At 39.5% G+C, this 119,034-nt stretch overlaps 14 protein-coding genes and 1 non-coding gene across 17 annotated transcripts; 13 read left to right on the top strand and 2 right to left on the bottom strand.

Annotated features, from left to right (window-relative positions):
• Positions 1–2,224: 2,224 nt before the first annotated feature.
• TRNAS-AGA (transfer RNA serine (anticodon AGA)) lies at positions 2,225–2,306 on the top strand. Its single transcript has one exon. It is a non-coding gene; the product is annotated as a tRNA-Ser (tRNA).
• Positions 2,307–11,837: 9,531 nt separating this feature from the next.
• LOC116258070 (uncharacterized) lies at positions 11,838–15,288 on the top strand. The gene is made up of 4 exons (XM_031635157.2): positions 11,838–12,216; positions 14,022–14,244; positions 14,402–14,462; positions 14,552–15,288. The coding sequence occupies exons 2-4, from the start codon at positions 14,033–14,035 to the stop codon at positions 14,831–14,833; spliced, it is 555 nt and encodes a 184-aa protein (XP_031491017.1). The 5' UTR covers positions 11,838–12,216; positions 14,022–14,032; the 3' UTR covers positions 14,834–15,288.
• A 2,260-nt stretch (positions 15,289–17,548) lies between these two features.
• On the top strand, positions 17,549–18,781 carry LOC116257887 (uncharacterized). Of its 2 annotated transcripts, none has more exons than XM_031634900.2 (4): positions 17,549–17,694; positions 17,857–17,993; positions 18,082–18,366; positions 18,450–18,781. In XM_031634900.2, coding segments are annotated over exons 1-4 (441 nt in total). In that variant the 5' UTR covers positions 17,549–17,676; the 3' UTR covers positions 18,451–18,781. The 2 variants fall into 2 exon arrangements, with proteins under 2 accessions (XP_031490760.1, XP_031490759.1); XM_031634899.2 differs by having other exon boundaries at positions 18,446–18,781.
• A 900-nt stretch (positions 18,782–19,681) lies between these two features.
• On the top strand, positions 19,682–21,637 carry LOC116257175 (pentatricopeptide repeat-containing protein At1g08070, chloroplastic-like). The gene has a single exon (XM_031633788.1). The coding sequence runs from the start codon at positions 19,682–19,684 to the stop codon at positions 21,635–21,637; it is 1,956 nt and encodes a 651-aa protein (XP_031489648.1).
• Positions 21,638–23,187: 1,550 nt separating this feature from the next.
• LOC116257539 (ATP-dependent DNA helicase At3g02060, chloroplastic) lies at positions 23,188–34,384 on the top strand. The gene is made up of 15 exons (XM_031634388.2): positions 23,188–23,986; positions 25,004–25,229; positions 25,597–25,842; positions 26,561–26,695; positions 27,151–27,275; positions 27,633–27,772; positions 27,983–28,053; positions 28,785–28,946; positions 30,589–30,675; positions 31,463–31,636; positions 32,524–32,568; positions 32,659–32,829; positions 32,902–33,087; positions 33,461–33,940; positions 34,052–34,384. Exons 1-14 carry the CDS (start codon positions 23,364–23,366, stop codon positions 33,560–33,562), a joined length of 2,493 nt encoding a protein of 830 aa, XP_031490248.1. The 5' UTR covers positions 23,188–23,363; the 3' UTR covers positions 33,563–33,940; positions 34,052–34,384.
• A 1,269-nt stretch (positions 34,385–35,653) lies between these two features.
• On the top strand, positions 35,654–36,951 carry LOC116257074 (uncharacterized). Its single transcript, XM_031633689.2, has one exon. The coding sequence runs from the start codon at positions 35,808–35,810 to the stop codon at positions 36,708–36,710; it is 903 nt and encodes a 300-aa protein (XP_031489549.1). The 5' UTR covers positions 35,654–35,807; the 3' UTR covers positions 36,711–36,951.
• Positions 36,952–41,977: 5,026 nt separating this feature from the next.
• On the top strand, positions 41,978–46,273 carry LOC116257256 (DNA cross-link repair protein SNM1). 2 transcript variants are annotated; one of them, XM_031633863.2, is made up of 9 exons: positions 41,978–42,526; positions 43,465–43,591; positions 43,676–43,915; positions 44,002–44,146; positions 44,594–44,728; positions 44,801–44,864; positions 45,009–45,086; positions 45,838–45,890; positions 45,981–46,273. In XM_031633863.2, the coding sequence occupies exons 1-9, from the start codon at positions 42,082–42,084 to the stop codon at positions 46,077–46,079; spliced, it is 1,386 nt and encodes a 461-aa protein (XP_031489723.1). In that variant the 5' UTR covers positions 41,978–42,081; the 3' UTR covers positions 46,080–46,273. The 2 variants fall into 2 exon arrangements, with proteins under 2 accessions (XP_031489723.1, XP_031489722.1); XM_031633862.2 differs by having other exon boundaries at positions 41,981–42,526; positions 43,411–43,591.
• Positions 46,274–47,512: 1,239 nt separating this feature from the next.
• LOC116257174 (uncharacterized) lies at positions 47,513–48,187 on the top strand. Its single transcript, XM_031633787.1, has one exon. The coding sequence runs from the start codon at positions 47,513–47,515 to the stop codon at positions 48,185–48,187; it is 675 nt and encodes a 224-aa protein (XP_031489647.1).
• Positions 48,188–50,375: 2,188 nt separating this feature from the next.
• On the top strand, positions 50,376–51,149 carry LOC116257173 (E3 ubiquitin-protein ligase CIP8-like). The gene has a single exon (XM_031633786.1). The coding sequence runs from the start codon at positions 50,376–50,378 to the stop codon at positions 51,147–51,149; it is 774 nt and encodes a 257-aa protein (XP_031489646.1).
• A 3,551-nt stretch (positions 51,150–54,700) lies between these two features.
• LOC116258165 (protein SRC2-like) lies at positions 54,701–57,006 on the top strand. The gene has a single exon (XM_031635316.2). The coding sequence runs from the start codon at positions 55,462–55,464 to the stop codon at positions 56,011–56,013; it is 552 nt and encodes a 183-aa protein (XP_031491176.1). The 5' UTR covers positions 54,701–55,461; the 3' UTR covers positions 56,014–57,006.
• A 2,104-nt stretch (positions 57,007–59,110) lies between these two features.
• Positions 59,111–59,983, bottom strand: LOC116257832 (uncharacterized). The gene has a single exon (XM_031634828.2). It carries the CDS (start codon positions 59,872–59,874, stop codon positions 59,227–59,229), a length of 648 nt encoding a protein of 215 aa, XP_031490688.1. The 5' UTR covers positions 59,875–59,983; the 3' UTR covers positions 59,111–59,226.
• A 12,479-nt stretch (positions 59,984–72,462) lies between these two features.
• Positions 72,463–73,696, top strand: LOC116257102 (uncharacterized). The gene has a single exon (XM_031633717.2). The coding sequence runs from the start codon at positions 72,618–72,620 to the stop codon at positions 73,302–73,304; it is 687 nt and encodes a 228-aa protein (XP_031489577.1). The 5' UTR covers positions 72,463–72,617; the 3' UTR covers positions 73,305–73,696.
• Positions 73,697–87,541: 13,845 nt separating this feature from the next.
• LOC116258168 (uncharacterized protein At5g41620) lies at positions 87,542–90,968 on the top strand. The gene is made up of 3 exons (XM_031635319.2): positions 87,542–88,945; positions 89,073–89,180; positions 89,409–90,968. Exons 1-3 carry the CDS (start codon positions 88,520–88,522, stop codon positions 90,654–90,656), a joined length of 1,782 nt encoding a protein of 593 aa, XP_031491179.1. The 5' UTR covers positions 87,542–88,519; the 3' UTR covers positions 90,657–90,968.
• Positions 90,969–99,286: 8,318 nt separating this feature from the next.
• Positions 99,287–104,158, top strand: LOC116257002 (uncharacterized). The gene is made up of 6 exons (XM_031633577.2): positions 99,287–99,616; positions 101,673–101,800; positions 103,199–103,338; positions 103,493–103,640; positions 103,721–103,877; positions 103,967–104,158. Exons 1-6 carry the CDS (start codon positions 99,604–99,606, stop codon positions 104,050–104,052), a joined length of 672 nt encoding a protein of 223 aa, XP_031489437.1. The 5' UTR covers positions 99,287–99,603; the 3' UTR covers positions 104,053–104,158.
• Positions 104,159–111,751: 7,593 nt separating this feature from the next.
• LOC116257783 (uncharacterized) lies at positions 111,752–112,897 on the bottom strand. Its single transcript, XM_031634767.2, has one exon. The coding sequence runs from the start codon at positions 112,691–112,693 to the stop codon at positions 111,947–111,949; it is 747 nt and encodes a 248-aa protein (XP_031490627.1). The 5' UTR covers positions 112,694–112,897; the 3' UTR covers positions 111,752–111,946.
• Between the last annotated feature and the right edge of the window lie 6,137 nt (positions 112,898–119,034).

Here is a 119,034-nt window from a genome sequence, read left to right as displayed (position 1 = left end):
TCCTGTGATCTAGAGCGAAAAAAAACTTCAACATCTTACATAAAACACTTATTAGCTTAACAAATTAACAATGTCTTCTTAACAATAAGGCAACCCCATCAAACATATGCCTGGGTGCGTCCTCGCATTCACTCACAGAAATTAACTAAGTCTTAATACAAACACAAGGAAAACTCAAGAAAGGATGCTGATCAGGGGAACACTGTCTAAAAGAAGCACCATAATGCAAGTCTACAAACAGTCACACAAAGACAGGAAACAAGCTCCAACTTCAGAAGATCTTCCCAACCTCCCAGGATACCTAAAAACAAACCAGGAAGAATACAAATTTATGAAATGCCCACAAAAGAAAACTTGAAGAAAGGCATTGCCTTCCCTTTGCCATAACGACTTGCCCTTTGAAATTCCATGATCACCTCCTAAAGATCAACATTTAGGAGGTGGAAAGTCCTTCTTCTCATCCCCCTTCTTCTTCTTCTTCTTCTTCTTCTTCTTCTTCTTCTCCAACATGTAGGTGGTTCAAGATAGTTAGGTCTAGAAGCATAGTGAACAATGAACACATGGAAGTTCTGTTCCACTTCTCAATACTTATACACTTTCTTCTCGAGTCTAATTGTCTAAAGAAGGTCATTGTCGGAGATCTCTTGCTTATTCAAACTTATCTTCAACCTGATATATTTGTTCCTTTTTTTTTAATATCGTTTGCTTTAACAGATATACCAACAAAAAGTTTTTGAGGCAAGCATCCTTGAATATATGAGCAAAAGCAGTTGTTAAAGCAATGGGAGAGAAATAGCAGCTACGTGTCACCACTTAGATAAAGGCAAAAGAAAGGAAAGTAAGAAGAATGTTAATTAATCTAAGTGGGCTTCTTTACAACTAAAAAAAAAAGCAAGCATCAAAGACGTGAAGAATTAGAACTATGCATAGAAGGAAAAAGAGAGAGAGGAAGAGGTGTCGAGAAACGGGTATTCTGTAAAGAAACATCTGTTCGGACTATGATGGCAGTTGGCCACTTATTTCTACGTGTGCCAAAAAGAAAATGAAAGGGAAAGCATCCGAGCAACAGCCTCTGTCTTCTCATTATATTTATAAATAAATGCTGAAGATATTCTAATTTTATACAAATTGAGCAAGATGAGACTTTCCTGTTAGATGTCGATCTCACTAACAGCATCTAGAATTTGCCGCAAACAAACCAATCTGTTCCCATTGGTTATCGGTCATCAAGTTGGCAGCTTAGTTGGGGGACTATTTGGCTTGTTCATGGAATTGGCGGTGCTCTATTTGATGCCAAATGCATTTTAATGTGTCTGAGAATATAGAAAGACGCAGTCGTGATCTTGAAAGGAAGGGACTGTTGGGGAGCGCTTGATACCACTGACACTGAGAGGTTGTTCACAGTTATGTCATTGCCGTAGGAGACGGGCGTACGTATGAAGGGAAACAAACATGAACAAAGCCAATTTGTAAGACTTAGTGAGGATGTATTTCGACAAGTACATGTCCCAAACGTCAGATTTAATAATCCAAGTATACACCAAAGGGTGGATGTAGATCTATTTCATGTACTTTGATCTGTTTTTCTCTAACCAAGGGAAATATTTAGATGGCAGATTTCTGGTCATGGATGATCAACTCATGTTGTGTATAACTATGTAATTATAACCTTAACTACATGTAACTCTTGATTGTTAGTGAGTAGAAAGAGTATTTCATCCTGCTACCTGCCTAAAAATTGTGGGCGAGTAGAAAAAGTATTTCATCCTGCTTAAAAATTGTGGGTGAGTAGAAAGAGTATTTCATCATGCTACCTACCTTCCTAAGAAAAGAGACAAACCCACATTGATCTCTTGTCTCTTTTAAGGTATAGAACTTGTTTTTGGTGCTTTAGGATACCGCTCCTGCCATGCAACTTATGTGATTTTCCTTCAACTTAAGTTTTGAAGGGTTTGGTGTAGCAGATGCAGGACAGAGGCCCTGGGTTGTTCATCTTTCTAGAAAAGCCAAGGCAAGCTCTTACGTTACATGCGAAGAGAGAGGCCAATACTTAGTGAAGAGGAAGGGTCGCTCCTTTATCAAATGAAAACTCGTACAAGAGAAATCATCATGGGAATCAAACGATTATTGCTTCGTATGATCGTCACAATCCACCACTTTGTCTGTGTTCAAACCTCATTATGAACAAAAGAAATTAATAGTTCGGATAAGTCGGCCGTCTCCAGTGGACGTGCCGGAGTGGTTATCGGGCATGACTAGAAATCATGTGGGCTCTGCCCGCGCAGGTTCGAATCCTGCCGTCCACGACGATCCCTTTCTATTTTTTTAACCCCATCAACTCGGCGTCGGGACCGGATACACACGCGAACAAGCGGCAACCCTTTTTTTTTAAAAAAATATATATATATTCCTCATGTTGCTCAAGTGGTGGACTGATTCGAAGACTTAAGGTGGATGTATGGGTCAAGCATATCACCTAAAATTGAATTTTACAAAAAAAAAATCCAAAAATACCAAAAGATGGATCTAATCTAGTTTGAATTTTATGCAGATCCGGGGAAATTAAGATTTAGATGTAAACTTTCTATACAGCAGCAATAAGATGTCTTAACTCTTAAATGTGTAGCTTCAGCTTGAACAAAAACTGATGGCAATGAGAATTTCTGGTGTAGGAGTAAGGATTGTGGACCAGAACTTTAAGATATTGCTCAAGTCTCTCCGTTGTTCGCTTTGGGGGTCTACGTACTTTGATTGCTAACGACCTAAGCTCTGTGATTTTTGTGCCCTTGTTCCCTTACCGCCTTAATCGTCTCCAAAAAATCCAGTGTCGTCTTATTTATGGTTATCGGCCTCTTTTTCAGTTTTATGTGTAAATTGAATAACGGGGAAAGGACAATGCATCATCCTGTGTCCTGTGGTTTCGGTCCATGTGAGATAAGTTGGTGGAAAGGAGACACGGAAACGCGAAGGTTTTTGTTTGGTGCAACTGTTGTATAGGGATTTTAAGTTTTGGGGAAGAGGGGGAAGGAGTCTGGGTTCCATAGCTGCTGCTTTGAGGACCGTCGCCTCCATCTCTCCCTCTCTCACGGTAGGTTTCTGAGTCAGAAGGATCATTCCTTCATCTTTGTTATTCATCCTCAAGGTTTTCTCCCTCCCACCTCTCCAGAGGAAGGATTCGCTTTCAGTACCTTGCTGTATGGTATTCATTAGCTTCAAGTTTTTCTCTTAGAAGACGCATTACGAGACCAAAATGATTGTTTCTAAACGGTTGAAGCCGTTTAGCCATGTGTCTGTTATATAAAAGAGAATGGCGACAAAGTTTATAAGGTGAAGGTACTGATTTCATTCTTGGTAGCACGGATTCGTTGAGGGGACCTAGGATTTTTTTTCTCTTTATTGTCATGTTGGTATTTGCTTTTCTCAAGTTTATTATGATCACTAGTTCTTAGTTCCCTTTTTCAACTTCCTTCTATATCTTACAGATTTTAAACCGTTTAGTATTACTTGTGTTTTTCCGAAAAAATCCAGTGAAAGTTATTCTTCTAAGAAGCAAAATCAATAATGCAGTAAACAAGAGCTTAGCACCTCAGGTTCCCGATCATGGCCATTGGCCCGTGTACTCGGCATTCTAGCCCATGTATTTGTTGCATATCATTCATACAGTTCTATATAAATTTGTTAAAAATAGTTCGAAGACCTGGGAACCTAATAAAGCACTCCTTATTGAAAAGTTATGCAGTTGCCAAGTTCAGCTAATATATGGCTTCATAATGTCATGCCTGCAATGACAATACAAACTAGTGGATAAATTGTTTGAGGAGGCAACCATGAATCTTCAAGTTCATTATTTGACCTTTGTGGGTCACACTTCGCGGGTTATTGGTGAGAAACAAAAGCTAAACTATTTGAACATTTATCATGATTTGGACCTCGATTGCTATCTGCACTTGGCAGAGAACGGCAAGAAGTATTTGCTTACTTGAAAAGATATTCGTCTCCTTTGCTTTGTTAAGGCGTGTTCACAATGCAGACGGTGGTTTTTCTTTTTTCCTCTGTCCCACAGAAAGAATCACCATTTGGAAGGGCGATTGAGTCTGCTCCTCGAGGTAAAACAACACTTTCATCTGTTCAGATTGCCATTTTACAAAGAAACTCTGTGTCTGTGCGTTCAAGGCTTCAAGCGCATGCAAGCCGACATTATGATACTGAACAACGTCATTGCTTTGTTTTGCTCTCCTTTTTTCCGTAGCTATATCATGACGATCTATTGTTGCTGTTTTTGATTTGTATACCCTGAGATTTTATCCTTATACATATTGGTGACAAAACATGAACGAAATTGGAAAGCCTTAGCCAGCATGCTTTGGCAGTCATAGTCTATATCATCTTAGTTTTTCTGCTGATAAAGTGACTAGCGAGATACAGATTACAGTTACCTAAAAACCCGCTTCCCTTTCTAAAATTCACTTCTCTGTTTCTGATCAACTCTCTGCGTCACGCTGCTTCCTCAATTCCATCACGTATGCTGATATAATATTTGATAAAAAACAATTCGCTTACCTGCTCTTCGCTTGACATGTCCTTCCCGCATCCTGCGTATTTATTGTTAACCATGGTCAAGCACACTTTTATCCTGTGACTTGAAGCCAATAGTCAGGCCAATCCCATCACTATTTTTTGCTTAGAATATGGACCAAGGCCTTTCTAATTTTTGTGGATTTCCTTCTTAATAAAGTTCCAAATTCTAACATCGTCCTTCCCCTTTCTTGCAGCTCGTTTCTCCCCAGATGATAAATATTTGAGGCAGAGAATCCTATTGAAGAAGCGTTTTCACTTGCTTCCTGCCCAACGGCCACCGCCAAACTGATCGACCAAGAGCATCAGACTTTCTGTGGTACGTGGAGTCTGCTGTTAATTTATTATGTTATATTACACTTTTTCCTTTTCAGTTCGTAAGTAGAATGCGGTTCTCTATCATGTGCCAGTAGTGCGAGCTATGTAATAATGTTTGGTCTAGAACCAATAGTAGATTCACGGTAGTCGATCGTCCTACCACTTGGTCGATGAAGAGATTGCAGAATCCTTTATGAGTGGATTCGAATTTGAGCCAACCTCGAGCTAGAGCTTCTAACACTCGATTCGAGCTTGAGCTGGCCTAGCTCTGCTCATGTCCACCCCACAACATACACCTTGGGTGTTTCTTATCTCAGCAACGTACAGAATTTTTATGTAACTTCTCAAGTCAGGAATAAGGAAAGGAACGTTTTCAGTGGGTTTTAGGAAGGCCTTGTCCAAAGAAATTTCCTGGTTATATAATGACCATTCACAGGTTGGAGAAACAACAAAAGTGATGCTAATAACAAAGCAAATATCTCACTGCTTTTAGGATGCCAGTGTATTGCAGCAAAGAATTCTTTTACTTGTCCAGTATAAAACAGAGTACAGTGCCAATGAGAAGAGTAGATCTCCACATACGGTATGGAAGGAACAGGACAATGAAAGGGAGCATCAAAAGACTTTTCTTTTTACATTTTATTTTGATATTCACTCACTATCTACCAATATAAGATTTTTCTGCACAGGAAACTTTGGGCTACACCATCTAGTCTCTCGCATCTTTTAATTTGCTACTGCTGAGATTGTAACTGACAACTTTTAAAAAAAGTGTTATTTAACATGCGTGCAGTTATGATCGATAACAATTGACTCTATGAAACGTCAAACGTCCTAATCTCAAATCAAAAAGTTCACCCCATGCACTTAAACAAATCGGTTCATATCACAGTCACACAAAAAATGCACAGGTTAACGAGGTTCGGCAAAGAAAATGCTTACCTACCTCCCATGTGTGTGATTTCGATCTTATTAATTTTCTCTTAGTTTACGCTCTGGTGGTATTGGCCAATTTATCATAGCATAGCACCTTGGCCGACACATGGAGGATTTTCACAAGCAGAAAGATTCTGTTGCTTTCTAATGTTATTGTGCCTAACAAATATTTGCAGCCAAACTTTGTTAAAATTATCAACAACCAGATTCGAACCAGTCATCCACAAATATCTGATTAGGAAGATTTTTCACATAATTTGTGAAGACCATCGGTTGGCAGCGGCTGTATTGATAATGACCACACATTCACTATTACAGAAGAATTGTTTTGGCAGCAAGGAGGAGACGACAGGATGATGGTGACATCATGGGATGCCATGCCAACACCATAAAAGTTGCTTTTAAGTGGAGAATGGTAAGGTCTCATGTGAGCTGGTTGGGTTGATGATGACATCGTTGATGTTGTTGATGCGCCCCATGATGGCCTAATGGCCATGAATCGATGATGCTGCCCGTCTCTGCATCACACGTTTCTCTGCTCTGCACCATACAATGGCATCAACGCTTGTAGGCGAGGAGGTGGAGAGTGATGCGTGAACCGTTGGCATCATCATCATCGTCATCATGGAAAGGTTCAAGTTGCACCTCACTTCACATGAATTGTTATTGAATTTTCACATTGGATACCTGTGAAAAATATTCCGAGGGAGCAAAGCCAGGTTCTGTTTTTCCGTCTATTTAGCTGGGAAGATCCTTTAAGAGTGCAGATTTTTTGAACACCCACCCCGTGAGGATTTAATTATATTATTATATCAATCAGATTTAAATCCCTTTATATGTATTTAAGGAGTTGTTTTGGTAGTTGGAGCAGTCTTTCATAAACCTACTCCAAAGATCATGACACAGTAGAACTAAAGTGTTCATGAATCTACATCAATCTTTAAAGCTGATTCATGAGACACTTAGAGACACTTATAAAGTGTTGCATTTGCTAAACGACTCCTAAGATTCATCTGCAATCAGTGTGAATCTGGTCTCTAACAAGAAAAGAAGACATACCTTTGGTGCTAAACTTACAAGAATGATGATTATTGATTTTTTCCCCATCAAGTAGCAATGGTTAAGAGACCAGAGGTATGTTAGATTGCTAAAAATTAAAAAAAAAAATTATAACTAAAAGTAGGATAATATTTTGCTAAAAACACTATAAATTGTTGCCTGCATAAAAAAAACTTTTATCAATAAACATAAAAAAAAACTTTTATCAAAATTATTTTTATTTTTAGTTCATGTGATGAGTGACATGTGGTCGATTTAAATTGTCGTACGTGGGTGTTGTGGAAATTTCAGGCCGTCCCTTTCAATCCGTTGGACCCGGTTTTCCATCCAACATGCTCTACTTTTCAGCCATCCCTTTCAAACTGTTGGTCCCAGTTTTCCATTCAACCTAATCCAGTTATCCACTTAAGAGGTGCCTCGTCCCACACGTTGCCAGACAAAAAGATATACGATTCGAATAGACCGAACCGGGTCCAGTCTCTCGATCCAAGTGGCAGTACTGATATGGTAAGTGTAATCCAAATCCAATCGGATGGATCCAATCCAACTCGTTTTGTGCCCATTGAAGCTTGTTCTTGTGTTTTGCATCGTACGGTTGCAAATTCCTAGCTCGGCGTCAATGCTGTACGCTGTTTAGGTGAGCGAGAGGTATTAATCTCACCACTCGAAAAGTACTCGAAAGCCCCCCATTCTCCTTGTCTCTGGCGTTTTGAACTGTGTTGGTGTCAGCGATAGCAATGGTGTATCCTTCAACTTGGATGCACCACCCTATCACTTTAAGACACAAGAGCACAACGCTCACGAGAATCAAACTAAAAACCTGCCTTTATACATCGGCTACGCATGCCCCTTGAGACAACTCTTTACGCCTTCGACCTTATCCTCCTTGACTTATTCTTTTCAAAAAAAAAAAAAGAAAGAAAAATGTTTTAAAAAACTTGTTTTATATATGTATATATAGTTTTCCTTACAATAATGCGATACTATATGATCAATCCACGCGGCCATATGACAAGCATCGCACTAATATAGTGATTATCTTAGGTGGGAGTATTTATTTATCTCATAATCTGACACTTGTAGCACGAGGCATCCCACATGATTCACTATAGATATACAGCTAATAATAATTATAAAAATGTATTTAATGCGTATAATTATGAATACGCCAGACATGAAAGGAAAAGGCTTTGACCAACTTTAAAACTTAAGAAAATTTAAGATGATTTTCGCTTTATTCGATTCTTCTCGGCTCTTGCGCTCTGCCTTTTATTTTATTATTTTAAATTAGAAAAATAATAATTTTGAGGCTGCATGTCACGTTCTAGGCCGACCGTGCAAAAGCGGAGAGACCGTAGCCGTAGGTGAATGAATGTACTCCACCATCGTATATATTTTTATATTTAAAGCTCAAAAGAAAAAATTTCATTTGAGCGCTACCTTTTTGGCCTTAATCCCATACTCGTACCTCATAGTTCTGTATGTGCAGATGAAGGCCACTCGCCTTTAGCATTGGGATGCAGCGAATTGCTGTTGTGGAACGAACACTACTCCTTTCATAAAAGAAGGGTTTGATTAGGCTATCTGTTTTGAATCAATTAAATTATGATTCCCTCTAATATGAGTCTTAAGTTGGTTAAGTTTGAGACCATACACACACTATTCATGTTCTCATTTTCCATTGTGTAACATCATTTTGAAAAGTTCAGTCTCGTATTGAAGATTTTGAAAGATCTTTAAAAACTTGTAAAAAAAGTTGTTAAGTGATTGGTTGTATTGATTCCTACCGCTTTGTTGGTTGGGATCTATAAGACCAAAGATGCGAGCCCATGGGAAAAGTGAGCTGGATCGTCACTTAATTCAAAATTCAATGAGAAATGTGAAGCCAAAACTTCCATCTTCCCCTTGCATCCGTTTGCAGAAGGGGACAAATTGTACTGGAGCATTAATGCAAATTTCTTAAGTGTTCAGTCCTTGCATACCAGAATTTTGTCAAATGTTTAAAAAAGTGCAGAGATGACTTGTGATATAATAAATGAGGGGGTGGAACCTTGGGGTGAGGGTGGGCAGATTCCACCCCATCATTTATTGTGCCATAATATGGAAGTTGACATCAAAAAAGTGTGGGCGCATTACGAGAATTTAAACTATGAAGTGGGTTTCTGAAATTAAAAGGCAAAAACTTAAGACTTGAATGAAAAGATTCTTTGTTCAGGTTTCATAAAAGTGCCTCCGGGCCCGGGGGGACCAATCTATTGACACTATCGCATTTTACTTTTCGTTTATTTCCTTTTTGGGGCCCCACACGAGAATTCATTAACCTCTTGGGAAGACGTGGCTTTATAAAGTGAAGTCGGACTTTATAAATGTGGGCACCAACTTTTTTGGCTCAATTCAAAGAATGGCCCTATTCTTTTTAGAATTTTGAAAGGAGACAAAAGTTTTGCCTCATGTGGACTTACAAAAAGGAGGGAGACATGATTTTGAAATTCAAATTGAAAGGTTTATTGTTGGTTGGTACATGAGGTCCAGCCCCCAAATAGATGACATCGACCTTGTTGAGCAATCACTTTATAAACATAATCAAAATGGGCTTACCATAGTGTTATCATAATCAGCCTAAGCCACCCTTAATTGGTGAATTTAGCTTATTAAAATATTTTAATTTTCAAAAATTTCCTTTTTTAAAATTTTGGGCATTTTGAAATTGATTCAGCTGAATCGGTGAAGTGAATCAACTGACTGAATCGGTAGCCCTGGCGATTAAGCCTGGGTAACAGTTCTGAGTACTCGGTACCTAACCAGATCGGGTTCAGGCCCAAAAAAACCGACTCGGGCTGGCCCGATAATATAATTAAGCTTGTATTTCTCTTTATAGTTCAAAAATGTGGAAGGAACACCACACTAGGGGAAGAAAATGTCGTGCATGTGCATGTGACCTGACTCAAGTTGATTCTAATTGAGTTAATTCTATTATAGAACTTGGGACTGAGCTAGGTTGAGTTTAATAATGGGAGCTGGCATTATGTTGATTCTTCTAGCTACTAAGTGCATCATTAATGGAGTTATGCCCCTAAGTTACTGACAACAAACTTTTTACCTTGTGGTTAATAATTTGTTCCTGTATAAAAAGTTCAATTAATTTATCAAAAGATGCCCCACCTACGTTATTAACATTTTAGAGTATTAAGACCCAAAACTTTGACCTGTGATCTTGGAGAAATCTTAACTGGCTAATTAAGACAAACAAATAATAAAAGGAGGCAGTTGCACAAATAAAAATAAATTCTAGTGTGCTTTTCTAAATAATGCAAAAACTAGGCCTGCGTGAGTAAATTACTCCTTATTTATTGATCTTACTGCACATGACGGATCTGAGCAGTAAATTGTACATCTTGTAATTATTGAGCGTTATCATTAGCTTTCGATTGACTTTCTTGATGTGAAACGAATTTTTCTATCTTCGGGTAAACATGAGAGTGACCTCTCTCTCTCTCTGCAAGGGACTCTTTTATTGCCCACATGCTCTTTAGCATCTAACATTTAAGTATTTTGATGCATGATTATAAATTTATATATCATGTTCACAACCTTTGATTTCAACTAACAATCTCAAGTTAGGCAGACAGATCATTCATGTTGTTAGTGAAGACACTTAAGATATTACATTTTTGAGATTATGTCTCATAATATGGCAGACAAAGCTGATGTTGGCAGGTCCACAAATTTTTTTGCTGATGCACATGGAGATAGCCTGGGCCCAGCTCCAATGGGCATATGAAATTGGTTCCAATCAGGCATGCTTGATGTAGAACTTTGTTAGCAAACTATCAGTGATTTGAAGATATCAATGCCTTGGAGGCGTATGCCGAGCCGCCCACTGCTTTAGAAGCGGAGTTTTTCATTCCGCAGATATCATATCCTATTCGTGTGGGTACATGGGTAGTCGCCCACTCCAACAACAAAATTTTTATTTATTTTTACATAGATTTGGAAACAATGATGTATTATGTGGCCCTTTGGTAGCAGGAACACTACATTCTTTAAAGCGCAGTGTTACATAATGAGCTATTTGGTAAAAATAACATATTGTTACTATATCATAAATTTAGAATGTTTCATGAATCTACCCAATTCGAGTAGATTCATGAAACAGTGTGTTACTGTTACCAAACGCTCCTAAACCTCTTCTTAAGAACTCAGCTTTCAAACTATCAAATGTCTTATGTTATTTGAAAAGCATGCCCCTAAAATACATCATCAGAAAATTCAATGCTCTTGTTTAAAAAAATATCATGTCTTTAACAAATTGAACGATTGAACACCAGACATAATCACAGCATAGTCTCATTGGGTTAGTGGGATGGTGCTTGCAGGGTACTGACTTAGGTTTGGTGTGGGCATCACCGGTGGTCCAGCTTGGTTGCAATAAAAATGTTCGCCCACACGTGGCTTTTTTATTGTTTACACCAGCCCACGTGTAGCTCCGCTACTAGGAGCTCGGTCAAAGAAATTAGAAAACTGGGTTTGGGCTGGCAGGGAACATCGCGGAGGAAGCCCGCCCGTCACGCCTCCAGTCATGGCCGGCTGGAACGCGGCCACCGGATGCAAATCCCTCACTCTTGGTCAACCGTGTGATGGAGCCGATGGATCCAACAAGTCGGATCCCGTAAGCTAATCCATAAAAGCCGAAACCTTTTTGCGTCTTCAATAACCATTGTGGCCCTTTTGTTGCTCATGGAAGAGATTCAGATCCAAACTCTACAATTCAAATCCAACCCGATAGCCGTAGGGGTATTTCGAACATTTCAGTGGGTTTAAAAGGAGACCGGTCAAGTAGGCGGAGTTATATTTATACAGATAAAGAAAAGCGACAGGAGAAGAGCGATAAGGGTGTGGGGAGAGAGAGGGCCGGGGGTTTGCTTGGACTTGCGTTAAAAGGCCGCGTTTCTCTCTCTCTGTCTTCTCTTCTCTCTCGCTCCGGGGGTTGATTAAAGGGGAGAGACTGACGGAGAGCAGGGGAAGTGTGGGAAGAGGGAAATTAAAAGGGAGGGGGAAAGAGGGAGGGCGCAGAGCAACGGAAGAAAGAGACACCCTTTTCCTGCCTCTCCTTCCCTCGGGCGTCGGATCTGTTCGTCACCCTGCCGCTGCTGCAATACCTCTTCTCCCTTCATTTTCCTTTTTCTCTCCTTTTCCTCTGTTTCCCCGTTCCTCTTCCTCGCTCGCTCTCTCTCTCTCTAGCTCCCCCGCTCCTTCTCAGCTCGCTTTTGCTCGCTTACGTGCTGAGTCAGGAGATTGACTTGTTCCTCCTTCTTGCCGAACCGCAAGGTAAAGCTCTCTCTCTCTCTCTCTCTCTCTCTCTCTCTCGCTATCTATCTATCTATCTTCTGATGACTTCTGTATCTGAGTGGGGAAATCGGTGTTTTTTGTTTTTGTTTTCTTCTTTTCCGAGCTGAGATCTAAAGTTTAAGGTCGTGATGTGTTATATCTTACCTTTGAGTTGTTATTTGGCCCGATCTGTTCGGTTTTTTGGTCTGATTAAGCAAATCACTTGTCTTTCTCCCCACCGGTCTTTATTCTGAAGTAAAACAAGGAAAGTTCTCTTCTTTTCTTTTCTATTGCCGGTTTTTCTTTTCAGATGTTCAAGGTTATGCGTTTCTGAGGAACGAGAATTTTTTTCCACGGGTGCTCTGCTCAAACTCAAAGTTTTCTCTGTCGTTACTAGGATTTGGATGCAGATCCGTCGTTTCAGATCGGCTTGCTTCCATTTTTTTAATCTACTATTTAGATTTCTCTAGGTAGAAATTACTTGACATAAGGAGTTAACTCGGGTAGGGTTCTTCAAGGAAGAGAATTTTTGTGTTGCAGTGTGCGTATGTTAGTCTTCGTCTTCAGATTATAGGTGATGTCGTTGTCTCCTTTTTTTTGTGTTCCTTTTCGTGTTCAGAGATAGGTGATGTCCTTCTCCTTTTGATCTCTTGTTGGTTGATCATGTAATGGAAATTGCAGCAGATTTCTTGGACGCAGTGAATTTTTCTGCTTTCCGTCCAGCAATGGAGAAATTTTCTATGTTTTTGCTTGCTTTGCTCTTTCTCTCTCTCTCTCTCTCTCGTGTGAATCGACGCCTAGTAACTTATTGCTTCCGGATTTGAATGATCTGCCACTTGCCAGCAGCTTGGATTGACTTTTTTAGTTGGATTATGAAGTGCTGGCGATGTTCTGCTGCATGGCGTATAAAGACTAAGTATTGTTTCCTGCAGATATTTAAAGAACAAGAAAGAAAAAAGAATTATCTGAACTGGGCGGTATGATCAGGGGGTTAGGGAAAAAAGAAGCATCAACATCTTAACCATAGTGTGTTAGGTTTTAAGGAGACATAGCTATTTGTGAGACTGGTCTTTGAACTTTGGAGAATTGCATGCGAGAGGCTAGTCAGCAACGTACATCTTCAATGGTCAAGATTATTTACTTGGATTGCTTGTGCATGCACCATAATGGATTACTTGTCTATTCGTACCAGATTGGGACAACTAGACCTTTCTGTTCTCATGTCATGGATTATGGGATGGTGCTTACCATTAATAATCCTTTTTGAGTGAAAACAAGAAGAATGAATCAGGAATAGCATAAAAGGAGGTGGTTTGAAGATTTGTGAAGTGAACGGGATTTGCATATCTGCATACTGCTATTAACTGTGAGGTGTGATACATCAAGCATAATACGGAGTATTGGCGAAATTTCTCCTTTAGAATTTGAAGCAGTGAATCTAGATATGAGGATTAACTTTAAAATTATCCTCTTGTCGACTGCAATTCTTTAGTTTATTATACTATTAGTTTGGAAGGCTATTAGATGGTTATTTTATTCTAGGCTGTCGTGATGATGTACTTTTTTACCTATCAGCTTCTTTATCTTGGCCAACATGTTTCCTTGCGTGTATAAGAACATCTGTTGGTGTGGTTTATTTGTTTATCTTGATGACCTCTAAGTTTCTTCTCTTTTGTCCGGTAGATGTCGTTGTTTTGGGAACTTGAGAATCATTTGATTGTCATGCATGATTTCATAGTTGTAACGACTGTTTTACTGTCGTCGATGATTTTCTTATTTTTCCCCCCTTTTTTCATGTTCTGCAGAAACAAATAAAATGGAATGCTTCCAGATGAAATACGTTGCACTGCATCAGATTGCTACAGTAAATGCACTAGAATGTATGTCCGACTTGAGTGCAAGAGGGAAACAAGGCGGTGCTATTCTCGATCCAACCGCAGAGAATATCATTCGTCCAGAACCTCGCCGAGCTGCTCCTGCGTCCTTTATTTCAAGTTGTTATGATGGATACCGCTGCAACACGCAAAGGTGTGATGATCCATTTCATTTCGGGCACACTGATGTGAACTTCTTCTTCTTCTTCTTCTTTTTATCCCCACTGGGTTTGAGCTCAGAGAGAGAGAGAGAGAGAGAGAGAGATGTTTCTGCATTGATGGTCTCTAAGTCATGTTTATCGGCATTGCAGAAAACCGACTGAGCAGAGAGAAGACGCCAGTTTTGAGATACTCGATATAATCTTGACTAAGGTATGTGGCTTTACCTGTGCATAGGCCAGGAATGTGCATATACTGCAGAAGAAAGCATCTGTCCTTACGCTTGCGATACCCTTTTGCAGAATGGTCCAGACAATGATGAAGGGAGCAATCTGACGAACTACTTCTGTGGATCACCTCCTGCTCGAACCAACAACCCCATGGTTCACGATGTTGAATTCGTCAACCAGTCGCGAGCATACAATTCTCCTTTTGAAAGTTCTCTTGGAGGAAAACCATCAGCGAGAGTGGAGAACCGCTCTTCATCATGTGGCGCCTCATTTGGAGGGAAGCCCATGGTGAGGATCGAGGGCTTTGCTTGCAGTAACTCCAAGTCTCACCGCTTTGTTCCGGCACTCGCCTAGGCCCAATAACATGCCCGGCCTTGCCCAACCCATGCCAGAACCATGCTAGCCATGCCCCTAGCCCCTTACCAGAGTCGTTTCCAGCCAAGAGAAAGAAATGGAGTATTATTCCTGTAAATGTACGGATTAGTAGGTCACCCATGAGTTGCATTAAACCTTCTTGCAGTTTACTCGTGTCTAACAATCACTCGAGTCATGTTGTAGATAAGCGATTTGAGAGCAGTTAGTGCATTTTAGGATTTCATGTCAGTCTCTGGAATTATGAAAATTGAATCGAGTTCAGCATTTCATATGTACAGTATGATGATCAATCATCAAACGTTGTATAAAATTTTAAAGGTAGCAACCAGAATGGTTCTCTACTGCGTATATGAGTTGTGGTGGTAATCTATGGCCTATATGCTAGGTCTGTGGTTTGCAACCTTTGAACTAATGAAGTATGTTTTGTCTTTTTATCCCCTTTTCAAGTCCAGAAAGACTACCATGCTGCTTTCTTGTTTCTCTTCTTTTTTATTTTTTTTTGTCGGTCACGTCGGATTGAATTCCAGCCCGCGAGACCGTCTCAAATCCTTGTGATCCTGGAGGAGCATTTCTTTGATCAGCGTTTTTCTTGTTGGATGTGGCAAACAAGAGGTGTTCTGATACCGTGAGCACTACTGAGATTGGAACCAGTGCTTAGTTACCCAATTAGTTGAGCCACATTCTTCCGGTCTCTTATCTCATCCATTTTTGAGTTACAAGCTTCGCATGTTCAGCCCCGTTCGGGCGTGAATTGCTAAGTTGTCAGGCGGTGCACTAGAAAGCTCGTCTTTTCAGTGGCCATTACAACAAAAGACAAGATCTGCAAACATGAAACTCTTTGCTTATAAATAACGACTGAAGAGCTTTGTGATTGGCCTTAGAGTCACAGTACAAGAAGTGACTAAAATATCAATATCTTGACTCAACCACCGCTATGACTTGGTCTCATCACGAGTTGCGTTTGGAATTTCGCTTGTATTATCGCGGGGCGGCCGCCAGTGAGGAAAGCACGATCCATGATTGACAAACGGGTTAAATTATGGTGTCTGATTGGATCACTATTCAAGAGTGGGAATGAGCCAGAATGTGGTGTAGGCCGCGTACCGGTCCAAATCCAAGTCGAGCTGGCATTAGGTAATGGTTAGCGGGTCTCCACCGTGAAAACAGCTGTCGCTATTATGGAGGTAATGGTCAAACTGTTCGAAAGTTTTTGGCCTTTATATTGAAAAAAATGTACTCAAGTGCTTAGGATGTCAATATATTCAATTTAGACAAGCTACACGATTGAACTATTTTGAAAAAAAAAAATAGATATAAAAAAAATTAATATCCAAATAAAAAATCAAATCGGATTCAGATCTAAAAAAACATCCACTCAGATACAAATTTAGATTCAGATATCCATAAATATCTTATTGGATTGGGATTCATATCATCTTTAGTGTAAACAAATATCTTATATCTAATGCCCTTACATTTTAAAAGTCAACCGAAATATAACAGGTTGGGATGTGAATTTAATTTGGTTTCACACCATATTGGGATTGGCTGTCTACCAGCCTTATGATTGTTATTAGACGATGTTACTTTTTTTTCTTTTTTCTTTGAGGTTGCATGTGATTCCTCATGGATCTTAGATTCGAGAGTCCACGGTTTTATGAAACTAACTACAATTTTATCAAACTGTGGTGTGGATTTCAGCATGTGAATATCAATCCATGATGTAATGTAAAAATAATGGATTTAAAATCCTCTCGATTTGAAATCCACAGTTTTATCAAACTAACTACAATTTTATCAAACTGTGGTGTGGATTTCAGCATGTGAATATCCATTTCAAAACCATGGATCTCAAATTCGCGGTAATCAAACACACTCAAGAAAAAGAAAGAAAAAGTCAGTACTTGTCACTCCTGGCTGGATTTGTTTAATATATTATGCAAGACCGTGAAGCCATGAACCTTTCCAACAGTGTAAAACGGAAGTTAGTCATTTTTTTTGGGTAAGTGAGATCTTTTCGATTAGACTTGGTACAGTATTATGGAGCTGGAAGCAACTGATGAGCGAAGTAAATATTATAATTGTGCAACTGCAGCGCAATTCCGCTTCAAAAGTCAAATATTGGAGTTTCTTTACGACTACAATTATAACCTGAATGTCAATTTCATGAAGTCACTTTTTTATCCGAACATTGTAGCAACGTAAAGTGAAATAGTACTTTGTACTTTAAGTTGGTGCTTCTAGATGTCCAAATAATTTTTTAAACCTGTAAATATTTGATGACCTTAGAGACTATTATTTAAGCATTTGATGAATCCTTCCAAAAAGGGTTTCTAAGTTTAGCACTACATCAATACACTTAAATATTTGATTAACTGTGTGTTTAGGTGTGTATATATATATAGTTGTCAGCCATATCTGGAGATCAAAGATGGAAGGCATTGAAATGTTATGAGGATCGGCTTGAATCCAAATCCATGGATCCAATGACATCTGGTTCGATCGCCCTCACCCGAACCGAACCGAACCGAAACGCTCAGGTCTGGCCTAATGGCGGTTCAGGTTTCGGTCTAGATCACCGGCAATAGCGGGTAGCTCAACTGATAAGATGTATGAGGTGGCGGTCTACACTCGCGAGATTTTGGTTGCAAATTGCAAACAGTTCTCCGTCGTGCGACACGCACGTTTCACTGGACCGCCACTTGTCAGTCAGTCAAGCTCCTCGGTTCTCTAGAACCTCCTCCTCCTCCTCCTCTCAAAGAGTACTGAACCATAGGATAAACGCATCGTTTCTTCTTCCTGCTAATTCGAACTTCCAACAAATGGTTCCTGCAACAACAGTAAATCTCTCTCTCTCTCTTTCTCTCCCTCTCATGAACAATGCAAATACATCAACCTTCTTTCCTTCCTTTTGAGTTGTACTGTTAACAAATCTCTCTGTCTGTGTGTCTCTCACACATATAATGACAGTTCGATGATTATGGGTTGTAATTGGTTTGCAGAGTTACTGGAGAGCAATTATAAGCAGGATTCAGGGGAAGCTTAGTTGGGGTCGAGGGACTACTGCACCACAGATGAGCACATATGCTTCCCCTGCTCACCGTGTGAGTCTCCTCCACAAGCTGGAGACCGGCCTGAAGTAAGCTCACCCTTCCACTTTCATATTTGTTTCTGTTTCACTTCTGTTTTCTAGATATGTATATGTTTAAGGAGGTCATGAATGGCAGGCATATGAACGGGGAGTTCACGCCGGTGGCAGCGGCGTTTGGGATGATACTGCTGGCTGCGTCGTTGGGACTCTACACTGCGAGACACCAGCTGCTGTATGCACCAAACGTGTCGGTGGACAAGAGGAGGAGGGAGACGATACCGGAGGTGAAGGAACCGGATGATGTGGCGCAGACATCCTACGCCTTCTTCTCCAACTCTTTCTTCAGGAGGCTGGCTCATCTCCAGGGCCCCCGCAGAGGACAAGTTCTTCCCCACCCCATCCGTGGAGACCCCTTCTCTTAGTAACTCATCATCTGATCTTCCTTGCCATATCTCTTTCTCAATGCTAAAATCAAGCTCACTCTTGTCGTTTTTTGGTAGCCAGAGGCCAGTGGAGTGCTTGAAGACGGTTGGGGTGGAGCCTTTTGGTCTGTGATCAGGTGAAGGTGGAAGAACCATATGGGCGCGGCAGCATCGGCAAGGGACGTGAAATGAATGTTCATATTGATGTTGAAACATGTTAGATGATCAACTTTTATAAGATATTTTTTCTTCTTCTTGTTGTAGAGATTTCCCTTCTCTTTTTGTGTCAAGAGGACTTGGTTGTTTGTTGTAGTCATGAGGCCTATGTATCTATACTTACATGTGAACTGATCTTAATATATACACATGTGAAAGGAAACCTTTTATTCGAGGAAGCTGGGTCACTGGCTGGAGGCAGAGCCAACATGGTCGCATTATAGTTTTTCAGAATGTAGTTTTGAATTATATTTTTAAAATTTTAAAAGGGTCGAAATCTAATTTTCAAAATTTTTATATAAAATAAACATATTAAGACTTGGCCCTCCCTGGCTCCGCCTCAGGGGCTATGCCTTCTCTGGCTTCTCTCTTCGCCTCTGCTCTGGTTGTATTCATCTAAAAGTATGTTTTTCAATGTTCATTTTCTCGTCAGTTGACGTCCATTCGCATATTCATCAAATGATGACCTTTAAGATGACAAGAAAAGGATGTTATATAAAACAGATCAGCACCATTTCAAGACATGCAATTATTTGTAGCTAAAGTATCGGTGCCAGTTAAAAGTAACAAAAAAATATATTTACCCTAAGATTAGAAGTCTTTCAGAATGTTGGATTTCTCAATAACAAGTAAAGCATCTCCGACTTCATGTCCTCAAAAATTAAGGGTGAAACTAAATCTGTCACTAGAGAATAGTTGCTATTGGGAAATTGGTGACCGTTTATTATTTTTAGTAATGAGTTATTGTGCTTTGAGTGACAAAATCAGATAATTCTCATATATAATTCCCAAGATTATAGGTTGGTCTGTCAATATAATTTATGCCTATGGTAGGTTATTTTTTGAAATAGTAAATGGCAACTTCAGAAAACAAATTTGCATACGATATGTTATAAATTATTAATGAAGTCGATGAAACCATTTCATATAGGCTTAACTTGGATTTCTTGTCTCAATACTCTTTTGCACTCTCTTTCTCTCTCTCTCGACCTTTTAGAGAGTGCAGTCGTTGGGGACGCAAACCGAACCTTAAATCGGTAAGGCTCGTTTCTGAAATCTGCCTCCAAAGGTGAAAGGCCTGTCGTCTCCTTCACCAGAATGGCTGCTCCAGCATCTTCCTGCACCAACATCGACCTGGTCACCAATTTGGCGGCGTATAACAGGTCGATAAGGCGAAACCCGAGCATTTGCCTCCTCGAGATGTGCACCAACATGGCCGAGCTTCGCCAGGTCCACGCCCGAATGGTGAAAACCGGCCTCTCACGGGACACTCTGGCTGCCAGCCGGCTCATCGTCTTTTCCGCAACAAGAGACTTCGGTAGTCTGGACTACGCTAGATCCGTTTTTTCCGACGTTGAGGAACCCAATTCCTTCATGTGGAATGCCATGCTCGGAGGGTTTGTGAAGCATGGTCTCCCTGAGGAGGCCCTCGATTTCTTTCTTAGAATGGTGGGCACTGGTGAAATGGGAGACAACTACACGTACCCTTTCGTGCTGAAGAGTTGTAGCGAGCTCGACGTGGTGGAAGAAGGGAGGCAGGTGCACTGTAGAGTGGTTAAGATGGGGCTCGATAAGGACGTGTTTGTGCAGAACAGTCTGACGCATTTGTATGCATCGGTTGGGAATATGGATGCTGCAAGGCAAATGTTCGATCGGATTTCTGAGAAAATGGTGAGCTCTTGGAACACTCTGATTGCTGGGTATGGTAGAGCAGGGAAGATTGAGGTTGCCTGTGAATTGTTTGATCAGATGCTTCAGAAAGATGTGGTTTCTTGGAATGTCGTAATCGATTTGTATGTAAAAGCAGGGGAAGCTGGAATTGCGCGCAAGCTGTTCGACCAAATGCCGCAGAAGAATGTCATCTCCTGGACTTCCATGATATCGGGCTACGTGCAGTGCGGTGATTACAAGCAGGCACTGCGATTGTTTCAAGCAATGCAGAAAGCCAATGTGAATCCTAACAAGGTTGCGTTGGTTAGTGTTCTACCTGCTGTTGCACATTTAGGAGCCCTTGATCAAGGGAGATGGATCCACGGATATATTGGGAAGCACAAAATAGAATTTGATTCTGTCTTAGCCTCAGCTCTTGCTGATATGTATTCCCGGTGTGGAGATATAGAGAAAGCTCTTCAAATATATGAGACCATTCAAGAACCTACAACCATAACATGGAACGCCAGGATCGCAGGTCTTGCTATGCATGGGCGTGGAAAGGAAGCAATAAAAGCATTCCTGGCCATGCAAAGATCGGGCTTGAAGCCCGACTCAAACACCTTTGTTGGTGTTTTAAGTGCCTGCAGCCATTCAGGTCTGGTGGACGAAGGTCTTCTGTATTTCAAATTGATGAATGAAGAATTTTGTGTGGCACCAAATGTTAAACACTATGGCTGCATGATTGATCTACTAGGCCGCGCAGGACTTTTTGACACGGCAATAGAAATTATAGATAGTATGCCCATGAAAGTTGATGTAGCCATTTGGGGTTCCTTGCTTGGTTCTTGTAGGAATCATGGGAATCTCGAACTGGGAAAATATGCAGCTACAAGATTGATTGAATTGGAGCCTTGTAATAGTGCATCTTATGTGGCCTTATCAAACATTTACACTGATTTTGGCCTTCGGAAGGATGCCATTAAAGTGAGGAAGGAGATGACTAAGAGGAATTTGAGGAAAGATCCTGGTTGTAGTTCGGTGGAATTGCATGGCAAGGTTCATGAGTTTACTGCAAGGAGTAGCTCGACTCTTCAAAACAAAGAGATCTCATCAATGTTGGAAGAAATGAGTGGAAAACTGAAGATGGTCGGCCACAAAAGTGACGGATATGGTCAAAAGGAGACATCTTATCATAGTGAGAGACTAGCACTCGCTTTTAGCTTACTAAATTCCGGTCCACATACAACTGTGAGGATAGTTAAGAATCTCCGCATATGTAGTGACTGTCATGCTGTGATAAGCTTAATTTCTAAAATTTATGAGAGAGAGATTGTTGTGAGAGATCAGAGCCGTTTTCACCATTTTAATAATGGATCTTGTACATGCAAAGATTTCTGGTAATGTGGTGTATGCACATGCATCAGTTCCATTTACACGTTCAACAAAATGCTGCTGCGAGCATTTAATTATTTGTGCATATGTGGAATCCCAGATGTTCTAGTAAGTTTGTTATTATTTGCCCACAAAATCTGTGGTGCACCTCTTGATTATAAGAATTGCGCAGCAAAATGCGACTTAAAAAAAAAAAAAAATCGGGAGGGAAAGAGTGGGTTTAGTTGGTGCTTAGATTTCCATTAATGAGCTAGGCAACGCTTGGTTACTTGTTAGTTCAGTCGTCATCTTTTCTCGGTTTGTTGTATCATTTCTTCTCCAAGTCGCACGCTCCTTTTGCCAGTGTTCCACAATCGACACAAACGAACTTTCTGTGTTAAATAACATAGATGAACTGCAGATGATTATTTGACATTTGACCATGCAAATGAAAATTTTGCTCCTTTTTTCAGACAGACAACATCGAAATTTGGAGGACAAACACATGATTGATTTTACTCTTTGCATCATGGAACAGCCTTATTCGTCTGCACTCTTGTTCTTAAGTTTTCTTACCATAATTCCAGCCATTGACTCTGTTTCTAGTGTTCTTTTCTTAATAATGGTGAGCTTTGAGGCTGCTACGTGATACGAACTATGAAACCATACTTGTCGACGGGGTAGCTATCGTCAGCCACTCTAATTGTTAGAGCGGAGCCGCAGTGGTGGCTGGTGTTTAAGAAACGCTTCTGCTGCTACATAGATTCATCAGCTTAAAATACTTCAAAAGGAGCTTGCTTCAGGAATGCCTTCAAAGAAGTGATCAACATCCTGAAATGATAGAATTCAGGTCACTATCTGTTGGAGTTGGCAAAAACATGGGCACGGATCGACTTTCGGAGGATTATAGTGTTCTAATAAGATGCACTAGCAAAGACGTACAAGGACAACTCGAATCAAAGGCTTTCATGGCCTGAAAACCAAAATGAAAGGGGTGGCGCCCTCATCTTCACTTCGATTAAAAGTGCCCAACATTCCATTAATAATGAACAGTGAGCAGTTTAAAGGACGGTGCCATTCCTTTGCTCAAGGTGATGCTGGTGTAGAAATTGGAAAGTAGCTGGAGAACGTCCAGCGCTGCTATCAAGAGGGTTCAAGACTGATTCTTCCAGAAATATCATAATAAAGAGAAAAAATGGTCTCCAGACCTTTTTGGCCAGCAAATGCTTTATATCTAAGAAGTTGAACCCAGTGATAATTGCAATTTGAACTATGCCAAATATCCAGGAGGTCTCAATTTAATTTAAAAGAAGAACATGGTTTTCCATTTTACTTTTTCTGAAAAAAAGGAAGAACTAGAGGAAGTGTGAAAGGCATTAAGTTGAAGGTCCTCAATAATTTTTCAGTTTGCTCGATAAAAATAATTTAAATAGATTTTTCTCATAATGTCCTAACGGCAAACAACCCACCCTGTGTGTGGTTTATAGCGCTAAAACGGACCAAACCGTCAAGAGATAATTTATTGACGAGGGCGTTAAAGTAATTTGGTTGACTTCAAAAAACTCCTGCCAAGCTCTGCTAGTGGATAGTGTTCGCCGGAGCCTTCAAATATCTTCTTCCCTCTTCAGGAAGAGAAGGGGAGGAAGGAAGAATCCCGACGACGGCGCGCCTCATATTCATCCGACCCAACCATTCATGGCGGCAACCCTCCAATTCTCGTTGATACCTGTCCGTTTCGCTTCTCTGTGAATCCCAGATGGCTTCCCTCGGGACCACCCTCCTCCCTCTCTCGCTCTCGCGCTCGCGCTCCGACCCCTCGCCGTCGTTCTGCTTCGGATTCAGTTTTTCCCTTGCTCTCCGTAAGGCTGTCGAGCGAGAATGCTGCGCGCGGTGCCGGAGGAGGCCCCTCTCATCAAGGGTTAGGGCCGTAGTTACACAAGGAATTCCGGTTGCTCGCACGGTGAAAGCCAATGGGCGGGAGAGGATAAGCGACGAGCATGATGACATTTCAATTCTACACGAGAAGATCCGCCGGGAAAGCTCGGGCAAACGTGAGGGCCCCCAGACGACGATGGCCTCTGCGGAGGCCGATAAGTACATTCAGATGGTGAAGATGCAGCAGCAGCGGGGGTTGCGCAAGTTGAAAGGGGAGAAGGAGGGGGCTGGTGAAGGTTTCAGCTACAAGGTCGATCCTTACACTCTCAGGCCGGGCGACTATGTTGTTCACAAGAAGGTTGGAATCGGGCGGTTCGTTGGAACACGGTTCGACGTTAGGAAAGGCTCCACGGAGCCGGTCGAGTGCGTCTTCATCGAGTATGCGGACGGAATGGCGAAACTTCCTGTCAAACAAGCTGCTCGGATGCTCTACCGATATAGCCTGTGAGTTGTTTCTCTGGACGACTGAACTAAATGCATGAGGTGAATGGTCAAATTCTCGATTTGAGAGTTCAATGCTTCCTTCGATGCCTTGAAATTCATGTGTGCCGCCTTCATTAGTGGCTCGAGACGCCCTCGTCTAACCCAGTTTTGTTCGAATGTTACAATATACGTTCCTGGTATGTATAAGATAAGCAGGTATTTGGAGTTTCTCACAATACCTCCATATTTTGAATTCAAAGCGTGGTGATTATAGCTTGTTGCAGTGAAACACGCTTCCCATATACTGAATGGTCCAGTGCAAGTGAAAAGAGAAGTAACTTGGCCATGTGAGTTCGGAACCGCGGATCGGGACTTCAGCTATACCGGGAAGATAATGATTTAGGGTCTCATGAATTCTCTCGGCAGGTTTCTACATCCATTAATATAATGCTTCATGTTTAGTTATCTTCTACGATTTCTTTTACTCCTCTCTGACAAAGATCTCTGGTATAAACGACTTGCAAACCAATTGCTAAGTCACTAAAATTAATTGAATGGACGCATAGACTCATACATACGTATTTAGAGCGACACGTTTTAGGTGCACCATAAAAAGTTTCTAAGTTATATATATATTTATTTATTTATTCTCTTCTGTCTATTCTGTATTTTTTTATATTTTGTGCTCTCTATATATTATATTTACATCTATGCACGCTCATATATATCTGTGTGTGTATATATAATCAAAAACCATATTTTGATATTTTTAAAGGACATCTTTTTCAGAAGAGCCATGTTACCGACTACTCCTCAACTAATCGACCAAATTGGTGGACCAGCCGAATTGGAGGTAGAGTCTAGTCTGCTGACTGGTGCCTGGCCTGACTTAGGCGACTGGTGGAAACAACTAATCACTAGTTTTAACCACCAAACCTTTAGACGATTGGACATTGAAGACCTCTATCAACAGTTTTATATTCTTCTTGTACTGCAGTCGTTGATTAACAAATTTCATTTTGTTGTATCCTTGAACAGCCCCAATGAGACAAAAAAACCACGGGCGTTGAGCAAATTAAGTGACCCTAGTGCCTGGGAAAAGAGAAGGATAAAGGGAAAGTTCGCTGTCCAGAAAATGATTGTTGATTTGATGGAGCTGTATCTGCACAGGCTCAAGCAAAAAAGACCACCATATCCTAAAACTCCTGCACTGGATGAATTTGCTGCTCAGTTTCCATATAAACCTACTCCAGATCAAGAACAGGTATAATTCATCAAAATTTCTTTACACCCTTATTTAATAACCAAAAGTTCACATTCTGACCAAAGAAAGATACTCTGTCACGCACTGGCCTGCTGAAGGCAGCTCTATTGAGTTTCCAAAAAAAATAATTTTAATGCACGTATTATGCTAAAAGTGCTACTTCAGAGTCATATTGTAAAGCTTGTGTTTGATATTCATAAGTGCCTACTTCACAGTACGGTATAATGTTCTTCCAATTTTTCTACTTGGACAAGTCTGAAGGTTTTGAACCAATGTAGTGATATAGATTGATGTGTTCCACTATATCCATGACAGGTTCACTTCCTGGATTTCTTTCTAAGTCTACATATTCTGGTTTTGGTTACAGGCCTTTCTTGATGTTTACAAAGACTTGACAGAGAGAGAGACTCCAATGGACAGATTGATTTGTGGGGATGTTGGATTTGGTAAAACTGAAGTTGCTCTTAGGGCTATATTCTGCATCATTGCAGCAGGAAAGCAGGCCATGGTTCTAGCACCAACAATTGTACTCGCTAAGCAACACTATGAAGTTATTTCTGAACGCTTTGCTCGGTATCCTGATATTAAGGTCGGACTTCTAAGCAGGTTCCAGGTGTGTAAATTCTTGGAAATTCATTAGCACATCTTCTGGTAACTGCTGCTGTTATTCTAAAATCCACTTCCTTAAAATACACATTGAAAGTATGGTTTTACCCCTTTGGTTAGGGAGGTACATTTAGCAGTTTTGAGGTAAAACTTTGTTACCAATGCTCTTTCTCTTACTCTCTTTCTCTGTGACGCACAGACCCCTACGTGTGCACATTACAAGCTAAGAATAGCTTTCTTGTCCTTCTTGTGTTTGAACTTGCAACCGATAGATGAGCTTAATGACTGGCAGGATGGAACCATGTTGAACATTTTTTAATGTTTTGTCCTTCATCAATTTCTGTTATGCCTTGATTCTGGATCTTTTGATGCTGGGAAAAGATATGAAGTCATGTAAAAATGTCAAATTGGATGTCTGTAGATGTTGCAAGGGAGTGGTTCCAGCATGTGGTTGCATTGCAAGCTGATCCAAGTGTAGAAATTCCATATGATTCTTTAACTCACTTGGGGAGTAGGCCATTTTGAGAAACCAGATTTGGCAAAGAAGTGCTAGAAATTGGCAGAGATAGTGTTCCCATCACCGTAGTGTCATTTAAAGTTTAAACCATTTATGAATGTACAAAACTGTGCAAGGAGAAGGCCAAAGTAATTACTGGATCTGTAGTGTGATCTACATGTGGAATTGTATACATCTGCACTAACCTATATTGTCATGCCATTTTCAGACAAAAGCCGAAAAAGAGGAGTATCTTGCAATGATTAGACAAGGCCTGCTGGACATCGTTGTTGGAACACATGCCCTTCTTGGAACTCGTGTGGTTTATAACAATCTTGGCCTTCTTGTTGTTGATGAGGAACAGGTGTGTTAGCTTTACAGATAACAAATTTGTGATGATTTTCATATGCAACTTATCGGAATGCCACTGATAATGGTTCAAATTCTATGTGAAAAATCTATGAATAAAAATGTATGCCAGCAATTTAGGCACTAGAATTTGCATTTCAAAAAACATTAAAAGAGCGCGAGTCTACTGTAGTTTATGTGAACTTTATATCTCAGTAGTTGTTTTGGACTGACTCAAGGCTTACGACATCTTTATTATTTTTGTATGCTTCATGATCCTGTGCACCTTTGAAAACTATGATTGTTGAAGCATAGTTTCTTTTATATTGATTTGCTTTGTGCAAGTTTTCTTGCACCATTTTTTATTTCCCTTTTCTTTAAAGTGCATATTTCATGTGAAACAATGACTGGTATGCATATCTCATTCCTCTCTTTTTTTAACCTTCATATCTTCTGGTTCTGGCCTTATAGAGATTTGGTGTGAAGCAAAAGGAGAGAATAGCTTCATTCAAGACATCAGTAGATGTTCTTACTCTTTCTGCAACACCTATACCACGGACACTTTACTTGGCATTGACAGGGTTTCGTGATGCAAGGTACTCTTCACTGGTTGTAGATTATGCTCAGGCTTTAGCTTAAGACATTTCCAACTATGTGAATTCTGTCTCCTCATTTGATAAGCCAGGATACCTAGGTTGATGATGGCTTGACACTATCACTATGAAAACATAAAAAAACTGAATAGGATAGACATGGCAGACGTTTGATTGAGAAAAGTGAGGAGAAACTGAAAAGAGAGGCTTGTGGACATCCATTTATTATTTGTTCTTCAAATTTAATCTCTCTCTTGCTATTGATGTGTTTGTTGTTTCTAGTTATACATGTTGCTTTGCAATACAACTGTATACCAACTTGGTTTTCTTTCCTTGAGCAATTGGTTATTCGCCTTTCAGTTTAATTGCGACTCCTCCTCCGGAAAGAGTTCCAATAAAAACTCATCTTTCACCATTTAGTGAGGAAAAGGTTCTTTCAGCAATCAACTTTGAGCTTGCTCGTGGTGGTCAAGTTTTCTATGTTTTGCCACGAATTAAGGGTAATCAGCACTCATTTATTAAAGCAAGATTTCCTTCTTTAAATTTGCAAATTTTTGCAAGTGTTGATTATTATCCTATTGACAGATTATTGGAAAACATCCAAGTGTATCAGTTTTACGTATTACGATCTTTGTTTCAACATTTTGGGTTCTATGCTACCTTTATGAATTTTCTAGTAATTGTTAATGGATGCTGTTCCAATTGTACAGGACTTGAGGATGTGGTAGATTTTCTTGAGCAATCATTTCCAGATGTTCCAATAGCAATTGCCCATGGCAAAGTAATTCATCTTTTTACATTCTAAAATATGTTTAGTTTTCTGTTTGGTTGTGGTTGTTGTACTTGTAAAATTTTCATGTGTTTTCATCACATGCCTGTTTGGTTATGACTGTAGGCTGCAGTTTGCCCTTGAAGATCCCTCACAATCTTCGATATGGGACTAAACATCTGGGGTGTTACACTTTATGTGTTAAACATTGGCTAGATGTCTCAATTTCTTATGCTTTGATGTTTGGACTTTAGTTAATCTCTCACAGATATTGGTAGTCCTCTACCTATTGTAGATTATCAGTTTCCATTTTAACTATCTGGTGTGATGCTTGTGATAACTTCCATGCTTTGCTATTGTTAGATAGTACTTTGTGGACTTTCTGATCCATTTAACAATATAAAGATAGGCATGCTATTATATCCAACAGGCAAATATATTTATCTTATTGTCAGGATTTCCTATTTTACCATCCTTAAATATAAGTTATTATGCTTTTTCTTTGTTGGCATTAACAATATTACCTAATTTTTATCAGTTGGATTTGTAATGTTTTTTTTTTTAAAAAAAAACTTTTGTCAGTATTGTCCAACTGCCGGCGATATTCTTCTTGATAATATAGCTTCCTTCTTCTTACGCTATTCCATCTCTTTTTCTAGAGAAATACTCTAAGCTACTCAAGATACAATGGGAAAAATTGTGCTTCCTTCCCTCCTTAAGCTAATCCATCTCTTTTTCTACAGCAATACTCTAAGCTACTAGAAGATACAATGGAAAAGTTTGCACTCGGGGAGACAAAAATTCTTGTTTGCACAAATATAGTTGAAAGCGGTCTTGACATCCAAAATGCCAATACAATTATTGTTCAAGACGTTCACAAGTTTGGACTTGCACAACTATATCAGGTTTGGTTTATCTTTTCATATATCTTGTTCTGTGCAACATACATTATTACATCATGGATCTGTTTGTATGGTAAAAGAATATGTGCTATATGCATACTTGCTGTTGGTCTTGTTTTCCTTTTCCATTTCCACTGATCATAATGTAACCTGCTATTTTAGTAGGCCAGTCCAAGATTTCATTTTCATGTTTGCATAATTAAGACCCTGTCTATTTTGGGAATCCGACTATAGTCATTTTTAGTGATGGTAAAAGTTTTTCTTTTGGAAACGATTGTTCTGTTCTTGCATAGTAGATGAAGCTTTGAGTTCCTGTGCTCAATTATGTACAACTGAATATTTGATCTGGTAAGAAATCTTAAAGATGAAAAATTGTACAAATCACTGGATGACAGACTTTATGTCTACTGTGTTATGATCTTATAGGTGAATGTGTGTATTCATCCCTATACTTGCACGTTTGGTATTCATTCCCATATGACAAAGTTCTCATGCATCTGTCTATTTGTGTCTGTAATTTCAGTTTTATCATTTTGATTCATAGTTTTGGAAGCTATAGGAGTAGTTCCTTGCTGATTAATCTGAACAAGTGCCGATCAATACAAGGAGGAGTGAATGGAAGAATATAAGCTGTCTTACCATGTGGAAAAATGTATTCTTTACTTCATTTAGCAAACAAATTACCAAGTGGAGGACTCTTGGAAGAGTGAGCTACAGACATAAATTGCTAAATTACCTGCGGAAGATATCTGGAGTCTGGACAACTGGTATTAGGAGATGACCAATGTCTAACCTGCATCTGCTTTTTGTTATTACCTTCCCAATAAAAGATGTATGCAGTTGAGATTGAATTAGACATGATATTCTTCATCTCAAAAATGACCCGGCTGGACAACTGGAAATATTTTTAGGACTTCATGATTTTTAATGCAGTGATTAGATGTCATCGCTCTACTCCTGTGAGAAGATGAACTGACAGAGCATCAAAGGCAAATTGAATAACATGAAATAAGGGGAAAGTGGAAATTAACAATGAAAGTAGGGCAAAATAATTCTTAATCACTTCAAAATTAATCATCCTGCAAAGGAACATGCCCTTTATTGGATTGGGGATCCAAAAGAAGCCCACGATAATAAACGATATAAGGGTCTAAAACTGAGAATGTGGAACAAAAGCAATAAGTAGGATCTAGACACAAAATAGGGTCCAAAAAACAATGGATCAGCTTAATTTGGGAGAGTATTGATATGCCTATAAAGATCTAGCTAGTTCAGCCTTGGGTGAAGGTCATTCTTGACCGAAAAAAATAAATTGTTAAAATAACAAAAAGAAAAAGGAAAAATAGATTACATAAAGTCCTGTATACAAATACTGAAATACATATATGCGTGTGTAATGTAAGTATGTAGGCATGCATGCATGTATACTGATAGATATAGTTCTACATGCATAATATCTAACAGTTAAATGTAGAAAAGTATATACATTGTACAGTGACCAAATTGGATCCAATTGAAAATTGAGTGCATTTTTGCAGAACTTCCTTGATTTGATTGTCATGGTTCTGAATGGTCTATCATTTGATATTTGAAGCCAAAGAATTAGACCCTTTCAAATGCTTACCATCATTTTGTCTCATTGTAGCTTCGTGGAAGAGTTGGAAGAGCAGACAAAGAAGCACATGCATATTTATTTTATCCTGATAAAGCAACACTATCGGATCAAGCATTGGTATGTTGTCAACCGTTTCCAGCACTATTTAAAACACATTCTGTAATGCAGTGCTTATCACATATTTAGAAGACATTCTACAATGAAGTTCTCTATGATAAAACTTATTCCTCTAGCATTATTGTATCAACTGTTTTGCAAATTAGTCCCTCTTTGAAGTTTTGTGCATCGATCCCTATGCTTCTGATGCAATTGCATATCTGTCCTTCCTTTAGAAATCCTTTAGACTAACCATGATCAGCACAATGATTGTGGTTCTTCATAAACAGAACACTTAAGTATCCCAAGCTGTCCATTTTTCTCTCAAACGATCCATCTTTAAAGGCATAACCCTCTCCTTCACTGTTTTTTATAGTGTACTCTTATTTAAGGTTGACTGTTGTTAATTACAGGGAGTCCTTTTCTTTTTTCTTTTTTGGGTAATTAATAGACCAATGGTATTTAATGTTCAATCGGGTAAGGCTGGTATGGCCTGCGAGGATCCTTCTTATTTCTATAAAACTAGCTGGACTTATTTTAGCTGATGGAAGGTCTGGTCCACCATTCATCTAGATGTATTTATGTGTTGAAGAGGAGGAAAATTATAGGTTCAAAACGAGTGTGAGTCTATATGTGTTAGTGTGCATGATACACATGTTTACACACAGAGCGTGAGTCCAAATTTGTTCACACACACACACACACACACACACACACACATATATATATATATATAAGAGGGAGAGAGGGTTGGGGTGGTATTTTTTCTATTCTGTGGCCATCTTTAATTTTCTCTTTTGAACAACAGGAGAGACTTGCAGCTCTTGAAGAATGCCGTGATCTTGGTCAAGGTTTTAATCTTGCAGAGAGAGACATGGCAATCAGAGGGTTTGGAAATATTTTTGGTGAACAACAGACTGGCGATGTTGGAAATGTTGGCATAGATCTCTTCTTTGAGATGCTGTTTGAGAGCTTGTCCAAGGTACTTGTCAGATTAAAATGTTCACCAAGACTGAGCATTCTCTTGCTTGACAACACCTGATGCTTGTTATGCCAAAAAAGAAAAAGGTTAAATGAAAAGGCACAAAGAAGGAATAGGTTTTTCCTTGTCGTCCTTGCATTTGTTTGAAATTGAAAGAAAAGAATTGGTACCTAGGATTTACTTTCTGAAACTCTTCCTATTTCAGGCCTTCTATTCCCTTTTTGCTATCACCAGTCAATTCAGTGATTATATCTTCTCCAAAATTGTCAGCCAATATGCTTTACTCTTAGGTCCTGGGAGCTGCACAAGTACATCTAGTTTTGTGTTTCTTGGAAGTACTTGTGGCTTGTGTCTACACTCTAAAAATACCTGCTGACTTTTTCTGTTCTCCAATGCCCTGGGGTTTATTTTGGCAAAAGTATACAGCTGCAGCAGGGTAATTTGACTTCATTTTATACTGAACTCAGAAGAGCTGGGTAATTTGACTTCATTTTATACTGAACTCAGAAGGGACATTCGTTTGATTTCCTTCTTTTTTTTTTTCTTTTCTTTTGTAGGAGGTAATTTGTTTTGTTCTGTCCCTTCTGGGTCATCATTTGCACTAGCAAATCTATATGGGCCATGTAGTCTTCTACCAATTTCCACTTATAAGACGTGCATAAGTTAGCAATTTGTTAGAAACCTACTATATCTGTATGTTATAGTGGCGAACCACATCTGCTAGTGCTAGATTTTTAAGCATGTTGTAATTTAACATGCTGGTGTGAAGGTATGCCATTTGAAAAGTGAATATTTTCAATGTAACTAATCAAAGATGCATGTATAGGTAATTTCTATTCCATAAAATATACTTGTTCAATTTTAATGTTCTTATTTTGGCTGTCCAGGTTGATGAACATCGATTAGTTCCAGTTAATTACAAAAACGTCCAGGTATGGGTGCTTCTTACACCTTTGTCTTAGCTTTCTTAACGGGCAACACTTTGATATTGATACTAAAGGTCGTTCTTCATTTTTCGACAGCTTGATATAGACATAAGGCCCCAGCTTTCATCAGAATATATTAATCGTCTAGAGAATCCTGTCGAGTTAATAAATGAAGCTGAGAAAGCTGCTGGAAAAGATATTTGGAGTCTGATGCAATTTACTGAACAGTTGCGCCGTCAATATGGGAAAGAACCTCGTTCAATGGAGGTGTACTTTTTTCCGCTTTTTTGCTGCTGCAAGTTTTGTATGTGGTTTCTGAAAATGTGTTTCTTTGCACAGATACTTTTGAAGAAGCTTTATGTAAGAAGGATGGCTGCAGACCTTGGTATCAGTAAGATATATACCTTTGGAAAGGTGGTTGGTATGAGAACAAGCATGAGTAAAAGGGTTTTCAGGCTTATAGTAGAGTCTATGCCTACAGATATTTTCCGGAATTCTCTGGTATTTGAAGATAACCAAATAAAGGTAATATATTTTACCTGTTTTTTTGGTTTTGGCTTCTGCATTAAGTTCTTTGGCATATTAATTTTCCAACCATTATGCATCACAGATTCACAATTATCTGGTTAATATTTGAAGCACAGAATATTTGAAGCACATAATGGATTTAAGTTATGGATTGGTTATAGTTGCTCTTTCTTAGCTACATGAGCCCCCGTCTTGGTTACCTGTATAAGTGACAAAAAGCGTAATATATTGGTCTTCAGTCTCCACTATTCATAAACACATTTCTAACTGATATCTATCCTTGTCTGATCAAACTTATTATTTTTTGAATTACTTGTCGTTTGATCTTTTATATTATCCAACCGCTTTTTGATATTTCGTCTTTTTGCAGGCAGAATTGCTTCTTGAGCTACCAAGTGAACAACTTCTGAATTGGATCTTTCAATGCTTGGCTGAGTTCTATGATGCCATGCCGGCTCTCATTAAATGTTAATTGCTTTTGGTGGGACAGTGTCCACAACTTCTTTTGCTCTGCTGATTAGTCTATCTGTCCAAGATAAATATCTTCTTTTAAAACAAAAGGTCCAAGTTGGAAGGCTAGCAAGCTTTCATTTTGGAGTTCGGGCATACCATGGGGAGCTACTTCTATTTGCTCTATAGTCTGATGATGGAAGTCGCATCTCAAGGATCCAGTAACATTCTGCTTCAGGGTTGCAAAATCTGTGTAAATCATCTCTGGAAGCAGTTTCAATATCTATTCATATACACTGTATTGATTCTGTACAAAAATACTGATGCAAAGTTCTCGGCTGCTAGATCTTCAGAACCACCTTTCGGAAAAGTGGAAGGTCAGGCTTGATAATCTGACAAGGTAAGGATAGTTTAAAATCCATAGAGCTTTGGCCTATTTTCTTATTTCTTCAAGATTTTATAGTGGTGCTTCGCTTATTTACATCATTTATACCCTTGAATGGTACTGCAGGTTTAAAATCAGCATGGTGGCTGCTACCCATATGTCATACTCAAAACTGCGATCCATGAATAAGCACTTCAAGCTCTTACTTCGGTTCTTTGGATGGCATTCAATTACTTGATTATATGAATATGACAATAGTCAAAGGTTTGCAGGTCCGGCACTAAGTTTTGGAAGATAGCATAGGTGATGCTTGTGAACCAACCAATTTGATGAAAGATTGTGGGCCCAAAGAATAGTCTGCTAATTGCAGATTCACTTATTGTAACAAAAAAATTTTGGTATGTCCATGTACATTTTTGACGCTGCTCCATTAGTTCTAGATAGTAAAGTTCCAAAGTAGTTGATCTGGTTTATAAGCAAAATTTCGTTTCAATTTGTGCAATTCTCATGCAGAGGTGAGGTACTTTTCTACGATCTTGCTTCGTGGTCTTGCTAATTGCAGGTGACATCTGCGGTCTTGCCAATTGCAGATATCACCTGGCTGGGTCTACACTGGACAAGGTTGGTACAGATCCCACCTAACAAGGACGCCATACTGGATGGCGTTCTTACTTCAGAAAAGCTTACGAAAGAAAACTAATCCGTTCTCAAGTTCTGTAGATGATATAAAGTGGACCAACCGGCACATTTCACCAGTTGGTTTACCCACCAGAACAGCCCAATAAATCTCTTGGTGTTTTAGGTTGAATGTCTCATTGCAACAATGAAAAGAATCCGTATTTTATCATTAAAGACGACGTGCTTGACTCTTGATTTTCATTGACGTCCCAGTTTCGGCGCTTCCAGTCCACATTGTCTAATCTTTCTTACAACCATAGCGCGTAGGTGAAGAACAGGTGGGATGATCAATGATCGTATGATGTGTTACAAAGTTGGAATCCAATAAAATTGGAACGATACAAGTTGAACCTTATTCCTGTTACTTGGACCCCGAGCTCTCTCTTGGTGCTCTCTATCCTTAATAAATCATTCTTGTTAGGGCTTACATAGAGTTGACTACGCCACAGGCCCACCAAAGCTCGCTAGAGATCATCTATGTCGTGGTTTTCATCCGGGGCATTTATGCTGACACCACCTACATGGTTTTCGTTCAGAAAAATGTCCTCCAATGAATTCCAGAAGGCAATGTTCTGGCAGTTTTCATACAAAATTCACCAAAACCCTGCTCTCAAAAATGGATACTGGAGGACTACAAGTCGCCGAAAAAGGTTTGTGGGTCTTCCTGTTCAGAAACTCATGCCTTTGGATATTTCCTTTAACCATCTAGATATATTTACAAACATATAGTTAACAAAAGTCGTCCGTATGTTTAATCATTTTATATGACTATCCAACATGTATTGGACTTGTTCTCGGCATTTTCTTATAATGTTGAAATCTGCAGAAATGAACTACATGATTGATGCAGAGAACATCAGCTTTTGAACAACGAGAACGTAACATGCATTGGATTGAGATTTGAGAATGGATTATTGAAAATGCACCAATTTCTAATGGTCTGATGAAAGTTTCATTCTTCTTTGTCTTGGATTTGTCGTGAGGGTGCGAGCGCAGGCCTCTGGCGCGGTTGACTGGAACCCAAACTATTATAAAGAAAGAAGGCGACATTTTAGACTTTTCGTTTTCCCTCTCTCCAATTGGAGTTGGAGGAAGAAAGCGAAGGGAGAGGAAGAAAACCGCAAGTAGAAGAGTAGCAGCAGCAAAGGAAGAAGGAGGGAAGAAGAGGAAGAGAAGGAAGAGCACGAAGGAAGGAAGGTGGGAGATGGCGGTCCTTGTCATCAACATCCTCTCCTCTGCATCCCTCTTCTCTCTGGGTCTCTGGCACCTCGTCTGCTCCGCCAAGAATCACCTCCGCTCCCCTCGCGAGTTCGCTGCCCGCCCCTGGCACCCGATCACCTTCCACCCCCGTCTTCGCCACCTCCAGCTCCACCTTGTTCTTGCCTTCCTCTCCGTCGCCATTTTGTACACCCTGTTCGTCTCCGCTGACTCTGACCCCCTCGTCAAGGGCAGCACCCCTGTCTACCGCTTTTCCTCCCTTCAATCTGCGGCCGTTCTCCTCTTCTTCCTTGTCCTCTCCCTCTCGATCCTCCTTTCCGAAACCACCACCCTCTTCCCCTTCCCATCCGAGTTTTTCTTTTTCGTCGCTTCTGCAGGCTTCGCCCTCCACTCCTCCACCCTCCGCAGCTCCTCCACCGTCACCTCCGGCATTCAGGGCAAGTGCGAGTTCCTCGCCTCCAACGTCTCAGCCGCGACAGCCGCCTTAGCGCTCGTCCTCGCCTGTAACCCTAGAATCTTCGTCGCTGACCTCGCCCTCGGGGCCTCCGTCTGCCTCCAGGGCCTCTGGGTTCTCCAGACGGGCCTCTCCCTCTATGTGGAGGCGTTCATTCCCGAGGGTTGCCACCGGCTCCTGGACGTGGCGTCTGGCATCGAAGGCTCCACGACGTGCGATCTGGAGGACTCGAGGCTCCGCGCCCTTGCCCTTCTCGATCTCGTCTTTGTGTTCCACGTGATCTTCGTTCTGGTGGTCGTGGTGGCGGCGTATGCGCTGGCGGTGAAGTTTGTGGGAATCAGGAGGTTCGGATCTTATGAGGCGTTGCCGACTTCTTCTCTTTCTGAAGGAAACCACGTTCAGATGAAATCGTTGGTCAAGGAGATGCAACCATAACCGATGCTCGATTCGAAAAGGAAATGTATGAGATCTGTTTTAGTTGTTTTCTTAGTCATTTAGCACAGAGCAGCATCCAGAATGTAGTTTCTGTCTCTCATTTTTTTTCTTGGATTTCATGAGGGTTTTGTTGTACAGAATCGGTCGACTGTTGTTGAATTGAGTTTCCTTTTTCTAGAATTTTAGAAATTTTGTATCAATCTGATCTGTGTGACATGGAAGATGGGATCTGGATTGTCTATTCTCCCTTGACGAGATGTGGATGCAGGGCCTGATGATTGATGCGTCAGTTTAATTGCTGAAGCTTGTATTAGAAACATCGATTTAACTAGGAGTTCAAGTGTTGCCGTAACTCTTTTTTCCCATGATATCCTAATTTCCTCGTGAGTAGGATTCTTTCCTGCAAATGGTATTGTTCTAAGCTTTTAGTGCTTAGAAATACAGACCTTTGTCTTACGGCCTGTCACTCCATCACGGTTTAACAAGCTCTATAAAGAAAGATAGAAAATGTAAGGTAACGAAGAAATTTGGGATTTTCCTATCTGATCTATCAAATTAATTCATGGTGGACGACAAACCAACCAATGAGCGAGCAAGCGAACGGAAGTTAGTAGTCTTGCATTTATTTACGGATCGATGCTCTCTGTTCCTTCTTCTAACATGAGGAACAAAAATGATGATACCATTACTCCGTTAAAATGTTGCAACATGTCCTCTCCCGGGGATATTCTTCGATTATCATTAAATGGATTAAATTGTACTTGGAATACAAAATGGTGAGTGTCCTCCTGTTCACCGAAGTGCAAGGTATCGTTTAGAAGGAGATACCTCTTAACTTCCTCCTCAACCAAGTAGATTGCACAAAGCATGACATAGTTTTTACTTTTGAAGCAGGAATAAATCTAGAATTTTGTTGTCAGGTATCCTCTGATTCTTGACTATTAAGACCTTGGGTGTAAGTTCAGGTAACAGAAGTCCTTAGTGTAGTCTTTGCAGAGAAACTTTATAAAATGTAAATAAATATTCAAGAAACTGTTAATTTTTTGCAGGATTTTCATTCAGTTCCCTGAAATCTATAAAAGTATTGTAATGCTTTATGAGAAAGTGCTTACTGTAGTAGCATCATGTCTCTTGGATATGTTTCTGGGCCAAGCTAACATTGGAATATGATAGAATGGTGAGCATATCTGAACATTAAGTTATATAAAAAAATCATCTGCTGAATAACAATCTGCCCAGGAGATATCTGAGAGTCTCTACAGTCTGCTTGCCAACTGCTGTGCTTAGTGAATCAGGTGGAGTTCATATAATTTTAGTGATCCTGTGACCTGTTCGGTGTTGCACGGAACAACTTACTATCTCCTTTTATATGAAGTAAATTCCACGTCATTGTATCACTGCTCTGTTGAATAGGTTGGTAAAGTTTGGTGAGATTATCTTGATAATACCCAAAAGCATGACTTTTCTCTATATATAGATGACTTATATTTTGGTTGTTTCTGCTCTTTTGCACCAGCACTCATATAGAAATTTGTGCTGCACTTGGAAAGAAAAAAATCCTATATTATGTAGAAACAGAACTATGAAATTCGTGATGTGAATGTGTGGTGCTGTTAGTTTATATAGTTTTTTTCTGACTTTTGTCTGGCCATTCGACCCTCTTTCTCATGTTTTTGTTGGTTGCCACAATCATTAATGTCCTACCCTGTTCCAGAATGGCAGGAAAAGACCAAAAGCCTTTGTAGTCACAACTCACAAGGGTACCCCGATCAAATAGTCGGTTGCATAATGGTTCTGGAAACCATTTATCCTTTCTCAATAGAATTGATATCTTGTTGATACTCTGTAACTTGCATTTGCAACAAATGTAAGTTTTTCAGAAATCTGCTACATGTTTGGTTAATTGACCATTATTTGATGCTTTATCTTTCAAAAATGAAAATTTCACTGATTATTTTTCTTACATAGTTTGATGATGATGAGGTAAATGGAGGTGCTTATGGCTCAGTAATAGAAGAGGTGTAATGTCTACCATCCCATTGCTAATTCAAAAGTTATTCTATTTAAAAATTGCTAGAAGAAAAGATCGGTTCTTGTTGCTAGCAGGTCTTCATGATCATTGAATATAAAGAGGGGATGTAATCTTCTTGGTTCTCTGTTCCTGTTGCAAGTGGTCAAGCTTCTGTTTCCTGTGCATTTGAGAGTCCTTTATGTGTAAAGTTCTCAAGATGAACGCTTGAAGTGCTGTATACAATTATTTTTCTCGAAGCAATTGTACTTGATAGTTACTGGGATTACACTGCTTTTCTTTCCCTTTGTGTATGTATATGTGCCTTTTTTACTTACATTGAAAGTTCACTCTTATACACCAGCACTAGCCACATTGTTATCATCTTCCAATGAATTGGCTGACAGTTATCAACTCCTGTTTGAGTAGGTCGTTTATTTGTTGGACTTGAAAACATAGCTTCATGGATCAATGTTAACTGAGTTACCTGTCCATGCAAAGCACGTGTTCAATATATTACTTATTTTTTGCAATTCATAGATGTTGTTACGAGCCTGGTAGTGTCAGAACTGCAGATGGCATTTGCTAGGCAATTATTTGTATCATGGTGGTTATGGTATTCGTGTCTGTTTGGCACATTTGTGGAGTATGGTAACAATTGTTGGCGTTTTAGTTCTTCCCATGAATGTCTGCAACCTTTACATAATTTCTAGGTACTTTCCGTGTTCATTAATCTTGAACAAGCCTGTATTAGAAAAAAAGTTGATTCATCGGTATGGTTTCTTTGTACACGTGTTTCCAACCTATGCGGTTTGTGTTTTAGTCGAAGTTTTGTATTCAGCTTGTTATGTAAGCTCTGCAATTTCTGCATCCGGTCCTCCCAAGTGCTGCTTTTCAGTTTGTTAGGTATTTAGCTTATAAGAACAGTAGGGAATCTTTCTGGATGAAATATCTGGCGGAAATATTATTTTTAGACAATTTGAAAAGGGAGAAAAAAGAAACATAAATGATCAGGTAACTAAATACACTTGGCGTTGTGACATGACCTCCGTAGTTCTAATTTGTTCTTGAGGTGGAACCCTTTTTGTTACTGCTCAATCCTGGTGTATAGCTTGATTAGTTTTGGGTATCAAAGGGAGCCTACCCTTCCTCCTGTCCCTGGGGTCTAGCCATCAACTACAGTGTGACACATTCAATATTTGCATCCAGAGAAGTAGCACCCACGAGAATCTGACATCCGAACTTTCAACCAGTTATTTAGGGGTCAGATGTGTAGCTTGTTGCACTTTTCAGCAGCCCTGATGGCTGCGCTGCAGTGCTTTAGATGAATAGTCGGTGTTAACAATGTGTGATCCTTCATGCTTTGTTGTGTTTCCTTCCACATTGCTTCCTGCTTTTCCATGCATCATTGCCTGATATGAAAGAATTTTTACCTACGTCCATCAGACGGTTCCTGCACTTAGCTTCCATCGATCATAAGATCGAGAGCCTCCTCGTTTGCCTTGTATTGCCTGATGTAATCCCTTCACTTTAGTTCTGTTCTTCCAATTTCACAATCTTCGCAAACCGTCTTTTGTCCTGATGATGGAGGCAGACGCCCATCTTTCTGCCGAAGATTTTTATCGAGTGGTTCAAGCTCAAAAGATGGTGATGTATAGACGTTGTTCTCAATGCACATATGTTTGTACACGCTTGAATTCATGGATACCGACATGTATGCATTTCAGAAAGGCAATAGCAGGCAGACAGCATGCTTTCTCACCCCGTATTGACTTAACATGCTTTCACCTCTTACATACGCATGTTTAGTCACGCCTACAAACACCCGAATACTGATACATAGCAGATTAAATGCTCTCGCCCACACATGCATGTTCATGCACAGTTGCATCACATGGATACTGATACTGTGATACATAACATTTCCAGCACCCTTTTGGTTAGATTGGTGAGAAAGGTATGAAACTACAAGGTGCACCAGAACAGAAGCAATGGAGCACAGCTGAGAAAAGGAGACCCTGAAGCTCGCTGTTCCACAATTTAATGTGTTTAGCGTTCTAGTAACGAAGAAAGGTTGCTGATTAAGGGTGGGCAACATGCTCGGTACCCGATGGGTAGCCTGTGATGGGCCGGGCTTGGGTTAGTTTTTTGACTCTTGGGCTGGGTTGGGCTGGCCTGAGTTATGTATTTGGCACCCCGACTCATATGTGTATGTATACTTAAAACTCATCTCTCTATAATTTTTTAATCGGCCTGATATATACATACTTAAAAACTCATCCATCCCCCCTTTTTTTGTTATATATATATTATATATATTCGGCATATGGTACTAGCAATCGACTTAAATAAAAACTTTTGGTGCATCTACGATGACTCTCATAGATACTCTTTGCATTGCCTATGATACTCTTATAAACTCTTCATATGTTGTGATGACACTCTTAAAAAGCTTTCAACACGTTGCTAAGGATTTTTTAGATATTAAAATATGAAATATTAAAGATTTCAAATATGGATGGACATCGAACCAGGTATTTGAGAGATATAAAGTTAACGGTCAGGTTTGGCCAACAACGGCTTCGGGCCAGCCCCAGCCCGATGCCCAGCCTTATAATGATGATGTTCATAGTTGCCCTTCAACAAATATTAAGCACCGGTTGCAAGATTAAGATTAATCACAATTGCATTTCTTATTCCTTAACATCTGGCTGGCTTGACTATACGCATCTTCTAACTGAAGGAGGAGTGATGTTCTATGGCTATTCCTATTCCTGCAAAAGAGAGAGAGAGAGAGGTAAATGGTAATTGATGTTAGGGATTTGGCTGTGAGGTGAATTTGTGATCAATTTGGTTCATTTAATAGAATTGCTAAGGTTGGACCTCGTTTGTACTTTTTGAGTGAGTGAGAGAAGTATTCCATTTCAAAGTCAAGTGCCCCGTTCAAAGTCAAGGGTTTTCCAATATACTATCTTGTTTATAAAAAAGAAGTTGTGTATCTTAAACCGCATTTCTTCTTTCTTACATTTCTTACATCTGAATTGCACATAAAGTTGAGTTTCATTAGCAGTTATTAAAATCTGAACCAAGATCATTCGCTAGATCTTATGTTTCTGGAGCTAAATCTGGATCTATCCCACCCGCCTACAGCTTGAGTTTCTGCTTTTGAGTCTCGAGTCACGATCAAACAATATCCAACTGTTCATCGAAAATTCGAAATGCTTCCAAATTCGGATCCATAATAAGCGACATAAAGGAGGAAAATCGCCCCAGATCCGATGAACACCGCCCGTTTTTGCGATTTCCGCGAAACCAATTCGTTCGAAGGTTCCCTCCATAACCTCTCTCTCTCCTCTCTCTCGCATGGACGATTCTTCGTTCATTTCCAACGAATTGGATGAGAACGGGTTTCCTTCGTGCTTGGCTGAAGATGACGGAGAAGGGGGAGATTCATGTGAAGAGGTGGACGGAGTTGGAATCGTCGACGGCAGCGACGGCAAAGGTGAGAGCTTCGCGGGTTCTTTCTACCGGAGCGGCACGGACTGCTCGTCCTTGCTGCAGAAGGATCCCTCGTTGACAGACACCAGAAAGTCATCGGGGACGAGACTCGTTCAGGCCGATCTCTTTAAAATGTGGGGCCTTAAGCGAGCCGCTGACTCGAAAGCTGGGGCATCGTTGATAAATGGAACCCGGGGTTCGGATGATAGGGCCTTGCAGAAGAATCCGAAGCTCCGTCGTGTAGGAGAGGACATCGCCACCTCGGGCAATGTTGCGAAGCGGAACTGCCCATTTTACAAGAGAATCGCAGGTATGACTACTTTCAGATGGGTTTCTTGATTTCTATCGATATTTCCGGCTTGCGTCGCGTTTGTAGTCCTTACGGTATTGATGGTGGAAATTGCTTTTTAGGCAGATGGTTTCTTTGTATTTCTGCATTTAGACTGAGTTTTTGTGCTCTGCGTTTAGTTAGACGGCGCGTCATCTGGAATATCGAACCCTCTCCCGAGACCAGCTTATCTTGCTGTCCAGTGACAAAAAGGCGCTTAACATGCTGTCCCGAAACTTTGAGGATATGAGACCTATGCAAGACGAGGATGAAGCTTATCCCTGGCCCAAGGCCAGGGCATAAGGGAATAAGCCTTCTTGGTTCTTCGACAGAGGAGTTTGTATTGCAAGTTTTTCTGTGCTGAATCCTCTTTAGAAAATATTCAAAATTCTGCAGCCTAAGCTGCACTTTTTATGCAAGGAGAGCCATGTGACAAACTAGCCAATATTCAATCTAATAATGGTGAAATTAAGCATCGTTCCCTTTGTACTCTTCTGTAATGGTTATAAATGCGATTGGCAGAGCTTACCGGTACATTATCTGCCATAGTGGCAGCTTATGGTGCTTTTTGAAAGCTGAATTGCACTTCATACGAGTGTTGAAGTTTCTTTTCATTGTACAGGTTTGTGCGTAGGACGTTGTCTTGGTGCTTTACTTTCTTTGTTCTACTTCTTGCTAATATTCAGGATCTGATATGCATGGCAATCTCAATATGTATGGAGAAGCTATTTAACTTTCTCAAAAATCAAATACAGAAGATTCAACTTGTTCTGTTTGCACCCCCACCCAAAAAAAAAAAAAAAAATCCCAACCTGTCTAAAATTATGAACCACTTTTTGACAGCAAATATTTTTGACGCTTTATAGGAACACCTTTCACAGTTGATGCATTTCGATATGGTAAAATTGAAGGATGTACAGGATATTTTCTTAGTCACTTCCATCATGACCATTATGGTGGTTTGAGGAAGGAATGGTCGCACGGCCCCATCTATTGTACACCCATCACTGCCCGTCTTGTAAAATCGTGTCTCGCAGTAGATTCTATGTAAGTCACTTTCTTTGCCAACAATTTTTTTTTTTGCTTCTGTCATCTTAAGTCCAGTTTTCTGTTCTCATTGTACCGATGAAGCTTCATATGTTCACTGGAGCTGGACACGGAGTACACCATTGAAGGAATCAAAGTGACAATGTTGGAGGCCAATCATTGTCCTGGTGCAGCGATGATCTACTTTCGCCTTTTGGATGGACGATGCTATCTTCATACTGGTGATTTTAGAGCTTGCAGAAGAATGCAGAGTCATCCTCTCCTTTCAAGCCAACATCCTAGTGTACTTTATCTAGATACGACTTATTGCGATCCTAAATATAGGTTGTACTTTTGAACTGGGTCCGTATGATGTCTTCATGTACATTTCTTATAAAATATTGTTCACCTGACAATTGCTATTGCTTCAGATTTCCATCCAGAGAAGATGTTTTGCATTACACAGTGGAGATTGCTAAAAGTGGACTCAAGAAACAGCCAAAGACTCTTATCGTTGTTGGAGCATACAGCATTGGGAAGGAGAATGTTTATCTTGCCATCTCTGAAGCGTTGAGTGTATTTTGCTATTTCCATAACCTCTTGTTGTTATCTGGCATGTAACATATGGATGCATACAAGCATAGAATAGTTGGTACATGAATGAATGAAGATAAGTCAATACATATTTAGATAAACAGATAAATCCATGTATATTTTCCTTAAATCTTCCACGTGCAAATGCAAATCTATATGTCAAAAAATGGTCTTGCAGTGCTGTTTTCAGAAAATACTCAAACGGTGTCTTCTTTTTGGCGTCTGAGCAATGTAAAGCCCTGAAATCTATGGTCATTTTTGCTTCACAACATTCAACTTTCTTTAACTTCTCAAAGAATTCCCTGTTGTGAGTAGACATGAATGAGCAACCTGTTTCATTTGGAGTTGTGTATATGCAATTCAGTGTGCATTGATTTTCTAAAACAATTTCAAGGAATCACCTTGACTAAGTAGTTATTGTTGATGTAGATCCAAATATATGTTAACGCCTCCAGAAGGAGAATTCTTCAATCATATGGTTGGGATGAACTGTCTAAGAGGCTTAGTTCCGATGGCCATGAGACACCACTGCATGTGCTTCCTATCTCAATGTTGAGCTTTGAGGTGCACATTCTTGGACTGCTAATTGGCATTGTTTGGCGTAGTCTATTTTACAGACCTCTTTTTGTATTGCAGAGACTCAAGCAATATTTGGATGGCTATAGGCAATTCGCATCAGTTCTGGCATTTCGTCCTACAGGTATTCTTCAACCGTGATATCTCCTGCTATCTCACCCAAATACCTTTTTAATGTAAAACTTGTTTTTTTCAATTTTTTTTTTTTAATGTATTGATGACTCTCCCGGTGATGGATCATGAACGTTTTTGGGGACTTTCTTCTTAGGCTGGACTTACTCCGAAAAGATCGGTGAGCAGTTGGATTTAATTAAGCCAAAGAGCAAAGGCCGGATCACAATTTACGGTTAGTTGTTTCTTTTCTAGTTACAGTTGAAATTGTTTGAAACGTTTCTCTTGGAAAAAGTTCAAATGAGCTCTTATTTCTATTGTTATTTTCTTCTGTACTTATGTTTTGTAGTGCTTTATGTTAAGAATATTGAGAAAGTACATACTGCTATGTGATAAGTGATCGTTTCTACTTTCTAACTTTTGAAATGTATGCACAATGTCTATGGGCAAAGGTCAACTGAAAATTGCATTCGACATGATGCAGTGTAGTCCTATATATATCTCAATAGGTAATGTCTCTATCTGAAAGTTCTGAGATCATTCCCTCAATTTTACCTAGAGCCCCTCCTTTCATATTATTATATTTAGCTTGTGCATGACTAGAAGGAATTATCGGAACCATGGTGGTTTTTGCTTCAGAAGTTGACACTTCTTAAACTTCCTAAAATAACTAAACTTTATCTTTTATGACAATCTTATGTCATCGTGATTTAATCAGCAAGCTCCTAATCCACTTAGTTTCTGATCTGGTGATACAGAATTGGCCACCTTTTGTTGGGGATGTTTGGTTGCTTCTCCTGTATGATCACCATAATTTTTAGAGTGTCACTCTTTCTGCTAGGGAATTTTGTTCGCCTGATCTGTACCCTTGCTGTGGATGGGAATTCTTCGCACCACATCTTGATCGTGAATATGTTTTGTCCATTATCTTTTCCTCTCAAAGTGTATCCTCTTGAGATTTGTGACCCTTTTACTCTAATATGCAGGTGTTCCATACAGCGAACATTCAAGTTATTTGGAGCTCAAGGAATTTGTTCAGGTACGATTTGAATACGAACTAATTGTTTTCTCTTTGGTGCTGTTTCGTTTGGCTGATACAGTATCATTTTCACTGGTTTGCGCTTTCCAGTTCTTGCAGCCAGAAAAGATCATTCCCACTGTCAATGTTGGGAATGCTGCCACTCGTGATAAGATGCAGAAATGTTTCCAGGATTGGATGAAGTCGTGATGATTGACAGGTTAAAACGGCTTTGTCATCTTCCCTCTGCAACATCAAGTCGCAGTTGCTTATTGTCTTGGCATTGACTTTTCGATAAAACGGCTTATTCATGAGTCATCTCTGCCCCTAAGCTATCCTAAATGATCAGGGGCTTGTATATCTATATGACTTATCAATTTACATCCGGTGCTGAGATTGGTCTTTGTATCATCTTATAAAATGATTCACTTCTGGTGCTGAGATCGGCAACATTCGTTTTCATCAAGACCAGTCCACAGCTGTGATACACAGGATCTGTTAATGATGACCGGTTTTGGACGAAGGGAACTTGAGATTTTCTAATGCCCGAAAATCTTGCGTCTTTCATTGATCCTTTTATTTGGCTGGGTTCGGAGTGAACATGACCCTTCGAAGTCTAAGCTACAATTTTGGGCTCCATTTTGTACAGATAATTATGTTTCACCTTTTGTAAGCCTGTCTTGGAAAACGCCAAACCGGGGTTTAGTTGGATAGACTTTGACTGTTAGACGGGCACTCAGGATATGGTTTTCGTTCCTTCCGCAAGCCAAAGTTGGATTTACTTCCTAGATTTGGGGCAATAAGTAGGGAATTTTTTTTTTTTTCCTTTTTCCTGCTATTCTAGTGAGAGTCTAAGATCAAAAACCTTCTATGCCTTTCAAGAGAAAAAAAAAAAAGAGTCAGAATATATGGCAATTTAGATGGCGTTTGATAGCGTGAAATATCCCTTTGTTGCCTAATGGGGCCTCTTATCTCATTAGAAGGAAGCAAGCAGTTTGGATCTGCAAGCATTTAGTGATGCTGACTTGATTCACTCTAACTGGATTGGATATTGGCTAATTAAGATTCTGGAGTTAGTTCAAGATTGATGGTGCTAGATAGTCGGACACATGTGATCATGTTTGAGAGATTTTGGTTTGATTTGGATCTGGATGCATAACTAGATCGTACTAAAGACATCCGGGTTCAGTTAGACATCGGACCTACCTTAACCTGAGATTGGTCCCAATCATATCAACGAATACGTAGTTAACCGTATACATACTTGCTATGTTTATACAATGCCACGTCAGCTGTTGTACGTTTTCTTAGAATACCAACCGAAAATTAGCACGGAGCAAACAGTGTGAAGTAGAACATTAAAAAAATGGATCCAATCGGATCTGCTATCTCTATCGTCTTTTTGGATTTGATACGATCCGGATAACCTCCACGAGGCTTTGGAAAGTTGCGATTTCTATGACGGATTGCGCATCGTTCGGTGATCTGTATCTTATTCGGAAGTAGAGCTCCTCTTTAACCCTGATTGATCTCGCAACTAATTTACATAGTCTTTTATTTATTTATAAGGAGCTCTGCTTCCATTGTTACAAAATCAGAGAGCCAGAAGAAGAAGAATGGAGATGTTGACCACCATTCGAACAATGTCTCACCGTTTCACGATGTTTGGACAAACATCTGAAGAAGATGGGGCTTCAAGAAGTGTGCACTTAGAGCTACGATTGAGGTTTTATGTCGAAAGCACTTCAGAGGAGGTGCCAGAGGCCACATACCTTTGGGAGGAGACGAGTTCTTTTTCTGTGAACCTCAGAAGTCTGGAGGCGGTAGAGGAGACATCGCGTCAGATTCTGCAACACCTGAGCGCTGTCGCTTTCGTGCCGCTTCATCTTGTGATCGACGACATCAGGCTGACGGTGTCCGAGATGGTCCATCAAGTAGCTCGTCAGGTAGATTTGCGAGCCGACGAGTCTCTGGTGATCGCCTCGACCATACATGTTACGTATCACATAGACGACGCCGAGGGGGATGATGCTTCCATCGATATGGAGGAGTTGGATCTCGACGATTCTCAGTTGGTTTATGAGCCGGCGTCGCACCCTGCATCGAGGGCATCGGTGGATGCCTTGGAGAGGAGAAGGGCGTTGGAGCACGAAGAGAGTGCAGAGAATCTGTGCGTGGTTTGCCAGGATGAGGTTGGAACGGGAGACCGCATAGCTAAGATGCCGTGCTCCCACGAGTTTCATGAAGTCTGCATCCTGGCATGGCTTGAGCGGGCTCCTTCTTGCCCTACGTGTCGATTTGAGTTGCCCACGGATTGATGCTTGATTTTTCTAATGTATGTAATTGAACATTGTATTCGTCAAGCATAAATTCAAATGATAATCTTGGTCTACATGTGATGTTGAAACAAACGCTCTTTTGTCTCACGGGAAGCATTCTTCATATTTCCCCAAGTGATCGTGGTTGAGTCTAGATAATCCTTCTCTTCCGTCTTTGTTCTGGTTTCTGCAATAAGTCAATTCACCAAAACTGCAATCTTATAGCAGGCCCCAAGCTACTCTACGTAATACTTAGAATGTATATACAACAGACAAGTACAAGTATATATATATATATATATATAGAAAAAGAGAGAGAGAGAGCCGATAAAATGGAAATATATTCCTAAAATTTGGGGACAAGAAGTCTCTTAAATAAAAAAACAAACAGTAAAAACAAAAACAAGAAAACAAAATATATTTGCCCAGTCACCCAGCCGCAGACCGACAGCGGTGCCTTAACCGAATGGCAAACTGGACATCCCCTTGCACAAGACAAGTCACAAAATCTGACGAAGAGAAGGTGCCCTTGAAGATCCTGCGCTCATTCCAAATGCATCACCAAGCTGAAATGAGCCACGACCTCCAAACACGACTCCATGAAGCAAACAAGTGGGAGGAAGGACAAAAGAGGAAAAAAAGATGAATGAATGGTGGGTTTGAAAGTGTACTAAATAGGGAAGGCCAGCTAGAAGCAAGGACACTAGAGAACAAAAGGCAAGAAGTAAAAAGGTGAACCCGAAACTCAGCCGTGACAAGACAGATGAGACACTGATTAGCCAAGCTGATGCCAAAGCGCTGTAAATGGTAAAAAATATTGATATGACCAGTAAAAAGAAGTCAGGAAAAAGCAATGACACGAAAAAAGAGATCAAGGAACCAAATAAAACGGGATGAAAGTGACACAACAGAAGGACAAAAAAAAACCAGGTAGCAAGAAGAAAACAAGTACTTTTAAAAACAAACAAAACACGAAGTCTTTTTTCTTCAACACAAGTACTATTAAAAACAAGCAAGAAACAATGTGCTTTACTTTGTTAATGTAAAACCGTACTGAACCTTTCCATATACAACATTTTTGAACATTTTTTTTTCTTTCTTTTCAATGCCAATGGGAATGAATGGAACCCATCTTCAACTTGGCAGTGTGCTTTGGCCAAACGGGATTGGAATTGACGATGTTCCGTTATCATGCAACCTTTCCCAGCTATGCCATTCCTTTCAGAGCTTCACGAATTCTATTTGTTCAAGTAGTTTTTAAAAGAAGGGCTTAGGTACTGACTGTGGACCATTTGCGCAGTTTGATGCAAGAATGTATAAGATTCGACGACGATTAAAAAAAATCAATGAGTTTAATTAAATTTTTTCCGAACTGATATCCAACCAAATGTATTGTTCACACTCCAAAAACGTGAACGTTACTCTTTCTCCCTCTCTCTCTCTACCACGGGATATCGATGCAAATAAGATAACTACGGTTAAAAAATAAAATAAGTTTAGATTATCTTTGACCAATATCTAACCAAATGTTCGTAGTGTTTACACTTCAAAAACGTAATCCAGGTTATATTGATAAAGTGGATTCTAGCAGTGATTGCGTTCGTATGGGCTTTACTCTCACCGGATAGAGCTCATATGCAGGAACATGATTTTCTAAGCTCCCAATGGATGTTAAATCTGTTCCCCTTGATGATTTTATCCTTGTTCTCGACTTTTATTCAAAGCTGTAAGCTCTAAAATCTTTTTTGAGGTAAAAAATGATTCTCAAGAATATATGTATATATATATGGCGTCATTGGCCTTAATGAATTCCCAGTTTGATAGGGAGCATATAACAGTATCAGATCATTTAGTGAGGTAAACGACGTCATTGGCTTAATTAATTCCGAGTTTGTTAAGGAGCATATATCAGTATATCAGATTGGCTTCAGATATATATTGACGGGTCTAAGCTCCATCAAAAGTCTATCCACTTACATGAAGTGCTGGCTTCTGGATTTTGATATAAATCCAGCTTTTCATATCAATCAGGAATGGTTCATGGAGAAGCAGATAAACCCCAACCGGTGTACCTTTAGGCTTCCATATTTATCTCTTAGTTCAATAGCATTTAAGCATTACATCTCTCCTATAGCTTCCAACCGGAAGACGAGCTTAGAGAGAAAGAGAAGACCTTAGAGAGACAGAGATGTTGAGGACGACGGTTCGCACATCATGTCACAGTTTTATAGTGGTTTCTTTACCAAGACTGGAAGGTCCTGAGACGCCTTCAGAGATGGTACATTTGCAATTCGAGATCAGGCTTTGTTCAGAAGCCCCAGGAGAAGGTGGTCGTGAGGAGGGTTCGATGGAGCCTGCAGCGGCCGTTCATGATTTTCTCAGCTCGTTGACAAGCTCCTTCGTGGTGAACCGCAGCAGCTTGAGGAGCCAACAGCAGCTGTCAGAGCAAATCCAGCAGCACTTCTCCGACCTCGAGTGCGAGTGGCTTCTCCTTCCGGTGGACCAGCTTTCAGGGGAGCTGTTCAACTTGATCCAGCAGAGAACTGACCTGAATGTGCTGAGACCAGAGGAATCTTTGGTGGTAGTGTCGTCTACCACCGTCACTTATCATGTGCATTTCATTGAGGAATACAGGTCGGAAGACGTGGAGGGTTCGGCTGGTGATATAGAGGAGTATTTAGAGGAGTTGGCGCTCAGCGATTCCCTGCAGTTTGCTTCCGAGCTGGAGCAGGTCCCTGCATCGAGGGCATCGGTGGATGCCTTGGAGAGGAGGAAGGTGGAAGGGCAGGAGGAGAATGCCCAGATTAATAGTTGTGTTGTTTGTCAAGATGGAGTCAGCAACGGAGACTCGGTGGCTAAGATGCCTTGCTCCCACGAGTTTCATGAAGATTGCATCTCGACATGGCTCAAACGAGCTCATTCTTGCCCATTGTGTCGCCTTGAGCTGCCCACTGATGATTGAATGATTCATGCGCTGTCACTGCGTTTTGTTCTTCTTTTCTTTGTTGCTTGTTGAGAAAAGTAAATCGACATTTTATCAAATATATAATGTTCCATACGTATTTGCATGCATATGCCAACATCTTGTTTTGGTTTGGAGTTGCTGCGGCTTGAACTTTACTAAAAATTTTCCTTCGCTTTTCCTGTTTTGATCCGTCTTCCTGGAGGTGGTCTATTGTAGTTGTCGGTCAGGGTCGTCATCTATTTTCTTTACTTCACAGATAGCTCCATAATCAATTCTATTAAATGGCTCATCTTCTTTGATACAAGAATATCACAGGAAAAGAAAAAGAAAGAAAATTAGTGTAAAACATAGGGTTCCTCTGGAAGGGGGAAAAGGCGGTCCAGTTACAATATACAATGTATTTGCACAAAAAATACTCTCTCACGGCAGTACTGGGAAATCAACCACTTCTTATCACAATAACAAGCAAACAATGTATTTGGCAGAAGTACAGCAATCAAACTGGGGTCTTAATGCATTCAAACACACTAGATAATGCAATGTTTCTTCCTGTTACATTAGAGATTTTCAGCTATCTTTCCATTAAAGAGGACAGTAATCCATGCTCCCAAAAGCTCACCCATATACTCTCTGCTTCAGATTCTACATTGCAAGTTCCAATTATAACCGAGCATACAAACGGACCAACCATGGCACAGCAGTGGCAGTTGCTACAAAATAATGCTAAAAACAATCGAAATAGCAACACCTACCAATTACTACTTTCTTTTTCTTGTTCGAAGCCAATCCTAGCATGTACTCCAGGTCAATACAAGTTGAAACTAGAAGATAGTCACACAAACGCAGGTTACCAGTTTCATGTTTGCTAATGCCAAAAGAAACATAAGCACATGCAGTTCTAGAGCTAGATAAGTTCTAAGATCTACACTCATGTCGGCTTGAGTTCGGCAGATATATATTCATGGCTCTAAGCACGATCAAAATTCTATTATGAAGCATTGGCTTATATATATATATATATATATATCATTTGCAAAACAAGGTACTCAACAAAGGAAAACCACAGGTTTTCAGCTTTCTACAACTTTTCTTCCACTCTTAAGCTCAACCACAACAGACAAAGAGGGAGAGGGAGAGGAGTCCTAAATACTGATGTCCTCTTTTGTAGATAAACACCTTTATTTCTTTTAATAAAATAAAAAAGGTGTATGGAATCTAGGAAATCTAACCCCTCAAACCCATCGATACGCATTTAAGCGTGAGAGAGAGGATTGATGGTTGTGGTGGTAGCATGTTATTTCTTATTGTTCTACAGTCACCGCCCTTAACCTCGTCCTCTTTCTTTTCGCTTTCTTGGTGTGCAGGGCTGTATTCGCTATAAGAGCATTCAAATTTCTTCTTAGCAATTTCTTAGAATAAGGAAATTTTATAACTAAATTTAAAGAAAGTTAGTAACATAAAATATTTGGTAAATAAATTATAAAAGGCAAAGGAAGATGGAGAAAATAAGAAAAAAAAAAAAACACTAGTTCAAATAATCAGATTTCTACTTTCTTTTTCCTTACACTGACCAATTATTAAGAAGAAAGTTGAATACTCTTATAAGCAACATAGCCACAGCAAGAAAACGGAAAGAAAGAAGAGGTAAAGGGCGGTGGCTGTTGAATAAGAACAAAGAACAAAGCTACTATCGCTACTACCACTACCAGCTAGCATTTTTCTCTCTTTTTCTCATATCTAAAGGTTTGAGGGGTTAAATTTTGTAGAGTACACCTTATACCTTTTTATTTTATTAAATGAAATAAAGGTGTTTATTTACAAAAGAAGGCATTGGGACTAAGGACCTCCCTCTCTCTCTCTCTCTCTAAAGGCTGAGCTAAATAGAACAGAAAAAAAGTTGTAGAAAGTTTAGAGCCTAGAGTTTTTCTTTGTTGGGTACCGTAAGCTTCATGAGAAATGCATCGTCGTACCTAAGCCCCTTAATTGATGATCACTTGACCAATGTCTACACATATTATGGGTGTATGTTTGCTTACGTACCAAACCATATACAAAGCGTTTGGCATATGCATACAACTATTAGAGTCTGGGATAATATTAAAAATGTTGTCACTATATGGCTAACTGGTTACTTTCATGGGCATCACGCGTTTTTACACCTTTGGATGCTGTTAGAGAAAGATTAAAAAAAAAAAAAAAACAAAAATAGGAGATTTAACGTGGTTTTTCACCACCAAAGATGCCTGTTTTGGCATCTTTTCCTCTACATATATCATTCCCTTATTAGTTACAACATTATTTTTAATAACAGTAACATTCTTTTTGTTGTGAAAATCCTATTTAAGAACATTAAACACTTTGCACAATGCCTTCTATTTTTACGTCCTCCACAAATTAGACGACATATTTACCTTGAAAAGTTATGAAGATGAATCAAGAGAAGAGATCATTTTGTTGAAGAAGTCAATGATCAGGTCTTCATTGAGGTCCAGATCTTCTTTAACAAGTGCTCTTCATTATCCAAATCAAGCCACCGTCCAAGCATACATCAGAGATTTTTTCTTAGTAAAATTTTTACTATTTTATTTTAAATTTTCGTTAACTCATGCATCTTTTCTCCTACTAAACTAATATTTTCTATGGGATTGAAGAAGATTAATGCGCTTGCACTTACATTAAAGCAAACATTATTGTTAGAGCCAACAACTATTGTCATAAAAACAGCTTCATTTGACAGAGATGTTGAAGTGGTCACTCTTGGAGAAAATATTTTGCAGCTTTAGGATGGGATGCACCAGGTTCATTTGTGACCTACACAATGTAATAGAAAAGAGAATGAACGAATTGATCCAACAACCACGAATAGCTAAATATCCAAGCACAAGAGCATAGGACTATGAAATGAAGTGAGCTAACGGTATAATTAAATAATAACAAATGATCATTTTATTTTTTGATTTTGAAGAGTAATCGGACTGACATGCAACCACAAACCCTTACTCATTAATGTGTGTAACCATCTTACGTAGGCTTGGGTGCACTTCACTGACAATGTTTCCAAAGTCTGCTCCAAGGAATCTGCTCTCGCATCATATATATTTTGAGAAGTTAGATAGGAATTATATGATGCACAAAATTTTTAGACTATTGATCAATCCTGCATAAATCCTGTTTAAAAATTAGAAACGTAACATAACAGATATAGGTTTTTGGTCATGAAATTCGCATATGCGTAGTTAATTTCACCAAAAGACAAACCTGCAAATATTCCAACTTCTCTATTTTCAGATATAGAAAACATATATTTTTTTTTTCAAAATGAACTGCATTTTAATTATTGAAAATTATGAAAGATGCCACTATAAGCAATGCAGAAATATATATATATATATATATATATATGAGGGCATGTCTCTCATAAGATTTTTTTTTTTTTTTTTGATGTAGGAGAGGAATTGAAGGAGAAACTTCTATTTGTGCACAACGAGAGGCCCCCCATCGTGTTTGAACTTATGAATTCAAGAGCTGGAAGACCAAGTCGGATATCAAAAATGTTCAAGGGTTTATGGAGATTCTGACACAGTAACCAAGTTCATGATCTCGAAGACCGTCGGCAGGGTGATTGTGTTAAAGGAAAGAGTAACGGCTTCAGTTCCACTGAGTCTCCAATTGATCATCATACTCTCACAGGAATTTTGAAACCTTAGGCATTTGCATTCATGGATGACTGAACCATCGAGTTTGGCTCCGAAGTCTCGTGGCTTGTTTAGTGATGGTTATGAACGAGGCACTTGCTAGTGTATATGTTATCTGAATGAGAAGCATCCCTTCTGTTCAAACTTGGATATGCTCTCTTCCCTGTTGGTTGGCCTCATGGAACTCATGGAAGCAAGGGATACCCTCAGTTTCTGGTTCGACACAAAGAGTCACATGAACATCTCTGCGAACAGGGTTGAATGTGAAGATATTTCTTGAGATAGGCTTTGACCAGTAGATGAGATGTGGCCCGTGAAGAAGAAAGCTGCAGCACGTCATCTTCTATGGTTTCCTTGTAAATGGGTATGCAGATTGTCCCAGGTGGTAGCTATCAAGGGCCAACAGATGGTTCCTGAAACATCTTCTCTCGAATTTGTGGTCAACCATTGGTTGGCAATTTGATACTCATTATAAACCTGTTGACGATCTTGCTTTTCTCATCCTTCAGAGGGAAAAAGGCTTTCTCTTGCTACAATTTGAGTTTGTGAGCATCCCCAATTCCATATCCCCAATCACTGCCAAATCTTCTTGAAGATTCACGAGATCTAGGGGGATGGAGGTGAAGGCCATTGAGTTAACAGTTCTTTCCTGTAAGGATCTCAAGGGCTTCAATTTCTTCCAGAAGATGTCAGTCTACGCCAAAGTCTGGGTCGGCAATCCCAAGCAAGCGCAGAAGACATCGCCGGACCGGGAGAATGACCGGAATCCTGAATGGAAACATCGGATGCGGTTTGAGTTGAATGAATCAGCGGACAAGTTCACGGTGGATTTTGAGATCCGAAAGGAGGGTGGGCTCGGAGACAAGTCCATTGGCAGGGTCCATGTTCCTGTCATGGACCTGCTGGAAGATTATGCAGGAGGTGTTAGATATGTTTGTTATCAGTTGAAAGGATCGAACGATGAAGCCACCGGATTGCTGAATTTCTCTTATAGCATTGAACCTAAGAATTGCAGCAGCTTCAATCCAACAGATTCTCAACAGGATGCTGGCAAGCCTAACTCAATTGGATCGGCTTGTTCAGAATGGTACCAAGCACCATCATCACTTACTGTTGTACCAGAATCACTCTCTGCAGCACCGCCTTCCATTATATACCCCCTGTAGGAAGCTACTATCCATCACAAGCACCTCATTCGGCTCCTTATCCATCCGACCAGACACCACCAACATCCTCTTTTGGATCATATCAAACTGAAACCTGTTGTACGGAAGCCCATCAGGCACCGATGATACACCCTTCTGCTCCTTATCTGCCTATGCCTGCTCCGGCTGAAAGCCATCACGCTCCACCATCGCTGCAAGTGTGGCCGCCTCATCCATCCGAAGTAACGGCCCCCGTCAATCCGGAATTGTCAGCACCATTTGTTTTACCTCATTTTCCGCCACCATTTCCACCACCTCCTCCAACACTACCCTTTCCACCACCACCACCTCCTCCAGCATTTCCCTTTGCACCACCACCACAGCCGCACCTTTGTTGTCATCGTCCACCACCACCAGATCATCCATTCATGCCAGGATCTTTTGGTTTCAGGCCACATGATCCTGCCTATTGGCGTTGAAGCTTAGTTCAAGGGGCACGGCAAATTGGGTTGAGTCAACAGACAAACATCCCTACTCCTGTAGGCTGTAACTGTGGATAGGTTATGTTCAATGTCAGGCTCTTCACTTAATCTGCCAATTAGTTCCCAACTTTGTTAATTTGTCCTCTGCCAATCCTCTGATTCTTGATGGTTGAGTTTTATTCTCATTCATATACGGTACAAAATGTAATGATGCCTGATGCATGCTCAACTGTGATAAGAATGGATTACTGCATGGATGGATAGATAGATGGCAAAACAACCTCTAAATTCCGCTGCAATTGGTTCTTGCAATGTGCTAATTGCTAAACTTTCGGAATTTATTTGTTTACTTGTCGATCTGTCTTTCCTGTATGTGGAATGTTAAGTGCCTTCGTCTGTGCAAGCGTACTGTCCATCTCTAATGGAGTATTGAGAATTTGGGTCCCCTGTTAAAAGGTCTTGCTTGTTGACTTCTTAGAAAATAAATTACTGTCATTCAAGTTGCTGTGTTTTACATTGGAAATAAAAAAGTTAGAGAGCATGTCCACGCCTTCTTTTGTCTAAAGGCCTTGAAGATTACCCATCACTACTCTTCCTCTGCTGACGCCAATAATACAGTGAAGTTTGGAGAGCATGCCTTGATGAGCTTAAATTTCTGCATGAGTTAATATGATCGAGTAGCATCTAAATTTTCTGGCTTCAGGCACGTAATGGAATGTTAAAGCGTCCTGCTGTTCATGCATTAGAGGCTAGCAGTGACCAAGACAAACAGGGTCATCGTTTACGTCTCCTGCAACTCTAGAGAGTTAATTACTTGAATGCCGGGCACTACTATCATCCATTCTTTCTGCGGTCCAGCAAGTCTTGCTTTCAATTGGATGTTGATGGTGGAGAAGGTTTTGTTGATTATCCAGCTATTGTATTCAGCCTGCTTGATCAGTAACCAACCAATTTGTATTGAATATGCAGTAGAGAGATTTACTACAAAACAGTCAAATTTTGTCTTCGTTTTTTATATTTAATTGCTACTATGCCAGTTACAATATTCATTGTCAATTGTGTTGTTTAAGCTTCAAATGCATATCCAGGTACTTGATCATTCAACTCTACCAATAACATTGCATAAGTTTTGCATAACATTTATTTACATAAATGTAGAAAATTTTGCCTTATTTTTCTCATTTGGTAAACTCCTTTGCTGAGAAAAACAATTATGTGATACATCTGAAGACAAGCACCCAGTTTCATGCTTAGCTCATCTATGAACAAAGAAGGGTTTAAGTTTGCACCAAAGAAAATATGCCGAACACAAATTAGCATTTTCTTTAGCTGAATTTACCTGAGCAGCAACCAGCTGCTGAGTTCATGGCATCTTTCACTTTCTGGAAAAGCAATGTCTGTGGCAAAAGAAAGTGCTTCATCCACCTGTTTAGGGGCTGAACTCAAATACTAAATCAAGTCGAAGAATGTGCCTCTTTATTGGCATAATCTGATAAGCATCTGCCTAACCACACCTTGCTTATATTGGATGCTAGAAGAGCCAGCATCTATTCATGGGTGGAATGGCTGGCAAGGGTTGTTCAACATTTAATGCGCAGAACAGAAAGCGTTTGGTTTGTTTCGAGCATCTTTTTACCTGCTTACAATCAGGAAGACTACTTGATCCATCGACCTAACATAGCACAAAAATATTCAGTTGGTGGTCCAATTGATATACATCGCCGATATGTACAATGATGAAGGCATCAAATCACATGGAAACGAATCATATAGAAAAATGTACAGACTTGCTGTAGATTGGCTCTCTCCAGTCTGGCTTGAAGCGAGGTTGGAGTCATTAATTAGATAGAAGCAATATTGTTTTCATCGCGAGTCATCGAAGGCTGGCATGATGACGGGAAACACGTTTTTTTAGAGAAGAAACTCTTATTGGAAACATTCATGGGATCATTATGATATTAATTTGAGAATCACGATCTTCAAGAATCGTAAGATTCTTCCTGACCAGGCCTTAAAAGGTTGTGATTTTCTGTATGTAACTAAAGCTGTCACCTTACCAAAATTCAAGCCTACGGATGACTTCTAATTTGTATCTGAAGTTACTGCAAACACTTCGCGAGGTTTGGGATTTGTCACATTTTAAACCGGAGAACGGGCTTTCTCAATCAGCCAAAAAATGCCATAACAAGTTTGTGGTTCTTGTGCCCAAACGACAGCCTGATAACGACTGGTTTGTCCCCTCATCTTCCAACCAAAAAGAAAATAAACAAGAAAAGGAGAACAAAAAGTTGGGAGGCCCATTTCTATGGGGAAATGATGCTACACAGTACCTTCAACAGTAGAACAGCATACCACACAAACAGAGAAAACTCAAAGAAAAGAGAATTGTCAACTTAGGATTTAAAGAATCTATATACCACTTTCCTGAAACTAATGCAAACTAATTGTTTCAAGCCTCAGCAATAACAAGACCACCCTCAATTTTTTTCCGGTCAGCTATCAAACGAACCAATCTCTCTCTCTCTCTCTCTCTCTCTCTCTCTATATATATATATATATATATATATATATATATATATATATATATATATATATATATATATATATACCAAAGAAAAATGGTAAAGAAAGGATCAAACAGAAACCGTCTCTGAGTAAAAGGTAGAGAGGTCGAGATAATGTTGATAATCTAACATCAGGATATCGATGCATATTTATATGGACGGTTTTATTACAAGAGAGGATAAACAAATCAACTGCAGCCCCTAGCAAGCATCGCCTGGTACTCCATTTCCTGGTACTGCAGCAGGGCCAAGCGCCCCTGTGACCTCAGCTGCTCATAGAACCTGGCTATGAATTCCTCGGCCTTCTCGTCCACCGGGTCGGTGGCGTCATACTCATCGTCCTCCGACGGATAATAGCTCGAGATTACGATGGGAAGCGGTGAGATGGCAGGGCTGATCTTCTCACCGTCGGCGAGGTCGATGGGATCGAGGAGCGACGAGAGGTCGGAGTTGGACATGTCGAACTGGGGCCTGTTGACAATGACGTGGTCGTCGGAGTCGTCGGCGTGAGGGGGGTTGATGCAGGGTAGGGAGGGGAAGTAGTAATGGAGCTTCCTTTTGGTGGCGGAGCCAGCGCCGCCATGGAAGAAGAGGGGGTCGGGGCTGTTGGTGCAGGAGAACTCGTAGTCCTGTGGTCCGAATCCACGGAAGGCGGGGGCGCGGTGGGGGAAGACGATGCTTCGGAAGGATCTGCCGAAGAGTTTGCCTCTTTTCATCATCAAGTTGAGGTCCATGACGAGCTTGCGCTTCGGCGTGAAGCCTTTCCTGACCATCAAGAAGGCGACGCGCAGGAGGTTCCACAGGCGCTTGGCTCTAGTACCAGAGTTGATCTCCATTTTCACCTCCTCCTTCTTCTTCCCCGCGTCTTCTGACGATGGTAGATTCTTTGCCTGCCAGGTGTGACTCCTTGCATAATAGGAGTACGGCTCTGAGAAGAAGGGGAGTTCTCTCGTTGGTCATTATATAGAGAGGGAGAGCTGCGGCGGGCCATGGAGAAGGCCACAGAGAGAAAGAGACAGTGTGTTCTGGTGGGCCATTAAACCACCACTCAGAGGCCTGAATTTCCACAAGAAAGGGCCCATGGAAGAGCCTCTCCTATCCAGTTGTTCTTGCCAAGAAAAATCTTCTCCTCATCTTACTAAATTGAGCATTCTATTTTCCTGTTTTCGAATTCCTGATTTACTTTTCTTTTTTTCACAAAAGGGAGTGAATGATCAAGAATAGGTGGTTTATTACGGCATTTTACTGGAATCTTATAATCTGCAAGTCACTCTCGTCTACATCAAGTCAACTGTAAATGTTTAAAAATGTGTGCATAAGACTTCTCAGAACCAATCGACCAATCATACTTTTTTTTTCAAACTTGTAAAACCTTTTTAGTCTTGAAATTTCTGCTGTTTCCCCATTAATTTTAAGAACTCCCATGCCACTAACTAACTCATATAGAAGATTCATGAAATTTAGAAAACCTGAAAGGTATTTGAAAAATTGTCAAGTGGGTGATTACAAAAATATCTCATTGGTGGACTAGGAAAAAAAAGCAGTAGAGTTGCTGGAAAGGGCTTGCTAAGAAGTTGCATATCTCAGTTGCTGGCGAATGAAGCAATCGTGGTCAGATAGCAACGTAAAACATTGGTTTGGAAGATTGGGCTCTATTTCCTTGCAAATGTTTGTATCTGTTACGCGGTGTTGATTGATCTATTTGAAACTGCAGTGAGTAATGTCAACTAAAACCGCTATTTCAAATCAGCCAGTTAACGTTGTGGTTGAATGTCTTTTTTTTTTTATTATTATATATCACTAAAAACCATTACAAAATGTGAATTTTGTCGCTAAAAGCCATGGTCAAGTAAATGATCACTTCCAATATACCTTTTGTGACAGTTTTTATCAATGTATAACAAATAAAACCATTCGACCATAGAAGTCACTGTCTGATTTCAATTCTTCTCTCTCTCTCTCTCTCTCTCTATATATATATATATATATATATATATATATATATATATATATATATATATATATATATATATATATATATATATATATATATACACACACACTTGCCATTGAAGAAGCTGTACTGTTCATCCAACTCTTTGACAATCCATTCAGATGAACAAATGATCTTGTATGGAGAGTCTGCGGCGGCTGAACCAATTTACGACACGATTTCACATATCTCCATTGGTTATCAAATGTTTGATACAATACAATATCCGATATAATTTTTTTTATTTATTTTGCTAGTTGTCCCGAGCCAATTATAAGATTCCTCATATAATATCAATCGACAAGTTCATATATATGATGGTGCTGAACAACTGGCCGCGTGTGGGGGGCACGCGCACGCTATGACCATTTGTTCACGAAATTTATTTGGATTTCTCTTTAACTTTTTTTCCTGCAAGTTAACTCATCCTTATATAGATCAGCTTCTGGTTCTCAGGCCCTTCAGTGGTCAACAAATCAACTATTGAAGACGCAGTAAATCTTGTGGGACAAATGCATGGGTTGATCATACCAATGGGCAACGATGGATTGATAAAGTTTGGCATTACTAGTTCGCTTCTCTTCTTCCTCCGAATTATTTTAGTATTTGTGTTTGAAACCTGACCATGCTTTCGCGGTTGCAGATTTTCGGCATGGAAGAGGAAACTGCGCCTTAAAATAACAAGGCCGACTTGACTAAATCCTTGGTCCTTGGCATCTAAATTCGTCACATGTGAACGAGTTAGCCGAGTTGTCGGCCTAATGCATAAGTTTTTCCCTTCTCTTGTTTGGACTCAAGGTGTCGAGTGTCAACGGCATGTGGATTTGTCTGTGGATACATGCCAATAAATGAATGATTTATCATAAAACTGAAGACATGTGAATTTCAACTTAAACAAATCGTTTGTTATGGAACTAAAACCGGTGAATTCAAACGATATGTTCCGGATTCAACGTTCAGACAGTATCGTACGGTTCATGAATTTTACACTTCACGGTGTCAAGTCAAAAGATTAGCTTTTAATTCAAGATCTATCCACGTAATATTATTGTTTACAAATAGTATAATGGATTTGTAGAATGTTGTTTCTAAATTCAGCAACTAAACACTCTATATTGAGGGGCAGAGTTAAGATTTTTTTTTGTTGCAAGGATGGAATTATAGTTTCAAAATTGAAATATAATTTTCCAAATGTTTTTATATAAGCTAAACTAAAATTTTTGAAATTTGCGTGTACAATTTTGACTTTTTAAAAAAACTTTGAGCAGCCCCTCTCATTATACTTTTTGAACAGAAATGACACTTTTAGGTCAATTTGAAAAGCAAAACAATATGTAATCGTTTCATGAAGTTTATGAACCGAAAGACTATTTTTATAACACCTCAGAAATTTAGTCTCATTGTGAATGATTTTGAAGGGCTTATAAAGAGAGTCATTAATGAAATGATTGTCATGATTCCTAGTTTTTTTAGGATTTGAATCAAACTATTAGGGTGCGGGTTAAAATCCATCAAACGAGAGGCCCAAAGGTTCTTACAATTTCATCCTAGCACCTAAAAAAAAGCTAAAGGTTTCACTCATTATGCCAACCCCCTTGAAGACATCCTGTAATTCTCTAACTACATCTCTAATTACATTCTTATGTTTGATACAACACATCGGAGGTCCGTCTCAATGGTGTTTCATGTTTCATGTCAGTAACACTAACGTCACCCATCGAGTAACATACTCCACATGATTGAAAATCGTATCTGCATTTGTTACACGTAATAAAGCCAGGAATTAAGAAAAGGGGCCACAAAAGCAGTCACTGGTTCGGCGGGGGGCGAAGGCGACCCCACCAACCCCGAGAAACAGGGGATGGTGGTAGAAGCCAGTGGAGGTTGTCTGCACTAATTCCTTTTGAGAAGCCATTAGCGGCCTGACCTCCTCTTTCACCAGCCATTACAACCAAACGCAGCGGTCGGATTTTTTAAAAGAAAGAGAAGGCAGAAGGGTTCAAATTAAAGATTCATATTGCGAGTTGGTCAAGCTTTCGAATATAAATTTTCCAAAGTGCGACGACTTTTTCCGGTGAAAGAAGCGGGGGGAGGGGCTCGAGGTAGCTGCTTTGTAGGTTTTGGGGAGGCGCTGCTGCTGGTGGTGGACCTCCCCTTCATCAATGAAAGCTACCATTCAACCACCAACTTCATATTATTCTACTGTTAGTTTCTGAATCAACTCATAAGCTTAAGAACTAAGGCTTTCGATCAGAGTGTCTCTGTGTCTGTGGATCCAACTGTTTGCAGGAAGGAATTAAACTATTTGGAACAGTGAGACCAATCATTGGCACATTGCCTACAGACACGCAGTTCTTGTAGGTTGTACCTTAGTCTCATATGATGGTTGCGCCATTGACGCTACGGTTGTACACCTTGTATAGGCTGGCAAGTTGTCTGAATGTGATCCGAAGATTTCTGCAATTCATGAGCTAATGCATTTTGTTGCCTCAGATTTTTTTGACTTTAAACCTCAGATCAGACCTTATTTCTCGTGAATCAATTAAGAACTGATCAGCACATATAAGACCTGGCATTTCTATGTGATTGACTTGGATCTATAGTACAGTATCTCAGTCGGAGATCAAAGCCAGATGAAACTGCATCGTGAGTTTCAAAAGTAACTGGATTGATCTGAGTTTCAACTAAACAGATTTGAAGTACATGTTTTTTGAGGCTGATATTAATGCGACCAACTTCGTGGAATCTGCGTATTGGACATTGGGAACAAGTTCATGTTCTAATGGCGGATCGATGGGAGGGAGGGAAGGTCAAGCAGGAAGATGCTCAAAGTCTGGGACAGGGCAGCTAGGAGCACACCCATGTGCAGTTGGGGCCAACTGCTGGGGATGGTCCCTTCCTTCTTTGCAGTGCTGCCCACATCACAGCAACGACGGAAAGCGCTCCAAAATGATTGCCTCTCCGTGTTCGCGTTTTCCTTGTGAAGTTTGATTTCTTGTATGACAGAAAGTTGGAAAGAGAAAATTGACGGCGAGAAGCGACGTGTGGTTGAGGCTTCGCCAACGCAAGGGGCTAAAAGGGCAAGGGATGCTGTCTCCGTCTCTGTCTCTTGATGTTGGTGTCGGTTTTATTTGATCTGCAGCAGCAACCCGTTTCGGATTAGCCATGTGTATTGAGACAGATCGAAATTGAATCTGGGTGCGGCTGAAAATTGTGAAACTCTTTTGACATTTCAGGCTGAATTCATCTTCATTTTCTTACGTTAATTTGCAGCCGGATTCGGATTCTGATCAGCTCAATTGCTAAGAGATGCAATGACGTCAAATTTGGTACATGTCATGAAAATTTCTTACAACAAATTCATTAAAACTAGACGAAGAAGAATGTATGTGGTACAAAATATCCAGCAAAGCAAATGTATGTGGTACAAAATATCCAGCAAAGGGCTAGGCGGCCAGTCACTAATCAAATCAAATCTTAAAGATTTTTACTTTTACAAAAGTGGATGCAGGCTAGAACCATGATTGCATGGTTATGTACCATGCGTGCATGACACGTGCCCCCGAGCCCCTTGACCTCGGGAACTAAGGAGGAGAGAAAAGAAAAGAGGGCCCAGCCACGGCCATGGCCCCTTTACATTTTAAGAATTTTAAGAGTTACTTATTCAAATTTTTGAACATTTTATTCTGGAAACAATTTACAAATATGTATATACAGACTCTTTATATATATATTGATATTTAAAGTAAATGGATGTTTGAAAGAAAAACAAACATCTCTTTTTTATCTCTGTTTGTCTCTTAACCATCCATCATGTTCAATGGACGATCCATATTAAATGGTTGGGTATACTTTACACAGTCGACCCTTTATTGTTCGGCCTTCCCAAGACAAAATTCATGCTTTGTTTGTCACCCTGTTTGATGGTCAGACAATTTTCTGAGGAAGACTTCAAGAATTCAAAAACATGTGAAATGTTTCTCACCCCGTTTGGTTTAGGTCTCCTAGTATACCACGTCAAACCTTTCCTAAGAGCATGCACAATGGCTTTTTTCTTTCATAAATCATGGTTACTAGGAAACGAACCTTTCACATGCATCACCTACACAAGGTAAAGATAAAGAACAAATACAAATTTATTACCATTTGAATGAAATTTAACACAAGAAATAACAAATATAAAACTCAGGTTAGCAGTTTATGTTAAAAAAAAAAAAATCATAGAAGACCAATTAGAAGGGTTTGACAAAGTCATTTATGTTGATCAACTGTGGTCTTCATGTTATAGTACAATAATAGGCTGGTGATATATACATTATATATGCATGCCTATGTGTTATTGTATAATCATTCGACAGCTAAATCGAATCATCTATAAATATTTTAAATTGAACTTAAAATGGGTATTGTAATCTGAATATGAGGAGTGAGAGGGTGTTGGACTTGTGGAAGTCGCAATCACAACGCAAAGCGTATGGAGTTGCATTTGTTATTTCCTTTCTTAAGATGCCAGAACACGTAACCTTTTTTAATAGTTCAAACTGTTTCAGAAACGAACTAATTCTAATAACACGAGACTCTTCTCCAAGGGGGTGCTGGTGAGCCCCAAAATTTGGAATTCTAAAAAAAAAAGAAAAAAAAAAGCACCACTTTGGTAGAGTCGACCCACAAAATGGATGAATAATTGAGCCCTTGAGAGCGATAGACTCCACCAAGTGGAGATATATAAATTCAATGAGATGGCCAGTACAAGTAAACGAATATATATATATATATATATATATATATATATATATACATATTGTAGTGGGCTCATATATATATAATGTCTTCCACATTGAGATACCAAACCATCATAACTTATGGTGGCGGTACACTCGGATTTCGGTATCTTGCGTTTGTTAAAGTTGAAAGTAAACAAGTTTTTGGGCTTTTTTTTTTTTTTAAAATAGTATCGTAACTGGCTACTTGTTAATACGATAGTTCTTTGAAATTTTGAACATAAAAGTGACCTTCGCATTTCTTTTTCCTTTACTCCGAGGGGATTGTATTCACAGAAATGTATATCAATATGGCTTGTTTAATTGAGAAGTTTCGATCAATAAGAATATGAATATGCACAAGCAAGCGGCTTTTCTATTAGGAAATCATTTGTTGCATACTAACAATTTTTACTAGCGAACAAGATGAATTATATTCTCATGTCAGAAAAATACCCAAAAGAAAATCATATGCTTATAGCACACGTGTGTGTGTGCCTTGATAAGCACGCTACGCAAACAGATGCTTGCATAAGCCCCTTTCCCAAAATCATGCAACATGATTTCCTTAATTGTTAAGTTTCGAGTTATTATAATTATTTGTCCAATTTCAAACAAGAACTTTTGCTCATGTCACTGTCAAATTTTAAGTTAACTATTTTCATGGGTCGTTCATTGAATCGTTGGCTATGTCTTCAAACTTGTTTTGAGACCCATTACGGTTCAGAGGACGAGTAGGTTGAGTGGTTATAACAATCACAGGATTTGAATCTCAGATTTCTTTGAGGCGGCGCACCTCACCCTCCACTGGGCTGCAGCCTACGGCGTTTTATGTCACCATCAAATTATTAGGACGTTATGTCTGGGGATGTAGGGTCAGCTTTTGGAAAGAATCTGCAAAATATGTTTGGATAATTTCTCAGCAGTTAAAATTATGCGGTTAATGAGTGACAGGTGCGTGAGAAAGTCAGAGTAAGTAAGAAGATAAAAGTATGAATGTAATTATGTAAACGGTTTGATTCAGTAATCCAAACCATATGGCCTAAAATATGAATATTACATATAATCAGGTCTGATCCACAGATTTGGATTTGGATTCAGTCGACTAATCCATATCAGGTGTACATCCAAGACGCATTTGGTTCGGATCCGACTAAAGGAGTCCTGTTTTAGGCCGACCCGGACATCCTACGAATTTTCTGCGTTTGCGACCCTTCATCAAATAAAACTCGTGAAAGAAAGTGTGAATTCTGAATCTACTGTGAAGTTTTAATGGACATCTGCCCAAATCCATTAATCGACGGCAATATATATACATATATATATATATATATGACTGACTCCCCATTATAGCAAAAGTAGAGCTTGTGGTGTGGAATCTGAATTATGTCAGAATGCAATATCCGGTTCATGGATAAGTAAGCATACTCAAACGCCCCTTTTAATGTACCAACGGATTAGGTTTAATACTAACTTATGTGGGACAATATGGAGTGGGTAGCTTTCTTTAATGTTTAAGAATGGGACAAGACTTTTGGGAGTGCTCTAGATTGTTAATAATGCGCAATAGGGAATATTATTGTATCTTTTATCTCACATTCTCCTTCCCAAATGGCCAAATAGATTTGCATCTACATTTTTTTCTTCTTTATTTGGATCCCAATGAAACCGCGCCAGGGTTGAGAGGTTGTCACCCAACTAGGTGCAGTATAAAACCCTAAGGCTGGTGCTAGGGTCGTAGATAGGTGACCGCTCCGTGAGGCGTATGCCTGAGCTCAATCTGAAACTTTGAATCTACATGTTGGATTTTGGTGATCCTTTCATTTCACTGCCCCAAGGCCAATTAAAAATTTATTAATTATATATTTAGTGCCTCGTCAAAAAAAATTTCTAGTGGCTAGTGCTCAACCTCTTGAGCCTACAAAATATACATTTAGGGGCCGTTCAAGAGATTGTTACTGTCTGATGATTCTACCCCCAAAATTCGAAACATATTCATAGAATACCAAATGTTAATCACATCGGGCTTTTGTTGCTTGCTTACATGCAAATCATCATATCACACCAACGAATATTATGTACACAGGTTCAGAAACAGGAATTCACAACAACGCCTGACAGTTCTTCATAATCATGAATAGTTCTTGACCGTTTTAAAAAAAAAAGAAATGGGAGACTCACCATATAATCATACGATAAACTCATCTTATGAACACAAGATTTACCACTTCCTGAGAGGTATTAGAAATGATCAAGTGTGTATATATATATGTGTATGTGTGTCTTCATTTCCTGACATTTCAAGGTAAAAAAAAGAGAAAAAAGAAAAGGCTGACCTCTGTATGTCAGGGAAAAAGCACCTTGAAATAAATGGCAGGGGATCATATTTTCTGTGATATTTTGTGGTGAGATTAGGGTTGAAACTCGAACCGGGATAGCGATAAAATAACTCAATTCTTGTATCAAGTCAGGCCCATATGCATTAGGACAACTTTATTAAAGTAGAGATTTATAAATTCTTTGTCCTTCCAGAAAATGGGAAGTTCAGGACTAAGGTGCTTTTTGATTCCCTGACACCAGAGAACAGGGTTTCCTTTTCTTTTCTTTCTTAACTTTCTACCTCGAAATTTCAAGAAATGAATGCATATAATATACAGAACCGGCAAAACATGATGGCGTCCGGGCAGGTGAAAATTTTACACGTCCGTTACACCCTGAATTATTTATTTCTGGGGTCTAAAGGACGGCCTAGGAACTACCAAACTCCTCCTACTTAGATCATCTTGATCGTTCCTAATACTACTAAAGGACTGGTAAATCTTGTGATCTTAAGATGAGCTTATCGGTGAAATTATGTGGTGATTCTCCTAAATGTTTAAAAGGGTGAACAACTATTCATAATTGTGAAGAACTTTCAGGAATTGTTGTGAAGATTCCTGCTTCTGAAGTCAGTCATGGGAGTTCTTTCCTCTATATATAAATATTTGTTGGTGTGGGCTGATGTTTGGCATGCAAGCAACCAACAAAAGCAACAGCGATGGTTTATTGCATTCTTTTTACCCATCCTCTCGCATAGTCATACTATTTATCGGGGCTCTGTATGTGTGTTTGTGTATATAGTTTTGAAAATTTTGAAGAGAGAAAGACGTTTGTTCTCAAGTTAAATTGCAGTGTTAGGATTTGCTGTTACTGCTAGCCTTGATACCACTTGCTTTGGAGATTTCGTTTCATTACTTTCTTAAAATTAGAATTTTATTTTCCATTGATCATGGTTGTTCTTCATAGAGTTTAAAGTAGTTGAACATTATATTGTAGCAAAAGATAATATCCATCGAATCTACATCACAGTATTTCATCTTCTAGTTCTCTAATCTTAATCCATCTCTTAGCATGGATCAGGAAGAAACATTGTCTTGCAACTTCTGCCAAAACCTTAATTTTAGAACACAAGGCCCCACCGCTTTTTCTTTCCTCCCTTGCTTTCCTCCTTTTCTTTTTTCTTCCCCTTTTAGGTGCGCGTGTATTAGTAGTGCTCTTCTAGAGCCACTCATGTACGTTCTACTTTATGTTCATAATTTAGTGCTATTATATAGATCCAGGCTCTCTCTCTCTCTCTCTTTCGTACCAACAAAATGCATGGATCAAATGTTTCCAAGTGCCGATCGCACATAGTTGTGGGTGCAGTCACATCTCACGTTTGAACTCAATTATGTGATAAAAGAGTATCTCTCTGTCTTTTCTTTGGCTTTTGTGGTACTGGTTGAATGGTTTCTGTATGTAATTGAAGAAGCCTCCTCATTGGATCGGTTGATTGCCTTGTATCAGAGTAAGCAGAAAAAAACCACAGCAGAAACCTCTGGCCGGTGGTTTATTTTTCTTGGATTGTATGTGGCGGTCCAGATTTTGTCTTGCAGCTGCGTACATGAAAGTTGGCAGAAGCCAGAAAGTGTTAAACTTTCATGGTTTTAGACTTAGTTTTCTTAGGACGGGAGAATTCCAAGCTACCAAATGAAACTATACATGAAAGGAAACGCAGCATTGATTTTTCTTTATAGCATTCAAGACAAAAATAAAAATACATCCTTTAAACTTGTGAGTTTCTCCTAGTTAGGCGGTTGAATTTAAGATCACCAAGTTGAAGAAGGTTTATGAACTTGTAACTTAATGACCCATCCCAAAAATCTGATCTTATGAGAACCCACTGTGGTGAACTTAACTCTGCCAGATCAATACTCAAAAGGCTATGAATCACATACAAATAGCAAATCATCTTCGATATAAATAATCACTATTCTCATCTCAATTGTGGACAATGACTCTTGCTTTATCTCTTGATCATTAGATGGTTAAATCAGTCAGTTGCAAGAATGCCTGCACCTGCACCAGTTCCATCTCGAGAATTGGGTCACACCCAAGACCAGACTGCTCATAGTTCTTAAAAGTGGCTTTAGAGAATATAATCAGTGTTCTTAAGAAAAAGAAAAGAAAAAATACTTCACATGAACTAACTCACTATAATATAAACTTACAGATGGCAGCGATTAATAAAAAGGTCAAAAGGCTAGATCAGAAGGAAGAAGCAAGGTACCACTCTGTATACGTTCACAGTAAGGAACTTTACAGTACAGCCAGTTTGGTCGGACCCAAGGTTCATCTAAACCTCTTCAAATTTTTTAATCAATGATAAATTCAATAGAACTGTGCTAATGTCTATCCATACCAATCAAAGAAGGATGGCGATTTGATTGGAGAAGTGACAACCTAAAAGGCTCACCAAACCCTCCATTAAACAAGATACAAACACCGCTTTTGTAAGTGGGCTCCTCTGGCCCTTTTCCTTTTCCTTCTACCAAGAGGCCCAAGCTGTGGCTTTTCCATCAAAGTGAAAGCCCAATAACCCTGTCAAAGTTTTTTTGTTCACGTGAAGATGCCAAATTTTGCAGAATGAAACCGCAAGCTGAACATCCTTTTCCTTTACTATTATTCATTTCTTGGTTTCAGATCTGCCCTTCAGTCCACATTCAGTTTTTTCCTCACGCTCTAGTGTTCAAGGCGCGGTAGCTTGATTTATGTGAAAATAAAAAGAAAAGGCCACAAAGAGGAAGCTGCAGGGAAACAGATGTCTGAAAGATGTTGCAGGGAAATAAATATCCCAAAAATATTACAGTAACACAGGTTGCAGAATTGAGGATGCTGTATAAAGCTGGCGGAAAATGGGAAGTGGGGAAGGGAAGCGGGTTTCCTGCAGAAATAGTCCAAACACGTGAGTACAGACTCCTGTGCCTGTTGCTTACAGTTGTAAAGCGCTTCTCTGTAAAGCTAAGAAGGAGAGAGGCATCTTCGCAGGCATCTACCGACTGCCTGGAATCGCTAGGCGTCGCCGTAGCAAATAGTACAGGAGCATATAGAAATAAAAGTTTAATAGACGTTTGACGGTAATCGACAATGAAATAGAGTAACAAATTAAGTAAAAGCCTGAAACTGCAGGTTTTTTTTTTTTTTTTTTTCTAATGGTGCATTCTGTTTAGAATAATTCTATCACTTTTGTACCAATTCGAAACATAAGATTGCCTCCGGCTGAGGGGTCAGCTTAAGGTTTTCGAGTTGAGGAGGTTAAGAGTTCAGTATTTCGAGCGCACCCCTCCGTATCATCTGGTAGAAGAAAGAAGGAAAACATAATGTTATTTATTTATGAAGAGGGAAACGCTGGTACTCATGAAGTAATAGTATGACAATGAATTGGGATGTAGGCCTCTACGTTTTCATTGTTTTCTACACGTTTCATGTTTCAAGAAACGGACGAGTTTAAGGGACAGATTGCTAAATTGATGGACAGTGGACACAGGATTTTTTTCTTTTCCTACTTTCAATTCAAACTTCTCTTTTTGACGCGGAATATTGCAGAAAGCTTCACGAATAACAAGGAAAACGATCTTCAGTCTCTTGCTCTGTGATTACTGAATTTCGAAGTAACCTCTTCTTGTGACCGATTGTTGGACGTGTTGAATGAGAATTTCTCCACTTCTTATTTCGGAGAAAGAAATTGAATGAACACTAGCTTTTTGGAGGGCAAAAAGAAGAGCAAAATTAAAATAATATAAACCAGTTGCTTTCTTTCAACTGGTGAAAAAGGGACAGCAAATTATTTGGAGAAAGCTCGAGTGCCGTCCATTTGATTTAGTCCATGTTGCAAACCTGCTTGTTCTTTTGGAATATTAAAATGATAAAACCAGTCCCCGTTTAGGTGATACCACCACCTTCACTTCATGCATCAATCACATCTAAATCACTTCCAACGGTCGATTATTCAGGCAAGTAAGCCTCCTTTGTGTGCTTTGTGAACACACCAAACTTAACAGGGGACGCCCACTGGATGCCTGTTTGCCCTAAACCACGAACCCACAAATATCCCTTCTTCTCTGTGCTTTTTCTCCCAGTGGAACTTCTTTAGTCCTCCACTCACAATCTGTCACCAGCAGGTCCCCACGTTACCCCTCTCCCCACATCTTTTTCACTGTACCTTCTACATTTTTCCCTTTGTCTCTACATTAAAAAATCTAGTTACTGTTCCTCCTTTACAATTTCGACCCTTATTCTAATGCATTCCGGCTAACCTTTAACCCCTCTGGCCCCCATCTTTTCTCTAAACAGAGCTTTTCTCGAGTGCTGTGCTTCCCTTCTTTCCCTTCTATAAAAGGACCAGCTGCTGCTTCCTCCTTCCTCATGCTGAACTTTCTCATCTTTCCATCATTGTTCTCTTGCTGGGACATCCTTCTCTCAGTTTACTCATCCAATTCTCCCAAACCCAGAAAACTAACCGAGCAAAATGAAGATCAAAGCTACCAAGTTCTTGAAACAGGTCTGGGCCATAATGGGTGAAGCCCTCAAGTCCAAAACTGGTGCAGTGAAGAGCAAAGCAAGTGCACTCCGCACACGTTTGATAGTTCTCAGCCTGCTGAGGAACAAGAAGTTTCTTCTCAGCACAATTTCTCATAAGTTCCAAGCTCTGCTTCGTCATGAGAAGGCGGAGACAGGCCATGCTAGCTCAAATATCTCTCACAAGATCCACGCTCTGTTTGGTAATGGCAAAGCAGAGGCTGGTCATATCAGCACAATCTCTCACAAGATCCATGCGCTGCTGGGTCATCCGAAGGCAGAGACAGGTGATGGTAGTAAAGCCATTGTAGTCTATAATCCCATTTTGGCAGAGATGCAGATGGAGCAGTACTGCTGCGACGACTTGGTCGATGAGGAAGACGAAGAGGAGGATGAAAGTGATGACTACCCCGATCTTACTCACTGCCTCTTCGACTCCGAGGACCTCGAGCTTGATAACCAGAACTTATCTGTGGTCGACATCGTGAAGCAGTCCACCAATTCCGAAAACTTCGTGCTAGAAGAAGAGATCGACCGTGTAGCTGATCTCTTCATTAAGAGGTTCCACCGGCAGATGCAGATGCAAAAGCAGCAGTCCTTTAAGAGGTACCAAGAGATGCTTAACCAGAGCGCCTAGGTGCAGAAGGAGACTCTTTCTCTCTCAAGAAGCTAAGCTCCAGCCGAAGGACCTCATTGGTTTTTAGAGCTCAGACGAGCCTGAAACGTCCTGTTTGAGCTCTGGTGATGGACACTTTGAAAGCAAATACTTCTGTACAGCCACAAGGAGAAATAGAAAATGAAGACGCATATGGAATGAAGTCCATGTGAATATGACGCATATTTGGCTTCGTCTCTTATATAGCTAGGACAGCTATTTCATCCTTGATATGATTCAAGGGAAGCTCCTGTTTTCTGAGCTTATTTGTAGATTATTACTGCAATAAACTAGTGATACATATGTCATCTGCTGGTGCTTGAAACACTAGTATTTTTATGGAAATCTGGCGACTTTATACAACAAGTTCTTCATTTTCTGTCTTCGTTTGTAGATGAATATTTGGAGTAATTTGTGATTCATTGGTTGTTTTTCCTTTTTCGAAACCAATAGGTAATTAAAGTTGACATATAACTTTGCTCCTTAATTCATTATTCTTAAAAAGCAGAATATGACAGCAAATGATTGAGGGGGGACAGTACAGGGAAACTTCAAAGATGGTCTCTGTTTGAAATCTAGATTAAACATCAGTAATGAACAAGTTCATGCTTTCTGGAAAGACGAGTTGGTGTGGTGGAACAGAGTTTTAGGTTTCTTTTTCCTCAGGATGACACCGCCTTAGCCCCTTTGCCAACCTTCAAAGGAAACTTATAATACCAACTTTTGGGCATATGACCGACCACATAAATCAACAAACTTTAAAAAGGTTAGAGAGAGAGAGAGGAACGTACTCAATCGTTTCCTCGGATGCAATTGGTCATTTTCTTTATTATTTTAATTTTGTGGCTGCAAAGCGACTTTATAAAATTACATATGTACACTATTGCTATCCGCACCATGCATTTGATTGTGATTGAAAATTCAAACTGCCTTCCTAAAGTATTGGCTTATATAAGACTTGTATTAGCGAAATTAATCAGGCCGACATTTGAGAAATTGTCGGCAAGTTCATGAGCTTTCCGCTCATGCCTTTCTAAAACCTGCCAAATAGCCCTAAAACAAAACTAGCACTAATACAAAAAGTTTGTAAGTAAATATAAATAAATAAGTGTCATTAAATGGTTAATTAACTATATAACATCTTATATATATCTATATATATAATCTGTTGTATAGTTAATTAACCATTTAATAACACTTAAACGTTGTCCTGTCCCGCACCCACGCCCTGCACCCATGTAAGTTACAGAAGTTTGTGGGTATTGAACCATATGAAGTATGAAATAGCTATTGTAGCCATATAAGAGACGAAGCAAATATGCATCAAGTTCACATCAACTTCATTTTGTGTCTTCATGTACTATTTCAATTCGTGATTGAAAACAAGTATTTGCTTTCACAGTGTCCACCACCAGAGCTCAAATAGGATCTCGTAGGCTTGTTTGAGCTCTAAAAACCAAACCGTTCTCAATGAGGTTGCTTGGCTGAACTGACCGGGACAAGAGCTTTCTTAGCTTCTTGATAGAGTAAGAGTCTCCTTCTGCACCTAGGCGGTCATGTTAAGCATCTCCTGGTACCTCTTAAAGAACTACTGCTTCGGCATCCTCATCTGCTATAGAACCTCGTAATGAAAAGTTCAGCTATGAGGCCGATCTCATCCTCCATCATGAAGTTTTTGTTAGGAACAAGACACAATAAACTCTTCTCTTACGCTCTCAAGAGGGGGTTAGAAACAACAAGGAAGAAGACAACGATTTACGTGGTTCAGAGCAATAATCTCCTACGTTCACGGCAGATCTCTTATATTCTCTCTCTCAGAAGAACACACAGACACTAACAAGCGGCGGCCAACAGTTTTCGGAATTTGTGGATTCTTCACAGTGTTGACAAGACAGTTCTGGTTATCAAACTCAAGGTCCTTGGAGTCGAAGGGGCAGTGAGTAAGATCAGAGTAGTCATCACTGTCATCCTCCTCCTCTTCGTCTTCCTTCTCGGCAAAGTCGTCATAGTAGTACTGCTCCACCTACATCTCCGCTAAAATGGGATTAGAGACTAAAATGGCTTTAGTACAGTCACCTACCTCTGCTTTCAGATGACCAAGCACAGCATGGATCTTGCGAGAGATTAAGCTGACCTGACTCGTCTTTTTCTTTTCATGACCAAGAAAAGCTTGGAACTTATGAGAGATTGTGCCAAGAAGAAACATCGTGTTTCTCAGCAAGCTGACAACTTTCAAATGGGTGCAGAGAGCATATGCATTGCTATTCACTGCACTAGTTTTGGACTTTAAGACTTCACCCATTATGGCCCAGACCTGTTTCAAGAGCTTGGTAGCTTTGATCTTCATTTTGCTCGGTTAGTTTTCTGGGTTTGGGATAATTGGATGAGTAAACTGAGAGAAAGATGTCCCAACAAGATTAAAAGGATGGAAAGATGAGAAAATTTATCTTCAGGACGGTTGAGGGCAGTAACTGGGCCTTTTATAGAGGGGAAAGAAGGGAAGAGCAACACTCAAGAAAAGCTTTGTCTAAAGAAATTTTGGGGTTCTGGGGATAAATGGCAGTCAGAATGCATTAGAATAAGTGGAGAAATTGTAGAGGAGGAGCAGTGACTAGGTTGTTTAGAGAAAAAGAGAAAGTGTGGAAGGTACAATGGAAAAGCAGATGTGGGGAGGGGCAAATGGGGACCTAGCTAGCATATTGTAGGTGGAGGATTAATGAAGTTCTACTAGGAGAAAAAGCATAGGAAGGAAGGATATTTGTGCGTTCTCATGGTCTGGGGCAAACATGCATCCAGTCGATGTCCCTTTTGAAGTTTGATGTGCAAGCAAATGCCATAACAATTTGACCGCCCAATGGTCCTTGTTCTTGGCCATGACAAGAAAATTTTTAACAGGTTACAATGATATGGGAGGCTGATGCAGAGACATGTAGTAATCTAGAAATTAATTGGTGCTACGTTTAATGTAGTCTTAGTTCCCATACAAGCAAAAAGGCAAAGTTGAAATGCTGATCAATTTTATGCTTACATCTTATATAGTCCATTCTAGGTTTATCAACAAGAATTTACACGTTGGGAGGTCCATTTCATGGCATAACAAGGTAAAGAAAACTTAGTGACTGATAAAAGGATTGGCCACGAGCAAACATATTTTTTCTAACAGAGATGAGAACAAGTTCAAAAATTGTAATCCAGTGACACAAAATGTTTGTTTGCTTTGTTTAAACGTTCGTGTAAATTCCTTTTTTTCATGGAATTCTCTTAAATCCTTTGGCCTAATTGTCAAGTGTGTACGTATGGGGAGTCTTAATTGAATTCCACTCTTGCATTCGTCCTTAATAAAATGGTATAAATGGTATGGGAGTCTCTCTCTCTCTCTCTTTTTATATATATATATATATATATATATAACATACAAACTTTTGGTGTATTGCCGATGGCTCCCTTAAAAACTTTATGTATGTCATGATTTGATATATTGATGTGTGTTTTTGAGACATTGAATCGGGTATCGGACGGACATGAAGTTGATGGTTAGGCCTTAACTTGGGCTCCCGCCAAACACTTTGGGACATCGACTTTGTCAAGCATTGGGCTGGCCCGGCCCCATGCCCATATGCTGTTAAAAAAAAAAACATTAAAGAAATACCAAAACTAGGGGATTAAAGTGTTTTCTTCACCACAAAAGGCTACAATTGTCCTTAACGATGGATAGCATAAGATTTAATATTTATACTCTCTCTTTACAATAAGCTTGAGATATCATTATCATTTTTAATCTGTATTGCTATTATTATTTTTGTTGGCATCTTTATGTCCACAGATATCATTCCCTTATAGGTCGCAATATTATCTTATAAAATAATAACCTTTCTTTTATTGGGATGATCCCATTTAATATTGTTAGATACTTCACATAACGCTTTCTATTTTGATGCTCCTTCAAACCTGAAGATGTAATTGGAAAGTCTAGTGGATGTTTCGATTTTTTTTTTTCTTCTTGAGGTCGATAACCTGCTTTGTTGATGACAATAACATTATTATTTCTGTTTTCATTACTGCTTCCAATCATTCCCTTATAGGTCACAATGTTTTCTTAAAAAACTTTCCTTTTGTTGTGAAAATATTGTTTGATAACATTAAATACTTTGCGTAGCACCTTGCAAGGTCTTCCGGCAACCTGTTTCATGTGGCTTGGCAAGGAAATTTCTCTTGAAAACTTTGTTATTGGAAAGAGAAATCCCCCAACTTAACGAAAGCTCCTCACATGAATGGAAAAACAACAACGTTAAGCATCAATTGTAGTTGATTTATTTGTATGCCTAAATATGTCACGGGCCGATCACTTGCAGCGAAATCTCTCTCGCCTAAAAACTCGACGCGCCTCACAAGTGATAAAAGGAAACAAGCGTAGGAGAAAAGCAACTACTTAACTCAGATTCATGGTCCAAATTCGATTCCGTAGTGTCTTTTCACTCACATTTTTTTCCATCAAGAACGTTATGAGTGGGAGGCTGCCTGGCTTCTGCCCCTGATCTGAGCCCTACTACGTCTAGAAAGTCGTCAGACTGCAGCTGATTAGGTGAGAAATCTAGTGATTTTTTTCCATTGAATGAGAGGCTGTAAAACCCATCACAACTAAGAACTACCTAAAACCAATCATTAATAAAAGTTTGATCCAGCGCATGTATAAAGAACAAGAATTCTTTCTAAAAACTGGAATATCGCTTATGAAGAGAACTTTTGAGTTCGTGAATCCATATCCGAATATATGAAATCCGAAAGTTGGGTATGGTAAAAGATACGTCCAATCCAATTCATTGACATCCCCTGGTATCAACTTGTTTTAATGAAAGTACAAGTTGAACACTTGTGCATTACAATTCTATTAACTATACTTAATTTCTTTCGTCAACTATCCATATCCGAATCTCTCTTTCGATGAATCCGTCCGTTTAAACTCTCTTTCTTAAGTTGAACACGTCCGCTTTGGATCCGATTCATTGACATCCCTTGGTATCAACTTGTTTTAATGAAAGTACAAGTTGAACACTTGTGCATTACAATTCTATTAACTATACTTAATTTCTTTCGTCAACTATCCATATCCGAATCTCTCTTTCGATGAATCCGTCCGTTTAATCTCTCTTTCTTAAGTTGAACACGTCCGCTTTGAATCCGATTCATTGACATCCCTGGTATCAACTTGTTTTAATGAAAGTACAAGTTGAACACTTGTGCATTACAATTCTATTAACTATACTTAATTTCTTTCGTCAACTATCCATATCCGAATCTCTCTTTCGATGAATCCGTCCGCTTAATCTCTCTTTCTTGAGTTGAACACGTCCGCTTTGAATCCGATTCATTGACATCCCTGGTATCAACTTGTTTTAATGAAAGTACAAGTTGAACACTTGTGCATTACAATTCTATTAACTATACTTAATTTCTTTCTTCAACTATAGCACTAGAGGTATTCAATGAACACCTATTTCAATTTTCTTCAAAATTGTGCAGACTGCAGGCACGAAAAACATTTCAGCTGACATAGAATTTACTGTAGTCCGGTGAAACCTATTGTGCTAGACTCCTATTTATCATCAAGGAAAATATATCATTGATTAGTCACACTGTCATTAATTAACATGTTAGACATTTATATGATCTTTTAACAAAATTTCAATCTTCGTAAACTTTTTTTGTTGTAGGTGTTCCATTCTCTTTAACATTGATCCTCAACGGTCGACTAGTTAGTTCTTTGTGAACATCCTTTTCTAGGAGAAAATTAGCAATGGCAGACAATATCATTTAATTCTTAATTTCGTGCATATACTTAGAATTGGCTTTTTCCATTTTGATCCTGGTAATCTTTTTGCGAACAAAGATTGAGTGCTTATTTACAATGATTTTGGCATGTTGAGAGAAATAAAATCATTCACCCAAGAGGCCATAGCTTGAGATATTTTTTGATATTTATAAAAGAGATGCAAAAGGGTATCGCAGTTTTGAATGTACAACTCAATTGTTTCTGATCTGATGCAATTGTGGCCATAATGCATACTCTGATGGAATAAATTAATCATTTGATGGGTTTTCAAGCTCTGCTGCTTACCAAGAAATGGTGTTATTTCTTTGGTAAAGTTTTTTTTGGTAGGTTATAAACCACCTTATTGACCTAGGTGCACTACAACTAATTGGAAACATGTCTTCAGCATGTTTCATGTTTTGTTTCATAGTGTTTTTTTTTTTTTTTTTTTTTTTTTTTTAAGACAAAAAAGGAAACCATATTGCAACCTTAAGGTATAATGAAGCACGACAGGAGAGTTCCAGAGGAGCTGGGCTCTGGTATCAGAGTTTCCCACCATTTTCATCTCTTGTTCTTCTTCTTAGCTTCTGTTGAAGATGGTAAAGTCTCTGCATGCTACACCATGGCGTGCCATTCAAAGCCAGTTGCATCATCTCCATTTCCTCGTCTTTCAAAAAGGAACGAACATATAAATCTCAAATTCCTCGACTTTCTCCAATCCGCAAACCCCCTTCTTTCTCTTCAACCCCTCTTTGTCATTTTGCGCACTCTCCTCCCATTGCACATTCTCTCTCTCTCTCTCTCTCAGGGAGCCAAGTCTAAAAGAGACTCTCAAACACCTCTTCTGCTCAAGAGAAATTGGCCAAAAATAGACATCTTCCAGCACTTTCTGCTGCCATTACAACCAGAAAGTTATGGAAGATGTCGATTTTTGGCCAAGTTCTCTTGAGCAGAAGAGGGGCTTGAGAATCTCTTTTGGTCTTGGCTCCTGAGAAACGACAGTTATACTGTGTCTGTGCGTGTGAGAGAGATAAAGAAAGGGAGAGAAAGAAAGCAGATCAGCAGATGAAAATTTGCAGTACAAAAGTTATACTAACATGGGGGTTTGAGGTAGCCCCTACCTCCCTTTCTCTAAAATGGTTCAGGATTGTCTTGGTGCCTGGTATTGAGTTTAATATACATCAACAACTAGTACTACTTTATACCCATGTTACTCGAGCCAGCAGCCACTTATCGGAGCCAGTCCACCAAACTCCGCAAGGCGCACTGGACTGCACACATTCAAAGATGTATTTTGTCCATGCATTTTTGTTAAAGCTAGCTATTTAGCCATCACAAATAAGTATTTTCACGAGAGGAGACGAGTCGAATGACGAGCGAGCCTGGCTTATTTTCCAGCTGCAAGATTCATGCATGAGGAGTTGCACCACACAATTAAAACAAACTCAAAGTCGCGAATACAATCAAGTGATGGGCATATTTTCCTACTTCATGGCCTTCCACAGGAAGGCTTCTTCTTCATGCTTTGAAAACTTAAGTCACCAGTTCAAATGAGCCAGTTTGAGTTAAAGACTGCTTCCAGTTTGGCCACCACGCCCGGCGGCCTAGCTTCTCATCAAGAGAAGAAACGAGGAAGAGTTGGGAGCAAGTTCCGGACCACCGCATACCATCCAGCCTATGCTGAAGAAGGCGCAGCCTGGACTCAGGCACACCCCGTCCTGTACAATGGCTTCCCATGTGTTCAAATCGATTTTTGTGTGTTACCCTTTGTATATAACGAGCGTATGACCCTATTACTACAACCCGGCTCTCCTAATGAAAAAAAAAAAAAAAAATGATGTGTATCCGCTACAATGCTACATGCATTGCCTTGTATTAAACTTTCAATTAACTTCCGGAGTTTGTATTTAGTTCCTTTCATCAGTTTGTTTATTAACCGATACAGAGCCGTATCAGCCTTTTCAAATCGGATCTGATGGTATTTTTGATATGCATGTCTGGATGCCTGCTACAATTGATGGTATTGGTATGCTCTTTTTGTGGGGGTATTCAATAGCACATGATTGGTTTATTCCTTTTATTGCATTATCATGTAAATACAATGATTTTTCATTTAATGACGTTTCTTTTGTGGGCAATGGACGAAATCTGATATTTTAATTACATCTACACGTCTTCCTTCATTGTAGATACATATATATGGATCTTATACAATTGTGAAGCGCATAGACAGCAATCACTTTAATTTAAACTGTGTGCAATTACAAATTTACAGTTACAGTAAAAATAGAGGTATACGAGCGAGCATTGGATTTCGAAGGCATGAAGGCAGAGGAAAAGGATAAAAGGGGATGTAGATTCAAAGCTCCTTCGTATAGCATAGTTTCCTCCACATTCCCTTTTATTCTTTTCCTCTGCACTCGTGCCTTCGAAATCCAAAGCTCCCTTGTATAGCTTAGTTTTTACTGTAAATGTAAATTTGTAATTGCATGCAGTTTCAATTAAAATGATTTCTATCTATTGGCTTCACAAATGTATAGAATCCATATTTCTTCATTGTAGATACACATATATGGATCCTACACATTTGTGAAGCGCAGTAAAAACTAAGCTATACAAAGGATCTTTGGATTTCGAAGGCATGAAGGCAGAAGAAAAGAATAAAAGGGGATGTAGGAGTAAAACTTACTTCTACATCCCCTTTTATTCTTTTCTTCTGCCCTCGTGCCTTCAAAGCTCCCCAGTATAGCTTAGCTTGTACTGCAACTGTAAATTCGTAATTGGCTGCAGTTTAAATTAAAGTGACTGCTATCTATGCGCTTCACAAATGTATGGAATCCATATATATGTATCTATAATGAAGGAAGACATGTAGATCTAATTAAAATATCAGATTTCGTCCACTGCCCACAAAAGAAGCGTCATTAAAAGGGAATAAAAAACAAAAAGGAGCATGGCCAGAAAATAGACTCATGTTTTCTTTTTTCTGCTTAAAAAGTTAAAGATAAAAGAAATCCTAACTGTGAACCCTTGGATGTTGTCAAAAAAACATAAAAATAATAAAACTATGCGATTCAACACCACGGAACACCATCACTGATTAGGTTTGAAAGATCGATAGTGTGAGATTTGATATTTATACTCAATTTTTACAATAATTTCTAGATATTTCTTCTGATTTTTCTTGCAATGCCAGCCTATACGGCCATCCTTGTTAATAGTAATTTTATTACTGTTTTTGTTGGCATTTTTGTCTATACAGATATTATTCCCTTATGTGTCCCAATATTATCTTTAGTAATTTAAACATTTCTTTTGTTGGGAAGATCACGTTTGACAATGTTAGATATTTTGCATAACGCTTCTTATTTTCATCTTCCCTCCAACTTGAAGACGTATTTGGAAAGTCTAAGAGATATTCCAATTGATTTCCTTTGCCACACCAATCACCCTCCTTGTTGATGACAATGTCATTATTATTTTGGTTGGTATCTTTATCTCCACATATATTATTCCCTTATAAGTCACCAACATTATTTATTTTTTAACAATAATAACCAAACGAAACTTTAATCGCAGATAATCCTCTTTCACAAACCATCTCATTCTTGAAAAAAAAAAGAGAAAATCTAATAATCTAACTCTAAATTAGATCCGAGACCAATCTGAACCTGAATGAAACCGAACGATCCAATTGCATGAAATTGAATGAAAAGAAGTGAGATATTTTATAATACGTTGTCCTTGTAGCGCTTAGTGGTAGGGGCGAGGTTTTTCTCTTGAAGAATGCTTCGCCTTAAATCAAATGAATAGATAGAAGAGAGACACGGGGGCACGATGTTGGCTTCCTGTTTGCTTTGGATGGAAGGAAATTTGTCCACCGTTCTTTAGGCCAAGTGCCATCATTGTCATGGGAACAGGGTTCGATAATCTGTCTCGAGACTAACTGTCAAATATAATGCTAAATAATTGGGGTTTGTCACCATCACTAACTTAAGGTGTCGGGGGATTAGAAGCCAACAACATACTGCTAAACCATCATGGGTCCACTGATCTCGCTTTGGACTTTTGCGCTGCCAAATTTTAAGCAGAAGCAATAAATGTGGAATCGACACTAGCAAACTAAATTACCAGTCAGTCAATAACATACCCAAAACAAACACGAGATCAAATGGGAGTCCCCTCCCCTTGTGTCTTATATGCTTTTTTCTTTTGAGAAACACCACACCACTTTTCGATCTCACGAGTAAAATTTTTACTCTTTTCTTCGTGAAACAATAATGTACCAACGATAAGAATTGCATTAGTATATAAGGAGGGCGAATTGCAATGGAATATTTTTGTTGAGAGTTGCCATTAATTAGTATATATGATAGACACAGTTCGAATCCTCTAGGCATCATAAAAAAAACATACATAAACTACTCTGGGCTCTCCAATTATGTCGTGGGATAATGGATATGACACATGGAAATCGCTGGTTGAACAGGGAAGGGGAGTCGATGGCGAGGGATGCCCACTGTTTTTTAGTGGAAGATTGAATTATTTATCGATGGCGACATGAGCTGGTGTTTCCCACACCTCACATAAACATATTGGACGTGTGCAAACACGTGTGTATGTCCGGTCATCCGTCTTTTTTAATCGGATGCTCTTTATACAATCTCCTCCTTTTTCAATACGACGATTTTGGTAATAGATTTTTAATATTTAGTCATTCAACAACAGTTGGCATCCAGTACATTTGAATTTTTTTTTAGAGAGAGAGAGAGAGATAGTTATATTCTACCATGTACCAGATGCGTGTTACTTACTGAAATGGTATCACATGAACGAACATTAACATGCTAATTTGGAACAAATGTGTCCTTCAGACACATTAGCGAGCTCTCATATGGGCGTCACTTTCTTTTTGTCACAGTGTTAACTTTCAACCTTCATATCTATTTGTTTCTTTCTAAAAAAGACAACGTGATCATCTTCATAATGTTCCAGTAGCCCAAGCTTCCCTAATAAATAGTGGGCTATGGGTCCGAGTGGGCATGTAGGAGGGGGTGGTGCGTAGGCCTGCTCCAGCTGGATCACATGGTCTGTCTGCGCCACCATAGCTCATATGCAAAGCCTAGTGCTAGGAGAGCATACATACATTTTAGGCATCCGGTCGAGTACTCAACCTAATCGGACCCACCCAGGTGCGAACCCAAAAAAACCAGCTCGGATCGATTCGACCGGGTATATATTTTTTATTTTAACCGAACAGGGCTGAGTTCAGACTCAAGTTTCAAACATCCTGAGCTCGAGTTTCGGTTATCAAACCGAGCCGGCCCGATGCCCACTAGTGTCTTTTCCTCTCCTCACTTCTCTCCTTTCCCCCACCACATGAATTTCTAGCTCCTCCATTAATTCAGGCCAGTGAGGCCTTCCTTGCCTTATTAACTAAAATAATGGGGGTGGTGGGTAGCTGCCGTGATTTAAGTGGACTCTTTTGGGTGCTGCTAAAAGTTTGAAGCCGGGCAATATGACGGTGTTATATATATATATATATATATATATATATATATATAAACTAGAAGGTGGCGGATGGTTGCCGCTTATTTTAGTTTGATGTCATGCGCAGGCAGAGACGGGAGGCGAGGGATATGTGGTGTTTGGCAAGTGAGGGTTTTTGGTCAAAAGTAAATATTTCCAAATGGCAATGCTTTTACATGAGAAGTGACATCGACTGGATAGTTCTTACTCTTTAGCAAAGCAGAAAAAGAGATTTGGTAACCGGAAAAGGTGGTAGTTTTCAAATCTAGGAGTTGATGGCTCCCACTTTTTCTGATTCATTAATTTTCTTTTGACCACTTCTCCATCACTTAGTGGTAGGAGAGGGAATGAAGATCGACCTTTTCTATTCTCAAATTGAAGGTAGTAAGATTTATAATATTTTTTGTAATTTTTGTTGGATGATAGCGTAGCTGATCAAGCTGGTGGTATAGAAATGTGTAGGGCTATGCTCCTCACTACAGAAGACATAGACAAAGACAGTTTTATCTGACATTTCGTGATATCGTTCTTGAATAGAGTATCAGTAAAAATCATCGCCACGTAGGTAAAAATTGATTATTATCGACATCCGACCGTGTCGACAATAATAAATTATTTTCGACATCATAAGGGTCGTCGGTAAAAACTATACTGGTAAACGTCGCTATTTTTTTTTTTTACCTATAAATAACTGGACATCGGGACAACTTCAACCAACCTCCACCCAACAAAATCTTTTGATTTTATTTCCCTACCCTGTTTCATATGGATTTGAGTGTGTGGTTCTAAGATGAGAAGATAACGTCTCCTCATTGGGCTGAATCATTATCATCTTGCTCACCTTAAAATAGAAGCTTCTCACTCAGAGGTTAAAAACTACACTAAACGGCATCTTTTTACTTTAGATGACATTAACAAAAAAATTCTTAAGAAGGACAAATTTTCTCAAAGAGGACATCTGATGCACCCGGAATTCCAGAATATTTTTTCTGCGGTTCAAAGAAATGAAATGTAGAAAAAATATTGTGGAGTAACTGGCGTTCCAGAATTATTTTTAGCCCCCTCTTTGGAATTAGGTTAGAATTTTAGCCAGGCAATTTGTAGCTGTACCTATCGAACGACGATTAAAGAGCACCAGACCTCCTAGCTATTCAAGGAAGCTGATTGAACTTTTAATTATTACACGTCGCTGCTTTTTATTCAAGTTTCAAAATATATGTGGTGCTAAAACGATCAAACCCACCTTTTCTTGGTCAAAAAATGAACAACTCAAATGGATTTCTTTTGGCAAAAGTGAAAAAAGATCGAGCGGTGCAAGAAGCGATCTTGAAAAGTAGGAGATCTTGATTCCACGAAGCAGACGGATATTCTAAACGTATTCTGGTTGCACAACAAGGTTTTCCTGCAGCAGGTTAAATAACTTGGGCTCTGTTTAATGCGCAGGAAAAATGTTTAATGCGCAGGAAAAATATTGTGCATCAAAGAAATTCTCCCTGTTCGGACCGTTTTTTCCTGCAACATCAAGCACAGGAAACTTTACCCCGTGTTTTTCATTGATTTTAGAAAAAATTCTCACGCAAAAAAGTGGAACCACTCTAGGTCCGCGACTGTTGTGTGCATCAAACACATTGCCTTAATAAAGTCACCAAAATGCATTTAACTAAAACATATGGTGCTTGTCTAAGTAGCAGCTTAGCTGACAAACCTTATCTCAACCTTCACTAGAGTTCCTTTTTCCCTTTTTTTCTCCAAGTCTTAATCTGTGTTCCATGCGGTTGTTCCAATGAAATAGAGAATTTGTCTTCTTGTCTTGAGTGTATTCAACTATGACTGCTGTTCATATAATAAAAAACTCCATTCGGGTCAAATGTCCAATGTTTTCTTTTATGAATGCAACCGGCTGGGTTAGGTGGTGTGGTGTAGTCATGTCCTTAATTCAATTCTTAGAAGATCCTAATGGTATTAAGGAGCAGTCGAACCAAGTTCTTGTTCTCTCTCTCTCTGTTCAACCAAGTGCATCGCTGGGGTTTGACTAAGTGGAGTTGAGGTTTGAGATCAAGCTAGACGTTAGGTTAGACCCACCTCAGTTAAAGCTTTATGGTTCAAGCTTCGCCCAGCTGAGAGCATTGCTTTCTTCCTTAGGATGACAAAAGTATTGAATTGAGCCGATAAAATGGGAATATATAACAAAATTTAAGGACAAGAGGTCCCCTAAATAAAAAAACAAATCGCAAAACAAGAGCCAAAAAATAAAATATACAATACAATGCACAGAAGAAGAAGAAAGGCAAGAAGAGAGAAGAAAGACGAGGTGACACAGTCACGTAGCCGCAAACGTACAGCGGTGCCTCAATTTAATGGCAAATTGGACATCTCCCTACACAAGACGACCCACAGAATCTGACGAAGAGAAGGCGCCCCTGAAGACTCTGTTGTTGTGCTCCTTCCAAATGCGCCACCAAGCTGAAATGAGCCACGACCCCAGAAAGCAGACAGGTAGGGAGAAGGACAAAAGAGAAAAAAAAAAGTATTGAATTGAGACCCACCTTAGGTGAAAAATGAAAACTACCAAATACATCAAAAGGTTTGATATATATATATATATATATATATATATTCGATTTACCTAACTTTGATTCGATTCGTTCTTTTAAATGGGTCTACCTTTGAGCTAAATAGCTTAAACTAGCCGAGCTTGAGTGGTTGTTTCAGTCCTGCTTTTTTCGGCTCCCACAGAAGCAAGTTGAACTGTTGGGAAAAGGAATGATCGAAAGCAAAGTCAGAGAAAATGCCAAATAAAAACTGTCCTTACACGCTTTGAAGGCTGCTTTCATCTGCTTCTTTTGCCAGCATTTCCAGGGAAAAGATTTCCAAGTTATATCTGCGCCAAAGACCATGAGCTTAGTGAGAATGTCTTCTGCTGTGTTGGGCTCTCTTCACTTCATCCTCATCTTAGAGCAATTAACAAAGTCATTCCTGCCGAACTGCCATTAATGAATCCATTCCTGGAACTTCACATTCAAGGCAAACTTCATCGCTTTGAGCAGCTTATGGTCGTGTTTCCAATGAAAACTTTTATTTTCAACTCCACAAATTTTCCACAGGTATAAACCCAAGTAAATTGATCTCAGCTTCTGCAAAAAACAGAGTGGCGAAAAACAGAGTGGAGAATGAATATGAAATTGGTTGGCGGCCGGTGGGCTTGGGCAGGAAGGGACTGAAGCAAATGGATCCATGGATGCCACTAACTGAAACATTATTTTTTTATGTAGAGAAAAGAGGAACGGAACGTGGGCAGTCTGGGGTCACCCCCTCGTGTGGTTTACAGACCCACATTCTCAATACTTTCCATTAAAAACTGTGAAACGTATTAAAGCGATCAACCCATTCTTATTGGTGTTTTCTGCATAAATTAAGCAGTTTCTTCTTGTTCTGCCTCAGAAACAAGAAGGGGTTTCTTGGGAAAGAATGCTCGAGGGAGGGGGGTGCTCAGAAACATCATGGGAGGAATAAAAGGTAAAAGGGTAGAATAAAAACCTGCAAGTATCAAGCAGAAGCAGCAGACAGTAGCAGGGAAGAGAAAGCCTCTCCCTCTCTCTCTCTCTCTCTCCCCCCCAATTGATAGAAAGGACAACGATTCTGAACAGAGGAGATTTTGGGAATGTTAAAACGGTCGAATGGCCATGGAAAACGTGAGGGCTCGATCGTTCATTTCCACTTCCAACACATAAACGATTTTTTCCTTTCACACAAAAGATTGTTTCTCATCCCGTAAACGATTCTCTTCTCTCTCCTCTCTCTCCTTCTCTCTGTGCGTTGTGGTCATTCCGGAGTGCCGAAGAGAAGACTAGGAGCAGAGATGGTGCTGAAGAGCGCATGCAAGATTCGGAAACGTAGGTGTTCCTCCTCATCGTCTACTTCGTCCATTCTGACTAACCAGAGGCTGAAACGAGCGATTTTGGTGGGAAGAAGGGGAGGATCGAGTACGCCTATGCCCACCTGGAAGATGTGCTCTCGCTCTCGGTCCCCAGTGGCGTTCGTCGAGTCCCCTCTTTCGCAGACCGTTGCTCAGAAGGCTAAGCAGGGCCCCGTCTCAGCCAGGAAGCTTGCTGCTACGCTGTGGGAGATGAACGAGATCCCGCGTGTTGAGCGGCTTAGGGAAGTGAATCTACAGAAGAAATTGCGGAAGGGTAGATCGAGCCTCTGCAGTCATGACCGAAGGTCCGCAGTCTCAGGCTCGTTGCCGCGCCATCTCTCTGATCCCCCTCATACTCCTGTATCTGAGGTATGAGTCCGTTTTTTCCTTTCTCCTTCTTTTCGGCTTCCGCTTGGTTGTTTTGTTTGTTTCGGCTTTGTGAATGATAGATTTTGCGGGTGCCCATCCGCCTTTTCTTTTCCTTTCTGTTTTGAAGACCACGGATCAATCGGGGACTGGTAGCCTGAGAAGAAGATTCGCGGCAATTTCGCAGAAATACAAATTTCAAGGATTTGATTCACTAAGCCGTACTAGCTTAATGGAGGTAGATCAGTTTTCTGTTCTCTGCTTCAGTATGTAAACCACTCTGTTGATCTTTTATTTTTCGCTCTCTTTACTTCAGTTTTTTCATGGTACTTAATACAGTATGTTCTTAGCGCCACTTTTCTAATGGTTTTACTGAAACAAATGCTGATTTTCTTTCCCTACTTGAAGAAATTATGCTTGTGAAATCCTTTTATTTACTTTTGATCATCGACGATTTGATTTATAGATTGAAGCTCGATCGAGGGATCTAATGTCATCCGAGTCTTTAGTTGCATTAAGGAATCATATTAAGGATAATGGTCACTGTTCTTCCACTTATAAAGAGTTGTTGAAGATCCTTAATCGAATATGGGGCCTTGAAGAGCAGCACTCGACCAGTATGTCCATTGTGTCCGCATTGAGAGAAGAGCTCAAAAAAGCCCGCGTTCAGATTGATCGGTTGGTTGAAGAGCATAGATCAGATCGTCGTGAGATCGAATACATGATGAAACGCTTTGCAGAGGAGAAGGCGGCATGGAAGAGCAGAGAGCGAGACAGGATTCAGGACGTCGTTCAAACTGCTGCAGCTGAATTGGAGGTCGAAAGGAAACTGAGGAGGAGAATGGAGAGCATGAATAAGAAGTTAGCTGAGGAATTGACAGAGACAAAGGCCTTGTTGGCAAAAGCTTTGAAGGAATTGGGCAGCGAGAGGAAGGTTAGGCAAGTGATGGAGGAACTTTGTGATGAATTGGCACGGGGAATGAGTGAAGACAAAGCAGAGGCGGAAGAATTAAAGAAGGAATCTGCAAAGGCATGGGAAGAAGTGGAGAGGGAGAGGGAGATGCTTCAGTTGGCTGATGTCTGGCGAGAAGAAAGGGTTCAGATGAAACTTGCGGATGCCAGGTTTCAGCTCGAGGAGAAGAATGCTGTTCTTGACAAGCTGAAAAAGGAGCTTGAGGTCTTTCTCAAGACAAAAAGTCCAGCAACAAACCATAAAAACTCGACAGCTTGTGTCAGTACCGATAAAGAACAGCAAGCTGAAAATATAATTCCAGAAAAGAGTGGCCATGATCAGAATGTTGATGACAATGACTCCGTGGATAGTGATCTTCATTCCATTGAGTTGAACAGGGATGAAAGTAGCAGAGGCTACAAGTGGAGTTATGCTTCTGGTGCAGCCCGAGAAGAAGATGGCTGTAATTTCAGATCACAAGATTTGGAGAGACTAAAAGCCACTTCCCTTTCATTTGAGACAGGGGTCATTGAAGGCATTGAATGGGATTTAAGTCGTAACCAGAAACAGGAAAGTGGGATCAGTGATCAAGGAAGGTGCTCGGACATCATGGATACTGCTCTCTCTGCAAACCAAGTGCACAAGCATGATTATGATTTAGAAATGCAGAGGTACAAGTATGTGAAAGGACTAAGAGATCAAGTAATGGCAGGTTCCAGGGTTGCGGCTGGCGGTTTAATGCAGAAAATGGAGCAAACATGATCTTTTACAGGACCAGGGAAATGTAATCAGTGAAAAGATCAGAACCATCTCAAAGCTGACAAAAAGGAGGAGGGAGTGTGGTACAATGAGCAGGTCAGTGGGAACCATAGGATAGCACAAAGTCCCTGGGACTAGGTGAACTTAGCAGATTTCTAGCAGTAAGAGTTTTATTTACCCTCTTATGCTCTGTTCCTTCTCTCTGAATAATCAAGTCCCATATGCAGGTTCTGGTTGCTTCAGGTGTTGAATTAAGAAAACTTCCATTCTGTACAAAAGTAGTTTTTCTTTATCAAATTACTTATTAGAAGGTAATACGCCCTGTTCTTTAAAAATCCTATGCTCTTTCTCTCTCTCTCTCTCTCTCTCTCTCTCACACACACACACACACATACACAGACACACGCATACACATGTGATGGTTGTGGCTCTCGCGTCTTCCTTCATGATAAGAAATACTAAGCAAGCCTTTATATTGGCCCCATGCCGGCACATCTGCTGCTATAATACCATCCAAATGAATAAATATCAACCTGCTTTTGGTCTATGGCTTCATCGCTTAGCTTCATACTTTTTCTGGAGATGGTATAGGCTTGTGCACGATTCCAACTTCATCCAAATCCAAATGAACAGTGTACAGATAATCACTTCTGTTCCTTAGACAGCAGAAGATGCCCCGGGAATGAATCTAAGCATCTCTCTTTCTCGCTGCCCCCGACATACCGTGTCACTTCTGAAGAGCCAATTGACGAAGCACATCTTTTCAGTTCGTTCTTTCCATTCATTTTACGTCGTTTAAGTTCCCGTCTCTGATTACTCGACCATTATTCCTGAGGAATTGCTTCTATTCAGCGGAGGACATTTTCACTGCCTCCCCTTCTGTCAAATAATAATAATAATAATAAACAAGAAGAAGATCAACCAGTGCCTCTCTGCTCTGCCGCCATCTGTCGTTTCCCCATTCGCATGAACCGAAGATTTGGTGTCGCCAATCTGTAAATCTCTCCCCAAAATGAATGTGGCAGTGTCTCACATTCATGAAGATGGTGACCCTGTTGGCTGGGGATTGCTCCTCTACAGTGATCATAGTCCCACAGGATGACATGAACTGTCGTCATCATAGTACTTCGCCTGCTTCAGATCAACTGTGATGGACGTCGACGTGTCTCTTAGATGAGTCACTGTTGATGGCTTCATAATGCCCAGCTGTTGCCATCAGTGGGAATAGATAGCATCCAACGAAGTAGATCCAATGCATGTCCACACTATGGTAAACAGCAGTGAAGTGTACATCGACTTTTTTGATGTTTCAACCCGCGACATTATTGACGATGGTACAAACTACAGATCACGGATTCAATCTGAAAAATAGTGGCAGATCTAACGGTCGCCTAAATTGAATGCGATATTAACTCTACCAATGTCACATCAGGGTGGGATTGGTGGCATATATGGAGCTATCTGAGGTGAAATTTATGTGGGCAAGCCGATCCCGTTAAACAGAAAGATCGATGTGTTTCTTATAAATGCACTGGGAACTAGAATCCGTATAATATCTTTTACATTAAATGGCTCTATAAATAATCTAGTACTTCTGATTATGCTCATATGCTAAATAAAGCAAAAACCAGAAGAAATAACAGGCTTGAGCTCATTAGTCTTACCCACACAAACACACACACAGGGGCCCCTCAAATATGGGCTCCATGGAACATGAGGGCTATGAGCATGAATTGGGAGACATCTGCTGTCCTCTTTGATTTGATCAGATAGCTTACAAGTCGTCTCACCGGGGGCAGCTTTTTCATGTTCAAAAACTTATATAACATACTATAACACGTAAGATCGAGATTCATTTGATGGCTTATTATAGTTTATATAGACATCATACATGCTTATCCTAATTTGCTGATGCACATTTCAAAAGCTAATCTTCATAAGCGAATTGCACCTACTCAAAACATACCTCCCCTTTCTACCTATAGTGAATTTTATCCATTCAAAACTTGTCTTCTCTTTTTATTCAAGGAGGGTAGATGTTACATTGCGGGGATGCTCTATGTGTGTGTGTGTGTGTGAGAGAGAGAGAGAGAGAGGGAGAGAGAGAAAGAGTCCATTAATAAATTTGCCCTTTAGGCTTGCTAAATAAATTCTAAAGTTATTGAAGGATCACTGGAAAGTACTTTTCGATGTGAATGCTACTGATTAAGTTTGTATCTTATAAATTTTGTTTGACATTTTACTTTGACCCAGACAAGGCTTCCTGAAAATGTTCAGTTCTTAATTAAAGAAGGCGTGAAACTTCTGAATTTTTTCTGGGTAAATAGTTTTCCCTTCTCTTGTACATCCCTGAGCAAAAAAATGTGTCCTCTAGGTTTATTTCTAGTTTCTAGCTCTATTCTCACTTGTCTTCTTTGATCTGTTAACACCAGCCCAATTTCTCTTTGACCAAAGTACATCTGATTGGCTTTTGGCTTAAATACTTGCATGTGGACCGTTTGAAAGTTCATAAATCGATTTTGGGATCGAGCCCAGATAACAGTTAGTTTTCAGGATTTTCGACCCTTTGATTTTTTTTTGTGTGAAGACAATGCTTAAGGTTGGAAGTTTTCTCAAGACAAAATATGGAACAGAAAGTTTTGGAGATCGAACTTCACTCCAAGAGCAGAAATCAGGTCACCCGAATAAAATTATTTTTTAGGACTGCAAATTGTCACCGAGACTAGTTATTTCTTTGTCAATATATCGTTTTTGTTATATTACTGAGGCTTTTCTTTTTTGCTTTCTAAACTCTAACAGGAAGAAGATGAGAATGAGTTGCAATTCCAACATCACAAAGCCCCTATACCCGGTTGTAATCACTCCAATTTTTTTTAAAAGATTGTGTTATTTTACCCAAGCGCAAAACCCAAATTTAGACGCAAGATTCAAATCTAGAACCCAACTTTCAGATCTAAACTAGATCCAAAACTCGAGTTCAGATCCAAATCGAGCATTTCAGACTCAAAATTCGAATCGCATTCAAAACAACAAAATTTGAGCATCGCGCCTGCACCGACCTTTCCGTTGTTTTAAAAACTCATTTCTCATGCCAAAACATGTTTTAAACCTAAGTCGCATGCTCGAACGAGTCGACAACCGACTAAACCAAAATCGGATTCGGAGCGAGATCAGAGTCGCTCAAAATGGAGTCGGCTGCCCGTTTTTAACAAAAACTTTTCTTTTACACATTTTAAATAAAAAAATATTTTTTCTATATAAACAATATTTTTTATTTCATTTTATTAGATTTTATCTGATTTTATTTTAAATAAATAAATAAATATTTTCTGCGCCCTTCTGCCATCATCGTAGGGTGATCGCGTTACGCGATCACCCGCATGATGCAGCACACTGCTGCGCACGTAGTGCCGAGGCATCGTGCACTGTTGCGCCTGGCGCGCAACAGCGCCCAACCGGGGCTTGCAACAGTGCAGGCCCCCCTTTATTTTCTCACGAAAAACCGACCCCAAGGGGCGGTTTTGCCTTCTTTGGGTGGGCAATAGCCCTACCCATACCTCAAAAGGATGTTTGCGGGGCTAATGCCATATCCCCCTTTAGTCAAAACCTATTTTTTAAAAAAAAAATTGAAAATAATTCAAAATTCTTTGAAATTCGGATGAAAATGTTGGGAAATTAAAAAAAAATCAAGTTTTGGGTTTTAGCTCCAAAATCTTCTATAAATACATTTCATTTCTCCCCTCTTAGGTAAGAGTGGTTTTTGGGAGAAACCCTATAATATTTTCACTTGAAGATTTAGGGTTTCTTTTGAGCTCTCTCCCTCTTCCTCTTTTCATTTCTCCTTTCCTCTTCAACCTGGAACAAACTATAACTCTCTTGGAAACATCCTCTTCATTATCTTGGATATTCTTTCAAGGTAAAACCAAGATCATTTGAAGCATTGTTTGTTTCTTCATTTTTCTCTCATTTTCATCTCTTCATCACCAAAGAATATAGCATTCAACCTATTTTTTAAAGACAAGAGGTTATGCTCAAGTACACCGAGAGCATGAGAAAATGAGATGATCTTTTATTTCCATGCTTGAGTCATGTTATTTCATTTCTTGAAAATAGTTTTGTCTTGCTTCCTCTCTTTTTCTCTTCCTCATTTCCCTATGACTAAAGGAGATAGCTATTAATCTCTATTTTAGAGTCAAGAGACTATGCTCAAATACACCAGGAGCATAAAAAAATGAGATGATATTTCTTTTCATAGTTGAATCATGTTCTCCTTCTCTTTTCTTGAATATTGTTTTGTTTCAAGTTATTTAAATTTTCCTATCTATACGTGAATGTATGTCGAGAATGAGAGTATGATTTGAAAATTTTTACCTTTACATTAATTTTTAAAGTTGGGACTTGTCTAACCCGAGAAAAACCCTCACGACATATATACATTTTAATATGCATTTGCATATCATTTTGCTCGATAGTTTTTTTTTTAATCATTTGATTATGAACCCTAATGAACACCTTATCGTGTGGTTTGAGCTTCTTTCATACTCAACGGTGAAAGAAACATATTCCTTTGCAACCAATGGAATAATAACATTTTATATTTATTTAAATCATATTTTTCAAAACATTTTCAAAAGAATACATTTTTTAATGCGGCCTTGGATACTTAACTTAGGTTCTTGCATGAGCTCAAGTTCCCCAACGGCCTATATCAAAAATTGAAGTCGGTTATTTTCAAGTTATTTCTTTATTTTAATACTCATGAAGACAGATACATATATACACATTATATACGCATACGTGTACATGAATATCTTTCTTTGTCTTTCTCTTTTTATGATTTAACATACTTCTGCAATATATATATATACACGTGTATTTCATTTTTAAATATCTCTTTTTCTAAAATGATCTTCTCATCTCTACTTAATTTAAACCTTATTTTCACAAGATTTCATATATGTATCTATATATATATATATATATATATATATATATATATATATATATATATATGTATGTATATATGTATACGAATATGTATCATTTAATTTTATGATTTTCAATATCTCTTTCTCTCTCCCTTCTATATTTCTCTCTATGAGAGTCGTTCATCTTTTCCATCATTTCAATATTTTTCTCTTATCATTTAAAATTTTAATTTTTCATTTGCCAACTTCACTAAGATAATAAATCAAGTAATGACCCAATATTGGATTCATGCTTGATGGTCTACAACCTCAATCCATTTTAAAAAATTTTTTTTTCTTATATATGATATTTATCAAAACAAAAATATTAGATGTATGTTATGGTAGGAATGTTTTTAGATGAATGTTGTAGTAGGAATGCTCCATTATCTTTTAATCATATAGGATTAATGTATTCATGCATTCACAATCACTTAATATCACTTATGAGTGCAATCACGTCTCTAAAAGAACTTAAGCAAGATGCGATGAAGCTCTAAGTAGGTGGTAACCGAATTAGAACAAAATCTCAAACCTACTTAAAGTTTTAAGAGGACACTAAAATGACTTCAAAATGAATTCTCAAGTTTTTCAAATGATATATACAAAGATTTTCCAATTCTAGCTTTCGCTAAAATATTTCGTAATCTTAAGTGGTTCTTCAAGAACCTCTTTAAAAGCTTGAAACATCAAACTTTCAATACTTTTTTGCACCATATATAGAATAAAAAAATGTGTTCAAGTTAAAACGAAATGCATCGATGATAAACATAACCCTTGGATTAATTATCCTCGGTAAAAGCACCAGGAACGGTCGATCATCGTACCGACGAACGAGTACCTTTCTCTCATTTTCAAAATAAAATTTCATTTTTTTGGAGCACTCCAAAACCAACCAAAGAAATTTTGGAGATGCAAACATCGGTCCAGTGGCCGAGACAGGTGAGAGCTTTTGTGTAGGCAGTTGCTCACATCGGCCCACATAGTTTATAATTTTATTTACATGCTGATTTCTTCACATAATTTAGTTTGTTACATATTGGTGCCTCTCAAATCTAAAGACCTTTTATATCAATACCTCTTTGTCACAAATTTTTAGCTCTCCAATTGCTAGCATGGGGCTGTGCAAAAGTTTTGTGCGCATGGTATTTGGAATCTGATTGTTTATTTAACCATAAAAAAATAAAAAATCCAAGCCCATCATACCTAACAACTTAGTGTTGGCACAACAAAACAGCATGTGAGGCCATAATTACAAAAAAAATGGTTTTTTTTTTCAAAAACCACGATAAATAAGTCAGCCATTTAAAACTTAAAAAAATGCCAAAACATAAAAAAAACACACATTTTTTCCTTTTTTTATTTTATTCATTTTTCACATTTTTTAATGTCTAACTACTTGTTTTCATTTTTCAAATTTTATTTGTTGCATATCTACTTATTTTTTATGTTTGTGTTATTAGTTTTTCATTATTTTTTAATTTTAAGACATTTACCATTTTTTCTTTTTTTCTTTTTTTTATAAAGTTGCTGAATTATATGTGAAAAAAAAAACCTCACTGTTTTAATTTTTAAACGCTTGAAAGTTTTTTATGACTACGTTTGAGACTGTGTGCTCCAAAAATGCAGAAGTGAACATCGCTCAAACTCTCTCTCTCTCTCATTATAAGTGTTTTTGAACGCTGTTGAGAGGGATCTTACAGGCGGACCATTTGCTTGCGGGTCTTTCCAAAGGAGGATTGACTATTCTCTACTTTGTGGGCTGTGGTGTTATATGAATTGTATAAAGGATGCCGTATGTAAAGGGGTTAGAGTCGATGTCACAAGGCTGAACTTGCGTACTCTTTTTGATGTTTGCTTCTCATGTCAAATGGTTACGTCCCACTGTTCGTGAACATGTTTATTCAATCACGTCTATTTCATGACGTTGTTTTTGTTTTTATGTTGGGGAGGCCAGTAGTGTTATTAGTAATTCTCTCTCTCTCTCTCTCTTTCTATATATATATATATATATATATATATATATATATATATATATATGTGTGTGTTCACAAAGACATTCATAGCAGTACCACGAGATCAAAGGATTGCTGTATCCATGTAGAACAAGCAACTCATATCATGAATGGTTGCCATTTAATTTGCAGAGTGCCGTCCAATGTCATCCCACACCACAAATTAACAAGAGGTGCATCGTCACCAGATCGTCAAGTGTCAGCTAACGAGTGCATTACTCTTTCTTTCTGTATTCCTCCTTCCATATTTTCATTTTAGCTGCCTCTCATTGGACAGTAATCTCACAAAACGGGTCACACACTTACATTTGCTTTCTCTTGTGCCACAAACTTATACTGCCAAAGAGAAGCATTAAGTTAAACAACTCATATTTAACGACGTAAAAAATTGTAATTTCGAACAAAAGGGTTTTCAAGCTTGGCCGGAAGTAGGTCACCTCGGCGACTGTACTTGGCCGGAAGTGGTACGCATGGATTATGAGGGAAAATTGGAAACATGGTGCTTCCTTTCTCTTTAAGCTTTTGCAAAGTGCCCCAAGAAAAGTGAACTTTTTGGTGAATCCCTCCTCCAAAACCATAGGTTTCAAGGTTGATCTACTTGAATTAAATTCAAGAGTACGAAGCCTGCAATTGGATTTTTACTGAGAAAACCCTAAAAGCTGCTCTCAGTTGTCAAAATTCTCTTTTAATATGATTTCCCGTGGATGCATTAGTATTATTGTTTCATATATGCACAGCGATCAATGATGATGACAATAGCAGGTCTAACTTAGGCAGCTCTACCTTAGGCCGGCGCATTCATAATCAACCAGAGCACTACACTCACCGTTCAAGAACCATATCTCCTACCTTTCGCACTGGATTCGAATTGTCCTTTTGTGAAGAAAGTCACAAAAGCCACGGGTTTATAAAGTCAGAAAGAGTGTGTTCATAGAATACTGAGAAAGTATAAAGACTAATCGATTCTTTTGATTGGTAGCTTGTAAAGCGTAACGTGCAAAATTATTTTTTAAATAAATAAATGACAATTGTTACACTGATGATGACTGTCATTTTTCACGCAGCACATTATGAAATGAAACATCAATCAAACAATAAATATTCTAATGGTGAAAAAAACGAAAGGAAGAGGTACCAAGTTGCTAAGCAATTTTCTGTATCAATTTTCTGTGTACGTTTCGGCTGCTTAAGCCAAAAGGAGTTTAAAAATTAAAGATGAAGATTTCATGGGATCATTTACCGGATGTGCATTAGTTATTTGGGGGCTTGGATCCTAAGAAGCGGACGCCTCGTAATGTTGAATTTTCATTTTTGCTAATTTAAGGCTACTAATTTCTAACAGATTTCAAATGACCATTTAATTTTGTTCTAGGAAATGCCGTTTTAAAGTAGTCTATCATCAAGGGATGATGTAGCATAGATATAGTTGTGGACCAACAGGCAGCGCACAAAGGATATGTCATCTGTTGATTCTCATAAACATTACCGCAAATGTAAAATTGCGACTCCTATTAAATGTACTTTACCCTGGAATGGGCCCTTCAGGTCTTTTCTGCTCGCTCATCCCAAAAGTCGTCCATATCGTTTCTTAAAATTGCAAGGAAAAGCAACTTCGATGTGACAAGCCAAGTTGCCGTTACTTTAGTGCGAGCAAGGCCTTGATTAATGGTTGTCAGTTGAGCGCTAGATTCTTCTTCGTAGTTATGATCGCAACATTGGTCTCTAGAACGAAAGTTGCGTTGTAGCATAGAATAGAATATATTCGCTTTGAGTTTGTTTACAGGCAAACGAAGTTGGGATTCCAAGGAGACTGTCCAACTCCTTCAGCTCTTCACGCGCCTCCCTCTGTGTCCTGACTGTGTGAATCGAGATGCAGATGTTGGGGTGGACAAGTGAAGGCAACTGTTTTCAGGACAGGACTGCCATTTCTTTGTGAGTCGGTTGAACCGGTGCTACTTCAGAGAAGACATGGATGATTGGGGTGAGCAACCAAGCTTGTTAGTTGACTGTTCATTGTGCTCGTAAAAATCTTTTGGTAGAAATTTCTGCTGAAAATTGGTCGCCAAATTTTTTTAGCCTTCTGTTTTCTCTGGGCGCGCAGCTTCAGTTGCTTCTTTGTTTTTTGGAGCGTTCGTCTTCTTATCCTTGTGCTTTCTTTCCTCTCAGTGATTTGTCTCACGGCTTCATTGCCCTGTACTGCTTAGATTAGATACTGTGTTTTCCTATGACTGAATTTTTATGTGTAATTTTATGAATTGCCAAGGTTCTTCTTTATAGTTATGATCAAAAACATTGGTCTCGAACGAAAGTTGTGTGAGCCATAGAATAGAATGGATTCACTTCAAGTTGGATTAAGGGAACACCAAATTGGATTCCAGAGGCACACTGTGCCTTCGAACCCCCACTGCCTTGTGTTCCTCTTAGGTGGTTTCTTGGTACATACCCTCGTGCCACCACGTCCCCGCCCAGTTACTCCTTCTCACCCCTTCCCTACTGTATTCAAGAGCTGGTCGTTCGCCTGGTGGTAGTGGATCATCAGTTGCAGGTGGCGAATTTGGGAGGAGCGTAACAATCGCACGTTGAGGGATGAAGCTGCTCACTTTGCCTCCATTGTTTACCAGCTCAGGAGCGACCCCCACTGGGCCACCTCACTCTCTGCATTGGCTACCTTTAGCCTGCTTCTGCATCTCATTTTTCTTCCTTCCTTTTCTTTATCTCTGCCTTATGTTTCTTGTTTTTTGCCGTTTTTTCGACCATTTTCCTTTGTACTCTCGCTGTCATCTTGTGTCACCAATTTTGAACCATTTTCACCCCCCCTCCTCTCCCTCTCTCGCGACTGTGTGAAAGCAGATGAAGATTTTGACGTGGACAAACGAAGGCAACCGTTTTCAGGACGGACAGTCATTTCTTTGTGAGTCAGTTGAATTGGTAGTACTTCAGAGAAGATATGGGCGAATAGGTGAGCAGCCAATCTTGTTAGTTGGACTGTTCACTGAGCTCAGTGAATTGTTTTGTTAGAACTTGTTGCTGAAAATTGGTTGCCAAATATTTCAGCCTTTTGTTTTCTAGCGTGCAACTTCAATTGCTTCTTTATTTATTGGAGCGTTCAGATCATCTTATCCTTGTGCTTTCTTTCCTCTCCTGTGATCCCTTTCACAGCGTTGATGCTTCGTACCACACTGTGTCTTCCTATGTCTGGATTTTATATTTTATGAATTCGTCCACGTTGATCCCTTTTATCCAACCCTTTCTGTTTTCTCTTTTTCTTCCTTTGGTCACTGATTTTTCTTTCTTGTGGAATGCTGAAATTATCTTTCTCACAATTTCTGCACTTTGATGAGTTCAAGACTTCAAGTAGTACGCATGCATCATGTGGATGATCTGGATCTATCATGTCTGTGGATGGTCTGGATGTATCATGTCTACTGTGTACTCTTTTATATGACTGACAGCCAAAGCGTCAGGTGCACTTGCTTTTGTCAGATTGCCTGTGAATATGCAATATTCACTTGAACGACTTCTCTAACATGTGTTGGAGTATGGAGCCAAAATTCGTTTATATATGTTTCCAAATTTTAGTTAGCAATGTCTTGCAATTTTCCTACATCAAAAGAAAAACCATTCCCATTCTTGTATCTTCTTCATCAAAGAAATAAAGAACAAATTAAACAACCATCTTCTCTGAACCACATAAATATTTTTTGTTGTGTTTTGGCTTTGTCCTTTACTTGCTTGGTCCCTAGATTAGTGTAAGACTGGAGATCTTTTAGCAACCTGAAGACCATCTATTACCCATGGTTTTTTAAGTCTAACTAGCTGAAAATATCTTTTATGCTAATTTTTTGCCTGGACTAGGCCATAAGTTTGAGCTAAGTTATAGCGGAGATTGAATGTAACAATAATCCTTCACAGCTTGAATTCCACAGCCTGCTAAAGCTGGACTCTTCTGTTGTAACATATTAGCAACAAATGCATGGCACATAGATCAACATCTTCTTATATATCTCACAGCTTTAATTTTTTCTGCTAACTTGCAGAATCTGATGATTTTGATCCTGCACTACCAGTTCATGCAACTGGAAAGCAAAAGGGGTTGTGGGATGATGAAGACATTGAAGATGTAAAGGTGTCCTGGGAAGATGGAGATGTGCCTCCTCTTGGAAAGGTCTTTCCTTTTGCTGAATTTTATATATTTGCTTTGATGCTCTCTATCATTTCTTTGAGCTCCTGTAGTTGGATAAAGATATGTATAGATGCATGCACAAATTGGTATTTATTGCTTTTTGCAACATTAAGGTCACACAATGATATAGCGTAAGCTAGAAGTTTCTTGCTATATTAAGGGATTATTTTATCTGGTTAGTTTTTTTCTGTGGTCCTGCTGAAGCATTTGCTAAGATGATGATACTGGGGCTATCTCTTCATTATCTGTTTCATTGTTTGCTATAACTTAGTAATCAATATCTAGTCTGGTGGTTCACTCAGAAGTTAATAGTCTCATACTTCTGAGTTTTTGACATCCTAACGAAGTTATTGATATTGGTGCTATATCCGCCTGTATCCACAAATACTTGTATCCCGCCACAAAACAGAGCTGGTAAATAGTGCTTCATCCCAATTCATGTGGGCCAAGTCTTTGTATCATTTTGCAAAATGGTTCATCTCTGATACCAATATCGAGAACACTGAACTTGAAACTGGTTACAAGGTTGTGAAGTCCAGCCTTCTGCTTCTATCAGTTTGAAAAAGCCTAGGAGTCTGTTTGGCAGCCATTCTATTGTCCTTTTCTCTTAGCTATACTCCTTTCTTATTGCGGAAAACATTTCTGTTGGCTTTCCTTATGTTTTTTTTTGTTTTCACCTTAGATGGTTGCTGAATCAAACTGAACTATTATCGAGGCTGAAAGTCTCCAACTTTGATCCATTTGGAAATGGTTGGTCTGCAATTACAATGACAATATTTATTCTTCTCTAATTATTCTGTTTTTCTTTTTTTTTTTCCTGGTGAAAAATGTCTTTCCAAATCTCTTTTTTCACGTGGTTATTTTGTTTTTGCCTTTGAGGTGCCTCCATTTTAATGCCTTAAATTTGTAACGTACTCTCTCTGTAACATATCGTTTTGACAGTGTATACATGAGATGGCTTTTGAGCCATACGTGTCTTGGTGATGTCTATATAGCCCACCCCTACCCATAAGTGTGTCTTGTTGGTTTCTTGGTGATATCTGCATAGCATGGCCTGGTTATTTGTCAGGCAACCAGCGTTGAGTGTGTTTTGGTCTAAGCGAAGGTACCTGCAGGATAAGTTCACCTGTAAAAATTGGATCTGAAGCAGTTAAAGTAGCTGGTTCATCTTGCTTCTAGAGATTGCCAGATTACAACAACAACAACCTTAGGTGCCAGTTTTAATGAAATGGAAGATGGATTCTGCATGTCAAAATCTCATGTTATCAATAAGATTCAACCAGCCATGAGACACACCCTTGTCTGTATAATGGGATGTATGAAGGCTTTGGATTTCTACAGAAAGCGTACACTGAAATATTTTATGATTCGTTGCTACAGGCACCTGTACCAGAACCTCCAATTCATAAGGCACTAACAAACGCAGGTGGAAAAATTGCTAGTCACAAGAAACAAACATTTATGGGAGCTGTAGAAGAAAGACATATGGATCCTCTAGAAGAAAAACTCAGGCAGCAAAGGTAAAAGGCATTCATTTACGTGGACATGCTTCTCTGTTGATCTTTTTCTGTCTTGTTACCTTGCAAATTTACGTCTTAAAGCTGAAAATTTCTTGGTATAATAATAGCACGTTCTGGCACATGCTCTGAAAAAGAAAGAACTACCTTTCATCAGGCTTGTTGAAGAAGCAGACTATAAGTCCACAATGGAGTTATTTGACCAAACAAGTGATAAAAGAACCTTGGACAATGTTACACCGAAATCATTAAGCGAGTTCTTGGAATATGCTGAACTTGTCTCAAATAAGCTCCTGCCTTATGAGGCAAGTTTCCGAACTTACTGAGCTCATGACAAGGGATGCTTTCTCATACTGACATGCATGTTGGTTGAATGTTAACACAGAAAAATTTTCACTATATAAACCTACTTAAGGCAATCATGAGACTTTCCATGGCACCCATGAAAGCAGCAGATGCAAAGGAGGTTCTGTCTTCTATGACAGCCATTGTCAATGAGAAACTCAAAGTAGAGAAAGAAGCCGCTAGCAAGAAGAATCCAAGTTTGATTCCGAATGCTTTTTTTTCTCACGTGCTTTCTTTTCCTGCCCCTGTTTTATTCAATTGCTTATGTGGACCGTATGTTTTGCAGCCAAAAAGAAACAACTCAATATGGATGCAGCAGATGACGATGCTGTCGTTGCATATGAAGAACTTGATGATTATGAGTATATGTAGTAATTACATGCAAGATTTGTTAAACCAGACAGACGCACAAACTTAGACGCATAGAAAAAGATCGAACTAATGAGTAATGGGAATGCAGCTTGCAGCTGTTTACTAATCTGCAAAGGTGCTTGAACATCAAGATTTGGTTATCCGCAGGCAGTTGCTTGTGTGGCCCCTGGATATCAACTTGGCCAAATGACCTTGAACAAATCATTCCATAAACAACTTTTGCAATTTTCAGTTTGTGTACGTAGATCTTACCGCAAGCCCAGAAACATACCCAAAAAAAGCTTCATGTTGGTTCTAGCTTTGCAATTAGGCTTCAGGGCCTCAACTGATACAGCTTGGCAATGACAGGGTGTCTACACTTCTCAAAGTTGTCTCAGACTGGTCGCACAACAGAAATCTTAGAGAGCATTGAAGAATTTTATGAAACGAGGGACTACATGTCACTTACACTCAATTGGGCGGTTGCTGAGAGCCTCACAAGTCTGTCCTGTGTAAGCAGAGACTTGATCATTTAGGACGCTCCCCATTCTTACCCAACAAAGGATCCCTTGATGACGTTTACTGTGTCGTGTCTGCCAGTGAGCAAATTGCTGTGCTTTTGAAAAAGTATGCATCTGCTTACGTATAAACATCAGAAAAGGTTAGTCATGATTATCTCGCAAGCAAGATGTGAGAACCCAGGACACTTCCTGGTGCCTGTCCTCAACCAACATTCTGAAGATAAAATCCTTCAATTTTCTGCTAACCACGGACAAGCATTCCAAAAAATAAAAATGTGAGAAACAAAAACCCGAACACCACTATCTCGTGCACGTCAAAAATATTGACTCTCGGTTTATGAATATGAAATCCCAACTCATCCGGAAAATGCGACTATATCTTTCATATCAATCACTAACCGATGGATCAGGATTTGCAAAGGCGGCCTCGATCCCTCTCTTCTTCCAGCCAAACAAGAGCTCCCTTCTTGGCCCTTTTCCTTTTGTCTCTAACGCCCTGTTTGGTTGGAGGGAAAGGGATGGAGGGAAAGGGAGGGAAAGGAATGGAAAGGGAAGGGAAGGAAATGGAAGAGAAAGGAAAGGGAAGGGAATGGAATGGAAAGAGGTGATTATAAAAGCTTGTTTGGATAAAAGTGAATGGAATGGAAAGGAAACAATACAATTTATAATAATACCCTCAATAGTCAAAAGGTTGAGAGGCAGGGAGAAAAAAACGTGGAGGGGTATTGTGGGCAGTCAACACTTTTGTACTTACTCCCTTTCCTTTCCCTCCCAATCCGTCCGATTTGGGAGGGATTGAATTTACACTATACAATCCTTTCCTTTTCTTTCCTTTCCCTCCCCTCCCATCCAAACTGACTTTCTCTCTTTCCCTTCCTTTCCCTCCTTTCTAATTAGCCAACCAAACACAGGAGGGATTGTTGAATCCCTCCCTTTCCCTCCCTTTCCTTCCAACCAAACAGGCCCTAAGGTAAGGGGCCGTTTGAGGTAATTTTGATTTTGAAATTCTTAAAGTGCTAGATACAAAATTCTTGAAATTTTATTCCAGAATTGAAAATAACGTTTTTGATAAAACATGAATTAATAAATCAAAACCTTTACGACATGTGCCCTAAAGAGAAGTGAAGTTTTTCCAAAATTTGGGAATCATAATTCCACCCCTAGGGCGAACCATAATTCCAGAATTTTGATTAAAAAATGAATCTATAATTCTGGAGTCAAAATTCGTTGTGTGATAATGCGATTCTCATTTCATCAGAAACGAGAATTTTAATTGTAAAATTCCACATATCCGGCTTCATCAAACACCCAAGAAACGTAAACTATGAGGTTCAGGTTTGAATCAGCTGCGGTGCACTCAGTCGGGGTCACTTAACCGGTGATCGAATTCGACCATACTAAAGCTTCGGGACCAGCTTGGCTTCTCAACCGACGTCCCTATTGAGCCTAGCCTAGAGAGCTGGTCATTTGTTATTTTCAAGCTTGTGACTCAAATATGTGGAAAAGCAAATCTTATCCAGAGGTCCAAAGAAATGCATATTAAACCACAGACCTATGCATCATTCATTGTCCATTTTATCCATGTGTTTTTTAACATTAAAACCCACCTCTAGTATGACATCTGTTGTAGGGAATGAGATAACCTTGCAATATTATGAGTATTAGCATGACAAGAAACTGAATAATTTTAATAAAAGAATTACTCACTAGAATGCTATGCTCTTGTAGGAAAATCCTTGCTTGAATGGGGTTTGAGTAAGATGTAGGCACAGTTTTTTTCGAAATTGGCTTCTAAATCAAGTTGGTCTCGAAAAAGACTCAGGGAATTGACCAAATAGGAATTGAATCATTTTTCTAATTAGCAAAATTCATATTATTATTATTATTATTAAAACATCAAAAGATAAGAAAAAATGTTAAAATAGTAAATTTAAACCAGCAAATTAGGTGAAGAAAGATCCTGAAAACAATGATTCTTGTGGTAATATTTTTCTTTGAGAAAAGGAAACCTTCGAGGCTGAAGCCACTGGTGATCACTCCTCTTCGAGGCAAAATTTTGGGGTGAGCTCTAAAGTGGGATGAACCTGCCCAACATCAACACACAGAAAAATTTACAGGAAAGACTTTTCTCCTGCAATCCAGGGTAAGCATTTAGGAGGATAATTCCAATGTCATAAAATCAATTTCCACCTACCAAATTGGCGAATTCAACTTGTTTTGCCACCAATTTGATTGAATTGGCCAATTCATGCTGCATTTTCTAACGCATGGTAATTTAGATCTGAACTCTCTTGAAAGAAGCAGTAAAATTCCTCGAGTGTAGATCTCGACTCCTAGTCAAGTGATGACTGCCCACAGGACATGGCATGGTCTGCTTCTTTTATCACAAAGAAACACTTGCGAACCCCACAGTTGGGTGGCCTTGATGATGTGCATACCGTGGCGTTGAATGAATGTACACGGGTGTCTTCACATTTATCATTCTAGAGTGACAGAGATTAGTGGGGAGACTGGTCGCCGGCCCTAGACAAGGGAGGGTCCCTCGTGCACGATCGTGTCCCTTCCATGCCTCCCTTCCTTCAAAAGGAGCCGCTCTACTCTCTCACACATCGCTCTCGTAATGAAAATCATGATGATCTATGTTCCTTTCATCCACCTTTTCTTTTCCTCAGGCTGCTGTGGAGCCGGAGGGGGACGGCCGGACGGGAGAGCAGGTATATCGGTGGTGAAAGTTATCTTCCCAAGAGAGCTCAGTAAGGCCTCTCATTCTTTAGTGACATTTATCATAAACGTCAGTGAGCTTTCAGTACTTTGTAGTATCATGTTTTCTGAAAACCTCACTAAATAGCTCAACATGTACTAATGTTTCCCTAAAAATGTCAGTAAGCCTTCTTCGTTCCCAGTCTTTCAGTGGCATTCTTCGGTGAAATGTCACTGAAGGTTCGATGGTGTTTTGATGAAAACGTTACTGGAGGCTAAATCTTTGGTGGCATTTCTTTGATAGTATGTAAAAATTCTCTTATTGCTTTTTAGTATAGTTATTTCAAAAGTCAGCAAAGATCTCTTCTTTCGTGGTGTTTTTAAGGAAAATGTCACCAAAGTCATGGCCTTTAGTGGCTTCCCAGCCGACCTTCCTTTCCTTTTTAGTGGGTCTTCGACCTTTTATTGATGCGAAAACATCATGTCAGTAAATCTATTGCCACTTTTAAAACATGGATGCACGCTCTCCTCTTCCTACTGCCTCTTTTTCTTTCCCCCCTTCTCGCCCATTCACATATACATGTTTCATATGGCTAGTCTTTTACATTTTTCCTCTTCTTTTTAGACTATGTTGCAGAAAGCACGATGGACACCACTCTGCTATGGATGCTCCTGTTCATCGTGGGATTCTTAGTATTTTTTTTTATTTGTTTTTTTCTTGTTTTTTATTTTTATTCATATTTATTTTATTTTATTTTTTGCTTTTATTGTTTTGGTTGAATTATTTTCTTTTATTGCCTTTTTGTTTTGGTTGAAGAAAACTAAGAGATCTATCAGTGAAGTAAGTCACTGGTATAGGTCTGCCATTTCCATTACCATCCCATCACAAAAAGGATCACATCAGTTAAAGTTCAAGACTATAGTGACGCTAATTTTGCATGGACGAATAGATGACCTCAAAACCGATTTTCAATGGCATTTCTTCATGTCAATAAGAGTCTATTTTTACTGATATTGCGCAATACGTCAATGAATGTATGTCACATCAACTTTACCAATGTTCCTATTAAAAGCTAATGTTTTTCTCACATTAGTAGAAACTTGTTTGTCTAAAGTGATGTTGAGATGCTGCAATATGGCGGAAAATTAAAAATCTATCAACAAAAATAGTTGTGGTCACAAGAACATTAGCAAAGATTTATGATTTTATATATATATATATATGAGTGTGTGTGTGTGGGCGTTAGTAGTTGGATGTTGGCAAATAGCTAAATATTTAAAAACTGTAGCTAAATGCACCAGTATTTAAAGGTACCTTAAATTGTCAATTGTACCATAAACCATTACTAGTGCTTCTATTGAATAGTTCTAATACAGTTCTAAATATTTATCATTTGGCGACATTAGGCATCCAACTGGATTTTTCCAGCAGTGTAGATGCTTTGGTCTCTCACACATGCAGCCAGCTGATTTCAATTTTAAGATATGGATTTCTCTAGTCGTTCAAATGCTCCAAATGGTTAAAATCCTTCGGCCCTTTCGTGTTGGTGTATGGAACTTGATCCATACTGAACACTCATATGCAATACCGTGAATCCAACTTCTGTAAGGGTATTTATGTCATTTTGTACAAATGCGGGTTTTACCCTAATCTTTATGTTGAGAGGAGGACCACAGTTTGATGTGTGTCTTCTTTTATGAGAGTGTTTGTGTTCATCTGTGAGTGAATAGTGAAAGATCTGTGCAATCGTGGACATAGAAAATTTTTGCTCCGAATCACGTAAATATTTGTCTCTTTTTTGTTGCTTTTAACCCCCTCTTGAAAGTGCGAGAAAAAAGTTTCGTGTTGTTCCTAACATTTCGCCCTCCTCAATCATGACCGATGCAATGCATATCAGGTGTTGTGCTGTGAGAAATTAGAGGGCCCCATTCAAACCCAAAGGGAGACATACAGTATATAGAAAAAAAGAACAAAAAATTGATGGATGCTAGATAAAGAAGAACCATCTCAACCATTGATCTTTTCTAAATCGGCAGTTAATAAAAATAACAAATAGAAATGGGTGATTGATTATTTTCATCGTCTTGTTTTTCTTTCCACTGCTCATGTGGAAAAAAATCTATCAGTGAGATTATTCCTCATTCATCTAGCATGTATGCATCTAACGCTGGTGGTGTGTGTGTGTACGCACACAATTGCGGTGCATCATGAAGTCATGATAGACCAATTTGGTGAGGGACAAATGTGGTGGGTGTCTTTCCCATGGTTTGTTGCTGTCGATCATGCAAGTCTAATTTGGTCGACTGCCATTAGTGATAGCATCGCTAATTTTGACTGACAAAGTTGAAGTGGGCCATGTAGGACATCGATGATCCACTTATTTTTGTCACCTTGCCTTTGCCGAGTCCACGATCATATCAAACCCGACCGCGGAATTGTTCCGGGAACAATAACATGTGCCTTGGTGTCTCCGAAACTTCAGAAATATGAACAACTCATGCAACTTGTACAGGCACTCATGTCCCAGATCTGTCTGTCCCATTTGCACAGAAAGCTTTTCTGGTTTTATCTCGGTGGTGCCATTCACGAATAATCTCAAATTTTATTGTTTTCACTGATTGATTTGGTTATAGTTCTCAGAAGAAAGCAGCATTTGGAAAGAAACTAATCTGCAGCTCTTGCCCAATTTGCAGATAAAGCTTTTCTGCAGCTTCTAGCTTTGTGGTGCCATATTTCACGAGGAATCTCTAATTGAATTGCTTCATTCTTGTTGAATTTGGAGGAGAAAGCATTTCTGGTTCCATCTCTGGTGCCATTCACGTTCACGACCCTGTATATCATCAAATAAAGCAACAGATAGCGTGAAGGTCTAGGAGTCTACCTTCATAGATACAGTACTTTAACAGAGATTAAGGCCGAATGAACAACTTCATAGATACAGTATTTTTACAGCACCGGTGCTGGGTGTCTACCTAACCATAGCTAGGAAAAAGAAGAAATAATAGTGAGAGATATTCTAACTTGTGGAAAGATTTCTCAAAATACTGTTCATCATTGAAAAGGCGTACCCTGAAAATAGTACTGTGCGTGTGTAGGGTGAATAACAGCTTCTATGATCACTATGGAATCATCAGCATACTGCTAATTGCGGAAATCTGTTTGATATATCTCAGTTAACGTTCTACTTCCACCTTTCTCATTCATCTTGTCAAATCGGTGTTTGCTTTGGTGCCTCTGGTTAAGAGAGTGCAGGCCCAGATTTGGCTTGTTTTACCAAATGGGCAAGTCATAGATTGACGTTGGAGTGATCACTCTCTCCAGATACTGCAAAAAATCACCTCGCTGTCTGCAGCTTTGGGTTGGGGTAAATCAACGGAGATTGGGTCACGGGAATTAGCCACTGAGCAAGGTCCAGGTGCCTTATTGATGACTGACGTTTCAAATTTGCCCATATCAGTCAAATTTGGCTTCTTCCATGCCGATCATGACCTCTTGCTCAAGATTGCATTTCTTTGTGTTCAAAATTTCCGCCCCGTGGATTATTCAATATCCCACACACACGAAACAGACTGTTTCTTACCATTGGAGACAGGAGCCGAAACGAAAGTAATTCCTAGTCAAATTGGTCGGCTGCCATCTACTTCAATTCATGTTGGCCAAAGATCAATAAGCCCCAAGGAGGTTGGCGCTTAATTTACATCACTTGGGCTAGAAACAAAGTTTCTCAGCCCTGGTCTTGTTTACCTCAGCACCTGAATAAAAGGATAAAAACTCAACCTGATCTGTGAATATATTCAACATCTGTATATCTCGCTACCCATTAGTTCTTTCCTTCTCTTGTCATGTCTTTTCAGACCAAATTAGACGATCTAAAACTACATATTTAATTGTAATATGTTTAAACAATTTAACTTTGTATGCTTGATAATCTGTAGAGTAACTTTAGAAGAACTGAATATTAAGTCAGGTAGATGGGTTTTTTTGAGCCATGCGAAAGGTCATGAAATTTTTATAAAATCAATTGGTTAGACTGAAAAAATATGTATGGTGCGGCCATACCAGCATTAATGTACTAGATCCCGGCACGTTGAATTTATGTTTAAAACATTTTCATCAAGCATTTTAAGTGCCATCTGAGGGGAGTGGGTACGTGACCTCTTATAATTCAAACATATGTGTGTTTTTTATGCAATGTGTGTGCGCGCATGTGTGTGTGTTTTCTTGAAGGTGCGAGCGCACACACGTGAAGGAAACAGCTAGTTCTCTTTTGACCGCTGGTTTGTCTTTTTCCCGCTCAAAAAGAAGACGAAGACTGCCAAAACCTTTCACAAGGACCAATAAGAAAACAGGCTGCCACCTCTTCACAAGGCCCAATGGTCCATTTTCTTAACCAGTCACTACAGTAGGTTTGAGTTGTCCCTGACATCACCACCTCACCGCCCCCCACGACTTTTGACCACGTTAGGATCCATTGATATTGGATGAGCGAAACCATTCATGGAAAATCAAAATTCTTCTGAATATTTCTGTTTTTTTTCATTAATTAGCTATGCCAGTTTCAATCGAAGGCATACCGCAGATAGATCAAGTATCATCCATCAATGATCTCCATCCAAAACTTTTTAGGATCTTGAAGAACATTGTGTTAATTGGAAAAGTAACAAAAGGGGAAAAATCTGTATAAGTTGTATTTTTACAATTTCTTTTCCTGATCTGTGATGGCTTCTGATTTCTGCAACTTCTGGGCACCTTTTGGTACCACTCTCTTTCTCCTCTTGATTCCAAATGCACCACCAAATCTACTACCATTTTTTTCTAATTCCCTAATGGTCTCCAACTTGGGTTTCCATTGTTGAGACCTGTAACCAACCAGCTGGGTGTAATCCTTCTGCAACGCAGGCGTCGTGCAGACCTTCCCTTTTGGCTGTTCTTTAACGCTTGCCTCCTCTTCATCTTTGACGTTGTCTCCTTCTATGAGCTTCGAGATGAACTCATCGGAGACTCTAATCTGCAGCGACCCCCCTGGCTTCTTCAGGATCTCGAATGGCCGGATTCCTGCAACGTTCTTCACCAATCTAGAGGAAGACGAAGCGAAGGAAGCCAAAGTGACGAAGGAGAGAACCGATTGAAAGAAGTGCTGGGGAAGGAGGAAATATTTATGGCCCAGTTGGAGGTCTTCGTCGGCGGAGAGAGCAGGGATCTTCTGGCCGATATAGAAAGAATCTGAGTGGCAGATTAGGTGCTTAGGGAACTCCAGCATCAGCTCAGATGCGCGTACCGGCCTGTGGAAGACCTTTACGACTCCATCCGATCGGATGAGCTTCACCGTTCTCGGTTCTGCAGGCATGTGGTCAGGCAGCTGCAAGCAAGATCCATGGCTGCCCATCACCTGAAAACACCATGAGATCATCTGTAGGTTCCAAAACTTGACACCCATCATGGAAGAATGTAGTCTAGACGCCAAAGGTCATCCCAACAAGGGGGAGAGGAATCGAATGTACAGAAGAGGAGGTGTATAGCAAGAGAGGGTAGAGCGAAGGAAAGAGGAAGAGAGGGCCAAGGAGAAGGAGGGGCTACTAGGCTTTGATTGCTTTTCTATTTCTCGGGGGAAACTTCGCGGATGGTTCTGAGGGGGAGCATATGGAGGAGCGCTTATAAACACAAAGAGAAAGAGAGCCTGAGAGAGAGAGAGAGAGGCGTGAGGCTCGGGAGACTATGCCCCTGTCTACGGTCAAAGAGTCAAATTCTTAAATGGCTGTTTGACTGCTCTTTCACGTTCGGTATTTTTCGGAGATCCGAATCTGCAGCCTCCGGTCTTCAAGATCGACGCCATGTTAGGCTGACAATTATTTGAAAAATGAATACATTAATCCTCTTTCCTGCCAAGCACACCCACCCCCACACAGACCAGAGATCGACACCAAACTCGGTGCACGAGGGTGCTTTCTCTCTTTCTCTCTCTAGAAAAGAAATGGTCGTTTTCGCCATTATACTGTGGAACGCTTGAGTTTTTTTCCTTGCATAGACTTCGCTAGCAAGCGCCTTTAGATAATTTTTCCATCGTTTCTACATGTAAGATTTAATCTGAGAGACAGTAACGAGGAACCAATTCGTATACAGGAAACTAAAATGACTAAGAGAAAGAACGTTGATATCCTGGTCGAGGGCACAGACTAAGCACACGTCAGGATTACATTTGCTTTTAGTGGTGCATATCAGTATTTTTCTGTTTTAGTGTTGGGAAAGGATTTTATAAGGGAAAAATAAGCGATTGTTGAAATTAAAGGAATTCACAATGAAATGGAAACCAAAGTCGTCAGTCAATTTGGAGCGATTCAACTAAAGGCATCACTGCTAGCGAGTTTCACATGCTTAGGCGAAGAAGACTTATCTGCTGGGATTCAAGCGATCAAAATTGTTCAGTAGATAAGTTTATCTAAAAGGCTACATGCATGCCTGTCTTTCTTTATCTATCTATCCATCTATGGGAATGTGGGTTTTAAGCAAACGCTAAACAAGAAGATGGAAGAAAGCTGAAACATGAGATTTGACATTGCCTTTAGAACTTTGCGAGAGTCAAGTTTGCTTTATCTCACTTATCTTTTTTTAACAGGAGAAAGAAAAAGGAATGAACTTTCAAAGGGGACACACGCATGTGAAGAAAAGGCATAAAAGTAAATAAGGTAAGGTCGAACTTCTATACATACAAAAAGAATATATATTGCCCGTTAATCCATGCAGTGGTCCATGGGGGAGGTGACAGGCCCTATCCATTTCCCCACTGTGAAGTCACCCCACGATGCAGTCTTTTGAGGACATGGAACGCCATAGCGTCAGAAATCATGACGACATCTTCTTCCCTTGCTCAAAAAAAGAAATGCAAATGGGAACACAAAAAGCCACTCTTCTCTTAGATCAAGAACCGGACATGGTAGCAGGGTTGGCGAATAACTAAGCAAGAGAACATTTTCTCAGTGGATTAATATTTTTGTCACTTTTTTAATAAACATAATTGTCTCGCTACATAGAGATTAGGAAGATTGGGAATCCTTATTATCATGTATATGGAGACATTGCCTTGGTTTTTTCTAATGAAGATAGACCTGATGAATTCCCCCAGCTTATTGAACGGGATGCAACCTTGGGCTAAGAGAAGAAAACCCGATTGGGTTCTTGCACTCAATAATCGCCAGATCGTAATGCAACCTACTCCTGTTCTTGTGAACTTGCGCAGTGTTTGCATGCCTCGGACTTTAGATCCGGATTGTTTGAGGCTCTAGGATAGAATCAGATCAGATCCATGAATTTCAATCTATACTCCATTTTTTCTTTCAAGCCATTCAAAAGGTTTATGAAATTTTACCATCTCTCCCTTAAGTTAGATGTAAAATAGCTAGGGAAGTTAATTATCTCTTGGTACCGTCGCACGTCTAGACCTCGAGGGCAAAGGGAAGGAAGGCTTAGGCTTTGGCTTTCGCCTGGGCAGTAGGATAACCCTCTCGTTCGCTCGAAACGGTAAAAAATTATTTCTATGAGATGAGAAGCTGTTGTTCCGATTACTACAATTCTTTTCCTGGCGGAGTATTTAACTTCTACTTTCTCATTGACATTGGATGCATATAAGACAGAATATGAAAGTCCAATACTATGAAGCAAATGAACAATCCCATACTGAAGTCGTGAATGGCGAGCTTCTCATACTTTCTATTACTTTAACTAATGTGAACAAACTCGTGCGAGCGTGAATGGCTTTAATTGATGGCAAGCTGTGACTTCCTAAAGATCAATATGTTCGTTCATTTATATACTTTTCAAATCGGGCTGCACTTCATTGATCATGACTCGTGGTAGGCAGAGTCGTAGATCTGAAGCCGGAGAGATCTGGCAAAGTCAGGGTCTGCTTGTGGGGTTGTTGGCATGGGCTGTCCGGCCAACCCATCTATCATTGTCAGAATTGGCGTCTCGACCAGACTACATTATTTCCAACACTGCCTCTAATACTAGACTCAAGAAGCCGATTTTGAAGCACATGGGTCGTCTAGATGGCTCAATGCACATCTTTTCTCGCGACAGAAGAGTCAGTAAATCTTATCGGTAACGTACGCACTGCACTACAAAGGGTCCCACCAAAATGTAGTGTATCGCATATAAATCACTTTGACTCTAGAATATTTGAAGTTTTAATAAGAAAAATAGAGATGGGTCCATTTTCATTGGTATAGTAATTGGTTCTGCATCTCCTCCCCCTTCTCATCTTTTCCATCATGAAGTGGTCTTAGTATTTCTTTAGCAACGGTAAAAATCAATGGCGTCGCTTAATGCAATAAATTAAACAAAACGGACGGCATAGTGGTGAGGATGAAAACTGTAGAAAGATGGCCATGGAGTTCTTCTCATGATGGCCACTGTTGTATTGGAACCAACCAAAAGAGCATTTCTCATGATGTTAGCTCCCGATTGGTCACTTTCAGAACCCACCTCATTTTGAAATTCCTTTTGCTCACCACGTAGCATCATGACTCCCTCTCCCTTCCAGTGCATAAAGGCTCACGCCCTTACAGGTCTCATCTCATGGTGTCATCCACTTCCTTTTGCCTGGTCAAAAGCACCTTACAGTAACAGACTGTTTCGTTTGTATTCTAAAACTAAACAGGCTTGCAAAAGGTGAAATGGTTCCCACATTTCACCAAAAGTCTACCAGGGAAAACAAAAAAAGATTGGTGTTGTGGAGTCAAAGATACTCTACCTAGCGTAGCTGCTAATGGTTGATTCTTAAACAATAAAACCATATCAAAAGGCTTAATGAAAAAGCCTCGGGGATTCAAAGCTATATGTTGTATACTGATCTGCCTAGCAAAAGCATGATTAATAAACAATCAGGATATGCAGAGATTCGGGAAAGCATGAATGGCGATCAATTTGGTGACGCAAAACTCGTGCCTAATTAGTCTTTGAAGAGAAGAACAGCACAAGTTTGCACGTGTGGAGGGAGAAGGGAAGTGGAAGATATTTTTTTTTTTTTTTACTCTGATAGATTCCGATTACTCCTATGCTTGAAACTAGCATACAGTCCAACGTAATCTTCTCCTCATAAGCAGAGAAATCAACTCCCAAGTAATGTTTTTCAATGGGTAAGAATTTGAAATTCTCAATCTTATAAAATCTGCATCATATACATACTCAAAAAATACAACATAGTCGGATAGACGTTTTCCCACAGTCCGAAGCTTGGAGATTATGATCTAGCTTTGTAATCCATGTAATGAAGCACCAAATTAAGAAGATGGGAGAGAAAGAAAGAGAATCATGTGAATGGCCAATTTGGAGCCGAAATGAGTGCCTAACCAAGCGCAAATAGTCAAAAGTTGGGGCGGGGCAGAAGATGCGTGAAAGGAAGAAATGTAGGCCTACGTACAGGGATGGAGGTTTGTGGCATGGCCGCCTTGGCCGGTGGTGCTCACACACCAGGCGCTGCCAATCTTCTGGGTCGTCTCTGGATGCCCATCTGTGTTCTTTCGTTGTGTGGACTGCCGTGGGTAGCTTAAACGACAACGCAGGGCAAACGACAGAGACGATCGGAGAAGTACGACCATGTGTTATGTAAACAACGAGGAGTCGGTGTCGTCCTGCCCACTCTCACAATCTGGAGGGCACTCCAAGCGGAGACAATAGCTTTGTTGTTATCTGTCAAAATTTTTTCCTGATCATATCCCCCTGATTTGGAAGGAATTCAGCCTTCACGTCTCCGTGGTCATCTCTCTCTCTCTCTCTTGCTATAGCGTGTGCGTAACAGACGCATTCCACCATTCACTTTCTTGTTCTATAGCGCGTGTGGAACAGACGAAATTTCACAAGCCCTAAATTTGGGCATGTAGAGACAGACACAGAGAGATGTTTTTCAATGGGTACAAAAATATGACAACTGCAATTTGTGGAACTTCTAAGCATTTTCTAGCATGTCTTGGTGCGATCTTTTTCTTTCTGTATCTTTTCTACAACTGAGTAAAGCATTATCTCTTACGGAGCTAATAATCATATATGTGATATCTATATCGTTGCTTTTCCCAAAAAAGAATTGCGATAAAAATATCATTTGAGGTGATTCACGGTCCTGGTAGTCATGATGTAGTTGCTTGGATGAAACACAGGCACGCAGTGGCAGAACCTTTCATCTAGGAACCTGCGTTAGCACATGTCTTTGAATTTGAGATTCAAAAATCTTCTTGCTTTTGGTTGTTCAAACATTGGAAGAGCGGTCAATGTGGCTGGCTATTCTAGAGACTTCAAAGAAGGTTGGTATGTGTGCAACCATCTAGTTAATTAAAGTCTCAAATGGCGACGCAGGAACGAATACTGCTTTTTCCATGTACTTGGTGCTTCACTGAAAAAGGATCTGCAAGCCTGCAACTATCAACAGAAATGTGTAACTGGAACGAGAAAAACGAACTCTATCAATTTGCTAAAATTAAAAGTGATTTGAAGAAGTGTGACTTGTCCCAGCTGATTGGTTTCGGAAGAAGTGTGATTCATAGAGGGTGTTTGGCAACAAGAACGATGCATTTATGCATGATCTGCTTGTCGATGTTCAGAATTATGCGCTTTTGTTACTCTTACATGCTCTTAATAGCTAATGAAGAAAAACTTGAGTGAGATTGCGTTAATGATTTTGAAAAAGAAAAGCAAAAGCAAGCTGCTAATCCTTTAGTACTCAACACCAAGTACTTTCAGTGGAAGAATGATTATCTGCAATCATGTTTATGTGCACTTCTTGAGCCGCACAAAATGGTATGTTTAGCGTTTCATTTACGCAGCCTTCTATTGTCCCTCGATCAACTGATCGCAATATGCTTCGTTCACTGAAAAATTAGATGTTATTGCGGAACATTTTGACACCAATTTTGTCTCTACGCACCAATTATCTCATGAATATATATATATATATATATATATTCTTCGATAAAATTCAAAAAATAACGGGCTCTAACTCATAACGGTTTGCCCTTAGAACTATGTAGCACCAAAATCCAGCAAATGGACGACTCCACATCCAGAGTGATGGTATCCTCTTTGGTGAAACAATCGATCTAACTAGGACGGGAACATGCATAAGTTACATCGCACTCAAGATAGCTAAACCAGTATTACTGCCTTACGACTAGGGCTCTACACGAGCCGAGTTGAGCTTGAGCATGGTCAGCTCGACCCAACTCATATATTGCTTGGCTCTAGCTAGAGTCATGATGTACAATGTCAGCTTGGGCTCGACGCGCAGGTTCAAGCCCCGCTCATTTAAGTTTGTTTATCATCTTCCCATTTGACATGATCTCTTCCATTGGTTTTAAGTTAATTTTAAAAAAAAAATTACCTAGATTAAATGAGCTTACATGAGTTTAATATTGTTGAGTTCATGCAACTTGAACTCGGCTTGTTTATAAGCTCGAGCTCAACTCAAATTGAAATGAGAAGGCTCGACTTGTTGTATAGCCCTACTTACAACTACCACTTAGTGAGGCATGAAGGTACAATGGAAAAGCTCACAACAACATGTTACTTCTCTTACACGGGCTTGGAAATGCAGAACCAGGGAAATTTACTACTTATTCCTTTCCATCATTTTTCTTGAAAAAGTACTGATGGCATTGTTTGATGAAAAATGATATACAATTTGTGTGATGGAAAATGGTATACAATTTGTGGTATGGTCAGCACTAATAGCATTGCCATAAATCCTGACATTTCCTGACCTTTCCATAATCTCTTTATATTTCAAGAAAATCCTTT

Source organism: Nymphaea colorata, chromosome 7, assembly GCF_008831285.2.
Source record: "Nymphaea colorata isolate Beijing-Zhang1983 chromosome 7, ASM883128v2, whole genome shotgun sequence".
NCBI classification, from domain to species: Eukaryota; Viridiplantae; Streptophyta; class Magnoliopsida; order Nymphaeales; family Nymphaeaceae; genus Nymphaea; species Nymphaea colorata.
The sequence above is the reverse complement of the archived record's forward strand: the minus strand, read 5'-3'. Positions and strand labels throughout refer to the sequence as shown.

Bases quoted from the DNA above. Each gene is read 5' to 3' on its own strand.
- LOC116258168 (XM_031635319.2), top strand. From the start codon at position 88,520: ATGGTGCTGAAGAGCGCATGCAAGATTCGGAAACGTAGGTGTTCCTCC. The intron at 88,946-89,072 runs GTATGAGTCCGT...TCTGTTTTGAAG, and splicing joins CTCATACTCCTGTATCTGAG to ACCACGGATCAATCGGGGAC. The intron at 89,181-89,408 runs GTAGATCAGTTT...TTTGATTTATAG, and splicing joins GCCGTACTAGCTTAATGGAG to ATTGAAGCTCGATCGAGGGA.
- LOC116257832 (XM_031634828.2), bottom strand. From the start codon at position 59,874: ATGGAGATCAACTCTGGTACTAGAGCCAAGCGCCTGTGGAACCTCCTG.
- LOC116257887 (XM_031634899.2), top strand. The intron at 17,994-18,081 runs GTAAGCTCACCC...CATGAATGGCAG, and splicing joins AAGCTGGAGACCGGCCTGAA to GCATATGAACGGGGAGTTCA. The intron at 18,367-18,445 runs GTAACTCATCAT...GTTTTTTGGTAG, and splicing joins CGTGGAGACCCCTTCTCTTA to CCAGAGGCCAGTGGAGTGCT.
- LOC116258070 (XM_031635157.2), top strand. From the start codon at position 14,033: ATGGAATGCTTCCAGATGAAATACGTTGCACTGCATCAGATTGCTACA. The intron at 14,245-14,401 runs GTGTGATGATCC...TCGGCATTGCAG, and splicing joins TACCGCTGCAACACGCAAAG to AAAACCGACTGAGCAGAGAG. The intron at 14,463-14,551 runs GTATGTGGCTTT...ACCCTTTTGCAG, and splicing joins TCGATATAATCTTGACTAAG to AATGGTCCAGACAATGATGA.
- LOC116257074 (XM_031633689.2), top strand. From the start codon at position 35,808: ATGGCGGTCCTTGTCATCAACATCCTCTCCTCTGCATCCCTCTTCTCT.
- LOC116257256 (XM_031633862.2), top strand. From the start codon at position 42,082: ATGGACGATTCTTCGTTCATTTCCAACGAATTGGATGAGAACGGGTTT. The intron at 43,592-43,675 runs GTAAGTCACTTT...GTACCGATGAAG, and splicing joins TGTCTCGCAGTAGATTCTAT to CTTCATATGTTCACTGGAGC. The intron at 44,729-44,800 runs GTGCACATTCTT...TTTGTATTGCAG, and splicing joins TCTCAATGTTGAGCTTTGAG to AGACTCAAGCAATATTTGGA.
- LOC116258165 (XM_031635316.2), top strand. From the start codon at position 55,462: ATGGAGGTGAAGGCCATTGAGTTAACAGTTCTTTCCTGTAAGGATCTC.
- LOC116257539 (XM_031634388.2), top strand. From the start codon at position 23,364: ATGGCTTCCCTCGGGACCACCCTCCTCCCTCTCTCGCTCTCGCGCTCG. The intron at 30,676-31,462 runs GTATGTTGTCAA...TTTGAACAACAG, and splicing joins CACTATCGGATCAAGCATTG to GAGAGACTTGCAGCTCTTGA. The intron at 32,830-32,901 runs GTGTACTTTTTT...TTCTTTGCACAG, and splicing joins AAGAACCTCGTTCAATGGAG to ATACTTTTGAAGAAGCTTTA.
- LOC116257002 (XM_031633577.2), top strand. The intron at 101,801-103,198 runs GTCTTTCCTTTT...TCGTTGCTACAG, and splicing joins ATGTGCCTCCTCTTGGAAAG to GCACCTGTACCAGAACCTCC. The intron at 103,339-103,492 runs GTAAAAGGCATT...ACCTTTCATCAG, and splicing joins GAAAAACTCAGGCAGCAAAG to GCTTGTTGAAGAAGCAGACT.
- LOC116257173 (XM_031633786.1), top strand. From the start codon at position 50,376: ATGTTGAGGACGACGGTTCGCACATCATGTCACAGTTTTATAGTGGTT.
- LOC116257174 (XM_031633787.1), top strand. From the start codon at position 47,513: ATGTCTCACCGTTTCACGATGTTTGGACAAACATCTGAAGAAGATGGG.
- LOC116257102 (XM_031633717.2), top strand. From the start codon at position 72,618: ATGAAGATCAAAGCTACCAAGTTCTTGAAACAGGTCTGGGCCATAATG.
- LOC116257175 (XM_031633788.1), top strand. From the start codon at position 19,682: ATGGCTGCTCCAGCATCTTCCTGCACCAACATCGACCTGGTCACCAAT.
- LOC116257783 (XM_031634767.2), bottom strand. From the start codon at position 112,693: ATGATGGGTGTCAAGTTTTGGAACCTACAGATGATCTCATGGTGTTTT.